A 134,522-nucleotide genomic window follows, 5' to 3' on the forward strand; every position below is an offset into this window, starting at 1 on the left:
ACCTCCTCCAAATTTACACCCCTGCGCACTCTGAGGTCTGAGGGCCAGGCTCCGGCTCGTGGTGTCTAAGACACCAGGGGAGACAGGACCTTCTCTGTGGCTGGCCCCAAACTTTGGAACACTCTGCCCCCCCCACATCTGAGCAGCCCCCACAGTGAAGTGTTTTAAGTCTCGCCTTAAAACCCACTTTTATTCTGTGGCTTTTGACACCGCGTGAGTTGGGTGGTCCTCTGTGTTTTTTTATTTTATTGGTTTAATGTATTTATTGCTATTCTGTGGTTTTGCTGTTATTTTACTTTACTGGTTTGATTGTTTTAACACCAGTATGATTACATTTGAGCATTTATTTTATCATTGTTGTTATTACTATGTATTTGTGCAGCACTTTGGATACTGTAGAAGTACATTTTACATAGAGTTCCTTTAAAGCATTTGAGCTGCACATGTGAACAATCAGACCCAAACTCAGATTACTCACATCAGATACAACCGTTTCCATGACATTCCAATAATCTGATTACCCGATAAGAAATCAGACAGTGATCAGATGTGGTGTGCATGTAAAAGCCAGTGTTTAGTGAGCTGAGCTGTAGAGTACTTTTTGTCCAGTACAGTGTGGAGCTTGTTCTTGTACATTTGCACAACACATGTATTTGAACCACAAGTAAAAACCTGCACATATGGACTCCAAACCCCAAACAGGTTTTCTGTTTGAATCTATTTCACACTAGCTCCATGTGAGAACTTCCATGGACACAGTAGCTCACACATCTCAATATATTATAATAGCAAAAAAGGTCATTATAAACTCAAAATAAGTAACAAAAATAACATGAGACTGGTGTTAAAACGGCATAATTATATAAATGTAAATGTACAAGTCAAAACATATAGAAATACAAAATATATCTGGGCTATATACAAGAGGTCGTAAGCAAACAGTTGTAGGGAGTATTATTTGTTAGATAAAGACGAGTTGCTATACAGCTGTAGGGATTATTACCTGTTACATAAGAGTGATTTGCTGTGCAATTGTAAGGAGTATTATCTCTTACACAAGGATGAGTTGTACAGTTGTAAGGAGTATTATCTGTTACATTAGAGTAAATTGTACAGTTGTAGGGAGTATTATCTGTTGCATAAGAGTGAATTGTATAGTTGTAGGGAGTATTATCTAACTGTTTGAGCAGTTTGAGTTGCTTTTACTGGTTGATTCCTTTTAGATTCTTTTAATGCAGTGAAAAATCGACATAGGAAAAAAGTACAGTGTGGCTTTAATTTTCTATTTCCGTGGAATTGTGCCGGTGACGTTCCTCCTTCAGAAATCTTTCACATGCCAGAAGCAAATCGACTCAAAATTGTGAAAAAGTCGCTGTGCGTGTACAATTTCTCCTTCAAAAGACTTAAATCTTCTAGTTTAGACGAACAGGGTTGTCTTGTCAAATTCGTTTTCATTTTTTTCCATCCCGAACACCGACGCTGCTCTTTGAACACCGACTCACCGCGCCTGGATTGGTTCCATCACACATGTTCACGCTCCTTCATGGCGGCAAATAAAAGAAAAACATTTCCTCTGCTTTCCATGGATGTTTTTCAGTCACTTCGTCCAAAGTCAGGTCCTTCCAATCCACCTCAAACACACGGCTCATGGAACAGGCTTCAGAGGCAGGTATCATGAGAAGAGGGAGCGGGACAATTCTTTTGAGTTCTCTCAAACAGAAAACACTCTGTTCCACCTGGTGATGTTTTGTGGTAATACAGGAAGTGCTCTGCTATCTTTTTGAGCTTTGGAGATGTAGACAGACGAATAATACAGGGTTATGTAAACATGTGTGAATGAAATAAAACACACTTCCAGATCTGTTTTTGAGTTAACAGTATTATAACACGGCTTAAAAAGATCACAAGAATCCACTTTGTGTCATGCAGGACCTTTCAGTGTCAGCCTCTTTCTCCAGCTCTTTGACTTCAATTGTTTGTCTTGTTCTTTCCAGGAACATAGATCTATAGGATACAAGTAAAGGTGGTATTGTATTTTCATAAAGGAGCCAATGGTCAATGCTACTGTGGGCTTAAAGAGCTTTGACTTTACGTTCAATATGGAAAAATGACAACCTTTCACTCTTTTGTGCAGCTCTTCAATGCTCTCACCTTTAACTTAAAAAGATCAGTGAAAAGTACTGCAAGTATAGAAAGTATAAGGAAGGTACTCTGAAACCACTAATCTAGGACAGATTCACAAATTCTGTTTAGAAATGTAATTTAGTCTCTTTGTTATATAGAATCTTTGTGTGTTCTTCTAATAAGACAACTTTGTAAAAAGCTGAATAGCTTATTTACCTGACATGTTTCACCAGAGCTGTCAGCTGACTGCTGGGACCAGGCGTGGTCAGTTTGACACATCTGTCAGATCTGTCAAACTGACCACGGTCTCTGGAGAAGTGAGTCTTCTGTGTGAGCTAAGTTAAACGCCCCCTCGTAGTCGATAATATCTGACCACTGCAAAAGAGAAAAGCATGTCATGGACTGGGACAGGGCTAAAATAAAAGGAACAGAGGAAAACAAGTACAAAAGATGAATACCAGAGGCTATTGAAATGAGAAAGAGGAGCACACAGTCCATCAACAGAGACGAGAGGGTGTCTACTTTGTCTCACATGTGGGACTCACTTCTCCAGAGAGACCACACGGGGGCAGTGCTGAGTCTGACACGTCTGACAGATCCATCAGACTGAGCACAGCTACAAACAGCTGATAATAGACACACCTCTGATAAGGCCGAAGTGCTGCTGAAACATGTCAGGTATGTCAGGTATGTCAAGACGTTTCTAGGATAGATTCCCACTTGAACCAAGTTCTGTTGCTATATCCTTAAGCAAGGCACTTCACCCACCTTATATCAGTGTGGTGTGTGAGCAGAGAAATTGTACTCAAGTAAGAGTAACATTAACTCATAATAATTTTGCTCAAGTAGAAGTACAAAGAAGTGGTCCAAGAAATGACCCAAGTAAGACTAAACATGTATTTGGGGAAATTACTACTCAAGTAAGAGTAACTTAAAGAGTCACTGTCAGGATGTAACATGTTTTATCATTTGAAAATAATGTTATGTGAAAGACAAAACATAAAATACTCCAGGTATAAAAATGACACAAACTACACCATATTTGAAGGAGCCGAGCAAGAAACACAAATGTTCAAATCATTTCAGATTGTTACATAAAAAACTTTTGTCACTGGTAGATTTACTCACAGTGAGATGAAGAACCACAACTTTTACTCAAGTAAGAGTACTGTTACTTCAATAAAAATATTACTCAGGTACGAATAGAAGTCTGCTACTAGAAAGGTACTCTGGTGACGGGTCTGCCAAATGTGTTTTCTTCATGGTGATATTACTGTTTTGTCTGGAATGTTTCACAGTATGGCATTAAACCTTTTTATTTTTTATCGTCATGGAGATCAAAGCAGACCAGTTTTTCTAGGTATTTTTGAGCTATAAAACCACCTGTAATTGAAAAAAACTAAAAACAAAAGTAAAGTAGAGCTGTTTAATGTCACCCTGTGGAACATTCTAGACATCTCCATAGAAACAAGCAGATGATGGACGCTCCACCAGAAATGTTACACAATGCACCTTTTACTGACCAAGCTCTCCATATATGAGAGCTTGACTAGAATTGTTTTATTTAGTAATTCTATTTATTTTTTATTCATTTGTAGAGATGATTTGAGAGGATTTGCTCGTGTCCCTGTTTGATTTTCCACGTGACATAATTGACTGAAGAGGATCGGTGGAGGAAACGGGATCATCGGAGCAGAGTGTTACATTTTTGATCTCCTAGAACATTTATGTCACTACACCAAAGCTGCTGTGAGGTCAAAGTGCACGCTCAAGTACAACGACTGAGGAGAGAGGGAGAGGAAGAGGAGGAGGAGGAGAGAGAGAGAGAGAGAGAGAGAGAGAGAGAGAGGAAAAGAATGAGGGGATGAGGCGCAGGAGGAGGGAGGAGGAGGGGGAGGACAAAGATAATGAGGGGAGGAGGAGGAGGAGAAGAGGAGGAGGGAGGGAAGAGAGGAGGGAGAGGAGAAAGAGAATGAGGGGAGGAGGAGGAGAAGGAGGAGGGAGGGAGGGAGCTAAGAGGGAGAGAGCAGGGAGAGGAGAAAGATTATGAGGGGAGGAGGAGGAGGGAGAGAAGGAGGGGGAGAAGAGGAGGAGGAGAAGGGACAGAAGGAGGAGGGTGAGAGAGAGAGAGAGAGAGGGAGAGAGGAGGAGGAGGAGGGAGGGAAGAGAGGAGGGAGAGGAGAAAGAGAATGAGGGGAGGAGGAGGAGGAGAGAAGGAGGAGAGAGAGAGAGAGAGAGAGAGAGAGGAGGAAAAGAATGAGGGGATGAGGCGCAGGAGGAGGGAGGAGGAGGGAGAGAGTAGGGGAGGACAAAGATAATGAGGGGAGGAGAAGAGGAGGAGGAGAAGAGGAGAAGAAGAGGAGGAGGAGAAGGGACAGAAGGAGGAGGGTGAGAAAAAGAGAGAGAGAGATAGAGAGAGAGGAGGAGGAGGAGAGAGGGAGGGAGGGAAGAGGGAGGAGGAGGGAGAGAGTGGGGAGCGGAGAAAGCGAAAGGGAGAGGGGGAAGGGAGAAGACGAAGGAGAGAAGGAGGAGGAAGGAGAGAAAGAGGAGGAGGAGAGAGAGAAGAGGAAGAGAGTAGGGAGAGGAGAAAGAGAATGAGGGGAGGGGGAGGAGGAGTAGAAGGAGGAGGGACAGGAGGGGGAGATAGAGAGAGAATAAGAGAGGAAGAGAATGAGGAGGGAAAGGGGGGAGAGAGAGGGGAGAAGAGGGGGGTTGGGAAATGAAGGGAGAAAGAGGGAAGTAAAGGATGAGGGAGAGGGAAAGAGGGGAGGAGAAAAAAGGGGAGGGAGATGAGGGGGAGAGAGAGAGGAAGAAAGGAGAGGATGAGAATAAGGGGGGAAAGGGGAGAGAGAGAGAAAAAGAGGAAAGGAAAGAAATGGGGGGATGGAGGGAGAGGGAGGAAGAGAGGAGAGGAAGAGAAGAGAGCGGGGAAAAACGGGGAGAGAAAGAGAAGGAGGGAGAGAGGGGGAGAAGAGATGAAGGGAGAGAGTGGGGGAGAAAAGTATAACAGTGAAAGAAGGAGAGATAGAGAGGTTGAAGAAATTGGGAGATAGAAGAGAGAAACAGAGAGCGAGAATGGAGAGAGGGGTGGGAATGGAGGGAGAGAATGAGGAAGAAATGAAGCGAGGGAGAGAGGAGAGGAAAAGAGCTTTAACAGAGCAAGTATAAGAAAGAGACTCAAGCTCAATTCAATATTCAAATTCAGTTAGAGCAAAAAAAAGAAAAGAAAAACACACACACTCACATGCACACACACACACACACTCACACATGCACAGACTCACACACACACGCACACACATCCACACACTCACACACACACACTCACACTCACACACACACACTCACACATGCACACACACACACACACATGCACACACACACACACACACACACGCACACACTCACACACACACACACACACACATGCACACACACACACACACACACATGCACACACACACACACACACACATGCACACACACGCACAGCACACACATGCACACACACACATGCACACACACACACACACACGCACACACACACGCACACACACACATGCACACACACACATGCACACACACACACACATGCACACACACACACATGCACACACACACATGCACACACTCACACTTGCACACATTCACACACACATGCACACACACACACAGGCACACACACGCACGCACACACATGCACACACACACACATGCACACACACACATGCACACATGCACACACTCACACATGCACACACACACATGCACACACACTCACACATGCACGCAAACGCACGCACAGGCACACACACACACATGCACACACAGACACAGACACACACACTCACACATGCACGCAAACGCACGCACAGGCACACACGCACATGCACATGCACACACACGCACACACATGCACATGCACACAAATGAGTTTTATTGAAAGCATTAGGATACAAAACAAAGCACTAAACTACTAAAAGTACAACATGTAACTTTCAAGAAATGAAAATAAAAAGTTAAAACCACACATAAAGTTTCATATTACAATATTTTCTGATCTAAATAAAGATAAAGTGAAGTGAACTTTATTGACAATTCCATCATGTAACAGACATTACACGAGGATCGAAATGATGTTTCCTCAGAACTCTAATGTGCAGTTAAACTTAAAACACACACAACACACACAGAGACATGAAATATACGTAAATATCAATAAAAAATAAACTGAACACAATATACAGACAGACAGACAAGAACATTTACATTTCTGCAGGAAGAATGAAGTACCTATTTTTGATGTATATGAATATGTATGAAGGTATATATATCTATGTTATAATGTTGTTTCCTCATCACAAACAGACCTGGAGTTGTGTTTTGTTTCATCCATGTGTTTAAAGTGGGTAAAAAGTCACTGTTAACATGAAAACTACTGCTTCCTGACATCACAAGGTGGAACAGAGCATTTTGAGCTTAGGAGATGCAGACTGAGAAACATGTGTGAATGAAATAAAACACAACTCCAGGTCTGTTTTCGAGGAAGTAACAATATTCTAACGTAACTTAAAGCTCACAAGAGTCGGTTTTGTGTAATGTAGGACCTTTAGAGAGAACGCAGATTTGTTGACGTGGTTTATGGTTTATATCAGGGGTTCTTAATTAAGCTTTTCAATCTTGGGGCCCGACTTTTTGTGAACAATGTAACCTGGGGCCCTGTCTCATATTAAATGCATTATACTGTACTGATTGCTGGGTCCACAAGGAGGTGGTCCCGGCCCTACTTTGAGCTCCAGCCCTATGGTTAAGAATCACTGGTTTATATCTCTGTAATTACTGTTAATTAATATTCTTCACAACAGCTTCAGAAAGTGGTGCCGTTATTCAGCCCCAATAAGACGTGATTATTGTCAGATGAAATGACTTTAAGACATAAGAGTACATTTGTTGTGGACGCAATCTCCAGCATATAATGAAGGTTTCTGGATCCCGTAGTTACAGTACAGAGCTCCTGCAGTTGTCATCCCATAGTCCCAGCATGCACCTCCACATCCCACACTGTCTGTGACCGCGACAGAGAAGTCTCACAGAAACGAAAAATAACAAACTTTATCAGAGTTTCAGACACTGTGGATTATTGTTGCACTGAGATGAATATATCAACAAAGATAGAAGTATTATCTGTTACATAAGAGTGAGCTGTACAGTTGTAGGGAGTATTATCTGTTACATAAGAGTGAGCTGTACAGTTGTAGGGAGTATTATCTGTTACATAAGAGTGAGCTGTACAGTTGTAGGGAGTATTATCTGTTACATAAGAGTGAGCTGTACAGTTGTAGGGAGTATTATCTGTTACATAAGAGTGAGCTGTACAGTTGTAGGGAGTATTATCTGTTACATAAGAGTGAGCTGTACAGTTGTAGGGAGTATTATCTGTTACATAAGAGTGAGCTGTACAGTTGTAGGGAGTATCTGTTATCTGTTACAGTTGTAGGAGTATTATCTGTTCCGTAAGGGTGAGTTGTTGTACAGTTGTAGGGAGTATTATCTGTTACATAAGGGTGAATTGTACAGTTGTAGTATTATCTGTGTAAGTGAGTTGTTGTACAGTTGTAAGGAGTATTATCTGTTACATAAGGGTGAACTGTTGTACAATTGTAGGGAGTATTATCTGTCCCTCTATAGTCTGGTGCAGTGGGTGAGTTCTTGTACAGTTGTAGGGAGTATTATCTGTGCCACATGTGTCCAGCTCACAGCAGATCATGTAACCAGTTTTACAGATCAGTTTGTCAATCCACCCAATGTCCCTTTTCCTGGTGCTGCTCCCCCAACAGACCACAGCCAAGTACAGGACGTTGGCCTTCACAGACTGGGAGAAGATCTCCAGGAACTTGCTGCACACCTGAGCTTTCTCAGGAAGTAGAGTCTCCTCATGCTCTTCATCTACACAGCCTTACAATTGTCTGTCCAGTCCAGCCTGTTGTTCACCTGGACGCCAGGTAGTAGTTGCAACAATTGCAACTATTTCCACATCATTGCGCTGGATGGTGACGGGCTCCACTGGTGTCCTCTTCCTCCTGAAGTCAATCACCAGTTCCATGATCTTGGAACATTAGCATAGCAACAGTGATTAAAGTGTCGTAATAAATATCGTACCGTGAGATGCATATGTAACCCAGGTTAAAATATCGCATATCTGTCAATGGCCAATATGCCAGAAACTACTGGTCAGTAAACGCATCACGTTCACTCTCACGCTTCCTACAAGTCACCTGCTCCCCTCCCTCCATAGTCCATTGAGTGAGGCGAGACAGGACGACTGCTCAGGAGCCCTCATTCCGCACTCTTCTCTCCAATTTATGTCTCTCTTTTTTAATTTTAATCTTCATGATTATTTATGTTTTGATTTGTTTTTATTATGATTTTAATGTATTTCTTATTCTGTAAAGCACTTTGAATTACTCTGTGTACGAATTGTGCTATACAAATAAACTTGCCTTGCCTTGCCTTACCTCTAGCATCTGAAGGCGAATAGACTGTGCAAAATAATAAACCAAGGGAATTGGCCTGGTGATTCCAGTCAAAAAACATCCCGATGGCGAGCTGAACCCAGGGAACCTTCCTGGGTTCAGCTCGCAATTACTCCACCCAGCTTCTAAGGTTGGGTATGGGCTGTTGCAGCCAGTCCGCTCCCACACTTTACTTATTCAAACGTGCATATGGACAATCACACACCCCCTTTAAAGACTATTGACATGTATTGTGGACAATAAAATCCACATTTGCTCAAATGAACCATGGACAATGATAAAGCCAAAGCTAAGTGACTTCATTATTATTGCTGTTTTGTATTGTGAGAATGTATTAACCCGACTTGAACTGACTTGAATTGAGCTGACGAAGCTGATCAGTGAAATCTGCAGATTACTGTACTTACTGTAAATATTGTAAATAGTGTATATATATTTTGTTCACCCTATTTGACACTTTTCAATATATGGCAGCAGCCACCAAACATAAATACTCAGTGTCCCGTGTTTTACTGTTTTCCTACCTCCCAGGGTACGGAAGCCGTAATACAAATGCGACAACACAACAAAAAGCCACAATAAACCAAAAAAAACACAACGGAAATGACCTCGGGACTCTATTTTAATGCAAACGCCACAACACAAATGGAAATGCCGCAACACAACAAAAAGCCACAACACATCAAAAAGCCACAACGGAAGTGATCACGGGACTCTATTTTCCGACGGACCAATCAAGCGACAAGTGAAGAAGAAGAACTACAACGTGAAACGAATAATGACAAAACAATTAATTACTTTTACTTATGTTTCCAACTTCTCCGTTCCTTTACTTTTCACATTGTAGTTCTTCTTCTTCACTTGCCGTTTGATTGGTCCGTTGGAAAATAGAGTCCCACGGTCACTTTCGTTGTGGCTTTTTGATGTGTTGTGGCTTTTTAAAGTGTTGCGACTTTTTAATGTGTTGCGGCATTTGCGTTTGTGTTGTGGCATTTTAATTTGTTGCGGCGTTTGCATTAAAATAGAGTCCCGCGGTCAATTCCGTTGTGTCTTTTTTTGTTGTGTTGTGGCTTTTTGTTGTGTTGTCGCATTTGTATTTGTTGCGACCCCTCTCGGCTTCCGTACTAGGGAGCCACAGCTTAGTCTTCTGTCCCTCTAGCCCCTGCACCTATCTAGCTTTACCCCTTTTGTCCCTAGCGTACACCTTTAGATATGCTACACATATCGTGATAATATCGTACTGAGAGATTTGGATATCGTTACATCCCTATCGATTAATATTAAATAGTCTATTAATGAGACAGAAGAGACTGAAGAGAAACATCCCAAAGGTTTTTTGCGTAACACTGTTCGTATGTTTAACGTTAACTGACCACTTAGAAATGTGGATTGTAGAAAATAAAATCTTATCCTTAAAATCTTAAAATCATGAGTGATTTAGCTGTTATGTAAATAAGGCATCTGTTCATTAGTCAGAGGACATTGTTTTTGCTTTTTTTTTGTTTTCAGTTTCACATCATTTAAACTGTCAGTATCAGTAAACGTGAGATGTACGGGGCTTTAAACTAAAGTCTGTTTTTCGCACATCTCCAAGGACTCTTTTTGAAGATATAACAGGCTAAACATTGTCTACAATTTCCTTCCGTCCTGTGGGAGCAGGAGCTCTATATCAGCTTTTACCTACTATCTCAAATTAGGACATCATCAAAATCGAGAATGTGAACGCAATACTGAAATACTACATAAAAACACAAAACATGAAGTATGAAATCACCCTCCTGCAGCGATGTAGAACCATGCCTTATCACAGTAGTACGTTCTTGATCACGTCTCATAAGCGTCCTCGCATGTGTGTATGAAATATTGAGCTGACCCTTCCCCTCCGGCTGCAGGATAATGATTTGTTGTCAGTGTGTGTATGGCCCTAATCTGGAGTGTTGATGTGTTAAATCAATGTTTGATCAGAGCGCTGCACTGGGGCTCGTACTGATCACAGTAGAGCTAACATGGACAAACTCGGTGACCTTTGAACCACCTGTAGAACGTAAACAACATGTGTGCTAAAAGCTCTGCGTTATGCACACTTGAGTCCTGTGAGGTTTTGTTCATGCTGGAATGATGTACTCCCACAGAAACGTACCTGGAGCATGGACTGTGTAAAGAAGCGGACTAAAGGAGCGCGACATCACCCACAGTGTTCAGCTTCAGTCAAAGGAAGCTCAAGCTCACAAGGCTAAGTTATGGTGCAGAGTTCCATATTTGTAATTTTTTTTTTTTTTTTTTTTTTTTTTTACTTTTATTGCCATAAATCAATTCACATCAAGAGTCTCCTGAGTGTCCTCACACAATTTATATATTTACTTATTTTTTCCCCCTCTTCCCCCTTCTATAAGAAGAAAAGATATTTTTATTTTTTTTATGAATTTAAAAAATTAAAAAATAAAGGCATGTTAGGGCATAAGTGTCTTATTTGAAAAAGTCAACAATTCGATCCCACTTCTTTTCAAAAGTTGGCACCTTTAACTGTAGTTGTTAACAGTTCCATTATATAAACTTGTCAGATTTTTGAAATCTACAGATCAATGGTCGGTGTTTCAGGTTTCATCCAGTAGATCGTGATAAGCATTGCTTCTCCCCACTTTTTTTGAGATTATAGTTGTGATGAGCAATATAAAATAATTGCTTTTATGTATCTGTTGATTACTGCATAATAATGCAATTTATAATGCAATTTATTATTTATGGAAACTTATCATCATCATTTTTCTTGCAGTCATCAGAAGAAGGTGCAACAGAAAGCACTGATCATGACAAAGATCATCAGGAAGTGTATCAAGCATAAAGATCATTTAGTTAGTTAGTTATTTTATTTCCAAACCTGCACATACAATTCATAACTTAACAATACAAATGCAGATACAAACATACAGGTTTGACAGAACAATACACAGTCATCCACACACTGGCCCAACACTCTCTGACCCTACACCTCCCTCCCCCTGACCTCAGCTCATCATTGGATCTAATGAGAAGTCAGCAGCCAATATATTTTGTAGAACATCTTTAACATCAATCCAAAACCATTTTATATTGGGGCTGTCCCAAAATATGTGTATATTTGCTCACCCACAAGACCACAATTCCTCCAACATTTGTCACTAAGATTACATTTCAAAATAAACGTTTTCAGCTGGATTCTAAAGAATCTTAATTTAACCTTCCAGTCAAACTCCTCCCAAATTTGACTTCCCACCCTCTATGACAACGAAAACAAAAACTCTCCCAGGCATCATCATTCAAAGTCACGTTCATTTCCATTTCTCACTGTTGTTTTTCATGATTTGTGTTATCAGACACGTCCAGCAACAGTTTTTGGTAAATCTTGCTTTTTCAGTACACCAGAGTTTTCAAGTAGATCACTAAAATATTTCTCAGTATTTGTCAGGTCTCTTCTGATACAATCCCAGTCTTAATGTTTTGTAATAGCATTTCATAACTGCAAGTACCTGTAATAGTCACTGGAAGGAAAGTCGTTTTTGGCTCTTAATTGGGAAAAAGTCTTAAATACATTTACTTCAAAAAACTGATTGACTGTAATCAAGCCTCTCTCCGTCCAGCACTTAAAGCTCTTACCTGAAAGAAAAGGCAAGAACTCAACATTTCTATTTATTGGGACAGCTCGAGACAAGACCACAGCTCCCTTTAGTAGTTTTTGTACCTAATACATTCACTGTATGATTGACCCACAAATTTGTTATCTTATTATCAATTTTTTTCATATTTGTAATTTCAACAGCATGAATCAACCAAAGAGCCAATCAGGAGCGAGGCTGGTGAAGGCAGCACAGATAAATGATTGCCCTTTCTAATAATATTTTTGTTTTACCCTTTATTCAGTTGAGATTGTCAGAAAACTCTACAATATAAATGATATTTATTGGTCTCACCAAAAAACAATGATGTAATGAAGCATTCAACAAGTAAAAATGTGTTTGAGGAGGAGTAGAAGAAGCAAAGATGTTTCTAAAAAGCCAAAATACAACAAAGGTGGAAGTGTTTTCAGTCTGAGATTAGAACACTACGTAAATATGCAGGGTTTGTGTGTTAAACATGTGTTTTGTTTTGTTTTTTTGTTTTTTTTTATTCACACAACTCCAGATCTGTTTGTGATGAATAAACAACTTTTTAACAGTACAAAATATATACAGTGAGTTCACTATGGTCTGAAAGTATTTCTACTATCTGATACTATCTGTAGATCCACGAAGTACCACCTCACATCATGTTTGGCTTTGCAAGTACCACCACATCTGAACTTTATCAGGTCAAACTGAGGGTCAAACCAGGTCTAAAAGGCAGAGGTGGGTGGTACTCTACACATCACTATACTGTACTTTTCTAGCATAATACTTAATAACTCCTACTTGAGTTTTTTTTTTTTTTAATAAAGTAACAGAATTCTTTCTTGAGTAAAAGTCGTGGTTCTTCTACCCACCATGAGTAAGTCTACAAGTGACAAAAGCTTTATGTAGACAACAGTGGTGGAGTTAGCAATTTGGGGGCCCTGGGCGAATTTGAGTTTGGGGCCCTCAGTATAATGCACTGTTTTTAATTATTTTATTTTTTTTATATAGTTATTGTGTTTTTTTCCCATTGTTCATGAGACATGCACATCTTTATTTGAATTAGGGTGGATAAAAAAATTTCTTATTAGTGAATTAGCCTAATAGATAACCAGAGCTAGAGTAGTTTTATTTATGTTAATACAATTACATTTTTGCTTACATCCATTACATATGATTATGATTCTGTTATGATTATGTTCAAATCAGGGTCAAGCTGATGAGTCCATTCTGTCATGAAAAAGGGGAATGCTTTGACATTTAGTAAGTAAGTCTTTATTTATATAGCACATATGTCACAAAGACGCTTTACAGAGCATTGTTCATAGATTCATTATTCTTTTTTTTCTCCATACCTGGTGGTGGTATGGCGGCTGCCATGCCAATCGGCGCCATTGGACCCTCCGACCACCACCATCACTCACACACACCACTTTCATACTAGGCAATGTGGGTGAAGTGTCTTGCCTAAGGACACAATGACAATTTTTGTGACTGTCACCCCACTGTGGCACCTGATTTTCCCAGTTGTCTCCCATCAAAGATCAGATACAGGTCACATAGGCTGCGTTCAGACTGCAGCCTGAAGTGATCCGATTTTTTGGCCCCTATGTTCCTGTATCTGATCTTTTAATGAATGTCTGAATGACACAGATCCGATTTTTTCAAATGTGACCCAGGCCACTTCGATATTTGGTCCTGAAACCGATACATATCTGATCTTTTGACATGTGACTTCAGTGTGAATGGCCAAAGCGCATTCATCCACCTACACGTTATCAACAAGCCACAAACGTCACTATTCTGAGCTGAAGTAGGTGAAAATTGTTAATGAACTCCATGTCACTGAAGTGAAGCACATCACCACTCACCACTCTTGGCTACCGTCTCCACATCCACACGTTCCTTTCAACGGACGTTGTTGCCATTGTCTCACAAAATGCCACGGCCAAAAACCTCGTCCTTCTCCTTCTCAATCTCCTCCTTGAAACAAGTAAGTTGTTCATGTTCTGGCTCCAGTATGAGAAGAACTTTAAAATCTTCAGATGCTCAATGCTGCGTCCATGTTTGGACAACTTCCGTAAACACAGAGACGCTCGCTGTGGTTGACGTCGTCGTGTCTCCAGTGCACATGCAGGACACTTTTGGGCCATTTAATGTTCAAACTGGAGATCACATGCAAGTCACATTTAATTGGAAATGTGAACGACCTCGCAAAAACATCGGATTTCACAAAAAAATCGGAATTGAGCGTTAAGCCCTGCAGTCTGAACCTAGCCACAGAGGTGAAAAAAATCAGATTTGGGTCACAGGCTGCAGTCTGAACGTAGCCTTACTTGAGTACAATTTTTAACATCTCTCCCCCCTGTCCAAAATGAGAGTCAACCATAGATAAGTTCATTCTAATGATTACCCCAAAATAAGACACAAAAACATGAAAAGATTTCCTCTAAACAAAACAAAAACTAGTCAAACTGCAGTACCACCTTTCACCATCACAAGTCCGTGCACCACAGTTTGAGAAACACTGAATGTACAGGCCCGTTTGAGAAGAACAAAACAAATGCACAGTATACTATGACCGTTATCAGCACCAGGTCTTTTTTAGCTAAGGAGGAGCTGGCCTGCGCTGAGATGATTAGATTAGAAAGAACTCAGCGCCAGTGGAAAATAAGAGGCCCAAAAGTGGACGTAAACAAAGCATAAAAAGTGGCTCTGATAAAAAATTTTATAAAAATAAGCCCCACTGTATTTCCAATGATGGCAACTTCTGCGATGGTTTCAGGCAAATGCTTCCTTCCTGATTCCATCCAAAAGAGACACTCCGCTATTTTTACGATTGCTATGACAACAGAGGTCCGTTGCCATACCAAATACTCAAATCAAGAAAGAATCCTTATAAATCTCTCAAACCCGTGAATATGTTGAGCCGACATGCTTAGCCAAACAAAGCCAGCGCACGTTAGTAACAGCTGTTTTCTGTTTATTCACACGCAGCAACAGAAAATATTCACCATCAACCAAACCCGACGCACAAAGACATGTCAAGGCTCCCACACGACGCAAAATGGACTCGTGTGAGATTTGAGGCATGTTTTAATGTTGATACCTCATTAAAAACAGACCTGGAGTTGTGTTTTGTTTCATTCACACATTTGAGTAACCCCACATTATTAGTCTGTCTACTTCTCCAAAGCTCAAAATGCTCTGTTCCACCTTGTGATGTCATGTGGTTTTCAAGTTCAAGACGAGACACTGCAGGAGAATAGGAAAAGGTCTTAAATTTAGAAGTATCTATTTGAAACTTCTGCCGTAGTGTGCTCAAAGAAATATAAGAACAAAATGTATTATAAATTGTTCATCCTGTCATGTTCTTTTATGTGTTAAAACTGCCTAAATTTACATTTTCAAAAAAACAAAACATTTAAAACAGAAACACAAAAAGAGCCAGGTTTAAATTTCTTGCTTCATTTTGTTTCTTTTTGTTGACAGTAAAACATATTTAGAGGAAATTTTAGATATATTATTTTTAGTGCTGTCATGCGATTAAAAAAATTGAGAGATTAATTAATTATGATCTGTAATTAATTAATCTAATTAATCTCATTTTAATCTCACCTAAAAATTGCTGAGAAAAGCTTCAATTTGAGGTATTTTCATTTAAATTCATTATTACATTATTGTGGCAGATCAAAAGAATGATATAAAACAAAAAAAACAACGATAATGAAGGTGTGTGTTTGTGTGTGTTTGTGTGTGTTTGTGTGCATGTCCCCTCATGTGGCAGGTCACTATAGGACAGTAGTGCAGACATCATGAGTCTATGCAGGTTGTTTTCACCAGTGACATTTAAGTTGTAGGCGATTTTATATTTGTTATTTTCTTTTATATTTCACGTCGGGAGAAGAATTTCCAAGACACGAATGTGTTTTTACCTGTGCACTTTACACCCCTAATTATTTTGCATTTGACTTTTGCCGCAGTATTCACATAAATATAAGAACAAAATGTATTCAAAGTTTTTCATCATGTCATGTTTTGATATAAAAAATAAGGTATTACATGTGTAAAAACTGTACATATTTTAAAAACATTTAAAACAGAAACATGAAAAGAGCCAGGTTTAAATTTCTTGCTTCATTTTGTTTCTTTTTGTTGACACTAAACAATATTCAGAGGGGGTTTTGGATATATATTTTGGTAATTGAGTTAACTAGATTTGACTGAAAATTTGACAAATAAATCAAATTTTGTAGTTTTTTTTTGTTTTTTTTACTTAAAATTTGCTACTGTATATAAAACAATTCCTTGGAAATTTTGTTGCGTGTCGGTGCTACTTTAAGGGCTGATCCTTATGTCCTTATGGCAGACAATATATTTTGAGAAAACAGCCTTTGAAACGTCCCGTATAACTCTATGAACGCATGCTGAATGAATTAAATATTCAAACATCTCTCGACGCAGAGTGGACAGTTTCCACATGAAAGTTATTATGTTACAGTACCAACCCAACAAAAAACAAAACATAAAAATGTTTTCCCCCCTTAAATTGTCAATAGAGATCGATAGTCCCAGTGTTGAAATCATCTAAATGATTCTAGTGAAGGTGTATAGAGTTTAAAAACACAGTGGAGCACTTCTGTATTACCTCATGACATCACAATGTGGAACGGAGTACTTTCTGTTTGAGATACAGAAAGAACTCAGCCTAAATATGCAGGATTTGTGTGTTAAACATGTGAATGAAACACAGCTCCTGGTCTGTTTTTCTTTTATTTTAGGTGTATTTTTCCTAAAACATCAGACTAAAGAAAACCTCTCAATTCAAACTGAAGCTGTTTCTGAACCCTTTGGAGCACAGACAAATGGCTAGACTCTTTGTGAAGCTGTGGCCCTGGAGTTTTAGTCTCTGTCTGGTCTACTCTCAATGTAAGAGTCTGGTCTAAACTCATTGTAAAAGTCTGATCTACTCTCAGTGCTATTGCTCTGCATGTGCACATTACTCGCAGCATGTAGGGCACCAAGGACTTGCACCACCAAAACATCAGGCTTGTAAAGCTTCGCAAAACTATCCATCCATAATGCACGGACAGAGGTGAGAAGCCAGTGCCAGTGTGAACACAATCTTCTGAAATCTTTCTTTCTCTGTCTCTCCTTCTCTCCCTTTCTTTTTCTCGGTGTCTGGACCTCGGCACATGCAGCAGATAGACCCTTGGACTATTGTGGGTAAATTTTCACTTTCAAATTCTTAAAGTTCCTTGACTGAGTAAATTCTGTTGTGCAATTGTTTATACTTATGTACTTTATTAACCAAAGAAATGTGCTCATTATTATTTACAGCAGTATAGACTTGTTCTGTGTTTACAAAGTTCAGTTCAATGTTCAGTCTGCAGTCAATGCACAAATCTTTGTTTATAATAACGGTGGTGGTATTTATTTATTAACCTTTTTAAAAATAATTTATTATTTACACTTTTATGTTCAGTGTGTTTGTTTTAGAAATAAAGTGAATCACACTGATAAATTCTGAATGATTGCTCATGCCGGGCGAGGCGTGGTGATGGGGCACCACAAAACATTTGTGCTTAGGGCACCGAAATAGCAACGGCCTTGTCTACTGTCACTGAAAGAGCTGGATCGAAGTGGGAACAGGCTATGGACAAAGGAAAATGAGATTTCAAATTGAGCCTGAATTTTTGGGGGTAAATATAAGGATAAGTAGGTATGGTTGGTGTCCCTGGATAAAACTGATATAAGCAGACTGAACACTTGTTGGGTCTTGAAAATTCCCATGTTAAAGCTGAAGCAGATCTCACTAAACCTGAGGTTTAGGGACTTGTAATTAGGCCAAAAGGAATTTATATAAAAGTGTGATTTATTTTTTACTTTGTGGGTTTGGAGTAAACACTGGTCCAGACAAGTGGGTTACAGAGTTCCATTAATGTTTTGCATGAGATCGAGCGTTCCCTTTTATCAGAAGCTGGACAAACAGAAATTAATTAAGAAAAAGTACAAGGGCCCTCGTCAGCCCTCTCAGAATTTTCAAAGATTTTAATGAGTAAACAACATTATGACACAGATGAGAAATTACATAATATGGACACTTGAACATTGCAGGGTCCAGTTTGGTTCAGGTCATATCTGTACATAATGTTTTTAAATGGATTTTGAGCAATAAAAAACGGTAATTGAAAAAAACACTAAATACTTGTACTGCAATACTGTACATTCCAGGCAAAGCAATAACCTCTCCATGGAGACGAGCAGGAAGAGCGGGAGGAAGTGTGTGTGGAGAGAGAGGTCTGGGCCTCTTCATTCAGACTGTTGCCTCCTCTGCAATCCAGCCAAAGATAAAGCAGAAGAACATGAATGGAGACAAGCAGGTGCCTCCAGTTATGAGTTACACCTTGCATATTTAAGACGAGTTTGCTTATCTTATGTTCAAGGTCGTATATTACACAAAGTTGACTCTTGTGAGCTTGAAGACATGTTTGAATGTTGTTAAATCCTCAAAAACAGACGTGGACTTGTGTTTTGTTTCATTCATACATGTTTGAGTAATTCTGCATTATTAGTCTCAGTCTGTCTACATCTTCAAAGCTCAAAATACTCCTTGTGATGTCATGAAGCAGTAATTTGCAAGTTAACACTTAACCTTTTGTTGAGCAGAGATTGGTAATTGCAGGGCTGAGATCATTCTAATGATTCTAGTAAAGGTGTATGGAGTTTCAAAACACAGTGGAGCACTTCACGTATTACCACATGACATCACAAGGTGGAACAGAGGTGTTTTCTGCTTGAGAGACGAACTTAGAACATGCCTAAAAATGAATGTGAATGAAACAAAACACAACTGCAGGTCTGTTTGTGATGAGGAAACAACATTTTTACATCAGATCAGAAAATAGCACGATCTGGGTCCTTTAATATTCTAACAATGATCAAACTCCCTGTTGAATAGAGCTCATAAATAACGTTTGAAAGAAGACTGGATGTGTTCACTGTAACATCTGCACACAGGCTTCAAACTCATTCATCTCAGTCAAGTGTGAATTCATATCATTAGAAAGAATCTGGTCTGAAATATTAGGATTGTAGATAGTTTAGTCAATTAGTCGATTAATCGATTGTATCTTAAATGTCTTAAAAGTCTTGTACAGTATATTTTAGAGGGGAACCTTCAGGGCCTTCAAGGTATTCAGTGAAGGCCCAAGAAAAATATGGAACAAATTTCTGAAATATTAGTGTATTTTTTCAAAATTTTTATTCAGTGCATAATAAACGCTACATTAGTAATCATTTCTAGATCAGTGTTATAAACGTGGACTAATATTTCTTGAAAAACAAAGGGTTAATATAATGGAACAGCAACGGACCAATTAGTGACTCCCCCTGCAGGCGCTGAACTAAAGAAACACCTGCAGGGTCTTCAGCAGCTGGAACGAAGGCCCGTAAAATTCAAGTCAACGTGGGGATGATTTTGAGATTGACAGTTGTCTTAGTCAATCATATTTCATTAAGTTATGGGCGAAATCATATCACGACATCTTCTGGGCCTTCGAGAATACTCTGTGATGGCAAATATAAACGAGGCCACAGCATCATGGGATTAATTCTGACCTTTTTACACTTCATTACCTAGTTTACTGCGACTTTTTTGTACGTGAAACCATGTGCTGGGTCATTTTTACTTTGTTAGTTAATAGTTTTGAGAGCTTTGACAGCCCAACTCCTTGTATCTTTTAGTCGACCAAGAAGTTCATTACCATTTTTATACATTTTTTACTCTGTTATTGTAATATAATGTGAAGTGTGAGCTACTGTGTCCAAGTAATTTCCCTCTTGGATCAATAAAGTCTGTCTAAGTCTAAGTCTAATTTCTTAAGTCGACGACAGCGCAGTGAAATATATGGACATGCTAAATGACATTACATCAGAGTAAGTCAGTAAGTATGAGTGAGTATGAGTTGTTATGGAAAATTCATTCGACTCGGTAATTGCCTTTTCTCCAGAAGGATTTCAAAGCTCCAGGAAAAGTGTCATGTTTACGGAGAAGTTGAGCAGAACTGAGTTGAGTGAACGGGAAAGAGTCAACACTGTAAAAAACATAAGCCTATTGAGCTGGGGAGTACATTTAATCAACTTTTCTGAGTACTTTTCTAGCGGCATACTTTTATTTTTACTTGAGTAATATTTTATTGAAGTAACAGTACTCTAACTTGAGTAGAAGTTGTGATTCTTCCTCCCAATGTGAGTAAATCTACAAGTAACAAAAGCATTATGTTGATTTGAATGTGTATGTTTTTGTCACTCTCCTTCAAATATATTTAGTACTTGTCATATTTGTGAATTATTTATAGTGTTGTCCTCCAAATTACATTCATCCTAAACTATAAATTAAATATTATGTCCTGACAATTACTCATTTCCAGGGCTGTAACGATATCCAAGTCTCACGATACGATATGGTCACGGTATGAACCTCACGGTACGATATATATTGCGATATCGTGGGAAAGCTCACGATTAGAGATGTAACATTAGCCAAATCTCTTGGTACAATATTTTCACGATATTTATTGCAATATTTTGTGGAGCAAACAAAACAAAACTGTTAATATGCTACTTGTTCTTCTTAAAATGCCTTGACAAGACTTAATCCAAAAAAGTAAGACTTAAACATCCTTAGAACTGTAATTTCTTCTTGTAGTCTGCACTGAAATGGAGCAAAGGATCATGGTCTATGTAGTTCCCTCTGTCTTTTTTTAACTACTGCTGCACCATAACTCTTGAGACTTGTAATTCGATGTATTGTGATGGTCCACGATATTATTGTGAGAACTTTAACGATACAATATTGATTATTGTTACATCCCTACTCATTTCAGTTACTCTTACTCGATTAGTAGTGTTCCAAATACTATTTCCATTCTTACTTGAGTACAGTTTTTGACTACAGTATTTTTGGACTATATTATGAGGCGCAATATCATTAATGCTGAATTCCCTCATCTATTTTCATACATAAGGCGCATCGGATTATAAAGCGCACTGTGGGTTTTTCAGAAAATTAAAGGATTTTATAGACTTATAGTCTAAAAAATATGGTACTTGACCACCTCGGGTTATAACTAAACCATTCCAAACTGTGCAAAAGTAACATATTTACACAATTGATGGGCCATAGGTTTGCAGAGGTGACGAGGAGAAAATTCAGTTTGTCGACTGGACAAAAGTTAGTCAATCTTCAACCTATCTAACTTTTGTCCAGTCGACAAACTGAATTTTCTCCTTGCCATGGATTCTACCTGGACGACTGAGGGATTCTTCAACCTGACCTGTAACTTGGTCTGGTTTGGTCTCCATGAAGATAGAAAGGTTTAATATCACTGTGAAACATTCCAGTCAAAGCAAAGAAAAGCATTTTGACTGACCCTCCATCAGAAACATTACACAATGCACCTTTAATTTTAATGTAATCTGAAGGACAGAACATTAAATAATACAGAACATTTGATATTTTCTAAGGACTGACACAAAAATGAGACAAACTAAATCATATCTGGAGAAGAGATACAAGAAACACAAATGTGAAAATCATTTCATAAACCTTTGTCACTTGTAGACTTACTCGCAGTGAAGAGAAGAACGACAACTTTTACTCAAGTAAGAGTACTGTTACTTCCAAAAAACAGTGTATGATGTAAGTTGCTAGAAAAGTACCCGGAAAAAAGTTACACAAGTAAATGTAACTGAGTAAACGTGCTGTTTATCTCTGGTTATAACTATCGTCCAGTGAAGCTTGTTCTTTTATACCAGAGCACTGACTCTTTCTCTCACGCCTCCCGGAGACGCACGGCCCCCTGCGCGCCATTACGCACGGCGCTCCAAACTGTCCGCGAGCCTGTCAAAACAAACACGAAGACAGAGGGATGGATAGAGAAGCCTCGCACCTCCGCTTCTATCTGTGTCTGCGGAGCGCGCCGGGGAGTGGGCGTGTCCAACTTGGCACCAGCGCGCGTTTACTATAAGCGCTCCTCATTTGCCATTCGGATCCCGACAGGAGCTCCGTGTCGGTTTAACTATCCTCTTTCCACCTTGCGCGTAACGGGACTTCTCTTGAGCCACATGGGTTGACTTGGTTTTACGCGCGGAGCTCCACTACACCTTTCACTTCACTCCCGTCCCGCTACGGAACAACTTCTCACGGCATGATCGTATCCAACGTGAGCTGCTTCGCCAGGGTCACCACGGAGGAGCAGCGGGAGTATTTACCCAGCACCGTGACCCCTTTCTCCTCCTCCTCTTCTTCTTCATCCTCCTCCTCTCCCCCGCCGACTCTCACACCCACGGGACACTTGGTAGTAGCGGTGTGCCTGGGCGTCATTGGCACGCTGGGTTTCCTCACCAACTTCCTGGTGCTCACGCTGTTCTGCCGTTACCGGGCACTGCGCACGCCCATGAACCTGCTGCTCGTGAGCATCTCCGCCAGCGACCTGCTCGTGAGCGTGCTCGGGACCCCGTTCAGCTTCGCGGCCAGCACCCAGGGGCGATGGCTCATAGGGCGCGCAGGATGCGTGTGGTACGGCTTCATCAACGCGTGTCTGGGTGAGTAACGATGATCTACAGTGGACTTTCTCACGGGATAGCGGGTCTGTTACGGTGTTCCAATGTGCTGTGTGATTAAAAGCTAAGAAAACGATGTACAGGCATGCAAAACTGTATATGTTTGGTGCCAATACTGCGTTTTAAAGCGCCTATATTACGCAAAATTGACTCTTGTGCGCTTTAAGACACGTTAGGATGCTCTTACCTCAACAAAAACATACCAGGAGTTTTGTTTTGTTTCATTCACACGTTTGAGTAATCCTTTATTATTAGTGTCTACATCTACAGAGCTCAAAATGCCACCTTGTTCCACCTTGAGATGTCACGAAGAGGTTTTCTTTTACCTTTAGAGATTCAGTACACGATTCTGGTGAAGGTGTATCGAGTTTAAAAACACAGTGGAGCATTTCTATATTAGCACATGATGTTCCAAGGTGGAGTGATTTCCATTTGAGAGAAGAACTCAGCCTAAGTATGCTGATAAGTGAAAAAATGAAATAATTCTATTGTGCGTAAAGTTGACGGGGTACATCTGATTGGAGGAGTTGAGGAGTTGTTTGTCAGAAGTGAAATAGAAAATCATTTTTATTACTACAGGTAGTGTTGATCTGAGGGCATCTTCATGTCTGTGTGATTCATGGAGGTGGATCATAGTCTTAGTCTGGTGCCTTCCGGGTTCAGGCTTGTTTTGAGCTTGCTATAAAGTCCTGTATTATGAGAATTTGAGTTTCAGGGTTTTGTTCAGATTTTCTAACTGTTACTGTTTAGGGTTGAGTAGCTAAAAACTGTACTCAAGTAAAAGTAATGTTAATTCAAAATAATAGTAGTGCTGAAGTAGTGGTGCAAGAAATTACTTAAGTAAGAGTAAAAACTTATTTAAAAATAATATTACTCAAGTAGAGGTAGTGGTCCGAGAGTAGAAAAGTATTAAGAAAACTACTACTCAAGTAAGAGTAATGTTACTTCAAAATAATATTACTCAAGTACATGTAAGTTGAATGTGTGTGAGTGTTTGTGATGGTCGAAATGGATGATGATGCAGATTGGCAGCCTCACTTCCGTCAGTCTGCCCCAGATCAGCTGTGGCTACTACAGTATCTTACCATCACATCGCTTGTGTGTGTGTGCGTGTGCGTGGGTGCGTGTGTGGGCGTGGGTGTGCGTGGGTGCGCGTGTGTGTGTGCGTGTGTGTGCGTGGGTGCGTGTGTGTGCGTGGGTGTGCGTGGGTGCGTGTGTGTGTGTGTGTGGGTGTGCGTGGGTGCGTGTGTGTGGGTGTGCGTGGGTGCGCGTGTGTGTGTGCGTGTGTGTGCGTGGGTGCGTGTGTGTGCGTGGGTGCGCGTGTGTGTGTGCGTGTGTGTGCGTGGGTGCGTGTGTGTGCGTGGGTGTGCGTGGGTGCGTGTGTGTGTGTGTGTGGGTGTGCGTGGGTGCGTGTGTGTGGGTGTGCGTGGGTGCGTGTGTATGTGCGTGGGTGCGTGTGTGTGGGTGTGCGTGGGTGCGTGTGTGTGGGTGCGTGTGTGTGTGTGTGTGTGGAGTGAACGAACAATGAACTGTAAAGTGCTTTGGGCGTCTTGAAATGAACAAGTAGGGTCCAAGGAATTTATTTCTCAACAAAGAGTAAAAAGAATTTGCAAAAACTACTGCTCATGTAAGAATAACATTACTTCATAATAACATTACTAAGGTAGAAGTACAAAGTAGTGGTCCGAGAAATGGTTCAAATAGGCATAAGAGTAAAAAAGTATTTGGGAAAAGTTCTACTCAAGTAAGAGCACTTGAAGAGAAACAGTCAGGATTTCAAATTTATAATTTGAAGTTAATGTAATTTGAAGAACAGAACATTCAATAATGCACAAAAAGACAGACACAAAAATTTTAAAAATTAAATTTATCTGAAGTAAGAAACTGGAAAAACCCCAAATGTTCAAATCATTTCAGATTGTCAACATAAATCTTTTGTTACTTGTAGACTTCCTCACAGTGGGAAGAGGAAGCACAACTTTTGCCCAAGTAAGAGTACTGTTACTTTAATTAAAAGAGTACTCAAGTAGGAGTTAAGGTATGCTGCTAGAAAACAACTCAACAATTGATTGAAAAAGCTACTCAAGTAAATGTATCTGAGTACAGTAACCGAGTACTACCCACCTTTAAAGGGTCTGTATAATGTAGTTTCCTCATCACAAGGAGTCCTGGAGTTGTGTTTTGTTTCTTTCACACTTTTGTTTTAACACACAAATCCTGCATGTTTAGAGTTCTTTCTCTCCAAACTGAAAACACTCATTTCCACCTTGTGAGGTCATGTGGTAATACAGGAAGTGCTTCACTCTGTTTTTAAACTCCATACACCTTCACTAGAATCATTTGGATGATTTCAGCTCTGGAACTGAACAAAATGTAAAAAGTAACTAGCTGGTAACTTGAAAACTACTGCTTCATGACATCATAAGGTGGAACATGAGATTTGGAGATGTGTGAATGAAACAGAACACAACTCCATGTCTGTTTTTGAGAAAGAAACAACATTCTAACATGGCTTAAAGCTCACAAAAATCCATTTTGTGTACCAGTAATATAGGACCTTTAAGACTTAGTTACGTTTGATTGACTTAATCCTGGTTTGAGAACTGGACAGAGGAGCTCAACAGCTGCAAATTTTCACAGTCTAAGCCCTCATATCTCCTCATGGCTTTCTCTGGAAAATCACAGCATTAAGGGCTGTGATAATGTTGTACAGTTTTAGTTATAATGAGTGAAATTCATTAAACTCGATGACATTTTATTGTAAAGACAAGCTTAATTGAATTATCTGTAATAAGTTTTAATTTATATTGAAGAAAGTTTGAGAGAACTGTGTAAAATGGCATGTTGTTAAATATTAGACTATGTTTTCCAGCTATTCGTGACATTTTTATGGTTCCAAATTATATCAGTAATGGCAAAATTTTCTACAAATGGATTCATTAAAGACAGGGTATTATGCAAATTTGACTCTTTGGAGCTTTCTACCATGTTGTAATGTTCAATCATCAAAAACATGCCAGAAGAGGTTTTAGATGTCATCCATGCATGTTTGAGTTATTTAGTGATCTCTCTTGAACCCTTATTATAGTTCGCTGTAAGATTCTGTCCTCCCTCAAGCTTACGTCACCCACCCACATGACAATTTTCTATAAATATACAAAAAAATTATACAAAACTGTGCATAACAATTTGACAAACCTGATGCGATGTGCAGTAGTTTCATTAGTAGGATGCATGCTGATTATGTTATATGATATGATGATAGCATTTTGAGGAGGGAGTGACTCAGAGCGTCAAAAGTGAAAGTGAAAATTGATCTAAATATGTTAAGTGTCACCAATTAATACCCCATAGAAGTGTTACAGCTCCTCTTTAAAGGTCCTACATTAACAGAAAATTGACTCTTTATGCCATGTTATAATGTTGTTAAATCCTCAAAAACAGACCTGCAGTTGTGTTTTGTTTCATTCACATATGTTTGAGTAATCCTTTATTATTAGTCTGTCTACAGTTTGAGAGAAGAACTCAGCCTAAATATGCATGGTCTGTGTGTTAAACATGTGTGAAAGAAACAAAACACAACTCCAGGTCTGTTTATAATGAGGAAATGACATTATAACATCGATCAGAAAATAATGTAATACAGACCCTTAAAGGGACAGTCCAGAAGTTTGGACATAGGACCTCATTTCCTACTTAGCCAGAGTGTTGGAGACGTGCAGAGACACTTTTTTAAATATTCCATCCAGTCCTTGTATTTGCAGAGGTCACTGGTGCTAGGCTAGTGCATGTCAATGGCCATAGTTAGCCTGCCGCTAAAAACAGTTTTACCCACACCACAAAACACCTGAAGCAAATCTGTTATTACACCAGACTGTCCATGTGAATGTCTGTGTTGGCAGAATAAAGTTTGAAATAAAACTAACCTTGCATCTCATGAATCATCGCTGAATCACTGTTGAGGGACTATTTTCTCATATATCAGTCCACCGTTGCTGAGCTTTCTATCAGGAAGTACAACTCCCTGCTGCTGCTCAGACATAAATCTTTCACATGCAAGGTTGGTTTTACTTCTAATATTATTCTATCAACACAGACATTCACGTCGACAGTCTGGTGTAATAATAAATTTGTGGAGTGGGCAGGAGTTTTTAGTGGCAGGCTAACTATGGCCATTGACATGCACTAGCCTAGCACCAGCGACCTCTGCAAATACAAGGACTGGATGGAATATTTCATAAAGTGTCTCCACACGTCTCCAACGCTCTGGCTCACTAGGAAATGAGGTCCTATGTCCAAAATTCCAGACTGTCCCTTAAAAGGATTGAGGGGTAGGGATTTTAGTTTTTAGTTTTTTAGTTTTTGTTTCAAACCTAGATGGATTTAAGAATGTGAAATAACTCATTAGCGTAGGACTAATTAATGCTTCAAAAGAACATTTTGTCTTTAAACAACTGAGTTTACAGAGTTATGAAATGAAAAGAGTTTACAGAGTTATGAAATGAAAAGAGAGGTGATTACAGTGTTGACCTAGTACATGCTGAGGCCAGTGTGAGCCCTGTGTGTTCTGCCGTCTTGTCAAGTGTCATCAGGGCTGAAAACATGAGAGTTACAATAGTCCTACTCCACTTATGGACACAGATTATGCATATTTAAAGCTGACCTATTGTGCAAAATAGACTTTTCAGAGCTTTTAACCGTGTTATAGTTGTTTCCACTCACCATTTACTCACCGGAAGTTATATTTGGAGTGATGTTGGAGCAATCTGTTTTTACGTCTTTTCAAGATGGTACACGGACATGGCTCTGAATTAATTCGTTTTCCAGTTGTATTTTCTTCATCTTCATCAAAATTCGGCAGTATTGTGTAATCATTTTGGAGCAAATGAAAAGTCCAGCTATCCATCGGAGGTGCTAACAACTTCATGACTCTTTGTTGTGATGATGTCTCCATTGGGCACTGCAGTTTTCTAACGCAGAAGTCAGCGGATTTGTTTCTTTTATTAAGTCGTTTAAATGAATATTGTGATTTAAAATGTCCAAATTCTAACATAATGATCCAAGTGTATAATAGATTGTAACTGTATAGCAAAGTCAAGCACAATAGCTCCTCTGTAAGTCCATGAATCATCACCAGACTTGTTCTTAACCTTTCTGCCCTCAAATCATGTTATTTACAACTGTGCACTTATACTGAAGAGCCTCTATCAGTATTCTCCCCGTGCATTTACATAAACGTGCCTTGCCTAAATACAGATATATTCTATAAGAAGCTCTTGAGGTCAAAATAAGTCTGCTGTGTACATCTGTATCTAGTTATGAAGCGTTTTATTGTCAAAAGCACTTAAAAACTCATCACTGTGAATAATTAGGACGCTCAGAATGCTTAAGGTAAGTGAGGAATAACTTTGGAACACTGCAAACTACTTTTTTTTTTTTTTTTTTTTTTTTTACAATTTTTTAAGAAAACACCTTTTAAAATAAGCTCTATTTGACCGTTGCAAGATTTCACCCCTGCTTTGCACAGGTTTAAGATGGTGAAATTTTTGAGCACTATCTATCTTTCCTTTTGCCCCTCCTCCCCTCCTCCCTCTCTCGCCCTAAATCAGTCATATTTACTCTTGTATTGACTTTGGCTGTGCACGGCTGGAGCTCCCATTCTGCACAACACTAATGCTGTACATGATCCTGAGCACCTGCAGCTGTGAGCCCAGCCTCAGAACACAACACTGTCCAAACACCGCGCTATCACCTCTCATCAAGTCTCTAAAGACAGGATTCGGTTTAGATGAAATGAGGCTTTTCAGCTTTTAGACATTGTAAATGTTGTATCATCATCAAAAACACACATGGAGATGTGTCAAAACGCCCCCTGTGGCAGCTCCATGTCAGCACATCCTAATCCTTGAAGCTCCTCTGTGTTTTTAAAATCCAGGATCTTCATCAAACTTGTTTTCATCATTTCACTATTCAAACGTCCTCACTTAAGCACTACAGACAGTTTACAGTGAGGAGAGTTTTAGCAGGTTTCAAATGGCTTTATTTTTCATGAGGTCAAAGAGGTCAGTGACAGTGTCATGGCAAATACAGCCACCCTTAAATATTTTATAAATTGAGTTTGATTAAAGGTACACTATGTTAATGTTTAGGGTAGCCTTCTGAACACATCATCATCATCATCTAATTATCTCAGTGAAAGTGACTGAACCAATGATCAGTTCAAACTAAAACCTCACGCTGAGTGATTGAAATGTCACCACAGTGGAACATGCCAAAAAATATCAACCTTTAGTTAAAAGAGAGAAAAGTACGGACATCTTCTCTGTCCACAAATGCACAAAGAGTCACAAACTAAACAGTCTGTATTTCTGCTAAAATAGGTTGAAGTTTGTCTCTCTGTCTCAGTGCTGCTCTGTGACTGGTCTGTCTCCTGTCACAAGAGAACACTTCAGCTGGAGATGAGCAAGATGGACTTTTAGGAATTTGTGAACTCACAAAAATCACGAGAATTTATCTTGCTGTGCAAAGTTAACACTGTGTAATGTTTCTGGTGAAGGGTTCACCACCTGTTTGTTTCTATGGAGATGGATTTGCTTTTCTTGGGATGTTTCTGTCTCCACAGAGAAAAACAGGTGGTACCATCATGGCCTGTTAATGAAAAGATGAAAGATAAGTTTAATGACATTCTTGGCAAAGCAATAACTTCTCCGCATCCGACAAATTTCCTTTAAAAACAAAAAAAGACTAAGCTGTCCAAAGTATTAAAAAGTGTGAATAATGTGAAGTCATTTAGTTCTGGAGCAGAGCCACATCTCCAGAGATCACCTGCTCCATTAGAGGGGCGGCTGTGTATGAAATAATGATACAACATGGAAAAAGCATCTCCTGATCACACTGCATTATTGATCATTGTACAATTCTATGTGGATTTCAAAAACATTTTGACTTTTTCCTGTCAAAGTAAAACTGTTTTGTTCAATGTTCAAAAGATAAAATGAGTTTAGAATCTATATCAGTCCACATGGGCGTCCAGAACGTCTTATTTACCTTTGTCACAATAATCATGTTTAAAGCACCCTGGCGTTACAAGGGTGTCTTGGGCCTGAAGTGAAACATCTTAAGGGACCCTCCAACCAGACCCCACTCCCACTTCTCTTGACCTTTGACCTCTCTGATGTCTCTGATGCCCTTGTGGTCAGGGCCATTTTTTAAGGTTATTTAAAGGTGCACTGTGTAACTTTTTGTTTGGGGGTCTGTCACCTGCTTGTTTCTATGGACATGTCATTGCTCTACCTTACATTTATTAAATTATAGGTGTTTTTATAGCTCAAAAATACCAAGAAAAACTGACATTCTGACTCTCCACAAATCTGAATTGTAACTTTGTCCTGTTTGGTCAGCATTAAAATAGAAACTTTTTTTCATTCTTTCTTCTTTTTCATACACAGTCGATCTGCACATCTTTCTTTGCGTGTCTCCCTCCACTCCTCCTCCTCCTCTTCCTCCTCCTCTTCCCTCCATTTGTTCTCCAAAGCTCTCTTCTCTCGGGGGGAATCTTTCTGGCGGTCAGGTGCTTTTCTCAGTCCAGTGCTCGCTTAAATCCCCCTATACCACTTCAGCCTTCCAAGCATGCACGCACAACCACTCCTCTGCTCCTGACAGGTGAGAAAAATTCCAGTGAGAGCTTTAAGGGCCTCCAATTCCGCCTGTCACCCAACTTTTAGTCTATCTGTCTGAACACATTCACACGATCCCCGGTACCTGCTTGATCCACTGCCTGGGAGTTTCAATAAGAATTTGGATACAGAGGGAGGATGTGGAAATGAAAAACACAAGTCATAACGGCAAGAATCAAAACAAAGGATTAGAGGATTCGCTTCACTAGAGGGAGGCTGGGAGAGACAGTGGCTATGAGGAATTCTATGTACAGAACTTGTAAATGCACTAGACTGGGAGCTGCATATGGGACTTTATTTCATGTTATTTTAAATACGCTTTGGGACTCTTTGGGATAAACATTTCATATGTTCTAACTTAAAATAATATATACGCTTGCTTGCATAACATGTTTTTTATAAACTACTACTCTGTTTTCAATGATGCATCCAGATTTTTACTTATGACGCAACAATTTGGGCTATATGCAAACTGAGCTTCTTTGAGTGCTCAGAGAAGACAAGTTTCATTTAATGGGTTAATGAAACAAGTGTGAATGAAGCAAAAATACAATTCTAGGTACAATATAACATGATTTGATTGACCTTTATTTAGCCAGGGAAGTTTAGATTAAAGGGACAGACTGGAATTTTGGACATTGGCTCTCTAGGAAATGAGGTCCTGAGTATTAGAGACGTGTGGAGACACTTTTTAAAATATTCCATCCAGTCCTTGTATTTGCATTTGGTGCTACATTAGTCTTACCCACTCCACAAAACACCCGAAGCAAATCTATTATTACACCAGACTGTCGATGTGAATGTCTGATTTGATAGAATAATGTTTGAAATCAAACTAACCTTGCATCGCATGAATTGTCGCATGTTGAGGGACTATTTTCTCAGCAGCAGTGGAATTTTACTTTGCCGGTAAGACAGGTGCTTGGTGGTATCTTTCCCCCGCTGTCAAGCTTTTTATCAGGAAGTACAACTCACTGCTGCTGCTCAGACATAAATCCTTCAAATGCAAGGTTGGTTTTACTTCTAAAATCACATCGACAGTCTGGTGTAATAATAGATTTGCTTCAGGTGTTTTGTGGAGTGGGTAAGACTGTTTTTAGTGGCAGGATAACTATGGCCATTGACATGCACTAGTCTAGCACCAGTGACCTCTGCAAATACAAGGACTGGATGAAATATTTAAAAAGTGTCTCTGCACACGTCTCCAACACTCTGGCTCACTAGGAAATGAGATCCTATGTCCAAAATTCCAGACTGTTTCTTTAAGTAGATTTTGTCATGTGATACTTTTACTTTAGTTTTTTTTTTTTTTTTTTTTTTTGCTCAAGCATCTGTAAGTATCAACGTCACGTACTTCTTCCACCACTGTCCATAAACTGAAAAAGCTTCCCCTGCATTGTTCAGTTAATCAGAGTTGGGTGAGAGCATTAAACACCATGTCACCATGCCATCCAAGCTGGCAAAAAAAAAAAAAACTCCTATGAGGTTTTAACTATGTTATGAGAATCCCCTCAGTTTACTCAGAGTTGTATTTTGATGGACCTGTTGTTTATTAAAGTTATATGTATTATGTTCTGATCTGTGTTATAATGTTGTTTCCTCATCACAAACAGACCTGGAGTTGTTTAGTTTCATTCCCCACATGTTCAGCACACAAACCTGCAAATTTAGGCTGAGTTCTCAGTACTGTGCAGTGCTCTCAGCAAGAAAAATATCTGACGAAAGCTTTATTTCGCCGAAATGTTATTTAAAAATAAAAAAGCTTTTGGACATCAGCCACCTGAGTGTGCTATGCATTTTTTCACTTGTATTTTGCTGCTCTTTGCATTTGCACCTCTACAAGAATTTTGGTATGCGTTTTCTGGTTCATTTGAGTTCTTCTCTCAAACAGAAAACACTCTTTTCCACCTTGTGATGTCGGGGTAATACAGGAGGGCAAGGCAAGTTTAGTTATATAGCACAGTTCGTACACAAAGTAACTCAAAGTCCTTTACAGAATAAGAAGTACATTAAAATCACAATACCAACAATCAAAACATAAATAATCATCATAAATTTAAAAAGAGAGACGTTAAATGAGAGAGGAGTGCAGAATGAAAACCTTTCAGTCATACGGAGCTAAACAGAAGTGTTTTGAGTCTTTTGAGATTTAAGCAGAGTCAGAGTAGAGTTTGTCTCACATGTTCAGACTGTTCCAGGTTTTAGCTGCTTGAATCTGAAACTCTGACTCTCCGTGTTTAGTCCTGACTCTGAGGCCGGTCCCTGAGGTCCGAGAGAGTGCAAGATGGTTCATACTAACATGTCAGAGATGTACTTTGGTGCTCGGCCATGAAGAGACTTGTACACAAGCAGAGCCGCTTTAAAGTCTATTCTCAGAGGAAGCGCTCCACTGTGTTTTTTAAACTCCATACAACTTCACTAGAATCATTTGGATGATTTCAAGTCTCTACTGATCTAAGAGTAAAATACAACTACAGCTTTATGACATCACGGGGTGGAGTATTTTGAGTTTTGGAGACGTAGCCAGACTAATAACCGCAGTTTAACATGTGTGAATGAAACAAAACACAACTCCAGGTATGTTTTCCATGAGGTAACAACATTCCAACATGACTTAACACTCACAAGAATCAATTTTGTGTAATATAGGACCTTGAATCTGTTTTAGATCAGTACTAGACTATTGCAGCTACTCCCTTATCTTCAACCTTCACCCAAAATCTCTTCACAAACTTAAGCTGGTCCAGACGTCAGACCAGGTTCTATTCCGTTGTAAAAAAAAATCCATCTCAAAACCCATCTATTGTGACGATTCTATTGCACATAAAGCACAGTATATTAGCCACTGTTTGGTTTTAATGCCTTTTTCATTGCATAAAGCATGTAGGTGATCTGAAGGACTTTGAAAGGCACTTTGAAATAAAACGCAATATTATTTTTATTAAAACCGCAGATCTCATGGGAGGTTTGCAGGGTTCAGTATTCATCACCAGCCCTTAAGTCCATGGAACATTTCAAAGCGGAGACAGCACAACAGTTATATTTAGTCCCATGATTCATGCCTGTGTCTTCAATCTGATATGAGCAGTTCTATATGGTCTGACAATATACTCACATGTACAGTGTAAGTCTATATAAGGGCTATGATGAGTAAATGTGAATGAGTAAATGTAAATAGACATGTTTAATTGGTGGTAATGGAGCGTTGTCATACTTTAAGATGGAGGCAAGAGACAAGAGTTTTTCCTATAGTAACAGTGCCACCGAGTACCTCTGCTCAACTATATTTCTCTCCAGCGACTAGGTGAGGAATCAGAATACATTAGACGGGATCAAGTATTTAAAGCCAGAACAAAGTGAATGTTTGGTGAATTTTATCAAGGGGAAAGACGTTATTGCCCTTCTTCCTACGGGATTTGGGAAAAAGCTTAATATACCACTTAAGCCTGTTACATACATCATGACCAAATAGCAGCGATTGGTTAAATAAAAAAAAGTACCTGCCTACCGTCGAGTGAATGAATTCTAATGCTGCGAGGTCACATGGTTTCCATGAAGTGAAACCGGCTGATGAATCAGGCTAAGGAACAGTACATATCAATGAGCATCTGTAATTACAGTGGAAATATTCCAGATTATAGCAAAAAAAACTCATTTCTATCTCTTGTCCTTCAGCAGGTGACACAAAGAACAAATACAAGAACTGATTGTGGTGAAGGTCTGTGGAGCTTAAAAACACAGTGGAGCACTTGCTGTATTACCACATGACAGAGGCTAAGTTCAGACTGCAGCTGAAGTGACTTTTGAAGTGAAGTTTTCGCCCCTATGCTCCTGTATCTGATCTTTTAATGACAGTCTGAACGACAAAGATCCAATTTTTTCAAATGCGACCCAGGACACTTGGATATGTGCTCCTAAAACCGACACATATCTGATCTTTTGACATGCGACTTCAGTCTGAACAGCCAAGGAGCATTCATCCCACCAACACGTCAGGCTCAGAGTCTCGTCAATGGAGTTAAAGCGAGTTTAGCGAGTTCATTAATATTTGGGGGATGATATCGCTGTATTCAAGCCAAATTGGAGGGGTCTTATTGGAACTGGGCGTTTTTTTAAATGATTGCCAAAGAAATGTCTGAGAATGGCTACAGGCGGTCCTGACCCCAATGTCAAAGAAAAATAAAGACCCTGCGAGCCAAATACAAGGAGACTAAAGACGCAAACAAACGAATCAGCCATGGACGTGTAACATGTCCATTTTACCAAGAACTGAACTCTATATTGGGAGACAAGCTCAGCGTTTAGGCGATTTCCGTAAACACTGAGCACGCTTGGAAAACTTTTGGGGCATTTCAAGTTCACACTGGATCATACTGGAAATCACATACAAGTCGCATTTAATTGGAAATGTGAACGACCTTGCAAAAAAATCAGATTTCACAAAAAAATCTGAATTGAGCATTATGCCCTGCAGTCTGAACATAGTCAATTTCTGTTTGAGAATAGATCTATAGTACTTTTTTAGTTATAGTATTTGACATACATTTTTATAATTTTTTGCCTTCTTTTGTTCCACCAGAATGTTTGAAATTGATTTGTCATTTATTTTTTATATATTTGTATTTGCTTAAACTCAAACCCTCATGGCAGAATGTGACCACGATCATGCTCAAAAAGTTCTCAGACCACAAGGCCGAGCACGTTCTACTTTTCAGTCCAGTTAAAAAAACATAGTGGTGCAGAAAGTACAGATATCTGCTCTAAAATGTAGTGAAGAAGAAGTAAAAAGTAAAATGTATTTAAGTAAAGTACAGTTATTAACCCATGTGTAGTAAATATGATTGTCCTATAGAATGTTACAATGTCATCTGAAACCCAATGGAAGCATGAAAGGAAGATCAATATTTGTAGAGCTACACAAATGGATGTAATACAGAGGTGACAACAGATCTATACCCCACCAGTAGATGGAGTGCACTGGATTCAGTCTAATAATCTAATCACTATTATGCATTTGAAAATCCAAACTGAGAACCAACAAGTGAAGAGCTTGTATCTCCCTTTCAGTTCTTTTAAACACAAGTAGGAGGAATAGCCAAAAAATTTACTCAAGTTAGAGTAACGTTACTTCAAAATAGGAAGAGCAACCAAACTGTTTACTATTAAGAGTGCTGGATTAGGAGTAAAAGTATGCAGTTAGCATACTGTGTGTTGTATCAGCTGTTTTAAAAAATAAGACGTTTTATTGGATTAGAACCATAAAGCAACAACAAGCGTGTTCATCGTTTCTGCCTGAGACTGTTCCAAGCAGTAACATTAGATTTCTGCTTTACAGTCGATAACAATGATTTAGAAGCAGCCAGTGCACATAAGTCTCATTTGGACCCTAAGAGCTGCTTTTACAATATATCTGCACTGGGGCAAAAACACTTGAATCACTTTACTTTATTACATGAAACAGCTGCATTAACCAGGAGTACTTTGTATTATGCACATTGACCCATACTTCCGATCTGTACTTGTATTTCACCACTCAGTCTGCATCAACTGTGCACCTGACCTACTTTAATACTTTTAACTGCTTCAATCCTCAGTGCTCCAACACGTGGAGTTTTGCCTCCTGCAGGGAACTTTTGCACTTTTTTTATGCAAAAAAAAAAAACTTGACTAAGCTGCTACCTGAACAGGTGAAGGTGTATGGATTTTAGAGTGGGACTAAACACCTAAACTCTGCCCACAACCAAAATCAGCTTCAAATTGAACTGCTAAACTGAGCTGTACCTGGAGGGTTAAAGAGGAGAGAGAGGGGGAGGAGGGCCGGGGTCTCAGGATATAAGGAACAATGTGATTGGTCTAACAGAAATCCACTCTTCAAACTCCGCCCCTGCAGTCAGGTGTTAGTGATCAGAAACCCTTGGCTGTAATCACAGCAGTCATGTGTGATGTCACATAGTACTTGAAGCTGCAGTGGCCACTGGAGCCATGACTGTTCATCATTGTTTTATGTTTTAACTAGAAAGCTACAAAGTTACCAAGTTTGCACTCATGCTGAGCAAATAGTCAAATGAATTTGATTAATTCGTCTTATTAATAATCAAGATTTTGAAAAATTGCTAAATCATGAAATCAAGGATTATTATGAAAGAAGTTTACTCCTGACTCCTTACAGGCAAAGCAGAGTTATTTTGCAGTTCCAATTAGATATTTATACAAATGTGATTTAAGGTGTTTTTTTAAACAATAGCATATGATGAGTAGGGCTGGGTATCACTAAGAAGTTGCCGATACGATACGATACATACCTTGATACGCAGGCCACGATATGATAAGTTTTTCAATTCAGTGCACTTTCAATTCAATACGATTCGATATGTTATATTTAAAATCTATTCGATACGGTTCAGTAAAAACTAAGGCTAACTCATGGCTGTGATACTAAAAGTCTTTATTAAACCACTAAGTCTGTGAAAAGTTTATATGAAAAACACCCATTTTACCCCAAACTGTGAGAATGTTGAATGTGTTACAACAAGTTTCTTTTCTCCAAACAAGGAACACAACTGTAGCTCTTTCACAAAATAATTTAGTAACATATACCAAAATATACTTAAACTATAAGACATATCGATATTTCAGTATTTTTGCACACCCCTAATGATGAGGGTATAAGAGCTTCCCCTTGTTTAAAACACTAACAGTCCCTGCTCTGGCTCCATCCAGTGTGTGAAAAAAAGTAAAGGTTTTCTGTTTTGGTCATACAGCCCCATAGTTTGCACTAAAATGACCAAAACAGGACTAGAAACTGTAAGCAATGCAATTAAAACACCATATATGCAGTTTAGTAAAGAAAAATCGACTTTAAAAAGGGCAGATTTTTTTTTTTCTCTGGAGAGGGAGATAATGATTCTGTGATGATGGTGAAGAGGAGGTGATGGAGAGGCTGAGGAGGCTGATAGTTGTGCTGCTTCAGTGGAGAAGGGGCACAGGGGAATAACAGAATGAGGAGAAAAGGGGAGATTCTTGGAGCATAACTGCAGCGCTCCAGCAGAAGGTGAAATCCCATTAGCGAGCGCAGCCGGACCCCTCTCACCTGTGTCTGTTCTACAGACGCTCCACCAGCTGCTTGAGTCCAGGCGATGTCATTAGTTTTCCCTGAATGTTCCGCTGTATGGCATTAAGCTTGTATACCGGCTCACTGCTAGTGCTATTTAATGCAGTACTGGTTCTCAAATATTTCACAACAAATAGCACCTGAGAAAAGATTTGTCTTTCCAAGTATCAGCAGATGTAAACAGTGACTGTTCCTGGTCTAAACTACAGGGCTGAACCAGATGCAAAATTGGACCATGTAATTTCTGCAGTATTTCTAACCAAAATACTTAAAGGAATACCAAGTGGATAAAGCTGTCTTTAAATGAAGCAAATATTAGAACTGTAGGACCTAGTATACATGAAAGGAGCTTATGTACAAGTACTAGTGTTGTAGTCGAGACCGCACTAATCGAGACCAACACTAGTCCGAAACCACTGGGTCCCAAGACCAGGACAAGACCAAGACCTCTGAGGGTCGACACCGAGACAAGACCAAGGCAAGACCATGACCACGGCCCACTGAGACCAAATCAAGACCATCTTTCTCATTTTCGACATTGATTTGTATTTTATACTTATTTTGGAACATATATATCAGTGTTTTTTTTTTTTTTTATAAATCTATCTCCATTTGATCTGATTAATGTTCATTTAGGCCTAAACTAAGCCAAGCAAACTGTACTGCACTGAAACACTCTGTGCCCCTTTTTTGGATCCTCACTCACAGTTTGAGAACTCCTTTTTTAAGAACTTCCACTGGCACTTTACAGAAAACTGTGAAGAAAGTGGGTAGGAATTTTAAACTTGTTTTTGCAGTGTTATTTGCCAGCCTCTGCACATTTACCAAACTCACCTCCTGACAAATACAGATGCATCTGTGCACTTTTATTAGGCAAACTTTAAACACATGTCACGGTAAGAAGTTTATTTATGACAGGAGCGACTGATCTCACTCGTCTAGTGTCAGACCTTGAGTCCAAAACAAGATCGAGTCCAAACACCGTCAACTTCGAGATGAGACCAAGACCATACAAAAACTCAAGACCAAGATCGGACTTGAGTACTACGACACTAACAAGTACTGATACACATACCACTATTTGAGAAACACGTCTCCATGAAAACAAGCAGTTACATTAAAAAAGTTACATAATGCATTTTAAAGAACACATTTTATTGCACTATAGGCTCTATTCATAGAGCCACCTGCCTTGTTCAGATTCTTTCAAAACTTGCAGAGCTGCACTTCCCGCTCCATTCATTGTGTACTCAGAATGAGCCTAATTAGTTGTGCTAAATAAATCTATATTTAAATGTCTGACAGCAGACTGCAGGTTACACATGGATAATCACAGACAGCGTGTCAAGACCTTCACGAGTTAGCACCTTTAGCATCATGACCTTTTCAGTTAGCATTAGTTTCAAGACACAAAGACCTACTTTTCTAAACAAAGAAGCTTCCTCCAGTGACGTATTTACATTGTAGAAAAGGTCTTAACACGCTGTCTGTGATTATTTGAGTATTAGACAGAGGACAGCAAGTTACAGATACATATAGGTTTATTTTAGTACAATTCGGCTAATTACCAATACACAATGAATGGAGCAGGAATTACAGCTCCATAGTTTCTGAGAGAAGTAGAACTAGTGAATTGACTTTTTTGAGCTTTTAATTGAACTTAGAATTACATTTTTGTTCCATTAATCCAAAGTTGTCTTCTCTGAGCATTCAAAAATGCTCTATCTGCATATGGTCAGTTTTGTTGCATTATACATTCACACTGCAGCCTGAAGTGACCCAAATCCGATTTTTTGGAACCTATGTGACCTGTATCTGATCTTTTAATGACAGTCTGAACCACATAGATCCGATTTTTTCAAATGCCACTTGGATATGTGCTCCTAAAACGATACATATCTGATCTTTTGACATGCAACTTCAGTGTGAATGGCCAAAGTGCATGCATCTGACCTACACGTTATCAGCAAGACACAAACGTCACTATTCTGCGCTGAAGTAGGCGAAAATTGTTAATGAACTCCGTGTCATTGAGGCAAAGCACATCACCACTCACCACTCTTGGTTACGTCTCCACATCCCCACGTTCCTTTCAACGGACGTTGTTGCCACTGCCCCACAAAACATCACGGCCAAAAACCTCGTCCTTCTCAATCTCCTCCTTAAAACAAGTAAGTTGTTCATGTTCTGGCTCTGGTACGAGAGGAACTTTAAAATCTCCAGGTGCTCAATGCTGCGTCCATATTTGGACAACTTTCGTAAACACAGAACACGTTCGCTGCGGTTGACGTCGTCGTGTCTCCAGTGTGCATGCAGGAGATTTTTGGGCCGTTTACTGTTCACACTGGAGTCACATACAAGTCGCATTTAATTGGAAATGTGAACAACCTCGCAAAAACATCGGATTTCACAAAAAAATCGGAATTGAGCGTTAAGCCCTGCTGTCTGAACATAGCCATAGATAAAACTCTGGACCTCTTCAGCGTCCTTTTAAAGCTCATAAACCCTCACTGAACTCATTGACATCAACAGTCACATTGTTTTCAAGACGAACATATGGCTTTATTAGCATAACATTCACAGGGGATTTGTTTAGTCTCACATTGTTCAACTCATTGCTGACAGCAGAGGGAGCTCTAAAAGTAGAAAGTTAATAAAGCATATCCTCTAAAAGTGCACTGTCCAACTTGTCTGCTGGAGGGTCCATCTCCAAATTCTCTCCTTGCAGGTGTTGCCTGGAATGTTCCACAGTATGACATTACACTTATTTACCTCTACAGATAAAGCAGGTGACACCATAGGGTCAAGTTAGACGTCAGATCTGTGGAGAGGCGAGCCCACTCACTGGAAGAAAGCAATTTTTTAAGCCTGCAAACACCTGTGCTATTGAGTAACATTTAATGCCATACCGGGACATTCCAGACAAAGCGCCAACATCTCCATGGAGACAAGCAGATGCCAGACCCTCCTCATGAAAAGTTACGCAGTGCATCTTTAAGTTAGAAAATGTGAAACTCTTATCCTGAGGCGACCAAATGCGTGTTTAAAAGGAAACTAAAACCACAAGAACGCGTAACGAAACTTTGCACTCTGATAGTCATTAAAAATCTACACCCATTTTAAAGTCGACATTCTGTAGGAACAAAAACAACCCCAAACATCCAGAGTTGATTATATACGTACGAGTAAACAGTCTCCTCACAGCAGCGGGTCTCTCCCATATGTTGAACTCTGCTTTTCCACACAAGTCATTATTATTTAAATGGTTTCGGGTGAAGGCACATGCAGGATCACTCAGGGGTTAATTATGTAATACCTTCCATCGCCCCATGTTCCTCTGTGCACGACTATTATATGTATTAATATGTATTAATGAACCCAGAGTTAATCATGTGAAAAGTGCTGTGCAAATGGTGTGTAAGTACGAAAAAACAAGAGCCTCTTAAAGACAAAAGACCAGGACATCCATTTTAAATTGACTCGACTATCCACATAGGAGCTGTAAATTGGATTGTGCTGTATTGACTTAACTAAGAATGCAAATCGAATAAAAAAGTAACACATTTAATAAGATTCTGACCTGCAAGTAATAAGTCAATAAGTGGGAAGCAGGGGCCGTTAGAACGTTATGTTAATTTCTATATTGACCTAAGTCTTCTTGTTTTATATGCGTGATAAGGAAAAAATATGCATCTTCTCAACAAGCTGTTATATTATTAACGGTTATATCTTAGAGGCTACTGGTGTACACAAATCACACATTATATCACGTGTGTGTGTGTGTGCGTATGTGTGTGTGCGTGTGCGTGTGCGTGTGTGTGCGTGTGTGTGTGTGTGTGCAAGGTGAGAAGATTGCAGTAAAAAAAAAAAAAGAAATATAAGAAGTAGCGGGAAACATTCACTTAGCGTATATGATACATTTATTCTGTAAATGAAATGAGATTACTACTACTACTACTTCTGCTACTGCTAGTACTACTGTTACTGCTTCTACTGCTACTGCTAGTACTACTACTACTTCTAATACTATTACTGCTACTACTACTACTTTTAATACTACTACTGCTTCTACTACTACTACTTCTACTGCTGCTGCTGCTAGTACTATTGCTACTGCTAGTACTACTACTACTTCTAATACTACTACTGCTACTACTACTACTACTACTACTACTACTTTTAATACTACTACTGCTACTACTACTACTACTACTTCTACTGCTGCTGCTGCTAGTACTATTGCTACTGCGTCTACTACTACTACTACTATCTAATACTACTACTACTACTACTACTACTACTTCTAATACTACTACTGCTACTGATGCTAGTACTATTGCTACTGCGTCTACTACTACTACTTACTACTATACTAACTACTATTACCTACTACTACTACTACTAGTGCTACTATTGCTTCTACTACTACTTTTAATACTACTACTGCTACTACTACTTCTACTGCTGCTGCTGCTGCTAATACTATTGCTACTGCGTCTACTACTACTACTACTTCTAATACTACTATTGCTACTACTACTATTACTTCTACTAGTGCTACTGCTAGTACTACAGCTACTGCTTCTACTGCTACTACTACTACTACTACTTGTAGTACTTCTAATACTACTACTGCTACTACTACTACTATTACTACTGCTATTGCAACTGCTACTACTACTACTACTACTACTACTACTACTACTACTACTACTACTATTGCAACTGCTACTGCCACTGTGGAACATTCCAGGTAGAGCAATGATGTATCCATAGAAACAAGCAGATGACAGACCCTCCATCAGAAAGGCTGCACACAATGCACCTTTAGCATTTAAGACAGGACTGAACTATGAACTGCAAAACTAAACAGAAATTGTAAATTGTCACATATGTTTATAGAGGAAGCTCTCACATGCACATTCATACTCCAGTATACACAGACAATGGACGGAAGGTGGGTTAAGTGTCTTGCCCAAGGACACAACACTGACATTCATCTGTGTCAGCTGGAATCGCACCACCTGCTTTGGAGCCACTGCTAAGAATCCCACATGGTACACTTTATTAAGACTTTTAAAATGTTGTGATTTGCACAGAAAATTATGCCCCTAAATATTTTTTCTTGATTAATTTTCAAATCGCAAACATTCCAACCACATTTTTTATTTCACAGTGGTTGTGAAAGTGCAAATATTAGCACAAATTTGTACAGAAATATAAAAAATTCTGGATAAAAAAGGAACAAAACGCGTAATCAGTGGCCCTGGGATCCCTCTGTTGTGGTTGGAGCTGGAGAGGCCCCTGAGAAGCCCTGAGGACCGCACTCTGATGAGGCCTGATTACAGACAGGTTACATCACCAGGAGCTAATGAAGGCCCCCGCACCAGTCCTGCCAGGTTCACCGCAATTGAATCGAAATTTGTGCGGACGCAATTAGAAAAGACTGTAATTTTTTGAAGTACCATAGTTTTCTCCACAAACAACAAAATCTCCTGTTTTATTCTGTTCTGAAACGTGATTCTTGTAGATTCAGACTTTTTGCCTTTTCTTCTGGACGTGTTTCAGATATTTTCAAATGTGAACTTTGAACTGAATCATATTTTTATTACATGAATCACAAATCAAGCTTCTGAACTGTCTGCCAACACTGAGAACCAGACCAGAGGAGGTGAAGTGATCAAAAATGTGTTTTTTGTATTAGCAGTACAGTTAAAAAATATATGCAAGCACACAGAGACCAAGTACTGATGTAGAAATAACATCTGATGTATATTGAAATACTGAGGTAATAATGAAACAGAATGTCAAAATGTCAAGATACATGTTTTCTGTTGTTTGTGATATATTGGAAAAAGAGCTAAAACATTAAATCTATGAATTTTTACTTGAAATAAAATAGCAGGAATAAAGAGAATATTGCAGTTAGCTCTACTCTTAGAACACACTACTCCTTGTAACATTAATGTGGTACATTCTGTGTAGTACTCTCCCCTCACAGAAAAAAGGTCCCTTATTCAACACTGGGGCTTCTGGGGCTTCTCTGTTTTCTGTAGATATGTGCACATCACTGGCACACTACTACAGTGACAGAAACTAGGGCAAAGCTGGCACACCTATACTTCAAAAATGCATTTAATAAATTGACAATGTTTGGATCAATGACTTTTCTTCAGCTCTACTCAGGTTTCCCTCCTTAATCTAAAACCTACTCAGAAAACTTCCCCTTCAGCTAAGCTAGAAAGATCTAGGCTCCATCTCTGGGGATGGGGCTCGGGGCCCTGCCCTGTGCTCCTCTAATGCTCCTGACAGGCTGCCCTGAGGCTCTGATGAATACGTTCTGTGCAAAGAGAAATTTCCCCTGCAGGAACATTAAAGTATACACAGAAAGCATACACAATAGGGATGTACTGAACCAAAGTTTTTTTGCTCTATTCCTCATGGTGATATAAGATCTTAGCCAGGCTGGCGCCACCTAGTGCCTCTTCTCATCAATTTCATTTTTCTCCAGCGACTAGGTCAGGAAATACACTAGAAGGTTTGCAAGATTTGGGATTTGGGAAAAGCTTAATATACCAGTTAGTCCCGTTGGTGGACTAACTGGTATATTAATACATCATAACCAAATAGCAGCGATTGGTTAAATGAAAAAAGTACCCAAGCCTACCGTTGAGCGAACAAATCCTAATGCTGCGAGGTCACACCGGTTTCAGTTCGTTGAAACCGGCTGATGAATCAGGCTAATAGGGACAATAGCATTTATTTCATTTAAACACAATCATGAAGGAAAAAAAATATCCAAATGTGTTATGTAACTGCAGAACAGCTTTGTAAAAAACAAGTGTAAAATATTGAGACATTTTGGACTAACACTGGCCAGTAGATCTTCTTATTACACCAGCATTTTTAATATCAGTGCAGATATCCCATACCAGTATCGTATCAGTGCATCCCTAATACACAACAGAGTTTATTGTTATAAATGATGTTTGCTTTTGGTGAACTTTTAGTTACTGAGCCCAAACAGATAGCACGCATTACTGCTGACTTGCATTGGTCTGAATTGTACGTGGAGAAATGGAACCCCCAATATATATATATTTTTTTTGGCAGTTGTTTTTATTATTTATTATTGTGCTATTACGGCGCTGCAAGATTCATTGCAAACAAATCGCATCGGCTGCAACTTTTGAAGCACCATCATTTCCTCCACCAACAATTAAATATCCTGCCTCATTCTGCTTCAAATCTGCTATCGTAGTTCACATCTATACAGTCTTGAGCTGAAATGTGATTCTTATATTCGTTTGTTAGTTCAGACTTCACTCTTTTGGTCAAATAAACTATGAACTTTGAACAGAATCCTAAAACATAAATCTGAAATCACAATTGCAATTGTCAGAAAAATCTCAAATGGACACTTTTCCCAAATCTAGATTCTTATCATGTTGTAGATGTAGTCGGTTCAAAGTCACAGTGTTAATTGAGTGAAAGCAGCTGCCTCTTCCTTTCAGCCCGTGATCTGCAGTGGGTCATGTACTGTACATCGATCCTCTGCTCGTCCTAATACAATGCCCCTAAGACCTTCTGTGATCGATGGAGGCTAAATACAACTGATTTATCTTCCATTAGGGCGCTGTACTTTTGTGTTCTGTTTCTCTCGCTCTTGCCTGGGATTTGTTATGATGGTACATGAGGCAGTAGCAGTAGGGAGTAGTAGCAGAGGGAGAGTGCAGTACATTGCCCATGTCTCTATATAGGCTAATGTTGTACCTAATGGCATGTCACTTAGCAACACCTGCACAGCAGAGTTGGCCCACTTTTAATCATTGATCAAATCATGTGGCAAGTGCAACAAACGGAAGCTTTCATTAGTCTGTTATTACGAAGTGGCTCAATTTAATGTCATTTGGATAAAATTACCAGTTACACCCGCAAGCGACAATTAAGGGCTGTGATTATGTACTTGAAATGTGTGACCACACCGATTCATTAAGAAATAGGATTAGGTGGACTGTTAAGCTTTTTAATATTTTACTTTGATTTAGACAATTATTTTAAAATAACCTCATAAAAAATTTATTTTTCTTTTTTTTTTTTATGACAGCAAAAGGGTCTATACACTTTTTTTTCCATATACAGTCATCCCTTCTTTCATTGATAGATCATTTTACTCGTCAAGTTGAATGTACTTAAAGTAAGTAAAATGTTCTTAGTTTTAAGTCACTTTCACCTACTTAGATATTATCTGAAGTGTATGGGTGATGTCTAGGAGTGTGCAAAAATATCAATATATCATATCGTTTAATGTGATGATACAAAATCGATATCGTGGGCTGCTGTATAGATATATTGCCAAGAGTATTTTTGGTATATTTTACTAAATTATTTAATTACTGTGCTACAGTTATTTGGAAACCCGTTTATGCAGCACATTTGACATTTTCACTGATTTGATGAGTAAAATGGGCGTTTTTCATATTCACTTTGCACAAAAAGTGGTTTGACAAAGACGTTTATTATCACAGCCATGATCAGCCTTTAGTTTTTATTGAATCTTATCGAATCGTTTTAAAATACACTACTGGTCAAAAGTTTTATAACACCATAATTTTCCAGGTATTTATTGCAATTCAAGTCGTGCAAGTCCAATGAAGAGCTTGAAATGGTGCAAAGGTAAAAACTGAACAGACAGAGGTTAAGAAAATGAGAAAAGATACAAAGCACAAGTCCAAAACTACCTCAGGAAAAAAGATCAAGATGGTAAAGCTTGAAAACATTGAGCACAGTGTCCAGACTTAAACTCCATCGAGCTGGTTTGGGATAAACCGGACAGAAGAGTGAAGCAACCTACAAGTGCCACACATTTATGGGAACTTCTTGCAACAGACTTGGGAAGAACTTTCTGAAGAATATTTGTTTTCTATTGTAAAAAGAACAAGCCACGAGTGTGTTCACATATTATATCTGCCAAAGGTGGACACTTTCATCAATCAAAAGTTTAGAATACATTTTGGTAAACAATAAACAGTAAACAGTAAAAAAATTTGAAAAAGTGTGGTGTTTGAAAACTTTTTACTTGTGTGTATTGTATCGAAATCAAAAGTGTACAGTATCGAGATATGAATCGTATCGTGATCTATGTATCGAGGTATGTATCATATCGGCAACTTCTTAATGACACCCAGCCTTAGTGACGTCACTCTGGAAATCACTGTGAACAATTTCAGAATGAACTTGTTGTTTTTTTCCACAGTAAAACACAGGTACAGCAGCTTTAGTATCACCTCATATTGGAAGTTACAGCAAAATACAAGAGACAGTGGTCCATTTTGTACTTGTAGGTCTCTTTATATGTAACTGTAAGTAATGCAAACGTTCCTTCTTTGCTTCTTGATTTCAGGCATCGTATCATTGATTTCTCTGGCGGTCCTGTCGTATGAACGCTACTGCACCATGATGAAGCCCACCATGGCGGACGGCAGGGACTACCGCGCCGTGCTGGGGGGGATCTGCTTCTCCTGGGTCTACTCGCTGGTGTGGACGGTGCCCCCCCTGCTGGGCTGGAGCAGGTACGGGCCTGAGGGACCCGGGACAACCTGCTCAGTGGACTGGAAGACTCAGACGGCCAACAATATCTCGTACATAGTGTGTCTGTTCATCTTCTGCCTCCTGCTGCCCTTCAGTGTTATCTTGTACTCGTACAGCAAGCTGCTCCAGGCCATCAGGCAGGTAAGAGCTAGAGTCAAGGATTCTACAACCTTTTCAAGTGGGAGTGAACACATAAACTGCACCCACAATCACACTGCAAATAGAGCTGCTCAAATAGAAACTGCAATAACTACTAGAGACAGCACACGCACTGTTTTTGACTTTATTTTGTCTGTGTATAATTTATTGTTCTTTTCTTCAAGTGTTTAACATGTCAGGATGATAATTTGCTTTAACTTTTTTTGACTGTTTTTGAACACAAATCTGCACACATTTTGAAGTGCCAAAATGGACTAGGGACAGTAGCCAGTGCTACTAAAACACCATATACAGTTTAGTAGCAAAGAACGAAAACAGGCGTGTTGTTTTCGAGACATTTCCTCTAATTTTGAGACATACAATCATGGCTGTGGTTGGACCGTCCCGTGTTAGGATAGAGGTTTTTCATGCTCTATGGTCCTGTTCCAGTCCCTTCTAGATTCCTACAGGATGTACAAGGGACTGGCTGGTCAGTGGTCAGGCAAGGTTCCCTCATCCTTATTTTACTCAAAGTTTACAGATTGATTCATGCATGTTTGCGTAAGTAAGTTTTTATTTATATAGCGCTTTTCACAGACATATGTCACAAAGATGCTTTACAGAGCATTATTCATTCACTCCACACCCGGAGAAGGTAAGCTACGAATGTTGCCATAGCTGTCCTGGGGCAGACTGATGGAAGCATGGCTGCCAATCTGCGCAATCTGCCACTCCGACCACCACCATCACTCATGCACACACCACTTTCATACTAGGCAATGCAGGTGAAGTATCTTGCCTAAGGACACAAGAGCAGTTTTTGTGTCTGGCACCCCCCTCTGGCACCTATTTTCCCAGTGGTTTCATCCCGTCCAAGTACTAACCAGGGCCGGCCTTAACTTCTGAGATGTGACGAGATCAGGCTTTGACAAGATGGTAGGGCCACTAATCCAGTGTTGTCCTGCATTCAGAGTTTGAGTGGTCACCTACCCCCTATCCCAGCCCACTTCTCTGTATTAAAGTGTAATTATTCATAAGATTGAGGCTCTGTCGTACATGTAGGGATGCCATGATTTAAATAAGATTCAAATCTGCTGCTTGTTACAGTAGATTGCCACTATAAAGAGGTGGGAAATCTGTTGACCTATTTCTATTCTAAAAGCTTTTTAGATCAAAGTTGCAGTTTACAATGAACAGATGTAATGTAATACTAATCTATGTATGTTAGAGTTTAACACTGAACAGATGACAAAAAAGAAAAATTTCTCTGGAATTGTACTCATTACCTTCATACAAAACATAGACCATATAAAGAAGTGGATTAAGGGAGTGTGACTTTGCCCATTACATTTGGCTCCAGTCAAATGAAACTCACCGAAGCTGGCAGTTATAGGAGCAAATTTGGAACCGAGTTCCATTATAGGAATTTATCTATGTACAAAATAGAGAAATAAAAATACTAGAATCATGGAGAGGGTTAATAGGAATATTTTAAGACCAAAATGATGAGCATCAGTTACAGAAAGAGGGGTAACAATTTTGCAATGTAAAGTCAATTGGAGCCAAAGTCAGTGGAGTCAGAACCGTGGTCATGGTCACTTATTATTTGGAATGTGGCGACTAGAAGATTATCTATGTCCACTTAGATATACAGTGTATGGTACAGAATACATTTTTAACGAATATGCCCTCTGCTTTCTGTGTATGTATGCATAAACACTGTGAATTAATGTGTGAAAATATTTTACTTTAAGATTAAAAACAAGTTTGAAGTTTTCAGAAAGTAAACTCAAAGGTGCACTGTTACCTTTCTAGTGGGTGGTCTGCCATCTGCTCACCTCATGCAGATGCTTTGCCTGAAACATTCCACAGAATGGCACTGTCAATCTTACTTTTATACAATCATGATGTTTTTATTGCAAAACCTTGAAAAACACGAATTCTTTCTGCGAGTTGAGGTCACCTCCATGGAGATTTCAACTGTAACTTGGTCTGATAAGATAAGAGATAGAACACTAATGCGTTTAATGCCACACTGTGAAACATTCCAGGCAAGGCAGAAGAGTATACAGGTACTATGGTTCACCAGGAAAGTTCAATGATGGAAGAAGTACTCAATTGTATTACTTAAAAGTACAGATACTAGAGAAAAAAATGGGTAAATATTCAAGTAAAAGTAAAACTATCATGAAATAATCTACTCAAGGTAAAGTGGTAAAGTACTGGTTTAAAAATGTGTTTAAAGAGTTTTTTTTTTTTTTTTTACAGATTTTGATTTTAATAAAGCTTCAATTGTAGTATTTTGAGTGTTGAATTTTATTGTGGAATTTATAGCTTTTTCCCCCAGCAATTTTATTTGTGTAATTTTGTTTGCTCAGATTACAAATGTGTTGAAATTAAACCCTCAGACATTTCAGCAGGTCTCAAACAATAACAAAAAGTACTTTTACTTTTCAATACAGTTAAAAAATGTAGTGTAGTAAAAAGTACAAATACCTGCCCTCAAATGTAGTGAAGTAAAAGTAAAAACCTTAAATGTGCATTGTGGCATTTTTCTTGTTTAGGGTCTGTCAAACGCTCATCTCCATGGAGATGTTATTGCTTTCTCTGGAATGTTTCACAGTATGGCATTAAACCTTTCTATCATCATGGAGACCGAACCACACCAAGTTAGAGGTCAGATCTGTGGAGCGGCAACCCCATTCACAGTGTTAGTCAAAGTATTTTTGAGTTATAAACCCACCTGCAATTGAATAAATGTAAAGTAGAGCTGTTTAATGTCACACTGTGGAACAATTCCAGACAGAGCAACGACATATCCATAGAAACAAAAAGTTGATGGACTCCCAACCAAAAAATGACATAGTACACTTTTAAGTACAATACTTTACAATACTTTACTACTTTTACTCTATTACAGTCCACCATTGAAAAAAGTTACATAGTGTACTAATCTGCCCCAAAGTACTTCTTGGAAAACTTCACAATATGTCCTTTGAACATATTAATCCAAATTTGGACCTGCTTTTTCTACTGTTTTGAGTAGAAAGCTATTTTATTTTCACAGTCCACATCTAAAAGTGGAATATTCATTAACTATACGTTTTCACACACACATTTGCTTTAAGACTGGGGTTACCTATAGATTACAACCTCGTCTTATCTTTGAAGGCACGTTACGCTGACCCCTGGTTCACACCTTATTTGCCTTTTGCCTGCGCTCGGGTATATGACTCCCAGATGGACGAGTCTGTGGCCAATAATAATGTTATAATATGGCCGATTGAGGGCTTTGAAGCAGCTCATCTTATCTGATCTAAAGTGATTTCTCGTGCACTTTAAGCTTCCAGACGCTCAGCTTAGTTCAGTCAATATATTCACAGGCCAACTATGGATGTGAGCATAACAGAATATAGTAGCTGATGTTTACGGGCCTATACTCATATATTCATGCTATTTTCAGATCTGTGTTATAATGTTTCTTCGTCACAAACAGACCTGGAGTTGTGTTTTGTTTCATTCACACACACACCCTGCATGTTTAGGCATGTTACGCTCTTCTCTCAAACAAAAAAAAACAACACTTTGTTCCTTGTGATGTCATGTGATAATACAGGAAGTGCTCCACTGTGTTTTTAAACTCCTTCACTAAAATCATTTGGATCATTTCAGCCCTGGAATTGCCAATTTCTACTTAAAGGGACAGTCCAGAATTTTGGACATAGGACCTCATTTATATTCCATCCAGTCCTTGTATTTGCAGAGGTCGCTGGTGCTAGGCTAGTGCATGTCAATGGCCACAGTTAGCCTGCCACTAAAAATAGTCTTACCCACTCCACAAAACACCCAAAGCAAATCTATTATTACACCAGACTGTTGATGTGAATGTCTGTGTCGATAGAATTATGTTTGAACTAAAACTAACCTCTCATCGCATGAATTGTCGCATGTTGAGGGACTATTTTCTTATATATCAGTCCGCCGCTGCCAAGCTTTCTATCAGGAAGTACACCTCACTGTGCTGTTCACACATAAATCCTTCAAATACAAGGTTGGTTTTACTTCTAAAATTATTCTGTCAACACTGACATTTACATCAACAGTCTGGTGTAATAATAGATTTGCTTCTGGTGTTTTGTGGAGTGGGTAAGACAGGCTAACTATGGCCATTGACATGCACTAGCCTAGCACCAGTGACCTCTGCAAATACAAGGACTGGATGAAATTTTTTAAAAAGTGTCTCCACATGTCTCCAACACTCTGGATAACTTTAGGAAATGAGGTCCTATGTCCAAAATTCCGGATTGTCCCTTTAACTAAAGGTAAAAGGTAGCTGCTAATGTGAAAACTACTGCTTCGTAACATTACAATGTTGAACAGAGCATTTTGAGCTTTGAAGATGTAGACAGACTAATAATAAAGTTACTCAAACATGTGTGAATGAAACAAAAGACAACTCCAGGTATGTTTTGCGGATGTAACAACATTATAACATGGCTAAAAGCTCACAATATAGCCAACTTTGCCTAATATAGGATCTTTAATATATGGTGAGTCTGCAAGATTCATAGAAATTGAATTTTTAAATGAACACAATTTGAAAATGGCAAAGGCTGCAGTTTAAGTACTATCATTTCCTCCACAAGCAACTAAATATCCTGTATTATTCTGCAGAAAATGTGCTCACCCCACAGATTTAATTTAAAAGTGCATTGTGTAACTTTTTCGGTGGGGAGTCTGTCATCTTCTTGTTTCTATGTATATTGTTCTGCCTGGAATATTCCACAGTATGATATTAAACAGCTCTACCTTACTTTTATTCAATTACACGTGGTTTTATAGCTCAAAAACAGGCATTCTGACAGTGAGTAGGGTGGCTCTCCACAGATCTGACCTGTGACTTGGTCTGGCTTGATCTCCATGAAGATAGAAAGGTTTAACATCATACTGTGAAACATTCCAGACAAAGCAATAACATCTCTACAGAGAAAAGCATTTGACGGACCCATGCAAATTTAAAATGCAATTCTTGTCAGTAAAGATATTTTCCCCAGATCGTTGAGCCCTAAAGTCTAACGGTCACTGGCTTGTTGTTGGACTGCTTTAAATGTCCAATATCACTGATTATTCAGGCATGTTATGGAGCTACAAATTGGTTGCCTCCAGTAGTATAACTTACAAATATGCTATAGGCCAGTGGTTCCCAAACTGTAATTAGGAAGAAGACAGACCATGCTAATTTCTCATGCAGAAATATAGCCTATAACAAAAGCTAATGAAGTGATCTAGAATTTAGTCTTGTCATGATACTATCATTTTAAACTAAATTTCACTAAAGAATTCACTCGATACTCAATACTGATTCCAATACCACTATGATAATTAAAGGGACAGTCCGAAATTTTGGACATAGGACCTCATTTCCTGGTGAGCCAGAGTGTTGGAGACGTGTGGAGACACTTTTTTAAATATTCCATCCAGTTCTTGTATTTGCAGAGGTCCCTGGTGCTAGGCTAGTGCATGTCAATGGTCATAGTTAGCCTGCTACTAAAAACAGTCTTACCCACTCCACAAACCATCCGAAACTTATCTATTATTACGCTAAACTGTCAATGTAGAATAATTTTCGAAGTAAAACCAACCTTGCATTTGAAGGATTTATGTCTGAGAAGCAGCAGCGAGTTGTACTTTCTGATAGAAAGCTTGGCAGCGGCGGACTGATACTGGTACCTATCTTAGCGGCAAAGTAAAATTCCGCTGTGCTGAGAAAATAGTCCCACAACATGTGACGTTTCATGCAATGCAAGGTTAGTTTTATTTCAAACATTATTCCATCAACACAGACATTTACATGGACAGTATGGCGTAATAATAGTTTTGCTTCGGGTGTTTTGTGGAGTGGGTAAGATGCACTAGCCTAGTACCAGCAACCTCTGCAAATACAAGGACTAGATGGAATATTTAAAAAGTGTCTCCACATGTCTCCAACACCGGAATGTCCCTTAAAAAACCTTTCTTTCTTTACTCAGATGAATGTGATTTCCAACATTAAATTGTAGTACTTTATTTTCTATTCCCACATGGTCTTATATCTGTGTAAACCCTTAGTGGTCCAAATAGGTTCCATCATGGTCCATATGTGTATACCAATCTACAATATGTACTCTTATACTATACTTATACTTATTCTGATACAGCTCAAGATCATTCTAAAGCTATTCAGGCTTTGTCCTGTAAATGTGACTTTTTTCAGTATCGATACTTGTTCAAATGAATATCTTGTTTCTACATCAGTTTTAGTATTGATTAGTGTCTGATTTTGGATACTTTTGACAACTGAGTTATTTCCCAAAAAGTAATAAAAAAAAAAAAAATAGGCCATGACAACTTTTAAGGATCGCCTCCTAGGGCCAGTGGTGGGGGTCAGAGGGGCTGGGGGGGCGGTCAAAGGGGTGTGGCGGGATGGAGTCGTTTGATTGACCCCTGGTGTAAAAAAGCTCGAAGTTAAGATACTGTAGCATAACAGGCTCTCTGACGCCTGCTATACCTCAAGACCACAGTCCACAACGTTTATTTCAGCATGAGAAGTTCGCGTGGTCAATCATTATCCAGCAATGTGTAATGAACAATAACATGACCCAGTTTAACCTAGAGTATAGACTTTTCCTAGAATACTGACACAGCTCAATGGTTCTGGTTTATTGGTAATCGAGTTATTAGGAGACATTATTGATTATTCCAATTGGATTCATTTGATCTTCTGTATGGATTATACTTTAGATTCTTATGTAATACCTCAACTAGTTTCATGCCTTCAACAGTTTTAGTCATCTTTCTCACAAGTGTCACCATGATGTGTCTGCTCAGCTCATTTAAACAGATTTTTTTTCTTGAAGCAGTAGGACATACCAGCTTGCCAAAGCCTGATCCCGTCAGCTCTCAGAAGCTAAGCAGGGCCGGGCCTGGTTAGTACTTGGATGGGAGACCTCTGGGAAAATCAGGTGCCACAGTGGGGCGCCAGTCGCAAAAAAAATGTTCTTGCATCCTTAGGAAAGACACTTCACCCACATTGCCTAATATGAAAGTGGTGTGTGCGTGAGTGATGGTGGTGGTCGAAGGGGCCGATGGAGTCGATTGGCATGGCAGCTGCACTTCCGTCAGTGTGCCCTAGGGCAGCTGTGACTGCAATAGTAGCTTACCATCACTGGGTGTGGAGAAAAAGAATAATGAATCTCTAAAAAATGCTTGTAAAAGTGTCTTTGTGACATATTTCTGTGAAAATGAAGACTTACTTACTTAGGACAACAGCGCCATTTGCAGTCCAATTTCTTCAGAACTGTATCCCAAGTGTGAGAGAGTAGGTATGCCCCCTCATCCCGATTCACAGACTGGTGGTGGGATCCTATGGTACTTGTTTAGGGTGACCGGATGTCCCAGTTTACCTCAGCCCAGTCGCAGTTTTGAGCCAATTTATCCAAAACCAGTGATTTGTCCCAGTTTTATACAAGAAATGTTCCAGGTGTCACCATTTTGGGGTCTATATTTAGACGTGCCAGTTTTTCGACATTTTTTAGTATCGTTATTCTGACACGTCATATGTTTGTTTTGGACAGTGAGAGTGTCATCTCATTGAGCTGCTGCAATGAACTTGATTGGTTATTTATTTAGGCTATATGTTGTTCTCCTCAGATAGCTTACATGACGAAATGAATGAAGCACAAAGGGCCCATGCAGCCTTCATTTTAGATTAGATATTTTCCCGAAGGCTCCTATGCTCTTTTTTATAATGCATGACTGCTTCCCATGGCTATCAGTTAAGACATTTTTCCATTGTCTGATATCCTATGTGGCCCAAGCATCTTATGATATATGGGAGCGCAATATATAATAGGCTGTCACATTAATATTATTCATATCAGAAAAGTGGAATGTTTGAAAAATAGTAAAGTGCTGCTGCTGCAACAATGAAAAAAAAAAGTTGAAGTAGTTGGACACTTGAAAAATAATGTTTATGCTGCTACTCCAACAATTAGACATCATTGTCTAAATAGCGGCATGTCGGAATAGCAGCATGTAACACATATTTTTCACCAGTCTGCTACTCACCAACAGTAAAGAGGTTTATCATTGTCATTTGTTTAGCTTGAAAATGATACCAACAGAAGTCCTTCATATTATGACTGACACACAAATGAGTCAAGAATGGACAATGTTACACGCTCTTTTCACAATTTCATTTATATCACCATCCCATCCCAAGTGTGTCCCATTTCTGAATTTTGAAATTCTGGTCACCCTATACTGTATATTTCAGACTATAAGTTTCAATTTTTTCATGGTTTGGGTGGTTCTGCAACTTATAATCAGTACCTGCTACAGCTGTACCGCTATCACTTGGCACCCTACTGCACATGTCTCCTGCAGAAAAAGCCTCTGTCCTGCTGCAAGTAGTGAAATTTGCAGCCGAAAACAATAATCGAGCAGCAGAAAGGAAGTTTGGAGTGAGCGAGAAACTTGTAAGGGTTTGGCGGAAAGCGGGAATGGAGAACACAGCTTCATGGTAACCGGGAGTGTGCGCCATACAACTTTCCTGGAAGTCACTGGATGGATGGACAAAGCCTGGACTTCAGTGACAATCGAAACCATCCTGTCGGGATTCAGAAAGGCCAGAATAATTCTAACAGGAACTGATGCTGAGTCTGACGACAGCTACGAAGTGGAAGTGGCGCTCTGTTTAGCTCATGGGTCTACGGTTTACCTCCAGAGATCATGAAGTTCCGAGAATGATGAATTTAATGGATTTAGTGATTTGGAGTGAAGTGGAGAGTTTGGTAAACTTGTTCTGTTCTGTTGATATGCTATAGTTGTCTGAAGAACTGTTCATATGTGACGTTAACAGTCTACAGAGTTAACTTGCCTTTCAAGATGAAATGTCGATTCCTGATCTCTGATTTTATACAATAAATTACCCCAAAAAGTGCAGTGCGACTTATATATGTTTTATTCTTCTTCATTATGCATTTTTTGGCTGGTGCGACTTATAATCCGGAGTGACTTATAGTCCAAAAAAAATATGATAATTGTTGCTCTCTGTGCCTCTGACCTTAGTGTTGTCCCAGTCCATGAGATGGTTTTCCCTCTTGCAGAAGTCTGATATTGTGCACTTGTTCTTGGAGTTCTTGCTTAATGGCTCTTGTACATGACTGGAGATATACACCCATTGTGTTAAAGCTCCAGTCAAGTGAAGCTTATCGAGGTCTGCATTTCTATAGAGCAATTTAGAGCCAGAGTCTGTGGAACTGGAGTGTGGTGGCTGGGAGGTTAGCTGTCTGTGGGTATAGTGGATTGGGTTTAGGTAGCGAGGATTCAGATCTGAAGGTCCTTTTAGGTTTAAAGAACTGGACTGTATTTGGGTCATTCTGCTTTTTGATTAGATAATCATCTTGAGAACCAAAACACCAAATTAAAACATCTTGGCCAGCTTGTCTAATGATTTTGTGATTAGTAATCAAATAAATCCGCTTTAGGATCGTAATCAGTAAGAGCTATATTTGATTTGAACACGCTGACGATGCATCTGAGGACATAGAGAGTTCATGTTTATGTAAAATCACAAACTTCCATACAGTTCCTTCAAGGGTTTCCATTATCCAAGTTCCTCAAAGAAACTATACCAGAATGTGTGTAATCAGTTTTCTTGTGACTTGTCTTTTTCAGTTCCATGTATTGTGGTTCATAATTTGCTGCTGACGCTGAAGCGCTGCTATAAGGGTCCAACTGTTTTCACGCTAATCAAAGCCTGTACAGACTCAGTCATCGTCCGCTGTGAGCAGCAGGAGGCCGCTCAGTGCAAAAGGACAGCACCTCCATTTGAGGTTTCTGAGGAGTCCTTAATAATATCCATCTCTGAAGCTCCATTCACTGTGTGTTCAAAGGAGAGTTAAGTAAAGCAAATGAGCTGGTGATGTTGTCAAAATCTGCATTTGCAACTAGAATATTCCACTGTGTAATGAGAAGAGTCAGCTCATGATGGTATAGAAAAGAAGTATAGGACTATGAAGAGAGACAGACAGAGAGAGAGACACAGAGAAAGAGAGAGACAGAGGAAGAGAGACAGAGAGAGACAGAGCAATAGAGACACACAGAGGGAGAGAGAGAGAAAGATAGACAGAGAGAGAGAGAGAGACCCTAAGATTAGACCTGGTTTAGGCCTGGTGTAGTCCTGGTTATATATATATATATATATATATATATATATATATATATATACTGAGGAACAGTGCATCATTCAGCTCTACTTCAGGATCTCAGGGTTTGCGTTCATATAACTGCTTAGAATTAGACACACCATGGTTTGATTCTGTCTGTTAGAACTGAATGTTACTCTACTAGAAGAAAGAAAGAAATCATTTAAGAATATTTATGCAATCTTGAGACCTTTCTGTGTTTCCATAATACATTAGTCCCCCGTTTATCGCGGGTGTTACGTTCTAAAAATAACCCGCGATAGGTGAAATTCGTGAAGTAGTCAACTTTATATTTTACAATTATTATATCTGTTTTAAGGCTGTAAAATCCCTCACCACACACTTTATACACTTTTCTCAGATATCCTTCTTAAAACATATTGCTGCTGTCATCCTTTTGTTATTTTCCACCTTTATGTAACAAACCAAAGATTAATTTATTCTGTAATAAAGCCCTACAGCGCAGAGTTCTGCATGAGTCCATTTTTGGAGACCCGCACCCTCAGAGTAGAGCACCTGCCCGTTAACATGAGATATATATCAAACTTTTGTGCTGCCTACGCCACGGACTGAACTAAGACTAAACCAGGACTAACCCAGGAGTAACCTAGGACTGATTCCAGGACTGAAGAGGAGGACTAAACCAGGACTGAACTAGGACTAAACGAGGACTAGACCAGGACTAAACCAGGACTAAACCAGAACTGAAACAGGACTCACTGTCGGGACAGCCTCGAAGGTGACTGCACTTTACGAAGGTAAGCGCGGCTGTAGCCCGATTGCGCTTTACGGACACCTTGCTGCACGGGCTTGCTGTTCTGTCTCTTAAGCCCTGTTTTCAGCAACTACAAGACCAAATGCAGGACTCTGCTACAGCACATAACTTCAACCTTCTTTCAGCATGTCCAGAAGTCCATATTTTTGTGCAATGGTTCCTCTTCCTTTTGGGTGCGACCACAGGAGCCTTTGTTGTTGCAGAACGTTTTGTCGACATTGTGGGTTTTGTCAGAGAGAAAACTTGCAAACATACAGCACTTCAGAATCACACTGCTAGAGATCGAACATTTAGGTAAATTTGGCAGCTGAAGGTGTTCTGTACTGTACAGGAGACAGGAGTCCCTTAGCCAATCAGGACGCAGCGGCAGAAAGGCAATATGTACAGAAGCCGAGAGGGGTCACAACATACGCAAACGCTGCAACAAATACAAATACACAACACACCAAAAAAGACACAACACACCAAAAAAAGACACAACAGAAATGACCGCGGGACTCTATTTTAATGCAAACGCCGCAACAAATACAAACACCACAACACAAACGCAAATGCCGCAACACAATAAAAAGCCACAACACAATAAAAAGCCACAAAACATTAAAAAGCCACAACACATTAAAAAGCCACAACACATCAAAAAGCCACAACGGAAGTGACCGTGGGACTCTATTTTCCGACGGGCCGATCAAGGGGCAAGTGAAGAAGAAGAACTACAACGTGAAATGAATAATGATAAAACAATAAATTACTTTTACTTATGTTTCCAACTTCTCCGTTCCTTTACTTTTCACGTTGTAGTTCTTCTTCTTCACTTGCCGCTTGATCGGTCTGTCGGAAAATAGAGTCCGTTGTGGCTTTTTGATGTGTTGCGGCATTTGCGTTTGTGTTGTGGCGTTTGTATTTGTTGCGGCATTTGCATTAAAATAGAGTCCCGCGGTGGCTTTTTGTTGTGTTGTCGCGTTTGTACTTTTTGCGGCGTTTGCGTTTGTTGTGACCCCTCTCAGCTTCCATAAATCTGCGTTCATACACTGTAAATAAAAGGCATGTATAATTGCACACAAAAAAACCGCGATACAGCGAGGGACGACTGTATTCCTATGTCTGGGTGGTCTTTTCCTGCTCCAAATACCACCTCCCTCTAAAGTACACACAGCGGACTAACCCTCTACCAATCACTACATTTAATTTTCTCCAACATTCCCCAACTCGATATTGTTTCTTGTCACCTCATCCACTCTGGGGACGTAAAGCAGCTAATTAAACATGGCCATAATTACGGGAGCAAACCCAAAGTGACAACAGAGGGTCAGTCCGAGGGTCCGCAGGTCAAATACTGAGTGTGAATCAATACACACACTTAACGCGCTGCTGCTGTGTGTGTGTTCATCTGTAATTGGCACGATTACAGTCAGCTTCATTGTCATCAAATCAACCTCGCTCTAATCACTGGGGGTGATTTGGCTTGCGTGCACAGAGGCTAATTGTGGACACAGTGACTCAGAGGGCCTAGCATCGTATTGTTAATGAGATGTTAATGGTAATAGCTGCACACTGTCGGACTGTAAGTCGCTTCACTTCGCTTCGTAACGTGAAAATGCATCTGTGGTTCCTCTCCTGTCCTTGGGTGTCTCTGGAAACAAGCCAAAGATCACACTTGGAATCTTTACTTGCAGGTCATATTGAATACATTTTGGAGAAAGTAATTGTTTCATCAGATTTTTGAATTTCAAATAAAGTTGAATTTTTCACTGTGAATTTTTTTACTTCATAAATGAAACCGTACTGTATTTTTCAGATTATAAATCACACCAGACTATAAATTGCACTTTTGGAGGGAAAATTATTTTATAAAATTAGAGACCAGGAACCGACATTTCATGTTGAAAGGCAAGTTCTAGTAATAACAACAGAACAGTTAACGTCACATATGAACAGTTCTTCAGATAAACTATAACATAAACAACAGAACAGAACAAGTTTAACCAAACTCTCCATCTCACTCCAAATCACTAAATCCATTCAATTCTTCATCCTCAAAGTCACTAATGAGCAACTCCACGACCTCTGGAGGTAAATAGAGCACTGCTTCCTCTTCTGTGTCGCTGTCGTCAGACTCAGCATCAGTTCCAGTTACAATTATTCTGGTCTTTCTGAATCCTGACAGGATGGTTTTGGTGTCACTGAAGTCCAGGTTTTGTCCATCCATCCAGTGACTTTAGGAAAGTTGCATGGTGCACCTCGTGGTTGTCACAAGTTTCTTGCTCATTCTAATCTTTCTTTTTGTTGCTCGATCACTGTTTTCGACTGCAGATTTCACTACTTGCAGCTTGTAATCTGCAAAATATGATTTTCTTTTTGGAGGCATTTGCATTCAGTCTTCTCAGTTTTCTTTATTAGATGTTTTAAACACACAAGCATACAGCGCCCTCTCGCAGCTGTCAGTGTGAAAATTTTGATATATAAGTTGGACCGGATTATAAGTCGCAGAACCAGCCAAACCATGAAAAAAGTGTGACTTATAGTCCAAAAAATAAGGTATATTAGACAAAACTGACTCTTGTGCGCTTTACACCATGTTATAATGGTGTCACCTCCTCAAAAACATACCTCGAGTTGTGTTTTGTTTCATTCGCAAGCCTGCGTTATTAGTCTGTCTACATCTCCAAAACTCATAATGCTCTGTTCAGCTTTGTGATGTCACGAAGCAGTAGTTTTCAATTTAACAGTTACCTCTTCCCTTTTGTTCAGCAGAAATTGACAATAGGTTCTATTCACGCTTACATCACAAACCAGGAAGGTGTTCAGAAAGATGCGATGACAATTTCTCTTCTAATCACATGTACCCAGTGCACTCAGTGTTGTGCATCAGTGGGGAAATGATGCAAACTGAGGTATGGTTGGAACTGTTGGTTAGCAGAACATAACAGAATGCTACAATGACATGGAGATAAAGAAAACTGGGACATTTTCTCATTTTTTCTTAGAACAGAGCCCGCCAGAAGTCGTAATTGCATCTTTCCAAACATCTTTCTGGTTTGTGACGTAAGCGTGAATAGCCTACTCCAGAGCTGAAATGATCCAAATGATTCTAGTGAAGGTGTATGGAGTTTAAAAACACTTCCTGCATTATCGTGTGACATCACAAGGTGGAACTGTGTTTTCAGTTTGAGAGAAGAACTCAATAGAACGAAACAAAACACAACTCCTGGTACAGTCTGTTTGTGATGAGGAAACAACTTTACAACATAAATCCGAAAATAGTGTAATATGGGCCCTTTAACTTTTCTAGTGGGCGGTATACCACTTCCTTGTCTTAATGAGATATAGTTCTATCTATAGTACGGCAAAAGTATCTATTTTGAAGTGAAAAACATGCATCATTTTCACTGTGAGTGGGCTTTCCTCTGAACAGATCTGACCTGGAACTTGGCCTAACCCTCCATAGAGACAAGCCAGTGGCAGACTGCCCACAAGAAAAAGTACACAGAGCACCTTTAACCGCCTCGCTATCGGACAACAAAATATGCAAGATTACACAGACACGTACAATAAAACAAATCCTTTCTTTACAAGGACAAATGAGATCCAAGTTGGACCACATGGGAACAGCAGGCTACGTGGAAGGAAGTTGAATGATACCTTATGTAACAGGCCGTAAGCTGTTTAGTAAGCCATGAAGTCATTTGTGTTGTGTCATTCCAATTCCACTTGTTTGTTTTTGCTTTAAAGGTGCATTGTGTGACTTTCCTGGTGGAGGCTCCGTCAAATGCTGTTCTTCACAGAGATGTTATTGCTTCGTCTGAAATGTTTCTCAGTATGGTATTATAAACCTTTCTACTGACACAGTGAGCACACTGTTCTGTTCTTCTAGGGATTTTTGAGCTATAAATACACCATTTAATGTCATACTGTGGAATATTTCAGGCAGAGCAATGGCATATCCATAGAAACAAGCAAATGACAGAGTTTCTACCAGAAAAGTTACATAGTGCACCTGTTAAAGCCATTGTTTCCTCATTAATAAATAAGGAAAAGGCAGAAGGTCCAGAAGAAAATTTGAAGATGACAAGGCAAGGCCAAGAACGCCACGAAATCAGTCCTTTAAATCCCGCCAACAAATGCACAAAGTTCCTCTCGTACCGGAGCCAGAACATGAACAACTTACTTGTTTTAAGGAGGAGATTGAGAAGGAGAAGGACGAGGTTTTATGCCATGGTGTTTTGAGGGGCAGTCCGTTGAAAGGAACATGTGGATGTGGAGACATAGCCAAGAGTGGTGGGATAGTGATGTGCTTCGCTTCAGTGACACGGAGTTCATTAACAATTTTCATATGACGAGAAGAAAGTTTGTGTACATTTGTGGCTTGATAACGTGTAGGTCGGATGAATGCGCCTTGGCCGTCGCATGTCAAAAGATCAGATATGTATCTGTTTTAGGAGCACATATCCAAGTGGCCTGGGTCACATTTGAAAAAATCGGATCTGTGTTGTTCAGACTGATAAGTTACAGGTAAAATAGGGGCCAAAAAAACGGATTTGGGTCATTTCAGGCTGCAGTGTGTACATAGCCTTAGACTCCACCCCAAACCACAATGCTGCCCCGCAATTGGTCCAGTCTCTGAACCACTGGTGCCAGGGCCTAATCGCAACAGTGTGAGCCTCATCAAATGGATTTTCCTGAGTCTGTAAAATCAGATACATCGCCTATGTTTTTAAAGGTGCATTGTGTGCATTGTGTTCTGTCAAATGCTTTTCTCCATGGAGATGTAATTACTTTGTGTGGAATGTTTCACAGTGTTTCACACACAGACTCTTGCATGACATGCTTTATTAGGTTAGGTTTGTTTAGGTTGGTTTATTCATACCTTTAGGTAAATTTGTTTTGCAGATTTGAGAGGCTGGTCCCATATTTCACATTTCATCCATATTATACAGAATAAACACATATAAAAACACAATTATTGATTTCTCTTTGTTAATTGGGCTGATTGGGATCTGATGAGTGCAAAAACAAAGAATTATATTTTTCTAACATTTTTAAATTTTATATTTATATGTCTAACTTTATGTTTTAATCATTTTGATGGAACACAATAAAGTCACAACTGAATAATGATTTGCAAAATCTATTTATTACAAGTGCCTGAACAACCCAAAATGTTGGACATAGACTGTATACACTTTAAAAAACAATAGCAAGGTAAGTTAAAATGACCTAAATCACGAAAATTTTACTTTATTTGAGAAGATTCAACTTGACAAGTAAAATGATCTACCAGTTGAATAAGTGTGTTTTTCTTAATTCAAGCAACATTCGGTTTTGTTTCTTATTTTAAGTGCAAAAAGTTGTTTTAATTGTAGCAAGATGTATTTTCATATTTTAACTACAAAAAGGCAGATCATTTTACTTGTCAAGTGAAATTTACTCAAATCATAACAAACTTCTTCATTCAAGTCATCTTAACTTGGCTAGTTTTTTTTTTTTTTTTGCAGTGTGTATACAGTGTTGGGAGTAACGTGTTATAAAAGTAACAAATTACTGTAATCCATTGCTTTTTGCTATAACGCAGTAATGTTTGGCATTACAGGGAAAAAAGTTATAATATTTTACTCGGTACAAATGTCAGTAACGTACGTTACAACGCTTTTTTAACCTGAATTGAAGTGGTGTTTTTTTTGTTTTTCTTCATACAAATTCACTAAAATCACGGTGATATCAGCAGCGGTGAAACGCCGGAGGTGCGCCGCATAAACTGTGATGCGAGCGAATGGACTGGCGCAGAACTCCGCGCTCCATGGAGCTAAACGCAGCTGCTGACACCCGATCGCGCTGGAGGGTTCTCTCCTAGGTTCCAAGTTCTAGTCCAAGATTAGCCCTGGTTTGGTCTTGGTTTACTTTTGGTTTAGACCTGGTTTAGTTCTGGTTTGGACCTGGTTCAGCTCTGGTTTAGTCCTGGTTCAGTCCATATACGGCGCAAAAGTTCAGCATCTTTGCAGTTATTTTGATGAGAGTAACTTAATAAATGCAGTAATATTGAAATGTAAATGTGAATTACTGTGAAATGACAGTAACAAATCATAAATAACACATTACAGTTTTAAAGTAACTTGCCCAACAGTGTGTATACATATGTGGACGCCAAGTCGTAGGAGGCTACACCTTTCTATTTTCATGAAACCCAAACCAAACCAAGTTACAGGTCCGATCTGCGGAGAGGCAACCCTGCTCACAGTGAGAATGTATGTTTTTCTAAGTATTTTTGAGCTATAAAACCATCTGTACTTGAATAAATGTAAGGCAGAGCTGCATAATGTCATATTTTTACATTCTAATCAGAGCAATGACATATCCATAAAAACAAGCAGGTGACAGAACCCCAATCAGAAAGTTACACAGTGTACTTTTAAAGTCACTTCAGGATCCACGCGCTGAAGTCTTTTGGCAGTTAATTTAGTTTTTTGGAAGGCAGCTGTTTGCTAATTGGCTACATTTGCTTGGCACCTAGTGAAGTGTTGTCTTTTTCACATTCACAGAAAATTGGCTCCATGTTTTGATCAGATTTCATATTCAATTTCCCTCCGGTAGGCTCTCGCTCGCTCGAGTCAATATTGTCAGTTGTTTTGATGTGTGTGGAGTGGAGCCTGGCTTAGCTCCTGTCTCCCACACCAGCGCTCTCTTCCCTCTGTCTTCTGTGGATGTTGATTTGCGCTGTTTGCACAAGAATTTAATTTGCCAGTCCATTTAGCGGCTCATGTGCCATGCCTCTGCGGGCCCCTGCGCTGCCTTCGAGCGCACTGATGTTTTTATTGCTGCGGAGACAACGTCAACATTTTTAAATGATAGAAAACCCAAAGGAAGCAGCTCTTTCAACATGATACAAGCGTGCTCATGACATACAAATACAGACGCCTGGAGTTTGGCTCAGTGGGAAATGCCTGTCTTGCCCTCGTACACATATATTTTATAAGCAGCTCTGTGAACTATCTGCATCACATTAAACAGTTTATTGCTCATTAATCAGGAAGTGCGCAGATAGGATACTAGTTGTAGGAAGATTTACACTGACAGCAAAACTCTTTTTAAGATATACACACTTAAATCTATTAGAAAATGACTTAAAAGTAGTGGAATTATCTGTCCATGCACAAGATAATTTTACTTAACAACTCAGCTTAAAATAAACTACCATATTTTTCGGACTATGCATTGCACTTTTGTTCATAGTTTGGGTTGTCCTGCGGCTTATATATTAAAATCTTCACACTGACGGCCGCGAGAGACTTGTGAGAGACTGGTGGAACACTAACACAGCTTCATGGGATCCAAGAGGCTAGCACTCATGCCTCACAGCAAGAAGGTTCAGGGTTCGATCCCCGGGTCGCCTGGGCCTTTCTGTGTGGAGTTTGCATGTTTCATAAACACTTGATAGTCAAGGTCAGTTAAATACAAACAATCAATAAATCTGCCCAGGGACGACAGGTAGAAATTAGCACTGGTGCTCGTGGCTAGACCTTCACCCACATTGCCTAGTATGAAAGTTGTGAGTGATGGTGGTGGTCGGAGGGACCGTGGCGCCGATTGGCATGGCAGCCGTGCTTCTGTCAGTCTGCTCCAGGGCAGCTGTGGCTACAACAGCAGCTTACCATCACCAGGTATAGACTGAATGAATAATGCTGAATGTAATGCTCTGTAAAGCGTCGTTGTGATAAAAAAATGTCTGTAAATAGCGCTATATAAAATAAATAAATAGTCTGGAAAATACGGTACATCTAGACTAGAATTAAGCAGTCTCACAACTAGTAAGTAGATAATAAATCTGAAAACAAGATGAATAACCTGATATAAGTTTTAAAATCATGGCCAGGTCAGAGAAATTTACAGCGCACCTTTGGCTTCTGAAAGTTGCTCTTATAAACTCATCGCAGTGAATAATTTGCGTAGAATGCAGAAGTGAAGAATGGATTTGTCATTTTTCATCATTTTTAAAGAAGACATCTGGTGTTCGTGTGTACTATATGTGTGTGTACAAATGTTTCTGCTGAATCCTACCACTGATCTTACCAAAAATCCTATTACTGATTAAGAAAGTAAAATTGGAGAATGAAGTAAATACAGAGCAGTGGGTGTGTACCGGTGGTGGTTAATGATGACTCAAACATGCTCACTCCAAATACAACTTTGGGTGAGTAAATGGTGATGGGAAACAATTATAACATGGTTAAAAAGTCCAAAAATAATAGTAGTACTGTTTGTGGTAGCAGCAGTAATAGTACTAGGGGTAGTAGCAGTAATTGCAATAATAGTAATACTGTGAGTGGTAGTAGTAGTTGATGTGGTAGTAGTAGTGGAGGTAGTGGCAGTGGTAATAATTGCAATAATAGTACTGTTACTTAATTAGTTAGTTAGTACTGTTAATGGTAGTAGTAGTAGTAGTAGTAATAGTAGTAGTAGTAGTAGTAGTAGTAATTGTAATAATAGTAATACTGTGAGTGGTGGTAGAGGTAGTGGGGTAGTAGTACTGTGGGTAGTGGCAGTTGCAATAATTGCAGTAATAGTAATACTGTGAGTGGTAGTAGTAGTAGTAGATATAGTAGAGGTGGTAGTAGTAGTAGTGGGGGTAATGGCAGTTATAATAATTGCAATAATAGTAATACTGTGAGTGGTAATAGTAGTAGTAGTCGTAGTAGTAGTAGTAATAGTAGTAGTAGTAGTAGAACTAGTAGTAGTAGTAGTAGTAGTAGAAGCAGCAGTAGCAGTAGCAGTAGTAGTAGTAATTGTAACACTTGTAATACTGTGAGTGGTGGTAGAGTTATAATAATAACTATATATAATAATTGCAATAATAGTAGTACTGTTATTGGTAGTAGTAGTAGTAGGGGTAGTAGTAGCAACTGCAATAACAGTAGTAGTACTAGAGGTAGTAGGAGTAGTGACAGTAATAGTATCAGGTTTGGTATTTTGTTCAGAGTATTAATGTCCTTAAATTTGATGAGTTATTAAATTTCATCTAGTCTCAAGACAAATAATCAAAAAGGGACATGCCAATATGGAAATTTTAGGCCGATACAGATAACCGATACCGATAACTATATTACTCAAGCACGTGAATATTGGTCGATACAAATATATGAGTGCGCCTCTAATAAAAAGAAAAACTGTGATCAAAGTATTGCCATTGTACCCGACACATACTGCATATACACATGAAAGTCTGACCACCGAAACGACACTCGGAAAAGAACATTCCGCATACACTCGTTAGAAATCGTAGATAATTAATTTCCCTGTCATCCGCGCGAGCCTCACAGGTCTGGCCTATAGGCGTGATTCGATGCGCCATTTGATTGACAGCAAATAGAGAGGTGTGGGACAGATGCAGCAATAACAGCTTAAGGGCATGCCAGTTGTGTCTTAATCAAAGTGCGAACACAAACTCTCCCTGCCTTCACCTGTCAGACAACATATGGCAGGTGAAGGTTGACTGATGGCAGGCCCTGGGTGACGGGGAGGAGGTAAAATAGATGAATAAGAATTGTTTTTTTGTGTTTTTTTCATGCTGTACCATGTTGTTTATCGTATAGCAACTGACAGCACCAAACCCTGAAGGTGCTTTAAGTAACTGGCATTCTGACTGTGAGCGGGGTTGCCTCTCCACAGATCTGACCTGTAACTTGGTCTGGTCCATGGAGAAAAGCTTTTGGCGGACCCTCCACAAGAAAAGTTACACAATGCACCTTTAAAGTACGTGCGACAGGTTGGACTGCTCATTTCACTAAAACACAGTTAAGATTGTTATGTTTAAGGTTATGTTTACACTGAAACGAATCACCGTATCAGAAACAATTTGCATCCAGACACGTCGTTTCCTATATGCACAGCTTTGAACATATTTGTTTACATTTTACAGAAATTAAACTTAAAACCGCATGGCTAATTTGCATAAAATGAGTGGTCAAAAAACAGCTCGCTATTGTGCGCTGATGCGGTTCAGCTTCTGTCGGAATAAAAGACATGACTCAGTGGAATATGAGTGTTCTTTCTGTGACAGAGGGGTGTTCTGCTGATGGTGAGTCTGTTCTGTGTTTCTATCACTTTGGAGATGGTTCATGTTAAACATTTCAGAGATTATACATCTGCAGGTCATACGCACAGTCCTTATATATATATATGAGCGGACATATATTTTAGTCTCTTAGCGTTTTGGCGCTGAATTACTTCATGGTGCATAGATCTACATCAGTGTGTCAGTCTTTTCAGGTGTCCACACTGTGCCGGATCAGATCCATACTCAGATGAATTTGTGGGAGCTGGCGGCACCAGATTGTTCCGTCTCTGGAGCCATTTTCCATCGGTTTAGTGTGGACAAACACTGCGTCCACAACAACTCGAATATGTACTAGTGTGGATGGGGCCTAAGATTTTACAAAAATATTTTACAATTTCTTTTCCAGTTTGGGCATTTTTTAGATTTCAGATGTTACTTCCTGGTTTGAAATCACCCTAGTGAACTCCTTAACGGTTACCTGTAGCAACTATGTAGTACAAAGTAGTAGTAGTAGCCAAAATGTCTTTAATGTACACAAATGGCAAATAAAATGATAATAAAACACCATTATTTATGAAAAATTATTGAAAAAAATTGTAAGTGTAAATTGTGTCAAACTTTTGGATAGAATTCTCCTCATCAATGTGAGACTCTCTAAAATGGAACTTTTTAATTGTCATTCTTGCCTGTCATTTTCAATATATTTTTCCACTTTTCTTGGAAAACTTCTTGATTGGTGTAAACCTATAACTTATATTTACAACACGTATTATCACACTAAATTAAGTTAAAAGTAGACAATCATCAAAACATGTAATACTCACTTTAAGAATGTATACAGCTGCACATGTCTACAACAAGGACTGAATATGCATTTTAGCAACACAATTTATGCAAAAATTTAATTAATAAAAAAAAAAAGGAATTAATTAATTAATAAAAATGCCTCAAGGATCAATGCTAGGCCCAGTGTAGTTTAAAACAAAAGTTCTAATGATAGTGATTTCCTTTTAAATGTTTTATAAGTGATTGGTACAATTGTAACAAGTGCGCTGGTGGTTCAAATCCAGCTCTACTCAGGTCATGCTGTCATTGTGCGTTAAAGCAAGGCACACAGTCGATATGTATTAATATTTTTCTATACTGAGCAAGATGAAACATAGACATAAACATGTTTACATACATTTCCCTAATTTCAAAGACAAAAAACAATTCTTTATGTATCTGAGCCTGCATTAAAATCTTTGTTTTAAGCAGTGCAGTTAGTGGCACATTGTGAACTTCCAGAAAGCACACACACGCTGACAACAAAGTGGCAGAGTTCGTTGACTGCAACAGCAACAGTTTTACATTGTGTAGATCAGCACTACCTATATATACTATACATCAAAGAGAGGAAGAAGAGAGGCAGGTACTGTAGGTTACACAAAGCCCTCTGCATGGGAAACAACACACAGGAATGATGCATCACCAATACTGCATATACGGGTAAAACTGAATATGAAATGTATTTATTATATTTGGATCTAAGGATCTCAAACTTTTAGCACTTCCTACGAAAATATATGGCCTTTTAAGTATCACCCAGATCTAAACCAGTTATAACAGGATCATTTCAGGTCTAAACTAGGGCTAAATCAGGTCTAAGCATGCATAGCCACTACCTAAAGGAGCACAAATATGTATAAATCACTCTAAATTGAGTAAATACCAGAACTAAAGAGATATCCAGAAAGAGATTGTGTAGAACAGTTTGAGAAAGACTGTCCTTGTTTATAGCACAATGTTCCTTTGATCTCTTTTTCTTGGGCAAGTTTTAGTTCAGTGTCTTTACAAAAACGTCCCTGAAACTACAACTGGTTCTTACATTGTGAAAAAGAATCTATATTTAATAACTTCTTCACTGTATTATAACCAAACAAAAGAATACATTTTGGAATTTGTGAGTTCCATGTCCAGAGGTGGGCCAGCTGTCCATATTTACAGATATAACTAACTATCTGTAGGCCTATAGAAGTATACAGTCTGTCTACCTGTCAGTCAACTGCAAATGGAGAATCTGATTGGTCAGTTTTAATGTTAGGGTGGCAGCTTGGAGACAAAAGACTCAATAAAAGAGGTCATTTCTGAACCTGTAACCTCCAAAACAACACCAAATCTGATAGGACACTCATATTTCTGTTATGTTTTAGAGAATTTTAGATCTCAAGAATACTTAAGCATCTGTGTATCATTCGTTCATTCTTTTTCAAAATAAAACCAAAAGTAAGAAAACGAAAAAACAACTATTTTCTCCATGATTTGTCTCCAAAACCAAAAAAAAAAAAAATGATAATGATACATTTTTTAAGTTTTTGATTCCGTGTTTAAATGAATAATGAAAAAACAGATAATGCCCATTTCCCATTTTTCTGACTTAAACTGTGATGCCGGACTTTTGCGCCACGTACGGACTGAACCAGGACTGAACGAAGACTACATCAGGATTGAACCAGGACTAAAAAAGGACTAAAACAAGACTAAAACAAGACTAAACCAGATCTAAACCAGGACTAAACCACATCTAAGCCATGATTCATTTTGGACTTGAGAGACAGAGAGATGCGACCCAGAGCCCACAGGGTGTCCACAAAGAGCAAACGAGTGACAGCTACGCTTAGAGCCCCTTGGGGTGTGGAACTCTACACCAGTCCTGCGGTGTCTACGAGGACGGTCTACGCCTGACACGCCATCCTGGTTCAGTTCGGGTTCAGTCTTGGTTTAGTCCTTCTGGTTCGGTGCTGGATCAGTCCTGGGATCAGTCCTCCTGGTTTAGTCCCGGGATCAGTCCTGGTTTAGTCCTGGTTCAGTCCTGGTTTAGTCTTCCTGGTTCAGTGCTGGAATCAGTCCTGGGATTAATCCTGGTTTAGTCTTCCTGGTTCAGTCCTGGTTCAGTCCTGGGATTAGTCCTCCTGGTTCAGTTCTGGGACTAGTCCTGGTTTAGTCTTCCTGGTTCAGTCCTGGGATCAGTCCTGGTTTAGTCTTCCTGGTTCAATCCTGGGATTAGTCCTGGTTTAGTCTTCCTGGTTTAGTCCTGGTTCAGTCCTGGTTCAGTCCGTATGCGGTGCAAAAGTCCGGCATCCCGGTTTAAGTCACGGAAATGAGAAACGGCCTTTATATGTTTTTTTCCATTATTCATTGAAACATGTTATCGAAAAATGAAACAGCGAATCGTTATCCATTTTTTCATTTTAGTTTTGGAGACAAATAATGAAGAATATTGTTTTTTCGTTTTCATATTTTGGTTTTATTTAGAAAAACGAATGTCTGAATGACACAGGGATTCTTAAAACGTGCAACAAAATTATTAGTTTTACATTTTTTGCTGGAATGTCAGGACCAGCCCCTTTGTCCACATCCTCACTTAACATTTATTTTTAATTATCTACCAACACTGCTAGCAATTTTGTGCCCTTTTGTTAAAACCAGTGTAATCCCGCCTCGAATGACTGGTCCTTTTCCTGACTCCTTTAGCTGAAAAGAAAATTAATTTGGGTTGTGGACCTGCCTACACCGTTTTATCCAAACACGATCCTGTTCTATCAGCTTCTGTTAAGGTCACCTCCATTGGAACGGAATACTTCATCATGATTGGCTCTCCCTGGACAAAGGAATGACTTTAATGATTTAATAAGATATGTAAAATGGGCACAATGGCTGAAGAGAACAAAGGAATGCCAGCTCCATAATATATGGCGTTGTGACTCACCTTGATATGAACATTTTATACAGTCCATACTATAAATAGCGACAAAGACAAAGATTCATTCGTCTTCTTTTCCACGGATCGTATATTGTCATGTATTGTCATCTGGACTCTGTGATGGGTTGAATGAAGATTGAGTGTGGCCTTGACGGAGTTGACAGGTCATGCGGTGTTACGGTGGTGAATCTTGGTGGTCATTCAGGACTGTAATTCGCGCCGTAGCTGACGCAGCGCTCAGTTCAATAGTCCAGTAATGACAAAGGCTTACAACCATGTCAACCCTGTCGTGTAAATCTGGCGAGAACTTAGCCACTCAGCGGTTTAGACCTGAAAGCAGTTATGTGGATGCAATGGGAGATACAATGGTTAGCTGGCGATATATTTTACTATGTGAATACTTTTAGTACCGGAGAAACTTCTAAAAGCGCTCTGATTTTTACAGTCTTCAAGCTTCTGGAGTATATAAAATTGACTCTTGTGAGCTTTAAGTCATGTTATAATATTTTTACTTCATCAAAAATATACCTGGAGTTGTGTTTTGTTTTAGGTTGGGTTAGGTTCCTTTATTCATACCCGTGATTAAATTTGTTTTGTCCGACATTTCACATGTCATTCATCCACATTATGTACAATAAACACTTATTAAAAAAAACACAATTACAAATGGTTTGTTCCATAAATGATCAGTTAAATTCATCCATCACGTTTGGGTAAAATCATAATAAATATTAGATATACACTATTGGTTAAAAGTTTTAGAACACCACACTTTCTACGTTTTTTTTTTACTGTTCACTGTTGACCAAAACGTATTCTAAACATTTGATTCATGAAAGTGTCCACCTTTGGCAGATATAACAGTTGAACACACTCCTGGCTCGTTCTTTTTACAATAGAAATCAAATATTCTTCAGAAAGTTCTTCCCAAGTCTGTTGCAGAAGTTCCCATAAATGTGTGGCACTTGTAGGTTGCTTCACTCTTCTGTCCAGTTCATCCCAAACCAGCTCAATGAGGTTTAAGTCTGGACACTGTGCTGGACACCCAATGTTTTCAAGCTCAGCATCTTGTTTTTTTTCCTAAGGTAGTTTTGGCAGAGCTTGGACTTGTGTTTTGTTATATTTTTGTTATTTTTTTTAACCTCTGGCTGTTCAGTTCTTACCTTTGTACCATTTCAAGCTCTTCATTGGACTTGCACAACTTGAACCGCAATAAAAAACTGGAAAAATTATGGTATTCTAAAACTTTTGACCAGTAGTGTATAAAAACACACAATTTTTCCAAGACAAACATACTAAAATTGAAAGATAAATAGATTACAATTTATTCATAGGTAAGGTAGCAGCTGGAACAAAGCTCCTTCTAAACTGACTCGTTCTACATCTTGGGACTGAAAGCTTCTGACCAGATGGAAGCTGTTGGAAGTTTAGTGGATGCTGCACGCCTTTTTAAACACTCTGGGACATCCTCTGTGATTGTCTTGAGTACAGGGAGTCCAGGCTGCTCCGAGGATGGACAATCACTTTACTCATCTGTTTAACCAACTGATTCAGGGAGTTCTTGTTTTTACCAGAGACGCTCCCAAACCATGAGTCCAATGAAAAAGTTAAAACTGATTCCAATGTCTCATTTCAAACATTTTTGAGTAACCCTTTATGATCTGTCTGTACACATTTCCAAAGCTCTAAAATGCTCTGTTCTACCTTGCGATGTCATGTAGTGATTGCTTTCAAGTTAACAGCTACCTTTATTTCAGTAGAGATTGCAAATTCCAGGGCAGAAAGCATCCATAATTCTAGTGAAGGTGTATGGAGTTTACAAACACAGTGGAGCATGTCCTGTATTACCACATAACTTCACAAGGTGCAACAGAGTGTTTTCTGTTTGAGAGAAGATCTCAGCTCAGTTAAACATGTATGAAGAAAGGGTATTATTCAAGATTTTGTTATAACCTTGTTCCCTCATCAAAAACAAGAGATTTTTTTGCCCGAAGAGATTTTAGGTCATCCATGCATGTCTGAGTAATATAGCGATCTCTCCAAGGCAGTATTCGAACCTTTCTTAGCTGTCAGATTCTGTCCAAGCTCCCACACGACAATTCTAGATAAATGTACATAAACATGATACACGACAACTTGACAAAACTGATGTGATGTGCAGTAGTTTCATTAGTGCTTTGAAAGGGAAGTGACTTAGCCCAGGGAGCAAATGAAAGTGAAGCTTGTAAAACATTTTACTTTGTAGTTTTTGGTGAATATAGCATTTTCAAAACAATAAAATAGTAACAATGTAAAAGTAAAATACCCCCTCTTTAAAAATGTGAAAAACAAAACTAGTTCATTTGAAACAGTTTGCAGTGGTCTAAAGTTTTTCCTCACTTACATTATGCATTCCAAGCATCCTTATTAGTCTTTGTGATGAATTGGTGATAAACTAAAAACACTTAGCATGCTAACGCGCACTTCCAGATTATCAGATGGTCAATTCTTTCTATTTAGATGCAGAGAGCAAGCAGAAGACTTATTTTGACCTCAAGAGCTGCTTATAAAATACAATATATCTGTACTGGGGCAAGACACACATTTTCTAACTCTCTGAACTATAACAGAGGATAGTCACAGATAGTTGATTCCACATGGTTCTCATTCAGTTCTGCCCACTTCGTTTCGTCTCTCACTTTTTTGTTGAACCACGGCAGAGAAACAATAGTCTGGGGGCCAATTCACACTAGTTCGTATTTGAGTCTTTTTCGTTGTGGATGCAGAGTTCGTCCACACTAACCCGATTGGAAATTACTCCAGAGACGGAACGATCTGGTGCTGCCAGCTCCCACGAATTCATCTGAGTATGGATCTGATCTGGCACTGTGTGGATGCCTGAAAACGCTGATACCCTGACGTAGTTCTATGCACCACAAAGTAGTTAATTCAGCGCCAAAACACTAAGAAGCTGGAATATATGTCCATTCCATTCTTATGCGTATGATCGTACGCATAGACGGTATAATCTCTGAAAAATTTAATATGAACCATCTCAAATGCAATAGAAGCACAGAACAAACTCACCATCAGCAGAACACCCCTCTGTCACAGAAAGAACACTCATATTCCACTCAGTCGTGCCCTTTAGTCCGACAGAAGCTGAACTGCATCAGCGCACAATAGCGAACTGTTTTTTGAGTGCTCAGTTTATGCAAATTAGCCATGCGGTTTTAAGTTTCGTTGCTGTAAAACGTAAACAAATATGTTCAAAGCTGTGTGGATATGGAAGGCTTGAAGACACAGAAACGAGTCAGTCCTCACTCTGAGCCGCCACGCTCGTCTTAAAATCCAGTGTTACGTTAAGTAACAACTGAACCTCGTCGTTGGTCCACGAAAAGACTGTTTTTTCACTTGCCATTTCCCTCGGCTCAAAATCAACTGCTGCAACTTCAGACTTCCTTGTTTTTACCGCTCATGTGACGTCAGGACAACGTGACACCAGCCTATCACGTGACTAGCGTTTCAGGCGGTTTTACGTTACCGTGTGGACAGGGAACACTTTGATTGCGGATACAGAAATGATGTGTCTGGACGCAGATCATTTCCGATACGCTGATACACTGATACGCTGATACGTGGATTTGTTTTAATGTAAACGGGGTCTGGGATAGCCATAGATTGGTTCTCATCCAACAACATTCCTGACTGGACAAAAGTTGGGATTTTTAGTTCTGGGAGGTAAGATGCCACATTTTAGCTCATGTCAACACATAACCATTCTTCCCTCAAACAGAAAACACTCTGTTCCACCTTGTGATGTTATGCGGTAATACAGGAAGTGCCCCACTGTGTTTTTAAACTCTACACACTTTCACATTTGGAACGCATTTGGATAATTTCAGCCCTGGAATTTCCGATCTCTACTGAATTAAATGTAAATGGAGCTGTTAACTTGTTGCACTTCGAAGATGTAGAGAGACTAATAATGCAGGATAAATTAAACATATCTGAACGACAAAACAAAACTCCAGGTCTGTTTTTGATGAAGTGACAACATTCTAAGTCAAGTCCAATAGTCAATTTAGCATAATATAGGACCTCTAACTTTATAACTCTTTGACGTAATTCGCAAGATGTTTTGACTTTCTTTACTTGCGTGCATATTCTGTCCATTTATTTTGCTATTTGGCTGTTCCGCCTTGCTCAAATTGGTGCCATTAAATGAAAATAAACGCACTGGTATTTTGATGTGCATCTAAACAGAATGTGCTGCTTTCTTGCTAGACCTCAGATTGTAGTCATCGGAAACGCCCATGATTCAGTGCGTATGTGTGTGTGTGTGTGTGTGTGTGCATGTGTGGGTGTGCGTGTGCATGTGTTTTAACCAGATGTTGTAGCAGGATGATGATTTTGATAAATTGCACAATTACTCTTAATGGATTTTTTTTTGTTCAAACGTATGATTTCATTTACTTTATGATTTGAAGATGGTGTAGAGCAGAATAAATTTTAACCTTACATCTGCAATACTTAAAGGTGCACTGTGTAACTTTTCTGGCTACCCCTTTTTCCTGTAATGTTCCATGTTATCTACAAAGGCTGAACGATCTATTGTTTTAGACCGAAAATCGCAATCTCAGACAACACGATTTTGGGAGAGTCAAAGCTGCATTTTTTTTGCAGTGCTCCTAAAGCCCGATTTAAGGGCAAAGTTTAGTGCGTTGAGTTAGTCCACTCAACACACACTGTTGCTGTCGCCTTGTCGCTGCCGTTTTTGATTTATGGATCTGCGTCAAAGTCTATGCGCCACAAAGTAGTTCACCACCACAACGCTAGATGGTGAAGATCTAAACCTGGAGTGCATGTAAAGTTTATCATGAACAATCTCCAACGTGACAGAAGCACAGAACAGACTCACCATCATCAGCACATCCTCTGTCACAGAAAAAAACATGCATCTTTCACTGAGTCGTGTCCTTTAGTCCGACAGAAGCTGAACCACATCAGCAGCACAAGGAGCGAGCAATTTTTTCAGCGTTTATAGTTTATGCAAATGAGTCATGTGGTTTTAGGTTTCATTTCTGTAAAACGTAAACAAACGTGCACAAAGCTGTATTAAACACAATGCATGTTTAAAGAAAGGAAAGCTGAGTACAGGAAATGTCTGTAGAGCGGTGGTAGAGACGACCAATCACTGTCCTTATTGTCTGCGTAAATGGGGCGTTATGGTCCAGCGTCAAATCGTCGGTGCAGGAGTCTGGTATGATGTAAGTTTCTGTGATGTTTGTAAATGTTCATGTGCACTGAGACTTGATTTGAAAAAAATCGTGGATGTAATCGAAAGCGCAATATCTGCCAGAAAAATCTCAATAACATTTTTTCTTAAAATCATTCAGCCCTATTATCTACACTACAGAGGTTGCAGGTTAGAGTTTCTTAAAGACAGGGTAACTATTACACTTTTATGGGATGTTAACGGCTAACACATAACATATTTAGATCACTGTGTTACTTTTAACTGTTTTGAAAATGCTATGTTCACATAAAACAGCGCATAAACATGTTTTCATACTTTTTACTTTAGTCCCCTCTCCCTAAGCTCCCTCGCGCTAAGTCACTCCCCCTTCAGAGCGCCATCATAACACAATCGGCGTGCATCCCGCTGATGAAACTACAGCACATTGCATTGATTTGTATTTATCTATTTGTTTATTTGACAGGGACAGTGAATATTAATGAATATCTGTAATTACAATGTAAATATGACAGACTGCAGCATTTGTTGTCCCTCGGAATGTGGCATAGAAAATACAAAGCAGTTACACAAAATATAACACAGAAGAGTAAAAGTGTTCACAGACTTGTTTTTTTTCATTTATTCAGAGTTTAAGGTGCTGTTTGAAAGTAGATGGAGATGGACTTTCTGTTATTGTCAGCTGTGGTGCATCTGTGTGCCGCCTCAGTCTCCTCGAGCTGTGGCCCTGGTGCTCCCACTCGCCTTCTTTGAGTTTTATAAAGTCCTTCAATGGAGGAGGAGCGAGTCCGTACAAGGCTTTGAATATAAATGTGAGCATTTGGTCTGCGAAGCTGTGAAGTGTGTCGTGTTTGTCATTCTTTTGTATATTTATGGTGAATTGTTGTGTGCCAGTGTGGGTGATGTGGGCTTGCGGGCAGAACATTGGACAGAATCTCACAGCTAACCATAAAGAGGTTTTGAAAAGGGCTCAGGAGAGATCACTAATTTGCTAAAACATACACTGCCTGGCCAAAAAAAAAAAGTCACCACCAAAAAAAAAAAGGCCACACATTCTAATATTTCGTCTTCACCTTTAGCTTTGATTGCGGCATGCATTCGCTGTGGCATTGTTTTGATAAGCTTCTGCAATGTCACAAGATTTATTTCCATCCAGTGTTGCATTAATTTTTCACCAAGATATTGCATTGATGATGGTCGAGTCTGACCGCTGCGGAAAGCCTTCTCCATTACATCCCAAAGATTCTCAATGGGGTTAAGGTCTGGACTCTGTGTGAAAATGATGTCTCATGCACCCTCCTCTTTCACAATTTGACCCGATGAATCCTGGCATCGTCATCTTGGAATATGCTCGTGCCATCAGGGAAGAAAAAATCCACTGATGGAATAACCTGGTCATTCAATATATTCAGGTAGTCAGCTGACCTCATTCTTTGAGCACATACTGTTGCTGAACCTACACCTGACTGACTGCAGCAACCCCAGATCACAGCACTGCCCCTGCAGGCTTGTACAGTACACACGAGGCATGATGGGTGCATCACTTCATCTCCCTTTCTTCTTACCCTGATGTGCCCATCACAAGTGTTGGGAGTAATTATCAAAGTAACAAATTACTGTAATGCATTGCTTTTTTGCTGTAATGCAGAAATGCAAAGCATTACAGGGAAAAAAAAGAGGTAATATTTTACTCAAATGTCAGTAATGCGCGTTACAATGCTTTTTTAACCTGGATTGAAGTGGTGGGTTTTTCGTTTTTCTTCGTACAAATTCGCTAAAATCACAGCGTTATCAGCAGCGGTGAAACGCCGGCGCACCTCCGGCCGCTTAGACCGTTGGGTGACCGCAAGCAAAAGGACCAACACAGAACTCCATGCTCAGTCCTGGTTTAGTCCTGGTTCAGCTCTGGTTTAGTCCTGGTTTAGTCCTGATTTAGTCCTGGTTTTGTCCCGTTTCAATCCTGGTTCAGCTCTGGTTCAGCTCTGGTTTAGACCTGGTTTAGTCTTGGTTCAGTCCACAGTTCAGTTCTGGTTTAGTCCTGGTTCAGTCCAAGTTCAGCATCTTGCCCATCACTCTGGAACAGGTTGAATCTGAACTCTGGAATCTGTGGAAATGCTCTTACTTTCACTATTAAACATAGTCCTGAGTTCTACTGTTGTTTTTGCACAATCATTCAGGACTTTTTTTCGGCCAGATTTCTTCCTCGAACACGATGGGGTTCCACTATCCTTCCAGTTTTTAATAATGCGTTATGTTTTCTCTGCTTGATGCATGCCAATGATTTGCCCTTTCCTAAACAGACTAACATCTTTTCCACAACCACGGGATGTGTTTTTCGACATAGTTGTTTAAAAAATGAGAAGCAACTCATTGCACCATTTGGGGTTAAATAACTTGTTGCCAGCTGAAAGATAATCGCCCATGCAGTAATTATCTAATAGGAGGCACTAGGGCTGGGCGATATGGATCAAAAAATATATCTCGATATATTTTGCTATATCTCGATATACGATATATATCTCAATATCTGTACAGGAAAAAATAACCCCCTAAAACGGAAAACTGCAAAAACAAATCTGCCAAATTCCACAAGGTCCTTTTTTTTTAAATTAAAGTGTAAGAGGTCAGCAGTTCATATAGGAACATTTAAGATTACAAAAAACCCAAATTACATAAATAATAATTTAACTGTCAAATAAAAGAAATAAAACATATTTCCTTCTTTTCATTCATAAATAAAACAACTCAACACAAGCTCATCTTTGCATTAACTCTGTTATCCAGACCATAACCATAACCATGAACTCTTTTAGCAGAAGAAGCTCAGGATGTTCCTTATTTTTAACAGATCCATGTTCCTTTCCAGCAGTAAGGAGCTATGAGGTTTAATCCCACAATCCACTGCAGATCAAACCCAACGTTTCCAAACACTTTTGTACAAGTGACACTGCAACAGATTATTAATTAAAATCTTCTGCATAAATAGAATTTACATTACTAAACTTTACAAGATATTTTCGCATAATGACTCAAGAGCCACATCAGCCCGTTTGAGATTATAGTGTTAATTATTTTATTTTTTTTTTTGCAGCTTTGCGCAGACTTGTTTACGTTTTACAGAAACGAAACTTAAAAAGCGCATGGCTAATTTGCATAAACAGCGCACTCCACGTGCCGCTCTTGCGGTTCAACTTCTTTTGGACTAAAGGACATGACTCAATATGAGGATGTGCTGCTGATGGTTTTGTCTGTAAATGGTGTAAAAGGTTCGTGGCGCTAGAAGCTTTTCACTGGCAGCAACTTTCAGCGTTCACGGCGATAGTGACGAGTGAATGAGACACGAGCGAACAAAATTAGGGAGGCGGGGGCACGCGGGCGGCGACAGAGAAGACAAACAAGCAAAGCGGCGAAATCAAAATTGAATATAAGCATTATATTGATATATACGATATGTCAGAATTCATAGCGAGTTTTAAAAAATCTCGATATATTAAAAATATCGAGATATCGCCCACCCCTAGGAGGCACATACTTATTTGCTTACCGTATTTTATGGGCTATTAGGAGCTCTGGATTATAAGACGCACTGTCATTAAATGGTCTATTTTTGAACTTTTTTCACAAATAAACCGCACTGGACTTTAAACGAAACACAACAGTTGGATGGGTCAGTCAGACTTTGTTTGGCGCATTCACAGTGACTCTGGGCTTTGTTCAGTTGTGGCGTGTAGGGAGGGTGCTGTCTGGATTGTCGGCGTGTTCACAGTGACGCAGTTGTTCATTTGTGGCTCAGAAAGGCACATTGCACTCGCTTTTTGGTTCGTTCCTCCGTTCTGTTCCTCGTCGGTGTGGAGTGATGAGTGTGGCTGCAGGTGTGTTTCGCTGCGCGGTCGCTGTCTGCTCCGTGTGTGTTTGCGTGCGCTGTGGGTGGTGCGGCTTTGTAGTTTACTGAAGTCGTGCTGGGACACCCGAGTGGATTCGTGTATAAAGTGTTCTTGCTTGTGGGGGCGCACGGCCGTTTTTTGATGGGGTTAGAGGCTTAAGAGCGCATCTAATAGCCCGGAAAATACGGTGGTTAAATCCAGGTGGCGACTTATTTTTTTGACCGGGCATTGTACATGAATGACATCTATAACTTGTGACATGTTTTTGATCAGGGAACAACATTACAGCATGATAGAAAGCTCCTTGAAAGGCAATAAACCAATAAAGACACATGTAATTGAATAAGCAAGATAGATATGCTTAGTGCCGCACTTTGGAACATTCAAGGCCAAGCAATATCATCTCCATGGCAACAAGTAGGTAGCAGATCCTTAACAAGATAATTTGCACCTTTAGTAACATCTTTTATTTTGTTATTTTGTAAGAGCAGTCCTTTGTTTTGTTTTTTTTATCTATGCGCCAATGGGTCCTAATTGCTACTTAATTAAAATGAATGGCAGTGCTAAGGGTTAATTGCAGGGATTTCTCTAATTACAGCAGTCACAGAGGGGTAGTTACGTGTTATATCATTGTCTGGTAGAAGACCTTTTTGAACTTGAACAGTTTCGCTGAAACACACTGCTGCATACTGTGAACTCACCAAGGGTACTACTGCAAACTGGATTTATGATCTAATTCAATATATGAGGCTTTGTGGCACAGACTAATTATATTTCCGCCACAAAGTTTTCGATCGATTGACAAAGTGTGTGGGTGTTTCTGCACAAGAGGCTAGAAGCTGCGCAGTTACATTTACTCAAATAACTTTTCAGAGCACTTTTCTAGCAGCATACTTTTACCGTTACTTAAGTAAAATTTGTTCTCTAGTAGCAGTTGTGGTTCATTTTCCCACTGTGAGTTAAGGTCACCACACACTAAAAGAGAATTTGCCTGGTTTTAGCTGCGATTTGCCCCACTTTGAGTCCTCGCTGCGCTCCTCATGTTTGGTGGTGTCAGTGTGACTATGAGCTGCTCTGTCATAACCAAAACAAGACAACAACCACCAAATATCAGCAGCGCTACGGCAACAGCCAATAAAACAGAGCGTCAGGGGCAGACGGAGTGTCGGATACAGAGACGCAAGATACAAACTCAGGAGATAGCGAAAATAATGAGAAGACTTTATTACTCACCTCTTGTAAAGTGGTAAAGTTAAACTGCAGCATCTCATCCACATTATCCATAGAATTTGTTCTCTGCAAATATTGACACCTCGACCGCAAAACAGCACTGTTAATCCAGCATGAGGCGTTCTTTGAAAGCAAAAAGACGAGAGTTGTTCCTCACATTGGTCTGTTTACATCTACGCAGCGCGAGGATCAAGGTAAAGCTGCAGATTAGTGATCAAGACTCTACTTCCTGTGTACTTTATCTCCAGTCTTCTCTGCATTAAAATCATGTATCTGAAGTATTGCACAACATTTCATAAATAGTAATAACACAGTTTTGTCTTGCATCTAAACTAGAAGTGCAGAGCTCTGATCTTTTTAACACTTAAGAGTCTCAAAGCGAGTGGTTTTACTCTAGACAGGAAATGAGGTGTGTTCATAACTACGGTCTTTGCGATTGGAGATTTTAAATCTCATCAGATTCTTCTTGTGTCTGTGGTGTGCACTTTTTGTCACACGTTGAAAAATCCTGTAGTGTGTGGCATCCTTATGTCTACAAGTGATAACTGCTTATTTATTTGTTTATTTTATATTTATTTATTTATTTTGATTGGGACAGAGCATGTTAAAGGACAAACATGACACAACATGGATGTAAACACTGCAGCTTGTTCAGCAGCCTAAGGCTAATTTCCATCTGTTGTCCCAAAGAGTCAGTAATATGAAATGATTTAAACATCTGTGTTTCTTTCAGCGCGCCTTCAGATATGATTTAGTTTGTCTCATTTTGGTACTTTGAAAATACCAGATTTTGTGCATTATTTAATCTTCTGTCCTTCGAATTATATTTACTTTATGGCCCTGTCACAACGTGACGATTTAGCCAGTGTATGCTGATGTATGAAAAATTTAGAAAATCCGCTGGTGTACGTCAGATAAGTTATAGGTAAGTTTTGTATAAGTTATGAAGCACACGGCATACGTCGACATACGGAAAGGTCATCAAAAAATTTTCAGCATGCTTAAAATTTCTGGACGTATGTCAGCATGTGTTTATATGTTCTGCATATGTGGGCCATAAGTTGTAGGTAAGTTACTCATAAGTCTGAACACGTTGAGATAATGTCTAGCGTCCCCATAACTTATGAGTAACGTGCTTTGAACCTGTGTTACTTATATTGAACTGATCTCCAAGGCATATTGACGTATGCAGAAGTATTTGACATGTTCAGATGACCACAGAACTGAATGTGTTTCTAACTTATAGTTACTGTATAATGTCGTATTGGCAGCGTGTAGAGGAATTGGGGAGGAAACCGTCACTACTCCTCCAGACTTCATGGTGAGTAGATGTCCATATCATCTGAGAGATGGAAGATCTGGCAGAGCTGAGACGAGAATACATACCTTCTTTTATAGGCAATGACATGTGATCGTTGGCGATACGCTGTCGTGCACTATGCATAAGTTCGACTGTCGTTGGGCATAAGTTGTGGATGCTGGCAACACGCTCAGCATTAGTTGGTATAAGTTATCTATAAGTTCTCAAAATGTTCTATATAAGTTACTAATATGTTATGTATATGTCCAAAATTGGAAAAAAAATATTAAAAATTCATATTTCAGCATATGGCTAAATCGTCAAGGTGTGACAAGGCCTTTAAATTAGAAATAGCTTGACAGTTTCTCTTCCTTGAGTAGTACTTTTCCCAAATAATTTTTTACTCTTACTTCATTAACAATGATATTGAGTTGATAATTACTTTGTACTTCTACTTGAGTTATACTATTTTTAAGTATCATTACTCTTACTTGAGCATTTTTGGATACTCTACCCACCTTTTTATTTCTGGATTACTTAGTCTTAGAATTAACTGCACATAATTCCTTTAAAATCACAAAACATAATGGTTCCTTTGACGAACCATCTTTTTCAATCACTACTACACTAATAGCTGTTAATGAATTTGCAGCTGTGATGGTTTCATACAACTCAATTAGCTAAGCAGTGTCTGGGAGATAATGGAGTTTGAAAAGAAGCAAACGACGATGAGCCAAATCACATGGTCATGAATAATAAATACAAGTTGTAACTGCGTAATTCAGTGTACTATAATTCATGTGGAGAAGTGATTAGGAATACACAAGGATGAAGGATTTACTGGTGCTGCTTTGAATAACGGCAGTGGGAGTAGGTCGGTCATTTTCTGAACTGACTGGACCGAGTTATGAAATATGAACCATCTGCATTTGTGTTTCTGGCCCTGTTACTGCAAAGAGAATGCCTGGATTAGAGATCTCTTAATCTCTGTTGATAGAAGTACATGGCAACAATTTAAAAAATCTAAATAAAAATCTAATCCAACAGAGTTGTTAGGGATAGGATTGCATGACATCAAACTTTTGCAAAAAAAAAAAAAAAATCTCATGCAAAATAACTCTTTTCACATTGTATCTTCTGCACATAAACAAGCACAATTTGGGTTTTGGAACATCCATTACACAATAGTTATGAAATCTTACTGATTTCTTGGAGGCAGTCACAGACCTGAGAAAGCACAGGCTCCGCCCTCCAAACGTGACGTAGGCGACGAGTGAGCCGCCCTTCCTCCGCCCATCTCAGGGAGGGAGGGGGAGACAGACGTGCACCTGATAGTGGTAGGAATAAACTTTTATTCATCATGGAGATACAGCGCGTTCAGCCACATGTGTTGGACCCGGAATCGGACGAGGACTTTGAGGAGCACGAAGCTCAAGCACCGCGTCCACATGAGCTGAACATTACTGATTGGTAAAGTATTAATAAACTCTAGTAGATAAACATATTATATCGTGTTCACTGCAGTGTAGAACAATGAGCTTATGCTGTTGCTTTTGTTTAGGTGTTTATGTGGGAATTGTCAGTCAATGCGAGGTGGAGGCGGGGCGGAGGCGGTGGAGCAGGGGAGGGGGGTGGGTGCGAAGTGGATTCTACTATGTCAAAGGTGTCATAGGTGTAGCTGCCGCGTCATCGTTGTAGCAGCTTTAGTTTGTTGTCATGTGGGAGGGTGGCAGAAATACGCTGCAATTTGTTAAAAAAAAAAACTGAATCAATCTAAAAACCACTTCAGCGACATATACAAGGCCCACGCATCACTCTTAGAAGGTAGAAAGCTCTGAAAAGTTGATTCTGAATGAGATGGGCCCTTTAAAGCTGCATTGTGTAACTTTTCAGGTGGAGCGTCTGTCACTTGCTTGTTTCTGTGGAGATGTCATTGCTCTGCCTAGAATGTTCCACAGCTTGACTTTACATTTTTTCAAATACAGGTGGTTTTATAGCTCAAAAATACCCAGAAAAACAGGAACTCTGAATATAAACGGGGCCGCCTCTCCACAGATCTGACCTGTAACTTGGTCTGGTTTGGTCTCCATGAAGATAAAAAGGTTTAATACCATACTGTGAAGACATGGATAAAAGCAGTTGACGGGCACTCCACCAGAAAAGTTACACAATCCACCTTTAAATACATTTTAGTATTTCACTTTTCTCACTAGAACTCCCTCTGCTGGCTGGAACGGGAATAACTCTGACAAAGTAAACAAATGAAATCCTTAACCTTGGTGAATGCTGTGTTAATATGACCATGTGTTTGTTGTGAGTATAATTTGACTGCAGAATGAGCCCAGTGATGGTTATGGGCTTAAAAATTGCACGGAAAAGGCTTTTATTTTTTACATGTGACTCAACAATCTGGGCAAATTGCAAAGGGTGCATTCTTTAGTGCTTAGAGGAGAAGATTTTGGACTTTTTGGAAGAAAGCAAAATAGATTTCCAGCTGTTTTGGATGAAAGGGGACAACATCTATTTGTTTTTTAGACCAGACTTCTCTTTCCACACTTCCTCCAGGTCTACCAGGGCATCCAAAGGCGTTCCTAGACCAGCTGAGGTGACAACATAGCATGAATAAAAGTTCAAAGAAATCCATTTTGCATATTATGTGTCCATTAAAAATTTGTCTGGCTTATATCTTCTTTAACAAAAACAATTTTTAGCGTTTCCAACACTGCAATTCCTGCTGATTTGACATCCACATTCCCACTATTCACATGTTCTCTTCATCGTCTGTATAAAGATGTGGACTGTAGGAGTGTGACGTCACCCATAGCATTCACCTCCAGTCAAATGAAGCTCACCGAGGCTTGCTAGCAAAATAAAAACACCACTATCATGCAGAGTGGGTTAATACAAACATTTTAAGGGCCTGTTTACATGAGAACGCTTGCAGGTAAAAACGACAAAATATTTTTTGGGAAGTGCCTTTCATTTAGACGGTGACAGCATTTTTGGGGCTTAAAAACACAAAAATTTGAAACCACCCTCCAGAATGGAAAATTTAAATACGCTCGATTGTAGTGTTTCCAACTACACTGCCCAAGACGCAAAACTCTGGTCAGATCTGCTAAGTGGCGAACTGTGGACAAGGACCTTTGGTCTTCACTAGGACCAATTGCTGGCTGTCACGACATCATTTATTTAAAAAAAACAAAAAACAAAATGAAGCAAATGACATGTTCACTTACTTCATATATTTGTTTAATAATCATTACCTACTGTTCAACAACTACAGATGGATGGCTCCGAGCTCCAATTCTCGGGTCTTTCTTACTTCTCCTTCTTTCAGACACCCCGAGAAGTCCAAATAGAGGCATCCATTGCATTTTTTGATGCTGTTGTTTCATTTATATTTGCTGTCACAGGGTATTCGCGAAGGCCCGGAAGATGTCGTGATATGATCCCATCCATAACTCAATGAAATATGATTGTCTAAGACAACTGTCAAACTCATCCCCACGTCGACTTGAATTGCGCAGGCCTTCATTTCAGCCACGGAAGGCCCTGCAGGTGTTTCTTTAGTTCAGTGCTGCAGGGGAGTCACTGTTTTACATAGATACCATTGGAAGAAAAACTGTGATTTGTCCATTTCCATTCCATTATATTAACCCTTTGTTTCTCAAGAAATATTAGTCCAAGTTTATAACACTGATCTAGAAATGATTACTAGTGTAGTGTTTGTTACTCACTGAATAAAAAATATTGAAAGTAGTACAAAAATTCTTTCAATATTTTTTCTTGGGCCTTCACTGAATACCTTGAAGGCCCTGAAAGTTCCCCTCTGGATCTGCTCACGACACGTACGCGTTTACGTCACATACATCACCACCTAGCGTCACCACCTGTCATGCATACCCAGTCAGATTCCACACACTTTTGCATATGCACGCATACTTCCTTCTGAAAATCCTCGTCTAAACGCGTAATAAAAAGTGAAGACGTGACGCCACTTTTGCATCTTCTGTTCAGACCGTCATCATATAAACGTAGTGTAAGACCAAAATGACAAGGCTCACTGCAGCAGTCACTGAAAGAGGTGCTACAATTTTTCAGTGTAAAGTCAATTGTGGCCAGAGTTGATGGAGCCGGAAGCTCACCCATGCTCACTTCCTATTTTTAACATGACAGCCACCGGGTTAGCTATGTCTATTTATATATACAGTCTATGATTCATTTCCAATATAAGTTTGGCAGGAGCGCAAATGCATTTAGCTCATCTCATTATACCACACATTATTGAACGAGCCGAATCAGCGAGCGAGAAATAACACCTCACGGATGCTGATAGCTCTTGTTTATTAGCATAGCGGGGGCACCAAAGAAAGTATGAGGTACCCGTAATAAGGCACTTCACGGTTTACTGCACACAAGACGTAACTCTATCTGTCCCTTTGTGTTCCATAATTGAATACTTGTAGCACACAGGATTGCCTCAGTGCGCCGATGAGGAGACAAAACAACACGTTGACTTGTTTAATTAAGGAAAACAGATTATGCGCAAGACAAAACAAACCACGGGACTTCATTTCGGTGTGATTGAGAGTTAAAGGCGCTCTAACTGATTTATACCGTCATCAAGGGTGAAAAGGAGAGGTCGAGGATTTTAAAAGGTGGTCCAAAGTTGTTCCTCACTTACCTTATGCTTTCAAATTCTTGAGTTAAATCCTATTCATAACTAGGGATGCACTGATACTGGTATTGGATATTGGTGCCAATACCAAAAAAATTGCTGGATCGGGTATCGGTTCCATGATTGTTTCAGCTGATCTCTGAAACATTCAGGCTACATTCAGACAGCAGGGCTTAACGCTCAATTCCGATTTTTTTGTGAAATCCGATGTTTTTGCGAGGTCGTTCACATTTCCAATTAAATGCGACTTGTATGTGATCCCCTGTGTGAACAGTAAACGGCCCGAAAGTGTCCCACATGTGCACTGGAGACACGATGACGTCAACTGCAGTGAGCGTGCTCTGTGTTTACAGAAGTTGTCCAAACATGGACGCGAGCATTGAGCACCTGGAGATTTTAAAGTTCCTCTCGTACCGGAGCCAGAACATGAACAACTTGTTTTAAGGAGGAGATTGAGAAGGAGAAGGACGAGGTTTTTGGCCATGGCGTTTTGTGGGGCAGCGGCAGCGACGTCCGTTGAAAGGAACGTGTGGATGTGGAGACGTAACCAAGAGTGGTGAGTGGTGATGTGCTTCACTTCAGTGACACGGAGTTCATGAACAATTTTCGCCTACTTCAGCGCAGAATAGTGACGTTTGTGGCTTGTTGATAACGTGTAGGTGGATGAATGCGCTTTGGCTGTTCACACTGAAGTCGCGTCTCAAAAGATCGGATATGTATCGGTTTTAGGACCACATATCCAAGTGACCAGGGTCATTAAAAGATCAGATACAGGTCACATAGAAGCCAAAAAATTGGATTTGGGTCACTTCAGGCTGCAGTCTGAACGCAGCCTAAGTGTATTTACGGGCTGATTTTGGCCCAGGATGTCGGAACTTATATTCTTTTTTTTTTTTACTTGTTTTTATTAACACATTTTTACTGCAAGTCACATAATTATGAAACAGCAGTAACAATATGATAAAATTGTGGCCATACCGGCTTGTCAAAGTCTAATCCAGTCAGATCTCAGAAGCTCAGCAGAGTTGGGCCTGGTTAGTACTTGGATGGGAGACAACTGGGAAAATCAGGTGCCACAGTGGGGTGCCAGTCTCAAAAACTGTCGTGTTCTTAGGCAAGACACTTGACTCACATTGCCCAGTGTGAAAGTGGTGTGTGCGTGCGTGTTGGTGGTGGTCGGAGGGGCCAATGGCGCAGATTGGCAGCCTCGCTTCCGTCAGGGCAGCTGTGGCTACAGTAGTAGATTACCACCACCAAGTGTGGAGTGAACAAACACTGAACTGGAAAGCGCTTTTGTATCTTGAAAGGCGCTATATAAATGCAATGATTAATTACTTAAATGTAAAATGACAATAGAGTTACAGTGTAGATGCAGTCATACACATTGTCTCCTCATTTACTATTCATAATATTGCCCATAAACTCACACACATGCACACACACACAAATCCTATAAAAGATTGTCATCCATTTGAAATATAGGCTTGAACTGAAGAACATTTGTCCATGAGTAAATCTGTCTTCATTTGTAACCGTGCATTACTCGCTCCATAAGATACACATCCTTTATTTTACTTTTCCACTGGGTAATTGTGGGGGCAGCGGACTGAGCCAGAAGACTGTTATCTTTTTTAATTTTTTTTTGGCAATTAAGAGTAAAATATTCAACAAGTTAAAACTACTATCAGCTCTTATGTTATTTGGAAAAAATCCCAACAGCACAACGGATGGCTCTAATACAATTTTAATCCCCAAACAGTTTTAAATTTTGCATTGCAGCTCCTTCCAAAATGTTGCCAGTTTAGGACAGTCCCAGAATATATGACTGAACTCATATTCATTGTTTTTTTATTTGAACGGTAAATAACAGTTACATCACACAATTGGATTTCTTGTGTAATAAGTTAACTGAGTTTTAAGGAAATAAGTGCCGTTTTCCGTCGCTACATTGGTATCGGTTTGTATTGGTTATCAGCAGATATTTAATAATAATATATGACAATATGATGATAATATGATATCGGGACTGAAAAAGCTGGATCAGTGCATCTCTTTTCATAATGCTTAGAGGCCAGATCGGAGTGTTGCTGCGAGAGTAAAGCTAACAACTAGTATGCTAACACACCCTTCCTGATTATCAGGCAATAAAACGTTTTAATTAAATGCAGACAGTGCACAGCTAACTTTCAATCTCAAGAGCCGCTTATACAATATATCTGCACTGGGGGAAGACCAATTTTGCTCAAATACATGGAAGAAAGTCAAGTACAGGCCCTTTAAAAAGGTGAAAATATTTTGTACTTTTGCATAGGCACCTGCTTTTTTACCCATTTTAACTAGGGCTGATTAATAGCAATCAAATCAAAATCACAATTTGAGTTAGAGAAATTATTAATTGCAAAGACTTACATTTTTGAAAGACCATAATGTCCTTCATAAATTACAAAATCTCTTGTTTTATGCCGCCTAAAAACGGCTAACCCTGTAATCTGTGCAAATGTTATGAAATGTGATTTTAAAAACAAAATTTGCTTGTTAGAGAATAGTAGAACAACAGACTGTTAACATCACATATGAACAGTTCTTCAGATAAACTATAACATAAACAACAGAACAGAACAAGTTTACCAAACTCTCCATCTCACTAAAAAAAAATCACTAAATCCATTGAGTTCTTCTTCTTCGGTGTCACTTCTGAGCAACTCCGTGACCTCAGTAAACAGAGCGCCACTTCCTCTTCTGCATAGTTGTCATCAGACTTAGCATCAGTTCCAGTTAGAATTATTCCGGCCTTTCTGAGTCCCGAGAGGTTGGGTTTGATTGTCACTGAAGTTATTTAAATTTTAAATTTTCAGTGGTTCAGAAGTAATGGCGTGATCGACTGACACGATACAGATAGGACAGAGGCTCTTTCTGCAGGAGACATGCGCAGTAGAGTCAAGTGACAGTGGTACTGGAGTAATAGGAGCAGCAGATACTGACACACAAGTGTCAATGTGAAAATTTTAATATAAGTTGGACCAGAGTTTAAGTCGCAGGACCACCCAAACCATGAAAAAAAAAGTGCAAATTATAGTCCGAAAAATACAGTACACATTTTGCCAAATTCATTCAGCCCAAATGTGAATCTATTTGACCACAAAATATAGCTTTGGATAATAGAGGAAATAAGACTTTCATTTCTTCATTTCATTCATTGTTTGCATACTCTTAAAAACAGAGATAGCATTGTAGGTTTCAAAACACAGTAAGAGCAGAAAAAATTAGGTTGTACTCTAAACTTTGGTAGAAACTAAATGTAAAAAAATTCAACATTGTAGAAAATGTCCTGCTTTTTTCGCTTGTCTTTCGCCGTCAGCCAATCACAGCTCGTTATCTTTGCCTCAACCAATGACCATCAAGCTCTTTATTATAGCTCTATAATTCTATCATGATCTTCAAATGTCACGTAAACCTTTGTGTAATTAAGAATACATCAACATTTGCTCTCATTTTACCATTCACAATGTTGAAATATTTTAGCCAAGGGGGATTTCTACTGGAAGATAACAGTTTTTTCAAAGTCATTTTCAGTGCTGTTGAATGAAACCGCGCTCATCCATCTTTGCTGGGTGCCATTAGCCCCGTGGTGTGGATCAGTGATATGTCAAGTCCTCGATATATTATCAAAGCTATTATTAGAAATGTGAAGAGATTGGGCATAGAATGGAGACTGATGGTGTGTTGGCAGTGTGGGACAAAACGGCATTCTATCATTCTAGCATACATTCTTTAAAAGTACATTTGTCATCTTATGTTATCTGATTTTCCGTTAAATATTTTGTACTTTTTGGGCATTGTCAGCAGGATACATGAAACAAATAAACATTCACAGTAATAGTTTGTTTCACTTCTTGGTATGGCAGTGCATATCAGGTTTTTCCAATTCAAGCACTTCTTTGTTTTTTAGTAAACAACTGATAATTACATGAACTTCTAAGGCTACATTCATACTGCAGCCTGAAGTGACCTTAATCTGATTTTTTGCCCCATCTGACCTGTATCTGATCTTTTAATGACAGTGTGAACAGTGTGAATCTGATACTCACCAGTGGTAAAGAGGAGAATATATTGTCATATGTTTTTGTCAAAATACAGAAAACCGAACTTGAAAATGACCATGAGGTAAAACAAAACAAAACGAAAACAAAAATGCACCAATAGAAGTCTCTCAGATTAGGGCCCAAACTGAGTCGAGAATGGACAATGTTAAGCACTCTTTCCCAATTTTATTTATATCTTTTCTTTGAAAATCTGCTCACCCTAATCAGAGGTCCACCTTGTTTCTCAGTGGTTCGCGTTATTGACTTCCTTGTTTACAGGTAAAACGCCATGTCAGTTTTAAAATACTTAAGAACCACACTGTTCTCTGATTGGATTTCTCTGGTTTGTTAGTCTGAACTCTTCTGATCTGAACTCTTCACATTACAGTCAGGGACAGGGGCTCTCAAACTTTTCATCAAAAGTTCTACCAAAGAAAATATTTCACCATGCGAGTACAACCAGATCTAAACCAGGTCTAGAATGAGACTATTCTAAGTACAAATTAGGACTAAACTAGCCAGGCTGGTGCTACCTAGTGCTAGGAATCGGAATACACTAGACGGTTTGCAAGAACCCCGGACGTTGTAGACTGCGCACCGGCCAATCAGCTGTGAGCTGTGAAGCCATGACGTCAAACTCAAGCACCTGTCTGGGTCCCTTTTGTGGTACACCACAACAGTAAACAAAGCGATCGAGATGGATGTAAACGAAGACAGACATTCTGTATTGGCAAAATTCCCAAGATCAAGGATTTAAAACTGTAACAAAGAGAATGTTTGGTGAATTATATCAAGGGGAAAGACGTTATTGCCCTTCTTCCTACAGGATTTGGCGCAGCAATAGCAGCGAACCGTCGAGCAAACGAATCCTAATGCTGCAAGATCAGATGGTTTCCACGAAATGAAACCGGCTGATGAAACAGGCTAGGACTAAACCAGATCCAAAAATAGTAAAACAAGGACTAGCCTGACAAAGAACACAAATATGGATTAATAATGCTGGCCAATTCGTTCTACATTCTTTTCAAATTCTGAAGGGTCTGGAATCGGACCATGGAGCATGAAAAACCTCTGTCCAAACTTGAGATGATCCAACCACAGACTAATTTGTAGCATGTGTCTCTGGATGAGGAAGGCATCTCGTCTTGTAACATTCAGAACAAAATGTATAACTTACTTAAACTGAGATAAGTAATATTTCGATGCTGTGATTGATTTTTCTCAAAAGTCCATGCTGTTTCTCAGTCCTCAATCAAGGAGACAGGACGCAGTTCCAGATCCTCTCGTTTTTGTAAAGATTTGTCAAAGCGTGTGGTTCTGGCTGGACAGGTTATCAGGCAGATTTATGTTTTAACAAGAGGATTCTCTGCAAAGTTCACATTTATTAAACAAGACTGAAATACAGACTAAGAATCACATTTCATAACATGTTTGTACAGACCTAAACTACAGGGATAGCAGTTTTTATCCTGTAAAAGACAGGATAAAATGGAAGTTGGAGCTGTCGATAGCCGATATAAAAGCCGATATATTTGGTGATGTAAAAATTCACTATAATTATTATGAATTGATCATTGTATTTATATAGAGCCTTTCAAGATACCCAGAGTGCTTTACAGTTCATTGTTCATTCACTCCACACTCAGTGCTGGTAAGCTACTACTGTAGCCACAGCTGCCCTGGGGCAGACTGACAGAAGCGACGCTGCCAATCTGCGCCCTCCGACCACCACCATCACTCACACACACACACCACTTTCATACTAGACAATGTGGCTGAAGTGTCTTGCCCAAGGACACAACGACAGCTTTTGCTACTGGCGCCCCACTGTGGCACCTGGAATTCCCAGCGGTCTCCCATCCAAATACTAACCAGGCCCAGCCCTGCTTAGCCTCTGAGCTCTAACGGGATCAGGCTTTGACAAGCCGGTATGGCCACAATAAACCTTGAATAGATTATAAAACTGGATTTTAAATTGAGTTTATTTAGACTACATTTATTGTTATTCTGCCTCTTTACAGTCATATTTAAAGACAGTAGGTCGGCCTAATGGGATTTTTACATGACATTCTAGCCGATAAAGAAAGTAAACTACTGCTATCAGCCTTTAACAGTAAATGCGTGCACACTGCAGTAATTAATTATGCGTAAATGTGGATCATTCACACCTCTATTCACTGCTCATTTACATATAAATGCAGGTCCAGTAACATGTACACAGCCTCTATAGTCACTTTACAGTCAGCCAATATAAGAGAAAACAGGTTGTTTATGTGCGACAGCTACAGCAGCTAATCACTAACCAACAAGAAAGAATGAAAAGTAGCTTCAAAAACGACACATTTGCAACACTCACCGCTCACACAGATACCTCAAGTCTTCACAATTAAGTGTCCTTTCAATCCTGACTCAAAACAATTGTCCATAAAAAGATATAATCCAGCATGTTGACAGCAGCTGCGGGTGTAAACAAGAAAAAACGTGACTCTGGGGGTGCGTTCAAGGGCAGTACGGTGTCACACACACAGACAAATGACTGCACAGATAAATATCGATGCAATACCATATATTAGGACATTTATCTGTCTGTAAATTGGATTAAATGGACATAATATTGAGAGTCTAAGCTTTATAATGAGGTTTAACATGCCCACATGGACTATATCGCCCATATCGGCAAGATAACCGATATATCCCATACTGATATATCGGTTGGGCCCTAATACTAATACTAATAGGGAAGCCTGATTCATCAGCCGGTTTCACTCTGTAAAAACCATCTGACCTCGCAGCATTAGAATTTGTTCGCTCAATGGTTTATTTAACTTTTTAATTTAACCAATCGCTGCTGTTTGGTCATGATGTATGTAATGCGCCACTAACGGGACTAACTGCTATATTAAGCTTTTCCCAAATTCTGTAGGAAGAAGGACAATAACGTCTTTCCCCTTGATAAAATTCTCCAAACATTCTCTTTGTTCCAGCTTTAAATCTCGATCTCGAGAATCATTGTCAATACTGAATATATGGCTCTTTCCTGAATTGATGGTGCCCGAACTTGCACTTCAGAGGTTTTAGTGAACCGTCTAGTGCATTTTAAGGTATAAAACCACCTGTAATTGAATCCACAAAAGGTAGACCCGTTTAATGTCATATTGTGGAACATTCGAGGCATAGAAGTGACAAATCCATAGACACAAGCAGGTGACAGACCACCAACCAAAAAGTTACACAGTGCACCATTAAAATTTTACCCATTTCGATTTGATTTCCATAAAAATTTTCCAGCTTTCCATTCTAACATCTTCATTGATTGTCTGTTGTCCAGGTGAGCCAGATGAGCTCTATAGTGCCTCGGCGCAGAGAGCAGAAGGTCCTGGTGATGGTGGTGACGATGGTGGTGTGCTACCTGATCTGCTGGCTGCCGTATGGGGTCGCCGCCCTGCTGTCCACCTTCGGCCCCTGCGACCTCCTGACCCCGGAAGCGAGCATCACGCCGTCACTGCTAGCCAAGTTTTCCACCGTCGTCAATCCATTCATCTATATATTCATGAACAAGCAGGTGGGTTGGCTGAGTTATCTCAAAGTCTACTCTGATTAGCTGCTTGTGGAGTATCTCTTGTTGTGACATTTTAACTAATTCATTTCTGAAGAGTTTTTGTTCTAGAATTTGAGTCACATTGTCTTGCTTTATTGTAGACACATTGTTTATTTTGCAAATTTCACTCAAAGAATATTTTTAATGATTAAAAAATTAAAATCAGTTACTTGGTTGGGATAGTGCGTGTTAAAATAAAGAAACAATGAGATTTAAGGCATACTTTGGAACATTATCTATGGAGATACAGTAGATACATTTAATTTGATCATTCCTGGCAAAGGAACAGCGCATGAAAATATACTTGAGTTATCCTTTATTATTAATCTGTACATCTCTAAAGTGTAAATGCTGTGTTCCACTTTCTGATGTTATGAAGTGGTAGTTTTCAAGTTAACAGCTCCTTTTACCTTTAGTTCATTAGAGATTGGCAATTTCAGAGCTGAAATTATCCAAATGATTCTAGTGAAGGTGTATGCAGTTTAAAAATACATTGGATTACTTCCTGTATTACCACATGACATCACAAAGTGAAACAGTGTTTTTAGTTTGAGGAAAGAACTAAACATGCTGGATTTGTGTGTTTGACGTGTGTGAATGAAACAAAACACATCCCCGTGTATGTTTGTGATGAGGAAACATTATAACAGATGAGAAAATGGTGTAAGAGCTCTTTAAGGAAAAGTATCCATTTAGAAATGTACTTCTGAGTAAAAGTGTAAACTTTGCCAATGGTTTTCTGTATGTATTTCTCATTGCTTAAAACCTTGAACCTAAAGCTCTTAGGCAGAATGTCCAAGAACATGCTCATAAATAGCCCCTCAGCATTGGACCACAAAGAAATCTACTTATTTATTGCTTCAGCTCTGTGGAAAACTGTAGAAGAAAGGGCAGATAACTGCTCTGAAATACAGTGTAACATTTACTTAATTAATTAATCATTGCATTTATATATAGCACACTTCAAGATACTTAAAGCACTTTACAGTTCATTATTCATTCACTCAACACTCAGTGGTGGTACACTACTACTTTAGCCACAGCTGCCCTGGGGCAGACTGATGGAAGCAAGGCTGCCAATCTGCGCCATCAGCCCCTCCAGCCACCACCAGCACTCACACACACATCACTTTCATACTAGGCAATGTGGGTGAAGTGTCTTGCCTAAGGACACAATGACAGTTTTTGCCCCACTCTGACTTAAAGTCATATATTACACACACTTCAGCTGCTCCCAGTAGGCGAGTTCATTTTGTTTTCTTTCAGAAGATGTAAATACGTTCGTGTCCCTGTCCAATCAGAACCCTTCATGACCCCAGACACCGAGCAGAATTAAATAAAGATTATTTAACGTGTTTTCCATGTAGACCTCAATTCAGAATTATTATTTCCATGTAAACTTGAAGGAGAATATTTTAATTCTGAACTGTTTAATTCAGAACAATTAATTCGGAATTAAAAAACATCATGTAAACGTGGCCAATACCTTGAAAAATATGTATACTACTGTAATTGGCTGCCTTTAAGTCTATTTGAAGAGATCCCAGATATTTTTTTACGAAATAAATAAAACATAAAAACTCTCAAACAATCCTCCTGTCAGCGTATCCCCCTCCTTGTGACTAGTGTGTACTAATCCACACATGCCTGCAGCTCTTCTCACCAGTGCCTCATTTACACGTTTGAAAGAGACAACACAGGCAGGCAGCGGATCTCTCACCTTCTCGTGTGACTGATACGCATCGCTGGCGGCCAACAGCTAACCACTAACACCCAAGGACACCGAAGAGGGATAAGTGTGGCTAAGTCAGGCTAATCTGCTTGATGTCACCGTGTAGTGTAATGGCATCGGGGGCCCAGCCAAGGTGTGTCGGACTGAACGGGCTTCATTAGCGCTCAGAAGACATTAGTAAATGAGTGTCACAGGTGAGAGAGAGCGAACAGGGACCCAGGGGAAATCTGCCCAGGCTGGTGCAGTAATACCCGGGATTTGCAGCATGAAGAGCGCAGCCAATGTCAATGATTCGGATTTCAGCGGGAATCGGCTGGAAAAGAAATGTTATTGAGTCAGGGTTTTGTGTTTAAAGGCACTTTATCTGATTTATACAGTCTTAAAAACGTGGAAAACAGTTCATTTGAAGTGAGTTTATAGGTGATATTCACAACATTCAGAGACCAATGCAGAGTTTAGTTTAATTTATTAATTTGAGCAAAATACCTATATAAGTTACATTACAAACACAAGGATATGTACACATGATGGGACCATTTCTGCTCAAAAGGAGGAGGTTGAAGTTTAAAAATATATTGTGTCCTACCCCATGGTTGACCTTAATCCTAAACTTTTTTTTTTTTTTTACTTTTGGAGTGCTTACTTATACGCACATATATATAGACATATGCATCTAAAATATTCAGTACATACAGTATATACAATATAAATACACATACATACATGCACAAACACATATATACATACACACACAAATATGTTTTCGTTTATGGTCGTACAAACTAATAATAATGATAAAGAAGGCACAAAAGTTGATCATTTATGATCGTACAAAATCAACAGTAATGAGAATGAAAAATGTGAGGATTTTTTGTTTTTGTTTATGGTCTTACAGACTAATAATAATGATAAAGAAGGCACAAAAGTTTATAAGAGTTATGACAAAGCTAACAACAACTAGCAAGCTAATGCACTTCCTGATTATCAGTCAACACTTTATAATCTAGTAAACTATTTAAGATATTTGCAATGATCTAACATTTTTCGTCATTGATGCATTTGAAGCATTAGAGGTCTGTGTGGGACAGAATTTTTAGTCCCGCTCCCGCACTGTGCAGTCCTGCTCCCGTCCTCTCCCACAAAGAATTGCAATTTTCAGTCCCGCTTCTGCCCGCATCTGCAATATTTTGTCGCGCTCCCACACACAAGTTCCACAGGACAGGAACATTTGCTTTCTTAAGCACTATCAAACATGGAGAAGCGAAAGGAATTGGGCTGTGTATGGGAGGAGGCGTGGTGGGCGGTCCGGCAGCATGGTTAAGTCCTGGCTAAATCCTGTTTTAGTCCTGGTTTTAGACCTGTTTTTAGACCTGGTTTAGTGGCGCAGCTCGTGCGACATACGGAAGGAGGGACTGTCCGCGTGGCGTACGGAGTGGGCTGGACTGTCGGTACTGATGGTAAAGCTAACAACAAGTAGCATGCTAATGTGCACACATAGGGTGACCAGATTGGGGTTATCAAAAAAGAGGACACCAGGTTCAGGGGTGAATAAACTGGTGATGTTTGTACTTTGTAACCAGCGATATCTATTGATGTTTGAATTTAACATTACACATGTGTGATATTCTGTGTATCAGGGAGTCTGCGGTCCTCATCAGGGACATTTTGGACAATTTACTGTATTTCTTTATGTTTTAGAGGTCTACTAGAGTTCACAATACTACAAACTTTTCCAGCTGGGATTTATGAACATATCTCCACTTATATAGTGTAAATTTTCATCAAATAAAAAGTGCTGTAGAGTTTGAGACATGAATAACTATGTCATGATCATCCAACCTCTCCACAGAAGCTCATATGGCTTTATAATAATACATAATACTTGATGTGAGAGCACACGGGAGTGACGAGGGGAAAGGCGGAGTTTAGATGCACAATGCTGGAGAAGAGCCGGTGATTGCATTCATGGGAAGTATAATAAGATGATTTTATTGTAAGTTCCTCTATATACTGTACACCACAGGTCAAAAGTTTTAGAACACCACTATTTTTTACTGTTTACTGTTGACCAATCAAAAAGTATTCTAAACTTTTGATTCATGAAAGTGTCCACCTTTGGCAGATATAACAGCTGATCACACTTGTGGTTCGTTCTTTTTACAATAGAATCAAATATTCTTCAGAAAGTTCTTCCCAAGTCTGTTGCAGAAGTTCCTTAAATGTGTGGCACTTGTAGATTGCTTCACTCTTCTGTCCAGTTCATCCCAAAACCAGTTCGATGGGGTTTAAGTCTGGACACTGTGCTGCTGGACACTTCATGTTTTCAAGCTCACCATCTTGTTCTTTTTTCCTGAGGTAGTTTGGCAGAGCTTGGACTTGTGTTTTGTATCTTTTATCTTTTTTTTTAAACCTCTGTCTGTTCAGCTCTCACCTTTGTACCATTTCAAGCTCTTCATTGGACTTGCATGACTTGAATTGCAATAAATAACTGGAAAAATTAGGGTGTTCTAAAACTTTTGACCGGTAGTGTATCTGATCTTATGAGCAAAGATTATCCCACTCAAAGCTGTCAGTTGATAAAGACAAAATCCCAAGACATTTTGGCATAATTCAGAAATTTGTCCAGAGAATGTCTGGTCCGCCTATGCACACGTGAAAACACTTGACAATTAACTAAACTAGGTCCAAAGTCAGTCCTCACTTACCTTATGCATTCAGGGCATCCTAAAAGGTTTTCACAACTCCCAGAGACCAGAGTGGAGTTTTAACATGACAGGAAAGCTAACAACAACTAGCATGCTAACAAACTTTCTTATTATCGAACAATAAAGTGCTTTATAATTAACTAAACAACTTAAAAGTTATTCCTCACTAATGCATTCCGAGCATCCTAATTATTCACTACAGTGAGTTTATAAGCACTTTTCACTAATACGGTTTTGCAGTAGTGGTAAAGCTAACAACATCAAGCATGCTAATGTGATTTGAAAAATAAAACACTTTTAATTAACTAAACAAATCTTTGCAGGGATTCAAAGTTATTCCTCGCTATTGCATTCCAAGTATCCTAATTATTCACTGTGATGAGTTTATAAGCACTTTTCACAACTCTCAGAGACCAGAGCGGAGTTTTGCTGACAAAACTAACAACTACCACGCTAACGTAAACACTTCCTGATAATCGGACCATAAAACACGTTCTAATTATATGCAGACACCACGCAGCAGACTTATTTTGACCTCAAGAGCTGCTTATACGATATATCTGTACTGGGATAAGACAATTTTTGCTCACATACATGGAAAAAAAAATCGGGAACAGGACATTTAAATGAACTTCAGAATGAAATTATGAAGATAGACATGATAAATCCTGAAGTAAAGTGGTGGAAGAAGTGGTTTCACATCTGTCTTGTGAACATTTTTGGTGCAGTGCTCTTATCTGCAGTGACCTTTCCTTCTCTCACATTCTCCGGCCGTTATCTGTCTCTTCTTTTGCTATGTGCTGGCAGCCATTTTGTCTGCAGATGCTCTATTGTCAGTGCAGAGTCTAAGTGGCATTTACCAGTGTATCAGCCCACCACAAGAGCTTTAAATCGACCATTGAGCTCTTATCGCAGAGGTATTCTTCAGTGTAAACCACCTCCAACTAATGCGCAACTCATAACTCCAGAACTTACTGCAAAATTCTAAACAAATGAAAACTATACAGACTCTAAAACACAGGCCAAAATTGTAAAAAGTGTAAAACTAATTTCTTAGTTTAGATTTTTTTTGTCCTATAGTATGCAAAATGGACTTTTGTGAGCTATGTTAAAATGTTGTCACCTAGAGTTTCCAGTGTATGGAGTTTGAAAACAGTGGAGCACTTCCTGTATTACCACATGACATCACAAAGTGGAACAATGTGTTTTCAGTTTGAGAGAAGAATTTAGTTTAAGGCTATGTCCACAGGACAACGCTCATGGATTTAAAAAAAAATTTTACAGGTTGAAAAAAATTTGCATCCACACACATGTTGGATCAATAAATGTCCAGACGACAACGGAGCACTGAGTGAAAACGATGTAATACATGTGCCAAACCTGTTTGTGGCGCTGTTAACAATGATAATAATATTTAATAATGCATATCTCATTTTTTTTTTGCCTATTTTAGATGTAAACCAGAAATACAGCCGTTTTGTTTTGCAAAAGTTAAACATATGTTTTCTTCTTTAGCCATAAGATTAGGATGAGAATTATTAGAATAACTTGGTCTCAAAATCCAATAGTTTAATTACCCATACGTAATCTTTGTTATTGATCCGTGTGTGAAGTCTGTGGTGCGTGTTGTTAGCATTAGCGCTAGCAGCGTGTCTCAGTTGGTGGGCGACAGCTACACCTGTCCCATTTCTGCAATGGTCTGGGAAGGCTGCAGTGGAGGACCCTGGGGATGACTTGGTTGTGACATTATCGTTTTCCAAAAGCTGCAGTTTGCTTGTCCAGACAACAACGCAACACCAGTGTTCTCAGATTTCTATACTCTGGAACTCGTTCTCAAAAAGTTTTTGCCCACCAAATCACCGGCTCCATGTAGACGAAAGGCCAAAACGAAGACAAACTTCACAGTTTCGATCAAAAAACGTTGTTGTGTGGACAGGCCCTAAATCTGCAGGGTTTGTGTGTTGAAAATGTGAATGAAACAAAACACAACTCCAGGTCTGTTTGTGATGAGGAAACAACTTAAAAACATAAATCAAAGAATAGCGTAATCTAGGTTCTTTAAGGAAATAAAAAAGTATAACACTACTTAATACTAACTGGATTTTGAAACTTACAAAAAAGCGTGGAACTCGTTACCAATTTCTGGAACTCATTACCCATTTTTGTGCCAAAATTAACACACATTAATCCAAAGGGAAATTACTTCGACACAGAGTAGCTCCATATTAATTTATTAAAAACAAGCGCAAATAGAATTGTTAAACACGTCTGAATAATGTTAATAAAAGTGTGTAAATAGGTCAACTGTAGGCCACTGTACACAAATTATACATACTCTCATTTTAGGTATGTCGGTTGTTGGGATTTGTACTATTTATATCTTGTATTATATCTTACCTTAAATAGCTTGTAACTAAAACCTGTTCAGCCTACATGTCCCATCATGCACCAGTGGACTGTGAGCCAGCAACTGTGAACATGTGACCTACAACTATTACTTTAAATCTGCACTGCGATAGACATTTCGAGTTTGCTTCTGATGAAGTTCGAAGAGCCGAAACATGTTGGCGTGATTTTAACTTTATCTGCCATGTGGTGTTAAAGGCTTTGAATTATTTTGTACTTTTTGAGTGCCTCAAACGACATATATATACTTGAGGCTGCACTGTGTAACTTTTCTGGTAATGATCCGCTTCCTGCTTGTTTGTAATGTTCCAAAGTGTGGCATTAAACTAATCAATCCTGAATTCATTTAGTTTGGCTAAAGGTGCATTTATTGTTAAAAAATGCTTGGAAAAACACGCATTCTTTTTGTGAGCGGGCTCCCCCCTCCTCAGATCTGACCTGTAATTCTAACTAGTAGCGTCACCTTGTCTCCATGGAGATAGCTACAGTAAGTACACTAGTACACTAGTACATATTCGAGTCATTTTCATTGCGGATGCAGTGTTCATCCACACTAATCCGATTGAAAACAACTCCAGAGACGAAATGATCTGGTGTCACCAGCTCCCACTAATTCATCTGAGTATGGATCTGATCTGGCACTGTGTGGACACCTGAAAACGCTGATACACTGATGTAGGTTGTAGATCTATGTGCCATGAAGTAATTCACTGCCAAAACGCTAAGAGGCTAGAATATATGTCCATTCATATATATGGTCTATGTGTATGACCTGCACACGTATAATCTCTGAAAATTTTAATATGAACCATCTCCAACGCGATAGAAGCACAGAACAGACTCACCATCAGCAGAACACCCCTCTGTCACAGAAAGAACACTCATATTCCACTGAGTCGTGTCCTTTAGTGTGACAGAAGCTGAACTGCATCAGTGCACAATAGTGTTTTTTGAGCGCTCAGTTTATGCAAATGAGCCATGCGGTTTTAAATTTAATTTCTATAATATATAAACAAATATGCTCAAAGCCGTGTGCATAGGAAAGGATTGCGGACACAGAAACGACATGTCTGGATGCAGATCGTTTCCGATACTGTGATACGGTGATTCGTTTCAATGTAAACATAGTCTAAGTTCAGTGTTAGTATGTGAAAAATTCTTGGCAAGGCATCTCCATGGAGCCAAGCAGGTGGTCCTCTACCAGAAAACTTCCATATTGAATCTCTAAGGTTATCTATTACATAATATTAACTTGTTTATTTTATGGCATTTGTACAATACTGCAATAATTAACCAAACACACATGTTGCTATAGTAATCTGTATGTACTTGATGTATTGATTGTATTCTCCATGTTAATTCTCTCGTTTGATTTTACCTGTAATGTCACAACTTAAAAATCTAAAAGCCTTCTATAAATCAAGCTGTTGTTCCCAGAGGACGCTTTTCTGTGTGGCGCTGTCAGTCTTCAGTTCCTCCCAGCCCAGACCTGTGCTTGCAGAGTGTTGAGGCGAGTTGAAGACTTTAAGTGCTGCACCAGACTCACCCCCTGGACCACACTACGTCAGCGATGGGGAAATCAAGTCTGTGGAACTCGAGGAATTAGCCGTGAAGTGTATCTGGCATCGGTCAAACAATGACATCAGATATTCAGGACTCAGAGATATGAGTTTGCGGTTTGAGAGACGGAATGTTCTGAATGTAACACGCTTTGGGACATTACACTGTATTTTGAGTGTTTTTTTTTTTTAAAGTAGGCATTTTACTTCTGTGGGGGTATTAACTGCTAACACGTAACATATTTAGATCACCGTGTTACCTTTTGTTGTTTTGAAAATGCTATATTCACTGAAACCAAGGTATTACAAGTTTCATTTTGGTTTTAGAAGCTCCCTCTCCATGCTAAGTCACTCCCCATTCAGAGCACTATCACAAAACAATCAGCGTGCACCCCGTTAATGAAACTACTGGACATCGCATCAGGTTTGTGAAGTTGTTATGCACAGTTTTATATAATTTTTGTATATTTATGGAGAATTGTCGTAAGGATGATTCTTTAAAGAGAGTTATTGAGCTTTAATTTCTTTTTCATTTTTTTTTTTTTTATTTCAAGCACATTAATATACATCTCTTTTCTTTTTTTTTTGTTTTGAAGCTTGAAAAGGAGTGAGATGAAGTAAACTAACTTGAGCTTTCTACTGTGTTTTAACGTTCCCTCATCAAAAATATGCCTGAAGAGGTTTTAGGGATCATCTGTGCAAGTTTGAGTAATTTAGCAATCTCTACTGGCCCTATTCAAACTGTCTGTTGCGAGCCTGTACAAGACTCATCCCACAAACCTGATACAAAACAATACACTACAACTTCACAAACCTGGTATGATGTACAGTAGTTTCATTAGCAGAATTCATGCTCATTATGTTGTTGTGATGGTGCTCTGAAGGGGGAGCAAGGGGAGCAGGAACTTTGAGCAAGCAGATGGACCTGATGGGTCAAATGCAGATTAGAAATAAAAGGACAATAAACTGAACCTGTACGTCTCCTCTATATCTGACCCATCTGTTCCATGTTTGACACTTGAACACGGAACAGATGGGTGAAATGTAGAGGACAAATATAGGGACAATAAAGTGAACCAGCATCCATCCTCTGCATTTGACCCATCCGTTTCATGTGTAATGCGCCAATGCAGATGGGTCAAATGCAGTGGACAAATATTTTTTCCATGTTCGAGTGTCAGACATGGAAATGCAGAGGACAACTATAGGGACAATAAAGTGAACCTGTATTTGTCTGCTGTATTTGACCCATCTGTTCCATGTTTGATGCTTGAAGATGGAACAGATGGGTCAAACACAGTGCGTGAGACATGGAACAGATGGGTCAAATGCAGAGGACAAATACAGGTTCACTTTATTATCCCTATATTTGTCCTCTGCACTTTAACCATCTGTTCCATGTTTGACACTCGAACACAGAACAGATGGGTCAAATTCACAGTGTCAAACATGAAACAGATGGGTCAAATGCAGAGGACAACTACAGAGACACTAAAGTTATACTTGTATTTGACTTGTGCATTTGACCCATCTGCCATGTTTGATGCTTGAACATGGAACAGGTGGGTAAAATGCAGAGTATCAGACATGGAACAGATGGGTCAAATGCAGGTTCACTTTATTGTTCCTATATTAGTCCACTGCACTAGACCCAACAGTTCTATGTTTGACACTCAATCAAGAAACAGATGGGTCAAATGCAGAGTGTCAAACATGAAAAAGATTGGTGAAATGCAGACGAAAAATGCAGGTTCACTTTATTGTCCCTGTATAAATTTGTCCTCTGCTCTTGACCCACCTGTTCCGTGTTTGACCCTCGAGCACAGAACAAATGGGTCAAATGTAGATGACAAACACAAGGGCAATACAATGAATTAAATTATATTTAACCTTGCTGCTGTAGTAGGAAGCTCTTCTGTTTATAGTGATCAATATAAGCCCCTGTGTGAAGAACATACAGAAGAGTCATTCTCTAAGGAGCGGATGAATCTGTTACGTAATATCAACTTAAACTGCAAATGAACTCTAAAACATAAAGATAACTTCGGTTGGGTCAACAAAGTAAAGCAGATTAGGGGCTCCAGTATTTGCAGAAAACACGCTGTACCGGCTCTGTGAGTTTTATATATGGACACTTCCAGGGCCGGCACCAGCTCTGTGGGGGCCCTGTGGAAATTGGGTTTTGTGGGGCCATAGTGTGTGGGATTGAAAAAGTAGATCATACTTTGCAGATTAAAGGTGCACTGTGTAACTTTTCTGGTGAAGTTGGTTGAGAAATAGAGAGACTAAATGTTGTAGTTTGTCTTCCCAGTATCTTATTAATTTATGTTTGGAAAAAAATATGTCCTAAGTGTCCTATTAAAGATGCGTTATGTATCTTTTCTGATTTTCTGGGGTTTCTTGCTTGGAATGTTCCACTCTAAGGCATTAAACATATCTTTCTCCATGGAGACAAGTAGGTCAGATATGTGGAAAGGTGAACCCAGTTACAGTAATAATGCATGTTTTTCAATGTATTTAGTGCAATAAACTACGATATGTTTAATGCCAAACTATGAAATATTTCATACAATGGCATCTTATTGAAGACAAGAATTATGCAAAACTGACTTTTTTGAGCTTTTAAGCATGTTATGCTGTTGTTCCCTCATCAAAAACATACCTGGAGTTGTATTTTGCTTCATTCACACTTGCTTCATTCATTTATGAGCCCTCAAAAAAAATCACATTTTACCTGGATTGTTGCATCACAGATAAAACTGGATTTGTCCTATGCAGTTCTTGAGCCCAGAAACAACGACCTGACTCATTCTGCGGACAAACTGTGTTCACAACTAATGCATGACTCTGTTAGTAAAGCATTCACAGGGGATAAGAACTTTGGTTGTTTGTTTACTTTACCATTGTTCATTGTCATTGCTGACAGCAGAGGGAGTTGCAATGCCGCGGTATCTGAGTGGAAACAGAGCTGAAAGAAAGTCTATAGAAAGTATATTTTCCAAATGCAGACATGCAGAAAATGCTTATTCCAAGATGGCCAAAGGCATGATTAAAGGGAATTAAGAATGCAGAATATGTATGTTATTCTGTACTATCACCTGGATGCAGAATGATATTTCTCTGTATTTTTTGGGTCTTTAGCCAGAAACAATTATCATCGGGTCATGATGAAGTTGGTTTTTTTTTGTTTTGTTTTCAGTGAGACATGTGAAATGAAGGCGCTCATTGGTCAACTGCCATTTACAAACAAAAAGACATTTCTCTTAGCCTGATTCATTAGCCGGTTTCATTTCGTAGAAACCATCTGACCTCACAGCATTAGGATTTGTTCGCTCGACGGTAGGCAGGTACTTTTTTTATTTAACCAATCGCTGCTATTTGGTCGTGATGTTTGTAATGCGCCGCTAACGGGGCTAATTGGTATATTAAGCTTTTCCCAAAACCCAAATGAAGAAGGGCAATAACGTCTTTCCCGCTGATAAAATTCACCAAACATTCTCTTTGTTCCACCTTTAAATCCTCGATCTCTGGAATCGTTGCCAACACAGAATGTATGTCTTTGTCTACATCCATCTCGACTGCTTTGTTAATTCTTGTACTGGAGCTGTACCACAAAAAGGGGCCCTGTCATGGCTTCACAGCTCTTCACTGATTCGCCGGTCTACATCTTTCGGGGGTTCTTACAAACCGTCCTCAGACAAATTTTTGGCCCTCAGGCTTCCAAATGAATTGGCCCAAATTACCTTGCATCAAATTCAAAATTAACTTTTTACTGCAAGGTTTTTGAAAACCTACCTTGATCAAGCTGATATTTAATATTTAGAGTGTGCTTTTAAGGATCTCAGCATGAATAAAGACTCATGGCTCATTCCAACGTGTTAAACATGCACATATTTCAATATATTCACCATTTTGAGCACCCTTGATCAGCCCTCTGCTTCGTCTGTGTTTACATATGTGGGCATTGATGAAATAAGTTTGGATACCCCTGGTGTGTTCTGATTCCTGACCTAGTCGCTTGAGAGAAATGAAATTAAGCAGAGGCACTAGATGGCACAAGCCTGGCTAGATTTCTCTTTCCTCAGACTAACAGTGTTTATTTCTTCGCTCACTGATTATGCAAAAATTCACCATGTTTTTTTGCATGCTCCTGATTGGCTAATCCAGCTGTCAATCATTCACCAGTGACCAGATTCACATCTTCGTTAGGTATTGAAGAAGAGTGTATTATGGATCCCAGACAAACTGTACCATGAGCTAAGGCGACTGAACTTTTTCAACAATTCCACAGCGTACGATTTAACATGAATTTCCAGATGTCAACCATATATCAAATCTAAATATCCTCGTATATCTGCACAGTATATTTGACTTCTTCTGACTCTTGAATTCTTACCTGTCACTGTGTCTCCTCTTTGGTTTTAGATTTTTTACTGTTTAACCACCATCTTCTTCCACCTTAGTGTGCTCACCTCCGCGACCTCGTGCTTCTCCCTTATGATCATGCGGATTCCTGCTCAGACCGTACAGCTGTTCAGCTTTGGAGCGGTGGCAAAAGCATTAGACTCTCTTTGAAGACGTTACGTGGTCCAGGATAATCTTGATCCGCGCTTTTTATTGCCGTTTTGGTTTATACTGGTACCTTTCCCGATAGTCAAAATGCTCACGTAACCCTTTTACATAACACAATCTCCACCGTGTAGCGCAATCTTAGACTTATCATGGAGACTGTTGAAAAGACAGGAAAGCTAAAAACACTGTGATTTTCTAACATCAATGCGTCAGATATAAGTATTTGAAATGGAGTGGAAAGTAAAGACTGTGTAATAGCGTCTGCACAGCTCGCGAAAGAGGTTGAGAATATAATGGATGAAAATAGACGGGAGCTAAAGTTTTTCTTTTTCTCTTTATGATGGTATGGCAGGTAGCGCTCATACCTCACAACGAAAAGGTGCCAGGTTTGATTCGTGTGCAAAAAAAGTCTTTCTACAGTATATAGAGCTTGTGTTGTGTGCAGGTATTCTTGTTTGCTCCTTTACAATTTGCATTCCAACTAGTTACTCCTCATCATTGGTGGAAATTGGAAAGTAATGAAGTATAAAAATAAAAGTGCAATTCTTACGCACAAATTTTAGGTGTCTGTGCGGTAGATACGTTTTACTTTTACTTCACTACATTTGAAAGCACCTATCTGCACTGCCAAAAACAATATCTAGGCAAGTTAAAATGACTTAAATCAGACTTAAATCTGACTTAAATTGACCCATGATAGAATTATATTTGGCCTGTGATGTCATATCAAACGTGGATTAGAGCTGGCCTACCAGCTACAAATAGACTATAGAGACATTATTTAGTTTTTAATTTTGAGAGTTGTTGTTGTGTAGCAAGCTGTATTTTCATATTTTAAGTACAAAAAGTCTTGTTCCACTAGTAGATCATTTTACTTGTCACGTGAAATTTTGTTAAATCATGATAAAACTTTCTTAATTCAAGTCGTCTTAACTTGGCTACTCCACTACATTTTTAGATCTAGAGTGAAAAGTAAAAGGTACTTTGAGTTTCCATCCTAAATTTGAGCAAACAATTAAGAAATCAATTGAATCACTTAAAATCAGCTAAATTCTGTATCAAAATCACTACATTTCTTTCTTACTTTTTACTTTTACTTTTACTTTTTACTCTTTAAATACATTTTTAAACAGTTATTTTCATACATTTAATGAAGTGGATTTTTTCATCTGATACTTTTGCTTTTGCTTGAGTAACTTTTTATCTCTGTATCTATACTTTTATCCATGTGTTGTGGGAAAAATTACTTATCTCTTGATTAAAAATAATAATAATAATTAATTCATTTGCTAAGTCTGAGGTGTGGCCAGATGTGCTTGATCTGATTTGCATCCATATTCACACACATTTGTTACTTTTTAACAAGATAAGCAAGCAAAAGGGAACAGAAGTGTTTACACTGAAGTGTCTTTCTAACACTGTCTTTAATTACCAAATCAAATGAGTTTTAGTTAGACCAAATGTGTTTCCAAAAGATAAACTAATCACTATTTTAATTAAATCAATTATAATCAATATTTTCCTGTGCGGGTCTGGTCTCGGGTACAAATCACATTCGTTTACACAAAGACAGATTGAGAGGAATCTTTCCACAATATAAATTTCCATCACACATGTAACTATCACTGCTCCTTATCAAGCAAATGGCCATAAACTAGTAGCATTAAACAACAGTTTTTCAGTTAGTCACTCTCACCTCACCTTATTCCACATCCCAACTCATGTACACGGCAAACAATACTGCACCTCTTGCAACTACACAGAAACTATTGAGACATAGTGAAGGTATGAGCTGAGAAGAGTGGAACCATTTTAAAGTAAACACCATCTGTATTACAAGGAAAAGTTTCTGTGTCTCTGTGTGTGGCGTCAAACTGTGGAACAATCTGAGGAAGCAAAGCAGAAGAAAACGCATAAAGATCTCATCTTCTCACAGTCTAGAGGTGCTTTACCGTTTATTTATTTCATTATTGTTATCAGCCATATCTCACATATGTAAATCTGAATCTGTCTGAATAATGAGATTCGTGTGACTTTATAATGCACGTACAGGGAGCATACTAGGAATGTATTTTATATGCATAAAATGGAGGTGGGAATAAGTAATTACTTTATCCTGCTCCCTTTCCAGCAAAGAGTCTATGAGATACAGTCAAAGATATATGATTGATGGTTAGTTTTCCTATTTATGAAAAACAGCCAAGTTAAGATGACTTGAATTAAGAAATTTTTATTTCACTTGACAAGTAAAATGATTTACCAATGAACAAGACTTTTTGTACTTAAAATTTGAAAATACATCTTGCTACACTTAAAATAAGAAAAACAACAACTCTTAGCACTTAAAATAAGAAACAAAATCTAATGTTGCTTGAATTAAGACAAACACACTTCGCACACACTTGTAGATCATTTTATTTGTCAAATTGAATCTACTCAAAGTCATTTAGCTAGATGTTGTTTTTTTGCAGTGTAGATCAAGGCTGGAAATAAACAAATCTTCACCTTTCTGTTGAAAATCACACCTACCTACAGGACCATGAACGCTCATACTGAGCACACACTCCTGATTATCTTCAAACTTTTTGACAGTGTTTGTTAATGTGTGCATTGTGTCACCATGGTAACTGCTGAACATTTCACCATATAGATACACGTAGAACACCCCCAGCCTAATGTCAGTCTAAAGTATCAGTTGTGCATATTTTTGGTCAAATGCACAGGACAAACATCCTAACATATAGAGACAGATATTATAATAATGCATTGGATTTGTTTGTATAACACCCAACTCTTAACATTGCATTAGTCATTCAATCCACACTTAGTGGTGGTGGTATATTCTATACTGTAGAGCCACAGCTACTTTGAAGCAAACAATGACACATGCACACACCTTATTTATACTAGACAAGGTGGGTGAACTGAAGTGTCTTGTCTAAGGACACAACAACAGTTTCCACTAGAACCACTGCCGTCACACTGTGGCACAAGATATTTACAGCAGTCTCCCATCTAAGTCCTTACCAGGTCCAATCCTGCTGAGCTTCAGAGTTCTAACGATATCAAGCTTTGATAAGGAGACATGCAAAAGTTTTTTGATGCTGTTATTTCTTAAAGGTTCTATATTACACAAAATGACTCTTGTGAGCTTTTAGCCGTGCGTTTCCATCTACACTGCCCAAGACGCAAAACTTTGTTCAGATCAGGTTTACGTCACATACATACAATACACAGAAACAAACATGTAGCATGGCATGCATACCCAATCGAATTCCACACACTTTTGTGTCACTGTATGCTGAAAAGGCTCGTCTAAATGTGTAATAAAAAATGAAGATGCAACACCACTTTTCCATCTTCTGTTCAGACCATCATCATATAAACGTAGCCTTAGTTCAGTCGAGATTGGGCTGAAATCTAAATGATTCTGAGAACACAGCGGAGCACTTTTTCCATTACCACATGACATCACAAGAAGGAGCAGACTGTTTTCTGTTTGAAAGAAGAACTCAGCCTAAACATGCAGGATTTGTGCATTTAACCTGTGTGAATGAAACAAAACACATCTCCACGTCTGTTTTTGATGAGGAAACATAACATAGATCAGAAAATAATGTAATCTAAGCTGAACACTTTTGTTAAATGCAGAAGGTACAGTTTTATATTATACCTCACAAAATTAATATTCCACACTGCTAATTATTTGATAACGTTGTAGAGAGTTTGACATTTTTTATTTGCTCTATTCTGGGTAATTCTCAGCATATTAATAATAGACTCTGCATGTTATCACAGCAATTCCCCTTGTGCTTGTGCAGACTGAAAAACAAGCAGCCTCTATCTCACCTCATTATTTTACCTGGCACGCCGCTGTTGCTTTCAGTGCTAGTGGTTTTAATTAGATTTCACTATCAAATGTTAGCATTAGCATTTGTTTAGCTTCCGTGCCTTTATTGTTTGCGGGCTACTGTCGGGGTTAATGGGGTCAGATCATCTCATCTCAATCTCTACACGTTACTGATTGCATTTCTATACATTTTGCACAGCCTTTTCAATATGCCAGATATGGAGTGATCTCATAATAAAATATAAACACTGTATTTGATTTATTTATTTGTTTATTTATGTATTTATGTCAGATGCTTTCCCTGTTGCAGTCATTACAGCGGGATGTAGGGGCGAAGTGTCTTGCCTACAGAAAACATCAGTATGACAGGCCCGTCAACAGGAATTTGGGGGCCTGTGGCAAAAGCCTTACACAGGTGCCCCTCTAATGTAAATGAATAGGAAGAGGGTCCAGTTCTCGGCTCCTAAAACGATGGGGTCAGGACAACAGACCCCTTTGGCCCCTCCTGTCTACTGCCCTGCATATATGCTCTGGTACAAGTCCTAAAAAATAAATAGCATTGCTGTTGACTACTGCTCCAGACAAGTTTCTTTATAGCCAAAACTAAAACATTGCCTTTTCAAAGATGCAGTTGTAACCCTACAAACATGTTCTGAAATGGATCGTGTATTATCAGTTCAGCATTTCATATTTCAGTCTTCGCTCAAATGTTACTGCGTCTGTTCACTGAACTCACTCACTGAATCCTGATTGGAAAACAGACTTGGAATTTAAAATCACAACTAGATTTTGCCGTCCAAAACACGTAGATCTGGTGTCCAAACCTTGAATAAAAAAGACCCAAGGCTCTGTAACCCAAAAGGCCTCTGAGAAAAACGAGAAAAACGCTTAGAAATGTATCGAATTATGAACCGTTTTATTGTTCTATTATCAGGAAGGGCGCTGTTAGCATACCAGTTGTTAGCTAAGTTCACTGTGGTCTCTGAAAGTTGTGAAATGTGTTTATTAATAAATGCATCTAATTATGAAGCATTTTAGTGTTCAATTCTCAGAAAGTGCACTGTTAACATGCTAGTAGTTGTTAGCCAGCCTTATCAGGAAGTGTGCTGTTAGCATGTTAATTGGTGTTAGCTAACTGGTGTGGCCTCTGAAAATTGTGAAGTGCTTATAAATAAATGCATCTAATTATAAAGCTATTGTCCAATACTCAGGAAGTGTACTGTTAGCATGCTAGTTGTTCACTAAACTCATCAGGATGTGCGCTGTTAGAATGCCAGTTGTTAGCTAAGTTCACTGTGGTCTCTGAAAGTTGTGAAAAGCTCGTATAAATAAGCACCTAATTATTAAGCATTTTAGTGTCCAGTTCTCAGGAAGTGCGCTATTAGCATGCCAGTTGTTGTTAGCTAACTTCTCTGTGGCCTCTGAAAGTTGTGAAAAGCGTTTGTAAATAAATGAATCAAATTATAAAGCGCTTTATTGTCCGATAATCAGGAAGTGCGCTGTTGGCATGCTAGTTGTTGTTAGCATTATGTCACTCTGGCCTCTAAAAGTTGCGAAAAACATTTATAAACTCATGTGGTGAGTAATTTGGATGCTCAGAATGGATAAAGTAAGTGAGGATTAACTTTCAGATGAACTAGTTGTGTTTTTCGTGTTTTCTAACAAGTGAAAATCAGATACAGCGCCTTTAAAATTCTATTAATCACACAGCTCCGCTCTGCTCCCTGGAGCTATGTTCCTCCTAAAACCATCTCGCGTCAGTCAGTCCATTCTTCACACATACCACCCACTTCACACCCAACCCCCCCGTCTCCGTTCCTCTCCTCCACCCTCTCCTGCTCCTCTCGACTCCTCTTGCTCCTTGGGGCTTGTTTCAAAGCCCACACCATTTCTCCACAAAGATCTCCTTCTGAGATTATAAAACACAGATTCGAAATTATGGTTCGAAAAAAACAGTTTGGGAGTTGTCTGATTTCCTTTGGGTGATGAAAGTTTCTTGGATTAAAAATACGCCTTGTTCGAAAGAGATTACAGAATGTTGCCTGGGATCCAGAACACACACTTTTCCAATACCTAGAGAAGAAGTGAGTCTGGTCAGTGGTGTATCTCCCACAGTTCAGACGGGCATGATTGACAGGTGGATCAGCCAATCAGGAATATGTGGAAAAAAGAAAGAAAAAATATATATATGTTTTTCAGGGGACTGAAAAACATTACAGATTTCTGCAGAATCAGTGAGTGATGCATGAAACTTTGTTCATCGGAGGTGAGAGAAATGTGAATTTTTTCAAAATGAGGATGGTCAATAGGAATCTTGAGAGACAAAATTGCCACAACATTGTGCACACATGAGGAAAATGACCTTGTGAGATTTTTTTTCCATTTAGACTGAACAAAAAATAAGGGTTTTGTGTTGGGGAATGACATCTCTCATAGTTCCAAAAAGCAGTACTAGAATGTCAACAAAAATATTACACAATTTTCCGATCTATGTTTGTTTCATTTCATGATTTAACACACAAATGCTGCATAGATATTAGGTTGAGTTCTTCTCTCAAACAGAAAACACTCTATCCCTCCTTGTCATGTGATATACAGGAAGTGCTCCATTATGCTTTTAATTTCCATACACCTTCACCAGAATCATTTGGATAATTTCAGCCCTGAAATGGCCAATCACTACTGAACAAAAGGCAACAAAAGTAGCTGTTAATTTAAAGGGCCCATCTCCTCTCATGCAAAATCAACTTTTCAGAGCTTTTTACCATCTAAGAGTGATATGTGGGCCTTGTATATGTAGCCGAAGTGTTTTTTAGATTGATTCGGCAGTTTTTTAACAAATGCAGCAAATTGCAACATATTTCTGCCACCCTCCCACGTGACTATGACGCGTTTGACGTAGCAGAAAGCACCCGCCCCCCACCTGCCCCCCTCAGTGTTTTGTTCTACACTGCAGTGAACACGATATAATAAGTTTATCTACTAGCGTTTATTAATACTTTACCAATCAGTAATGTTCAGCTGATGTCGACGCGGTGCTTGCGCTTCGTGCACCTCAAAGTCCTCGTCCGATTCCAGGTCCAACACATGCGGCTGAACGCGCTGTATCACCATGATGAATAAAAGTTTACTCCTACCACTATCAGGGTGCACGTCTGTCTCCCCCTCCCTCCCTGAGATGGGCGGAGGAAGGGCGGCTCACTCAGAGCCTACATCATGTTTGGAGGGCGGAGCCTGTGCTTTCTCAGGACGATCGGGGGGATGAGCAATAGCCAGTTTTTCATAGTTCCTGGTCTGTGACTGTCTCCAAGAGATCAGTAAGATTTCATAACTATTGTGTAATGGATGTTCCAAAACCCAAATTGTGCTTGTTTATGTGCAGAAGATACAATATGAAAAGAATTATTTTACATGAGATGGGCCCTTTAAAAATCTATTGCTTCATGACATCACAAGATGGAACAGAGTATTTTGAGCTTTGGAGAGGTAGACAGATTTATAATAAAGAGTTGCTCAAACGTGTGTGAATGAAACAAAACACAACTCCAGGTCTGTTTTTGAAGAAGTAACAACATTATAACATGACTAAATCTCACAAGAGTAAAATAAATTTAAAAAAATGTGAGGCCAAAATTGGAAATTAAAGTCTCATCTTGTCTCGTTCTCGTGGACCCAATCTCATGTTTTGTCTCATCTTCTAGAAATTGTGTTTAGACCCACCCTTAGTGACCAGTGGGCTCCTTTGTTTCACATGCGTCTGAAATAAATCTGAAATAAACAAATCTGATTGGACGATCTTGTTTGGTTCTGGCTTGAAACCCGATGGAGAACATGGTAATACAAAGAGGTATTGGGTTTGATGAATGGGTTTCTTTCTGAACAAATTGAAAAAAACAGTGCTAATTTTTTTGTTTAGTTTTGTCTGCACATCTCTTTGTCTCGCGGCCCTCTGAGAAAATGTAGTAGACTTTAAGTATACGTGATGATGTAGAGAGTATACTAAGTACACTACGTTTATTCAGGGGAGCACGCTGTCTGCTGGGATCACTACTTGAAGACTACTCAAGAGTTTCAATGAGATAAGTTAAGTCAAATTAGAGATCGACCGATATGTTTTTTCTATGGCCGATACAGATGCTGACTGTTTAGAATACAAAGGTAGCTCTCCACTACTCTGCGGAGGAAAGTCATTTCGGCCGCATGTATCTGCGATCTTGTCCTTTCGGTCATTACCCAAAGCTCATGGGCATAGGTGAGGGGAGGAACGTAAATTGAGAGTTTTGCCTCGGCTCAGCTCCCTCTTCACCGCAACAGTCCGATACAGCGACCTCAAGTAGAAGAATTCAAGTATCTTTTCATCCCTGTTAAATATTTTTCCATGGTATTTCTTGAGGGTTTGTTCACTGCACTTCATATCTCCTGCTCTGTGCTGTGTGTGCATACGCTCGATGCAAAAAACTCGACACTATACTGGCAACTATGTGTAATGGATGCGCAATTACACTTTATTCTAGTACGACAAAAAAAAGGCACGCTGCCCGAGGTCACACTCTTCTCCCCTGGCATCACACAGTGGATTCTGTTTAGTGCAATGAACAAAGTGTAAATGATGATCTATGTACTGTGTTAGCGATATGACATTTGTGAATGAATCGGCTCTTTTAAACAATTCCTTTAAGGTGAACTTCGCAACTTTTCTGGTGGAGGATACACTACCTTCTTGCCTCCATGGAGATGTTATTGCTTTCTGCAGAATGTTCCCTGGTATGACTGTTGCCGACTGAGCGATCCCCTTATTAAAGAATCTGTTCTGGCACAAAAAAAAGGACAAGGGCAATGTGGTATAAAAGTTACAAATCTTTTTTTAATCTTCTAGACATTCAAAAACTACTGTATTTTCCGTGCTATTAGGAGCTCTGGATTATAAGGCGCACTGTCATTGAATGGTCTATTTTCAAATTTTTTTCACAAATAAACCACACCGGACTTTAAACGAATCACAACTGTTGGATGGGTCAGTGGACGGTGACTCTGGGCTTTGTTCAGTTGTGGCGTGTAGGGAGGGTGCTGTATGGGACCGCTGGATTGTCGGCGTGTTCACAGTGACTCAGTTGTTCAGTTGTGGCTAGAAGTGGCACATTGCACTCGCTTTTTCAGTTTGTTCCTCCGTTCCGTTCCTCATCCGTGTGGAGTGATGAGTGTGTCTGGGTGTTTTTCGCTGCGCGATCGCTGTCTGCTCCGTGTGTGTTTGCGTGCGTTTCGGGTGGTGCGGCTTTGTAGTTTACTGAAGCCGTCCTGGGACACCCGAGTAGATTCGTGTATAGGGCGCTCTGGATTGTGGGGCGCGCAGTCGTTTTTTGATGGGGTTGGAGGCTTAAGAGCGTGACTAATAGCCCGGAAAATACGATATTTCTTGTTCCCTTTGTGGTACACAACTACAACCCACTCAACCGTCAAAAATGCAGGATTCAACCCACCACTAACTAAAACACAAAAAATTTAATTAGTAATCGCAAACCAAGCATTAATAAAAAAAAAAAAAAAACTAGTTAAACAGTACATTTACAATAAGTTAATGTGCTAGTGCTATGCAAACATGGATACTGCTGTGAATGGGTACTTAAAATGCTTGTGCCAAAGTATTTGACTACTTGCTTTTAAAAGTAACTAAGTTAGATTACAAGTTAGTTTATTAGTTACTTTCAGCAGCGGCTGATCTCCCACCCCCTTTTTGAAGGTAGACAACACTTTGTCGCCAGCACAGAGTGAACAACGAACCTTTATGTTGCCATCCTGAAATAAAGGATGAAATAAAATCAAAAGAATGTTTGTATTTCCAGCTGCAAAAGGCGTCCCTCTCTCCCTCCATTGTTTACATCTGACATGTGGCGGAGCGGAGATGACGTAACATCATAGAAAACGTGTCACCAAAGACAATTTATATGATCGTTGGGATCACATAACCCACGTCGCCAAAAAAATAAAAATAAATAACCTACGACGCCCTGAAATGCAAAAATAGTAACGCACAGTGTATTAGATAAGTAACTTAAATCTGACAACTGGTTTGGAAATAGCACCGCTTTAGTCTACTCATTACTGACAAAAGTAGTCGGACTACAGTAACTTGTTACTAAGTAGCGTGTTAGTGGCGTCACTGGACCTAACCTTGCGTTGCACTGACAACCTGGCCAGATATTGCACTTCCCTCCAAGACCTCAGCTACTGTTCAACAACATTCATTTAAAACCAACACTAAGAATAAGGATAAAGAATAAAGAATAAAGAATAAAGAGCAAGAATCAAGCAGCAGTGGCAATCGAAAGTTTAGAAGGGGGAGGGGGAACTCTACATGGGACTCGTAAATACATTCCTTCTGTGAATAGGGATGACTCGCCACAGATCTGAATTGTAATGAGGCATAATGCTGTAGCCTACTTGTCTTCGTTGTGATAGATAATCTATACTGTGGAACATTCTAGACAACACAATAACATTTCCATGGAGACAAGCAGGTAGTGGACCTTCCAGTAAAAATGTTACGCAGTGCACCTTTATCGTGAATGGTAGGAACTGAATCTTGTTTTTTAAACAAACAAATCTTTCTAGTTTTTATTCATTTTTACAGTGATTAACCCTGAACCAACAGAAGAATCAGCACAAAACCAGAGAAGGCTACACGAGTGAGAGCATTGTGTACAAAAAAACATACTTGGCATTGTAATAATAGTTCATTTTCTGCCTATTATTATTGTAGTGCAACGTTTTATTTAGACCGTGCATAATTTCAAAGGGTAAACACACTCTCACTCTCAGTTGGAACCATTTTAAACAGATCTGAGCCTTGGTGAGTTCTCTCTGTGATTATTTGCTTCTGTCATATGAATAAATAGTGAAAGAGTGACAGAGCTTTTGAACGGCTCTTTGAAATGAACTAATATAAAAATTTGGATCCCATGAAAGAGCTGAAATTTCCATCATTATTATGAATGTTGCCATTTATTGCATTAAAGAGGGGGTATTCTGCAAAATTGATTTTTGGGGGGGCTTTCTACCATGTTATAATGTAGCCAGGCTGGTGCCACCTAGAACCTCCGCTCAATTTCATTTCTCTCCAGTGACTAGGTCAGGAATCAGAATACACTAGATGGTTTGCAAGAACCCCCGAAGTTGTAGACCGCGCACCGGCCAATCAGCGAAGAGCTGTGAAGCCATGACGTCAAACTCAAGCATCTGTCTGGGTCCCTTTTTGGGGTGCAGCACAACAGTAAACAAAGCGGTCGAGATGGATGTAGACGAAGGCATACATTTTTGTTTGGCAACGATTCCCAGAATCGAGGATTTAAAGCCAAAGAGAATGATTGGTCTTCTTCCTATAGGATTTGGTGCATTACATAGGTCACGACCAAATAACAGCGGTTAAGTAAAAAAAGTACCCGCATACCGTTGAGTAAACGAATCCTAATGCTCCGAGGTCAGATGGTTTTCACGAAATGAAACCGGCTGATGAATCAAGCTAGTTATAACATTGTTCTCTCATCAAAAACATCCCTGAAGAGGTTTATATGTCATCCATGCATGTTTGAGTAATTTAGCGATCTCTCACGAACACTATTCGAACTCACCTTACGATCAGCAGTATGAGTCTGTCCAATGCTCCGCCCACAAGCCTAGGTCATCCATGTTCTCACACGACAATTCTCCATAAATATACAAAAACATGATACAAAACTGTACACTACAACTTGACAAACTGGATACGATGTGCAGTACTTTTATGAACTTGAACTAAAGGTGCAATAAAAAATGTGAAATTTGTATTTGACAAAGGAAGTCCAAAGGAGGATAGCATATGCAGTCTGCTATTGCTACTCGGGTTGGTTCAGCTCTTCACTGATTGGCCGGTGCGCCGTCTACAACTTCCAGGGTCCTTGCAAACCGTCTAGTGTATTCTGATTCTGATCCTAGGTGCTGGAGAGAAATTAAATTGAGCGGAGGCACTAGGTGGCACCAGCCTGGATACGTGTACACCCTCACAAAAGCAAAACATAAAAAAAAAAAGGAACTTATATTTTACGAAAAACAAGACTTTAAAAAATCTATTTGAATCAATGTGAGAATCTGGCAATTGAGTATTGCAAGGTAAAACTGAATCAGATGTTTCTTACACCTCAAATCTCTACTACTAATGCATTATCAATTACCTTACTTCAGTACTTCACTAACACCATTTTTGTGTCCAGTTCAACAGATGCCTCCGAGCCTTCATCAGCTGCTCCCCTCTTTCAAGCAACTCCACACTCAAGTCCTTCTCCAGGGCCACCAGGACGCTACGCACCTTCCGCCAGGAGAGGGAGCACCCCGCCCTGTCGCTGTCCATCCGTAAAGAGACGTCGGACAATGGCAAAAAACTCCAGAACCATCAGAACAACCACCACAGCCCCAGCCCCTCTGCAGACAAGTCCGCCCCACCCTCGCACAGCCCCTCCAAACCCAGAGTCATCCTGGTGGCCCACTACAGGGAATAACGCCAAACGGACTGAATGTTTACACGAAAAGCATGCAGACTTTAAAGGGCCCATACTACACTATTTTCTGATCTAGGTTATAATGTTGTTTCCTCATCACAAACGGACCTGGAGTTGTCTTTAAATAGAAAGTTGCCCTTACTGAAAAATGTAAAAGTGGGCAAGGTACAAACCTGAGGCACTCTGACTGAATATATTAAAAGTCCTTTATTGCATGAGGGGACGCCAACGCATTTCGACCAGCAAGATGGTCTTCGTCAGGGCAAAAGTTAAAAAAAGTGAGTTTTAATATATTCAGTCGGAGTGCCTCGGGTTTGTACCTTGCTCACTTTTACATTTTCCAGTAAGGGCAACTTTGTGTTTAAAGACGACTAGTTTAACCCTCGTAGAGCACCTTTACTGCAATTTTTAACTCTTTTATGAACCAGTGAAGCGCTCTACCACTTTTCTTTATCTGATGTATCGAGACCTGGAGTTGTGTTTTGTTTCATTCGTACATGTTTAATTAACACACAAATTCTGTATATTTATGCCAAGGTTTTTTGCTCGAAAAAACACGGAAAACACTCCCCCTTATGATGTCATGTGGTAATACAGGACGTGTCCAAATGTGTTTTTGAACTCCGTACACCTTCACTAGAATCATTTGTCAAGTCAAGTCATTTTATTTATACAGTATAGCACATTTAAAACAACCATAACAAGTTGGACCAAAGTAGCCAGGCTGACGCCACCTAGTGCCTCCGCTCCATTTCATTTCTCTCCAGCGACTAGGTCAGGAATCAGAATACACTAGACACTTCGCAAAAATCCTGGAAGTGCGAGATCAGGTACCAGCCAATCAGTAAAAAGCCATACATTCTGTGTTGGCAACGATTCCCGAGATCGAGGATTTAAAGCCGGAATAAAGAGAATGTTCTTTGAATTTTATCAAGGGGAAAGACGTTATTGTCCTTCTTCCTACGGGATTTGGGAAAAGCTTAATATACCAGTTAGCCCTGTTAGCGGTGCATTACATATGTCACAACCAAATAGCAGCAATTGGTAAAATTTTAAAAAGTGCCGTTGAGGGAACAAATCCTAATGCTGCTAGGTCAGACACTTGAAGTGAAACCAGCTGATGAATCAGGCTAGGACCAAAGTACTTTTCAACAAGAAATACCACAATAAAACAAATATATAATACATACAATAGTACATGAAAAGGTTTTGCTGAATAAAATTTTAAAAGTCGATTGCTTCAGCGGTAGATGATTTCAGCTCTGAAATTGCCAATCTCTACTGGACTAAATGTAAAGGAGCTGTTCACTTGAAAACTACTTCATGACATCACAAGGTGGAACAGAGCATTTGGAGCTTTGGAGATATAGACAGACCAGTAATAAAAGGATCACTTAAACATTTGAATGAAACAAAACACAACTCCAGGTGGGATTTAGATGAGGTAACAACATTCTAACATGGTTTAAAGCTCACAAGAATCCATTCTGAGTAATATAAGAACTTTAATGAATAAACAAATCCTCTTCTAAGAGTTGGCACACAGCGAGCACACAGCGAGCACACAGCGAGCTCAGTGGTGGGCTTATGGGCTCCTCTCCTCGCTGTGGGTGAGAGCAGGGACTTAAACACATCCACACCACAGGAGCGCAGTGTCTTATGTTTAGACTTGTGTTGAAGCTGCGACCATGGCAACTGGCAGACCATATGTTTGAAGTCATGCGCTACACCTGCAGTCAGAGCGAGTGCCTGTTACTCCATCAGAAGGAGGTCCATTTCAAACCATGTTTGTGGTTTTAAACTTAACCCACATGTTCTACGAGTGATGAGGGCTTTTAGGCTTAGAAAGATCTAATTAGCTCTTTTTTAGTCATTTGAACTCAAGAATCACACATGCAACAATCATCAAAGACAAATTAATGGAAGAAAATTTGAAATTATAATTTAGGAGTCTTTTTGATTGATTTTTCTTATTTCATCTTTAATGTTAATCCTTTTTTGCCTTAAAAATTGAACTTTGCTGTTGTTCCCTCAACAAAAAAAAAACATAAATAAAGAGGCTTTAGATGTTACCATGCATGTCTGAGTAATCTAGCGATCTCTCTCAGGCCTATTCAAGACTTGACCAACAACCCTACTTAATTCATAATTATACAAAAACATGGGACAAAAGTGTTCACAGCATCCTCACAAACCTGATGCGATGTGCAGCCGTTTCATGAGGAGGATGCACAGTGATTGTGTTTGGAGAACAAAGGGAGGGAGAACTCAGAGCGAAGGTAACAGAGAGACATAAATATACTATATGTTTGCAATTAACACCCCATAAATGTATAATGTTCCCTCTTTTAACCTTCTACATCTCTATACATCAGACACGTCAAACTCAGGCCAGGGGCCAAATTTGACCCACGAGATCATATCAAACATGTATTAAAACTGGTCCCTACACATAGACTATAGAGACATTATTTAAAATGTGATTATTATTTTATATTATGCTTGTTCTGGATTCAATATTTAAGCTAAACTAATATTAAATATTTATTTAAATAAGAAATTATTTAATATTACATACTTCTAAAGAAGACTCAATAAATATTTAGTTTGGCCCACGATTTAGTCCCAGTTTTTAATTTCAGCCCCCTGTCAATTTGAGTTTGACACCCCTGGTTTACATAAATGATAATGGAAAAACAACAATGTAAACTCCAGTATAAAGGGCCCATGTTACATATTACATTTTCAGCTCTATATGTTTTAATGTTGTTTCCTCATCACAAACAGACCTGGAGTTTGTGTTTTGTTTCATTCACACATGCTTAACACACAAACCCTAGGATATTCAGTTCTTCTTTCAATCGCTGGTCCACCTTGTGATGTCATGTCTTAATACAGGAAGTGCTCCGCTGTGTTTTAAACTCTACACACCTTCACTAGAAACATTTGGATGATTTCACCCCTGGAATTGTCAATCTCTACTGAACAACAACAACAAAGTAAAAGGTTGCTGTTAACTACATGACATCACAAGGTGGAAAAGAGCATTTTGAGCTTTGGAGAGCTTTGCAAGGTTACTCAAACATGTGAAGGAAACAAAACACAAGTCCAGGTATGTTTTTGAGGAGGTAACAGTATTCTAACACTTCGAGAAAGCAATATAACTCAGGTCATTTTTACACAGTGTTGATACAGAGGGCTAATCCAAAAAATTACATACAACAGTTGCAGCATTGACTCTGGACCACAATTTACAAGAAAATTACCAAAAATATTTAAATTTCCCATATGAAACAGGTATGGTCTCCACTGTGCTAAAAGAATCCACACATATTCTCCCACTCATTGGTCTGTCGGTTGGACTCGGTGCTTCAACACTTGTTTGAACTCTTTTTAGAATGTATTCCTCTCACCTCCTTTGTACAAAGTATTTGCCACACAAATTACCTCCACCGGCCTCCAGGGGGCAGATGCTTAACTTTGTGACCCTTTACAGCTCTCAGTGTTGGGACAGAACCAGAGGCCATGACGCCCCTCCCACGGTGCACATGAGGAGTGTACTGGAGCGTGGATGTGCACACTTTTACACTCATTTCAAAGACTTGTGGTTGCAGTGGATTTATGTGTTCAGCTATGGAAGTCAGTTTGCATCACGTCAAACGGAGGAATCTCAAGGACAAAAAAACAAAACCGTAAAATATAAATTATTTTCCAACTTTGTATATTTATTTTGCCTGGGGATAAAACGTAATGGACTGATTTTGGTAAAACTGTCAGTATTTTCTAAGTAAAGGCCTAAACTTGTGCTGCAAGTTGAACTGTTGCAAAGTTTGAGCTTTCACATTCACAAGAATCTATCTTGCTTGTACTGCAGATCTGTATGAGCACACACAACTTTTGGTACAAGTGAAGTGTCCTGCACAGGAAGTCACCGGGCTCATTTCATTTAAGCACCAAGTTTAGCAGACTGGAGTGTGCAGAAGTCGTTCATCAATCCTAAATAAGCATATTTTTCCCCCACCAGAGGATTGCGCAGTGAAGCAGTTTTCAGTTAAAATACATAGAAAATCTGCTTTTATTGATGCTTTTGGGGACTAGATCAACAGTGCAGGTCCACTACTAGATTAAACATCAGAGGAAGACTGACTCAGGCTGTGATTCTTGCCTTTTTTTTCCTATCATAATTGATTGATTGATTGATAGCATTTATATAGCGCCTTTCAAGATACAGAAAGCGCTTTACAGTTCATTATTCAGTCACTCCACACTCAGTGGTAGTAAGCTACTACTGTAGCCACAGCTGCCCTGGGGCAGACTGATGGAAGTGAAGGCTGCCAATCTGCGCCATCGGCCCCTCCGACCACCACCATCACTCACACACTCACCACTTTCTTACTAGGCAATGTGGGTGAAGTGTCTTGCCTAAGGACACAACGACAGTTTTTTGCCACTGGCACCCCACTGTGGCACCTGGAATTCCTAGCAGTCTCCCATCCAAGTACTACCCAGGCCCAACCTGCTTAGCAGCTGAGATCTGACAGGATCAGATATGGACACATAATTGTGTCAGGAGTTAAAAGCGTATATTTTCCAATGAAAGATGTTTATTTATATTTGCTAAATAGTACCAATCTGCCATTAGCCAGGCTGGTAAAAAACAAGTTTGACACAAAAATTCCAAAAATCTGTGTTTCAACATTCAGTGGTATTATTTTTATTGATCCAAACCTTTGATCTAAAGTAAATTCAATTTGAAGTAATTGTCCGCCATACATGATTTAAAGATAAAAAAAAAAAAAAAAAAAAAAGCAGAGGTAGACGATGTGTGCAGGGCCAAGATGAATTATTTGTGTTTGAAGTGTTTGAAAATGTGATCCCACTGGCGAAAATAATATCATCTATCCACTCAGGGTCTGGAGAGAATGTTACAGTTACACAATATAACCATGGTTCTCTGAGTGAATCACTAAATAAACAGACTTCTGCTCATGTAGAAGTAAAACTAGACAATTTTACATAAAAAACTGCCATGGCAACATATTACAGAAGTGAGTCACAGAACTTGTAATGCCTTGGTAAAGATTTGCGTCTAATGCTACATCAAATACATCCTCATTTTGACGTAAACTGACTTCCATACGCAGCCCTTATTTAGTTGTATCTGTCACATGTTTGTACTTTTGCAGCTTTTCTTATGCGTTTTGTGTTCCATATGAAAAACCAGCATGTTTTGCCCAGTATTAGCCTGTTAGCGGTGACATTGCACGGTGGCACTTTAAGTATTCAGATGAACCACATCAAGGGTAAAACACAATCCTCACAATCCTTTATTACAAAAACATGCAGGAAGTAGGTCAGGAGTTGAGCTTGTAATAATCATGAAGAATTATAGTTGCATAAGGAAATAGAAATAAAACCGTTTTCTAATCAAACTACATAATTCAGGAGAAAATGGGATTGTATGACACAGTTTATAAAGTATTTTCTATGTAAACAGGTCAGGAGTATTTTCTTGATTAACTGTGTATGATTTTCAAATGAACATGAAAAATAAGCAGTACATTTTCCTCATCGTCAGAGTATGTATTATGTACATGAAGTTTGACATGTCTGCAGAGGTAAACACAGCTGTACTCACAGTAATGCTCTGTACTTCATGAACTTTGTTTCAGTGTAATCTGGAAGCAGCTCGTAACCATCCAAACTGATCTATTTGAGGATTCTTTTCACAAGCCTAAAGGTGCATGGTGTAACTTTTCTGGTGGAGAGTTCGTCAAATGCTTTCCTCCGTGGAGATGTTATTGCTTTGGCTGGAATGTTTCATAGTATAGGATTAAACGTTTCTATCTTCATGGAGACCAAACCAGACCAAGTTACATGTCAGATCTGTGGAGAGGCGACCACGTTCACAGTCAGAACACCTGTTTTCTAGGTATTTTTGAGCTATAAAACCACCTGTAACTGAGTAGGTATAAGGTAGAGCTGTTTAATGTCATACTGTGGAACATTCTAGGCAAAGTAATGACATATCCATAGAAACAAGCAGGTGATGAACCCTCCACCAGAAAAGTTACATAGTTAGGGTGACCAGACATCTCTACTTACCTGGCACAGTCCCAGTTTTGAGCCCTGCTTCCACTGTCTCAGCGGATTTATACAAAATCAGTTATTTGTCCCAGTTTTGTACAAGAAATATGCCAGGTGTCCCTATTTTGGATCAATTTGATCTAAACCAGGTCTAAACTAAGACTAAACCAGGACAACATCAAGTCTAAATCAGGACTAAAACAGGACTATCACAATTTCTTGACTAATCTGATCCCTGCCAACAGTAAAAAGAAGCATAAATTGCCATTTGTTTAGTCAAAATACAAAAAAACATGTTTGCGAATGACCATAAAGCAAAAAAAAAAAAAAAAAAAAAAAGCGTCAGAAGTGCACCTTGTTACACGGTCTTTTCACAGTTTTATTTATACCGAAAAATCCAAACCGGATGTGTCCCAGTTTAGAATTGTGAAAATCTGGTCACCCTACCATAGTGCACTTTAAAAGGAACTGTATGTAGCCTGTACCTGCCAGTGCCTTAACCTGCAGATACAGGACACATCCAAGTTTGTCTCATTCTAGTATATGAACAGACCATGGCTCATGTGAAAGCTCAGAACCTCCAGAATTCCCTCCCTGAGCTGCACAGGCTGCACTAGCACTGATTCATGATTGGGTCTGGGGTTTAGGTTGTGACCATTCAGATTAGAGAGAGGCATTCTGGGTTGAAACCAACTGGATTTCAGCATTGGAATTGGCATCACAAATGAGAGACTCATGTGAGGCTCATTCTGCTTTCTAACTGGATAATCTTGACCAGTTTTAAGAACCAAAACACCAAATAAACGTCAAAACAGTGTTAGAATTTAATCAGTAACAGCTACACTCGGAAAACAATATCTAGCTAAATTAAAATGACTTAAATTAAAAACATTTTACTTTATTTGAGTCAATTCAACTTGACAAGTGAAATTATCTACCAATAGAATATGTGTGTTTTTCTTAATTCAAGCAGCATTCGATTTGTTTCTTATTTTAATTGCAGAAAGTTGATGTTTTTCTTTTCTTATTTTATGTGGAGCAAGATGTATTTTCATATTTTCAGTACAAAAAGACTTGCTCAACTGGCAGAAATTTTTACTTATCAAGTGAAATTTATTCAAATTTCTTAATTTGGCTAGATTTTATTTTTTACAGTATATATAGTATTTGATCAAAATCTTACATACAGTTCCTTCAAATTTGTATATATGGCATTTTTATCACTGAAAAAATACAGAATAAGGCCAGTGTGCTATTTGCATGCTAGTTCTTATAAGCATTACTGTGAAAGAAAACTCTGCTCTAGCCTCTGAAAGTTGTGAAACATGCTCATAACTTACTGCGGTGAAAAAATGACGACAGGGATGAGTTGGAAAGTGAGGACCATTACTTCTGTTTTTGAATTGATTATGACGCTAATGCAAATATATGCATCATGAATTTCAGACTTTCGGTCATTGCGCCATGCATACTGGGAAAGATTTTCCGAAAAAGTGAGCATCAAACCTCCATGTTTGTTTTCCGAGTGGGATGCATCTGTTGACAAACCCAGTCTTTTCTAGTCTTTTGAACTGTATCACTTTTGTTTTCTGGTACTGATATTGTCATATTTTAGTTTGGGGATTCGGACATTGTAATTGTGTGGTTGTTGGATCCTAACAGCGTAAAACAACTTGAGAAATTAGTTTGAGAACTTCATAAATGCAAAAGGCAATCAGATCTGTGTGACTGCAAACCTCTGTTCAAACTGTTTCTCTTCCCAACGGAATTGAAAAATAATGAAGGGCGACGGCGATGGGCAGTACTGATCTACAGGAAGGACCAAAAAGTAAACCTTTGTCTGCCTAAGAAATCATCCTGAGTTTGCAGCGAACATTTTGTATGTGGAGCACCATCAAAGCAAAATCACGATTCCTCGCTCCACCTTGGTTACGAATTTAAAAAGTCAATGCCAAACGAAAGGTACCAACTGTTTGCTAAGAAACACCTTCCACTGCAAAGTGACCAAGATGTGATGTTGCTGTAAAACCACAAGAACAGGACAGTGTGAGCTCAGCCTGTTTGTCTTCGGTACCTCTCGCTTAACAAACGGGATCCTGCTTTGATGGCGCTCCACATCCAAAATGTTCGCTGCAAACTCGGGATGATTTCTTAGAAAGTCAAAGGTTTCCTTTTTTGTCTTTCCAGTGAATCAATCCTGCCCATCACCTTCGCCTTTCACTATTTTTCTATTCCGTTGGGAAGGGAAACAGTTTGAATGGAGGTTTGCAGTCACACACATTTATGGAGTTCACAAACTTCCAAAGCCCATTTCTCGAACCGTTTTCTACTGTTAGGATCCAACAACCACACAATTACGATGTTCGAATCTCAAAACTAAAATATGACAATATCAGAACCAGAAACAAAAGTGATATGGTTCAAAAGATTTGAAAAGACTGGCTTTGTCAATAGAGACATCCCACTGGGAAATCAAACACGGCGGTTTGATGCTCACTTTTTCGGAAAACCCTTCCTAGTATGCATTGCGCAATGAACGGAAGTCTGAAATTCGTGATGCATGTATTGAAGCCACTACTACAAGAACCACGACCCCACCTCTGCAGATGTGTCCAGTTATATGCAATTCCAACCTGCCTTCACTGTACGCATTTGGAAATACTGGGAATCAAAGCCATTGGTGGTTCATTTTTATCATGAGGGATTTGTCATTCACGTCACACTTTGAAGTTTGTCCGTTGTGTATTTTTGTGTTGTCACTTGTGTTTTTGCGATAAAATAAAGGATTTAAAAAGAAACGAGTGCTGAATTTACCAACTGCACCACATTTCATGGAATTCTCTGTATATAATTATGTTGATTAATTCATGAAGTATTAAAAGGGGTAATTTACTGGTAGTGGGGAGATTAATGTTCTCAATTACAGTTTTCAGCATCGTACGGGGTTAGAATGAGAACGCGGTGAGGACAAACCAACCAAGCAGCTGTTCACGGTAATTATGATATGTTTGGAGTTATAAAGTGCATTTGACGGATTAATATTTTTTTCTAATTATTTGTCTTGTTGGAGAGTACATGTGACAAAGATTTGTCAAGGTTTTACATCAGTTAAGTGGCAGTTTGAAAATAAAAGTTGGAAATTGTTTTTTTTTCGGCCGAACTGTAAAATGTTCCAAACAATCTCAGTACAAATAAAGGATGGGTCTAAAATGAACCGTGGAAAAAGATGTCACGGATTGGTCCAAAATAAATGTAAAGAAATGGTGGCTCAGTCAAAAAAACTTCATTTAAGTGCGTTTTAGTTCACACCACAGCCCAATGTGCAGAGTGCAATATTTACAGTAGTGATGTTACGAGATGTGCCGAAGCTTCGAAGCATGTGTTGAGTAATCCTGGAAGTCTTGCATATCGAGGCTTGTATCGGTGATGTATGTGGTGACGTTTGAAGCCTCATGAGCCGCCCGTACCACGTGACTGGTTCAGAAAGTAGTTCCCGGATTTGGCGCGATTCGAAACATAACGCAACGGATTCACCCAAAACATTTTGTGGTTTTGGGTTATTGCGAGTTTGGTACATTCTATTTGAGATTCTTTTTTTTTTTTTGCGATGGAGCAGGGCTGTTTCATCTGTGTACTGTGAAAGTTTTTTTTTTTTTTCAAAAGCAGGCGAAATTCTCTGTTAAAAAAAAAAAAAAAAGAAACCGTGTGAGTCCAAATACTGTGGAGAAATTGATATTTTTATCTAAAAATTAATAAAATGGCCATATTTTTCTTATTGTGGCATAAGCACAGACATAAAGTAGTACCACAAGCACAGTCACATTACATCCTGATGTCCAATATGTTCCTACTTTTTCTTTTAACCTGACCGTTATATCATGAACATAGACTCCAGGTTAATACATTCACACTTTATGTTGAAATCACAAACATTCAAATATTTAATCGTTCATTTATTCAGTATAAATCCTTCTATCAGAACCTCGATGATCATGTTGATTGTTCTATTATCACTCTTGCCGGTTATACATTTTTTTGGCCTCTTGACGGCACAGTGGAGCAAATGAAGCACCTTGAAGCATCGGCTCAAGAGTCGAGCAAATGGCTGGAAAGCTTCAGCGCTTCATGGGGCTTCACCTCACCATCACTAATTGACAGTGGAAATGATGAGGTAAAGTCCAAAAAACAGAAGTATTTACAACAATATTTACAGTAATAGCACTTACAGTAGCCAGCACCCACGTAGTCAGACCAAACACGACAGACCAAATGACTGGAGCTCACCCTTTTATACCCTTTAGCCCCTCCCCCTGGACTAACCAATTAACGAAAAATAGGGTTTTAAGGATTTAACGCAAGCAAAAATGTGCTCATGAATCAATCAATCAACAACTTTATTAATCCCAAAGGGCAATTCAATCTCTGCTCGTGCACAATCTTTAAATAATAAAAGAAAAAGACAGACAGACACCGTACATTCAAACCACAGTGCATCAGGGACACAGTAGCAAATTTACTTCCCATTTAAACTCCTTATGGCAGAAGGAATAAAAGATTTGGCGTAGCAGTTAGTCTTTTGCTGTGGGGTGACATAGCGCCTCCCAGAGGGCATTTTCATGAACTGTGAGTGCAGAACACGGTTAGGCTGGCTGAGTATGGCCTTAGTCTTTTGGAGCACCCGACGTCTCCACACAGAGGCCAAATCCTCCGTCTGAACACCACTGATTTTGCTGCACAATTTTACTATCTGGTTCAGACTGTTCTTGTCCTTCACAGATAATCCATAAAACCAACAAATAAAAGAAAAGGTCAGCAAACCTTTGATAAAAGAATGATAAAAAATAATTTAAAATATTAGACAGTACATTAAAAGAGCTGAGCTTCCGCATCAAGTGAACCCGCTTGCTGTCCTTGTTTGATGATGTGCTCAGTGTTCTTATCAAACCTTAGAGAGGAATCAAACACAGTTCCCAAGTACTTATAAGAGTCGACCATTTCTACTGCTTTCCCATGGATGGAGCTGGTTACTCGGCTGTGGACTTTTTTCTGGAAGTCCACAACCATTTCTTTGGTTTTAGATACATTTAGATCCAGGTAATTGTTATCACACCATTCAATGAAAGTAGGTAGAGCTTGGCCATGATCTGAGTTTGCTCCCTGCAGGAGAGAGAGGAGGGCAGTATCATCTGAGAACTTGATAATGTAGCTTCCCTCATTTGCGGACCTACAACTGTCTGTATACAGAATATACAGCAGCAGAGACAAAACACAACCCTGGAAGTAGCCCATATTTGAAAGGATGGGATTGGACATTTCCCCATTTACCAGGACTCTGTGTGCTGCGGGTTAAAAACTTTAAAAGTAGCAATAAAAGCTGATCAGATAGACTAAAAATAGAAGCTAATCTCTCAATTAAAATATCTGGCTGCATCTTGTTAAAAGCTGAACAGAAGTGCACAAAAAGTAACCGTGCATAAATCAACTTGGAAATAAACATAATAAAAATGACTTAAAGAACCACTCAATATGGTTATCCTCAATTCAATGTGATAGCTTAAAAAAAAATATAAATAAATAAATAAACACACAAATAGACTGCAATGTGCCTCGGTTTGGCCCCCGAACCAGAGAACGGTACGGATACTGCTGCAGGTAAGGAGTGTGTGGGGCGTAGGCGTCGAGTCTGCACCCTCGAACGCACTAGCGGAGAAAACAGAGTCCAGGTAGCGGGAAACAGTCTGTGGGGGAACAGGACCGCTGGACACATGAGCGGTCCTGTGTGGAAACAGTCTATCACTCTGCCGGTTAAGGTGCGCTCTTGGGCCAGAGGAAGACGCGCCGGTCGGGTGATGAATACTGGACTACGGGCGCTCCGTCACACAAGACTACAGGCAGAGGTGTTCTGTTTTAGAACTCATGACTACCTCCTGAATTTTCCTTTTTTTTTTTTTTCTGCTGACGTCTGCTTGAAGTGGATCCTGGAGAGTTCTAGCTCCCAGAGGGGTTTGGGCTGGTACGGCTCCAGACGTTAAAATGACAAAACAGATGATTGGACAAGAGAGAGCACAAAATCAAGCGGATATAAACATCAAATAATAATGTCCGTATTTCCAGTGATGGAAATTTATATGTTGAGCATCTAACTTCAGCCAAACCCAGTGCATTACATAAAGAGAGGTTAAAACACAGCATAGATGCACAAAGAAGTGAAATAAATGCCAAGAAAACCAGCTTAGTTTTGTGCTTACAGTTACAGAATTACCTCTGCCTATGTCATATCCACTGCTCATGTCCAAACAGGAAGCAAAATTATAAACATCAAAATGAGAACAATCTAGGCAATATTTTTTGGTTAAATCTTCAATAATAATATACTGTTAATGAAGTTTTAGAGAAATGAGTAGTCTAACCTGTCACAGTGTCACATACACTTCAAATATTTAAGTGGGAATTGTAGAAAATCCAAACACTTAAAGGACACATGATGCATTATTTGGACTGTGACTGGCCTTTAAACAGGCTCTTGAGTGTCTTTGCTTTGGAGCAGGGGTCACCAAACTTTTTTCTCTAGAGGCCACATTATCGCTTCTGACTGTGATGGGGGCCCAGGGTTGGGTAGGCCAACGAAGGAATACATGATGTTGAGCAGCCAGTCCGCCTTTCATCTGCAGAATCCTATCTTCTCTCGTTTGCCCTTGTAAGCAAGCATACTCTTTGTGGCAGGTTTCGTAGTGACGATGCAGATTATATTCTTTGAAAACCGCCACACTTTCTTTACATATCACACAAACTGCATGGTCCTTACACCGAACAAAGACATAATCGCTCATCCACTGTT

The 134,522-nt window shown here is 39.3% G+C and overlaps 1 protein-coding gene and 2 pseudogenes across 1 annotated transcript; 2 read left to right on the top strand and 1 right to left on the bottom strand.

Moving 5' to 3' along the window:
- Positions 1-22,593: 22,593 nt before the first annotated feature.
- Positions 22,594-121,607, top strand: LOC110165540 (pinopsin-like; the record flags this gene model as incomplete). Its single annotated transcript, XM_020930740.2, has 4 exons — positions 22,594-22,888; positions 47,097-47,425; positions 95,976-96,209; positions 121,313-121,607. Coding segments are annotated over 4 exons (1,143 nt in total), but the record flags the coding sequence as incomplete, so codon positions are not given.
- LOC129408204 (5S ribosomal RNA) lies at positions 54,317-54,435 on the top strand (annotated as a pseudogene).
- On the bottom strand, positions 94,472-94,589 carry LOC129408202 (5S ribosomal RNA; annotated as a pseudogene).
- Positions 121,608-134,522: the final 12,915 nt, after the last annotated feature.

Source organism: Boleophthalmus pectinirostris, unplaced genomic scaffold (genome assembly GCF_026225935.1).
Source record: "Boleophthalmus pectinirostris isolate CB_2022bp ecotype Guang Dong unplaced genomic scaffold, ASM2622593v1 HiC_scaffold_15, whole genome shotgun sequence".
NCBI classification, from domain to species: domain Eukaryota; kingdom Metazoa; phylum Chordata; class Actinopteri; order Gobiiformes; family Gobiidae; genus Boleophthalmus; species Boleophthalmus pectinirostris.